The sequence below is a fragment of the Diadema antillarum genome, unplaced genomic scaffold (assembly GCF_040938485.1).
Source record: "Diadema antillarum isolate AM-2024a unplaced genomic scaffold, OU_Dant_1.0 scf00000003, whole genome shotgun sequence".
NCBI lineage: Eukaryota > Metazoa > Echinodermata > Echinoidea > Diadematoida > Diadematidae > Diadema > Diadema antillarum.
In genome coordinates, this window is record NW_027270892.1 from 3,870,820 (window position 1) to 4,014,256 (window position 143,437).

Consider the following 143,437-nt stretch of genomic DNA (forward strand, 5'->3'; position numbering starts at 1 on the left):
ATACCATTTCAACAAATTCAAGGTATTGACCAAAAATTATGTGTTGTGATGTGGGGTTTTTGTTTGAAGTTCAATGCCATTATTATCTTCACCTTGGGACCAAACACAAAGCATATCTGTTCTATCGGTAAAAATATTAATGAGTACGATACGGTTTAGCACAGCGATATATCTTATTGTTAGGACGGCTACGAGAAATTGCGATATAAACAGCGTTAAATTTCCAATGCAAAAGCTGCTGCATTATCATTGTTTTCAGGATATGAAGAATTGCCTTCTGTATCCACATTTTTTCTATAAACGTTATTTGTTAATTGTCAAATTGCAAGAATGAACAAACGAACAAAATAAACCTTTTCAGGATATGAAGAATTGCCTTCTGTATCCACATATCTATACACGTATATTGTTAATTGTCAAATTACAAGAATGAACAAACGAACAAAATAAACCTTTATCTTACTCGAATAATTTTCAGTTCGATGAACACAGTTAGTTATCCATCACACCTGTCAATGTTTATGGCTCACCTCATGGAAATGAAACCCTTGACGGGGAAATAACTAACAATGATCTAACCACAATTAATTCATAGTTGCATTTTACACTGACGTTTATAATTGACGGCAAAAATTGAATGAAGAAACTATAAAAACACGCAAACTTGCCACTTAAAAAAAATGGTAAGACTTGTTATGCTCTCCGTCTTGCTGTACGTTGAACATGTAAAGTGAAACCGCGGAGAAGAGTGACAGCGCATGAATGTACCCACCAACGGGATTCATTTTATGGTTGATTTGATTGCAGCTCATCAAAGCGGAAATAAAGACTCGATTTCTTTTCCACGTCTTCCAGTGTATGCAGCATCCCTGTGTTTTGTTGGTTTGTTTTTTTTTTTGTTTTTTTTTTTGGGGGGGGGCATGTGAGTGTGGGATTGTGTGATGGGTGTGCGGTGATATTTGTGTGATTGTGTGTGTGTCTGTGTGTGTGTGTGTGCGTGTCTGTGTAAGTGAGTATTAATGCATGTGTGTGAACGAATGCACGCGTAGGCAGCATCGAGTATACAGTCTATATTGTAATTATGTTTGATTATATATTTGTCTTGTATTATATGCAAAAGACACTAAGTATAACAGAAAGGATAGATAGGTATACACTGCACTCCCGTTATAACGAACACGGTTATAACGAAATTCCGGTTACAACGAAGTAAAGATTCAGGCCGCAACATTATCCTCTCTATGTATTTTCCTTGTTTATTTGTTCGGTTATAACGAAATTCGATATAACGAAAGAGAACAGCCGGCCCCGACGACTTCGTTATAACGGGAGTCTAACTGTAGAATGGGCAGATAGATGGAAAGAGAAATAGCCAGGTTGACATATATATATATATATATATATATATATATATATATATGTATATATATATATATATATATATATATATATATATACATATATATATACATGGATCTGTATATGCATACAGAATCTGATAGATAGCACAGAAAAAGAAAGAGAAAGATTCGTCAGTAGATAAATATATGGAGAGATGGTAGAGATATATTTGCGGTGGAAGCTGAGAGGCGAGGGGAAGATTCGTTAAAGGACACAGCAAAAGAGAAAAGACAGAGTTGATGAGTGTAGTTATACTGCATAAGGCAAAAAGGAAATTCGGCATCCTTTTCGCAGTGACATTTTCCTGTTTGACGCGTCGTGGGTTTGAGGCTTGTCGGAGAGTTTTTGTTTTCCTTCTCATACGTGCTTGTTTTGTTTCGTTTCAATAAACGAATTGCATTCTTTTTAGGAGTATAGGGGGCTGTGGAAATTAATGTGAACATGCACGTTTGATTGAAAAAGTGAATCATGAATACATCGAACAACTCGCGAGGTAAATATCAAGTTAAGGCATTCATTTCATATAGTTGATGTGTTGTTTCTTTCTATTAAAAAAAAAGAAAAGAAAAAAGAATCGGGCCCTGTCGCAAATATTCGCTCTAGCAGTATTGATACCATTAAATAAACGATTGTAAACAAATCAAACAATATTGTTTAGATTTACTGATAGAAAAGCTCTCCACATGGGAGCTCAAGTAACAATAAATGACATTATGAAATCATGAAATCATGAAATCATGAAATACCTATAGTTTGCATCACCTTATATGAAATATACCCATGTACATGTATGTCAGGGGCCGCGAAACGGGGGGGGGGGGAGCTGGGGATGCAGCCCCCGTGTTTGGGATCGTCAAAAAAGTGGAAAAGATCAAAAAAAAAATCTGGAAAATGGCAGCACGTATGAAATTCCAAAGATTCTGCTCTTATAGATTGTTTCTGTCCCCATCCACACTCAGAAAAACGTTCCGCTGCCTGTATTGGATGCAAGAACACACGCGCGTATGGCAAGCCTTTTTACTTTTTACAGTTATTTTCTGATATCGCAAATTCCATCCTGAGAACGTTTTTTTTTTTTAAATATATATATATCACAAAATCGAATGTGTGATATCACAAATTCATTTCGAGATATCAAGAAATCCATTAATTTGTGATGTCAAAAAAGTCAGTTCGGGATATCACCAATTCCAATTTATGATGTCATACATGGAATTTCAGCATTCATCTTGTAATTGTGCAAAAGGACACTTTAATTTCGAGGGTTAGTTTTGTGCTGAAATTCAATTGCGAATTGGAGCGTTAGTTTTATGCAGAAATACACAGGGATTTGGAGCGTTCTCAGACAGCAAAATGATATCTGGGGCCAATATGGGCTTGGTAAATGGGCCCCATATGAGTTTCCCATATGGGACCCATTATATATTGCACCGTACAGTCCGTCTAGGGCCCATATGGGCCAAATGGGTTATTATATGGGTTCGAAACGGGCTTTGTCAGATCATCCCCATATCAACTATAACGGGACCCAATGGTCCCCATGTTCAACTATGCGCCCCACTTGGCTCATAAGGGACCCATACACCGTACACCCCGTCTGGGGCCCATGGTATGGGTCAAATGGGTTCATATGTATGGGTTTGATATGGTCTTTGCAAGGTCAGCCCCACGTTTTCAAGGGATTACCCATATGGGACCCAAGTGATCTCTATTTGTACCATAATGGGACCAATAACGGTGCAATCAGGGAGAAAAGTAGTGTACATAGAAAGCTGGGTTTTAAATGCTGTTTTCCACAGTGGAAACACAGATATTTCACAATATGTGAATGTTTGCAATATCATGAAAAAAAAAACACATTTTGAGATGTTTTAACAATATACCAGTTCTAATGTAATCAAATTTTATGCATGCTTTGTTTACAAAAGTTGCTCTTAACAACCACAAAGCTTGCCGGAGGCTTGCCCGTCCTAGCTACAACTAGGCCAATTTCTGCCTGGATGGAACTTGAGCAGGTGAGCAGGGAGCAGGTGAATGAAAGGCTATTGGAAAAGAAACATCGATAAACCGTAATACATTATACAGAAATGGTATACAATGTATTGGCACAAGAAGTGATGACACTTCAAAAGCTAACAGGTATATGGAAAATAAATATGATGTACTGCATTATGAAAACATGCAATCCAGATGCAAAGTTGAGATGATCGGAGGAACACAAAGAACTTAAATCTGACTCAAAACTCACATGGTTTCATAGTACTTGTATTTGAAGGTAGTCAGGTACACTACCTTGAACTCCATAAAAACAAAGGTCTTCCAAATGCTTGTCCCACTAAGTTTAATCATCATCTTATTATTTCAAAAGTTCTGCTCACCAATATCTTTCTGGCAGCATAAGAAATCTCCAGAAGGCTGTTGAGCTCCTGGAAAACTGCTTTATACTCTCATAGGATAATGGTGGCAAAGCATGCAGTCTCCTCACCAACCTCCATGTTTTATGTTGGTAAAGCAACCTCATGCTGTGCTGGCGCTCTGCAATCTGAATGAACGGCCGCTCATCTTGGTCTTATAGCCTCTAGATGACCTCAAGGAGAGTGAACATCGTCTGGTCTGAAAATGCAAATGAAGAAAGGCATTGCAAAGTTTAAAGAATGCAAAAAAAAAAATTTGAAAATACAATGAATGAAACAATCAAACTTTCTACACCATCACTCACGAAAGTATATTTGACACCCATAGTCACTTATCTATTTTTAATTTACCATTATTTATTTTTAGGTAAACCCAACATAAATCTGTACAGAACTCATGATGTTGTACCAAAATCAAACCAGTCACAGTCATGGAGGACAACACCCCCTTGTAGCATATACAATTCATCCATCTTTGTATCGTGTAATAGACAGCTAGTAGCTGCTGTCGGCATTATACCTTAAGGTTCAAGGCTATATACCCTATTTAACCCGTTCCATACGGGAACCTGGTGGCCTGTGTATTAAGTCTATGAGGTTTTCAGAATTCAGTATGGATCAGGTTAATTCCTATAATACGTCCCATGCTGATGAAATTGATACCACACACACACACACACACACACACTTCAAAGAAGTCGCATATTCTGTGCAAAACTATACGCTCGAATTCCCTGTGTATTTCTGCGCAAAACTAATGAACGAATTTACAATGATTTTCTGCACTGTTAACGCTCGAATTACCTTTGCGTTTCTGCCCAAAACTAAAGCTCGAATTCACAACTAATTAATTTCTTCACAAAACTCGAAATCACTGTGTGGTATGATAAGGTATTTCTGCACAAAATTAATCCTCTAATTGACAGTGGGTTTCTGCACTAAACTAACGCTCGAATTCCTTGTGAATTTCCGCGCAAATTTTAACACTTGAATTCCCTTTGTGTTTCAGCACAAAACTAAAGCTCGAATTCACAACTTAATCTCTGCACAAAACTAACGCTCGAAATCACTGTGTATTTCTGCACGAAATTAACGCTCGAATTCACAGTGATTTTCTTCATTGGACTAACCTCGAATTCCCTGTGTATTTCCGCGCTAAACGCACGCTCGAATTCCCTTTGTGTTTCTGCAGAAAATTAAAGCTCGAATTCACACCTTAATTTCTGCACAAAATTAAAGCTCGAATTCACAGTGATTTTCTTCACTGGACTAACGCTCGAATTCCCTGTGTATTTCCGCGCAAAACTATAACGCTCGAATTCCCTTTGTGTTTCTGCAGAAATCTAAAACTCGAATTCACTATTTAATTTCTGCACAAAACTACCGCCCGAAATCACTGTATTTCTGGACAAAATTAACACTTGAGTTCACAGTGATTTTCTGCACTGAACTATAACGCTCGAATTCACAACTTAATTTCTGCACAAAACTAACGCTCGAAATCATTGTGTGATAGGGTATTTCTGCACGAAATTAACGCCCGAATTCACAGTGATTTTCTTCACTGGACTAACGCTCGAATTCCGTATGTATTTCCGCGCAAAACTATAACGCTTGAATTCCCTTTGTGTTTCTGCAGAAAATTAAAGCTCGAATTCACGACTTAATTTCTGCACAAAACTAACGCTCGAAATCACTTTGTGATAGGGGATTTCTTCACGAAATTTACGCTCGAATTCCCTTTGTGTTTCTGCACAAAACTAACGCTCGAAATCACAGTGTGATGGGGTATTTCTGCACAAAATTAACGCTCGAATTCACAGTGATTTTCTTCACTGGACTAACGCTCGAATTCCCTGTGTATTTCCGCGCAAAACTATAACGCTCGAATTCCCTTTGTGTTTCTGCAGAAATCTATAACTCGAATTCACTATTTAATTTCTGCACAAAACTACCGCCCGAAATCACTGTATTTCTGGACAAAATTAACACTTGAGTTCACAGTGATTTTCTGCACTGAACTATAACGCTCGAATTCACGACTTAATTTCTGCACAAAACTGACGCTTGAAATTACTTTGTGATAGGGTATTTCTGCACGAAATTAACGCTCGAATTCCCCGTATATTTCCGCGCAAAATTAATGCTCGAATTCCCTTTGTGTTTCTGCAGAAAATTAAAGCTCGAATTCACAACTTAATTTCTGCACAAAACTAACGCTCGAAATCACTTTGTGATAGGATATTTCTGCACAAAATTAACCCTCTAATTCACAGTGATTTTCTGCACTGAATATGACACTCGAATTCCCTGTGTATTTCAGCGCAAATTATAACGCTCGAATTCCCTTTGCCAGTGTTTGCAGTGGCGGATCAAGAGAGGGCGCACCGGGCGCACGCCCCCTCTTTATTTATTTTTATTTTTTGGTAAAACAAAAGAAATAAAAATAAAAAATGGGGGAGGGGCGTGCGCTCCCTTTACAATTTTGTAAAAGCGCCTCCCCTTTATGGAATTCCTGGATCCGCCCCTGCTTTGTGTTTCTGCACAAAATTAATGCTCGAATTCACAACTTAATTTCTGCACAAAACTAACGCTCGAAATCATTGTATTTCTGTACAAAATTGACACTCGAATTCACAGTGATTTTCTGCTCTGAACTAACGCTCGGATTCCTTTTGCGTTTCTGCACAAAATTGAAGCTCGAATTCACAACTTAATTTCTGCAAAAAAAAAGAATAATTAACGCTCGAAATCACTTGTATTTCTGCACGAAATTAATGCTCGAATTCTCAGTTCAATTTCTGAGCTGAACTAACGCTCGACAGGGGCGAAGCCAAGAAAGAGGGCGCGAAATGATTTTTAAAAAAAAATGATAAAGGGGGCGCACGCGCCTCTTTCATATTTTTCTTTTTATTTCTTTTATTCTAACAAGAAATAAAGGGGGAGCGCGGGCCCGGCACCGAACTAAAACACAGCTATTGGGGCCCGGTGCGCCCCTCCTGGATTCACCATTGCTCGAATTCCATGTGTATTTCTGCGCAAAACTAAAGCTCGAATTCACAACTGAGTTATTGCACAAAACTATTTAAACGCTTGTTGAACCTGCAAGTAGAAACGCCCACTAATATAATGAATAAATTGGACAGTGCCCAAAAAAAGAAAAAAAGTTGATTTCAACTGTATAAGTCTATGGCAGCCTCCCCAGCCGCTGTGTGCTAAGGTAATTTAATAGATTTTATCTTTTGATAAAACGGGGCCCTGACTGTGACAGAGTGATATTATTCACATCTAGATTAAAATCTCCCCTCCTCCAACAAAACGGAGATTCATGACATCATAAAAGAAAAGTAATGATAACAGTATATTGACCGCCAATAAGGTATAAAATTGCGTCCAATAGTATCCCTTCCCCACCCCCCCCCCCCATAAAAAGGAGAAAGTATGCATGGGGATTGTCAATATGCCCTGTATATACTGCACAGGTATAATATACACAGAATTTTTATTCCTCTACTGTCACTATTACTTGATCGATCTGGGCCCCGTTTTATCGAAAGATAAAATCAATTTTAAATTTCAATACCACACAGGCTGCCATAGACATACAGTTGAAATCAACTATATAATCAATTCTAACTCTTCATAAAACAGGACCCTGTAGATGTAGGCCCATCATTTCATCTATAAAGTTATATTCGTGACATAAATGTCACGAATGTAACTTCATAGATGAAATAAATAAAGTAGGATAATCCACTAAATACTTTGTTTTACGCCATCATCTGCGACCTTCAAATGAGAAGAAAAAGAAACTAGAAAGAAAGAAAAAAGAAAAGGAAAGAAAGAAAGAAAAAGAAAGATAGAAAGAAAGACAGACAGAAAGAAAGAGAGAAAGAAAGAAATAAAGAAAAGAGAAACTAAATATAAGAGCTCATATAAAATAGGAAAATATATAAGGGAAGGGGGAAACTGTAGAAAGAGAGGGAGGGAGAGACGGAAGGAGAGATCAAACACGCGCGTACTACTGTCATCACATCAGCGTCGCCTTGCGGCGGCACGGCGGAGCGGCGCCGCGCAGTGTGTGCACTATCACTGCATATGGAATGGGGGGATATGCACGTATGACGTATGACGCCGTTTGTCCGGAGAGCTACGAAGCCTGTGCTGTGTAGGTCGGGCCGGAAAGTTTGTTTGAATCCGGCATCTTCCAATCTCAACACAAGATGTCTCTCCTAGAGTATGAAAATGAGATGTTTCTTGATGCATTCCATGAGGACGGGTTGCTCGTCGTCGCAAGGTGGGCTTTGATTCTCTGTCTGATTTGAGAGTTGGTAACTGTTGACAGTACTGCTGCTCAGTCCCACCTACTGAAAGTTGTGTGTTTTCTTCTGTGCTTGTTGTGAATTGAAGAAGGGAGTTTAGCTTCTTCTTCTTCTTCTCTATAAGTACAGGCCACCGTCGGGTGTATTTTCGTACTGTTGTGCTGTGCAGGCATATGTACAGTGTCTGGATTAAGAAAAATCTACATGGAACGTACTATGTGCGGCTAAAAAACAGGCATCCGTGTCTTAACGGAGCTGGGTCTTGAGTACCTCTCTCTTAAAGCTTGACAGAGAGTAACTGCGACAGCCGCCACACGCGTGTGGCGGCTGCGCCGTGCTCCCATAAAAGATCTTCATGTTGAACAAACGGGTGCCTTTGCGGCGCTATATTTCCTTAATTTTTCAACAGAAACTACTAGGAATACTTACATGGGTCGATGAAACCTAAATGACTATCATCGGCGACTGTTTGATGCATTTCATTGCTTGTGATGCACAAAATGATGTCTTATAAGCAGCTCACCGATGTTCACAGAATTCACAATCACTTGCACAAGCGCACAGAATACTTGAACTATAACATAAGCGAAACTGCGGGGAAGCCGCCAGGACCGCGCCTGGCGGCGCGGTCTCCGGGGCTAGACAGAGAGGTGCAGGAGACGGTGGCCTGGGGTAATGAGTTCCAAAGCCTGGTTGCATCTGGGAAGAAGCTTCTTTTTAGGACTTGTGTTCTTGCGAATGGTACTTGGAGTTTCTGGTCGTGTCCCCTGTTTGAAAGAGGTAGCGATGGGGTCAGAACTGTTGCGGGGACGGATATCATGGAGTTTTTAATGCAGTAAATCATTGCAACCTTTGCCTGTGCTCTTCTTTCTTGCAGGGATGGCCATTGAAGTTTTTGAAGCATGGCTGTGACACTGCTTGTTCTGTGATGGTCATTGCAGACGAAGCGTGCATACCTCCTCTGGATCATTTCCAGTTTCATGATATTTGCCTGGGTGAAGGGATCCCAGATTATGCTTCCATATTCCAGGACAGGTCTGAGCAGGGTGAAGTAGCAAAGCACCTTGACTTTGAGTGGACATGATCTGATGTTCCTCTGGAGAAAGGCTTTGGTGGAATTAGCCTTTTTTGCTACTTGGTTGATGTGGTGGTTCCAGCTGAGCTTCTCATGGAGGTAGACTCCAAGATATTTTGCAGTGTCTACTTTCTCCATGGTTTGTCCATGAATGGTGTATGACGTCATGATGGGTTTACGTTTGTTGGTAACATGGAGGACCTGGCATTTTTGGGGGTTGAACTCCATTAACCAGTCGGCTTCCCATCGTTCCAGTGCCTTGATGTCTCCCTGGAGTTGCACGCTGTCTTCTTCTGACCTGATGTTGTGATAGATTAGGCAGTCGTCTGCAAACAGCCTAACAGTGGTATTGTGTGACAGATACTCTGGTAGGTCATTGACGAACAGAAGGAATAACATGGGGCCAACAACACTACCCTGTGGGACTCCAGAAGTCACATGGGACTTGGAAGAGACGGATCCTTCAAGGAGCACCTGCTGTGTGCGATCCTGAAGGAAGTCAGCTATCCATGCATGAGTAGAGTTTCGTATGCCATAGTAATCAAGTTTTTGGAGAAGTCTTCCATGTGGCACCTTGTCAAAGGCCTTGGCTAGATCCAAGAGAATGACATCGATCTGCTCCCTGTTGTCTATGCCTTTGGCTAAGTCTTGGATGGCAAGGGCGAGTTGCGAGACGCATGATCGCTTCTTGCGGAATCCATGTTGGGCATCACAGAGTATGTCGTAATTTTCAAGATGGTCCATGATGTTGCTGTGGACTATGTGTTCCAGGACTTTACAGGTTATTGAAGTTAATGAGATGGGTCTGTAGTTTTCTGGTTTGCATCGCTCGCCCTTTTTGAAGACTGGAGCAACGTTTGCATTCTTCCAGTCACCTGGCACCTCTCCTTGGTCAAGGGAAGCCTGAAAGAGGATTGTCAGCACAGGTGTGAGCTCACGGGCTAAGTTCTTCAGTAGCCTTGAGGGAAGTTCATCAGGCCCAGTAGCTTTGTGGATTTGTAGTTCTGACAAGATTTTAAGCACACCTGCTGGTTGGATGTTGATAGTTTCCATAGATGGATATGGAGATCTACCCATGTCCTTGATATTAGTTAGGTCCTCGCCTCTGGTAAAAACAGACGAGAACTGACTGTTTAGGATGTTGCATTTCGAAGCACTATCTTGGTATGTTGAGCCATCAGTAGACTTCAGTGAAGCTACACCAGATGAGTCACTAGCTAGTCTAGTACTAGTACAGAGTAGTAGATAGCCCGACCGACATCCGACCTCCAGGTCCGCACGTACAGCAGCGACAGGGCTGTGTATGGTTAGAAAGGGAGTAAATTTTAGGCTCCTAACGTTAGACCTATTAATTCATTCCAAAGAATTCAGAATAAAGATCTTTAATATATAGTAATAACAATCTGATAATATAGCTCTAGTCATGATAGTGAGACGCAGAGATTTCTAGAGTCTAGATCAGATGACTTGTCGGGAACAAGTGTTGTAACGACGATCAGCTGATGACAATTTTGTTTGTTTGTTTGTTTGTTCATTTCCATCTGAGAAGATGGCTGGATAGCCCATATTCAGCTACGTTAAGCTGGTCTTCCATGGGGTCCAGTTGGATGTGAGGTGTGACCACTGCTCTTTGCGATGAATGAATGAAGCGGGATCTTTTACATGCATGACGGCCATGGATGAGTTGTTACTCTCTCAGAGTCATACACGGGACCTCCATTTTATGTCCTGTCCGAGGGACAGAATGTTTTGCTTCTTGCTATTTTCTAGAGGGGATGGTATGCTTACACACAACATTGCTCAGTCCCGACTCGGGTTCGAACCCGGGCCGCGTGATCTTGAGGTAGACGCGCTACCGACTGAGCCAACTCACCGCCCAATGATGATGACAATATGAAAATAGAGTCTAATGATAATAGATCCTTCTTTACAGACTTAAATCTTACGTTATAATAAAGCGTTGGAATGATGGTCAGTGCAATGCTCATGGCGATAGACTTGATATATAGATCTAGATCCATTTCCAGATAGAATCTACAGTGTAGATCTACAATGTCTAGACCGGACACTAGCTCATGTCGTCATGAGCTAGACTAGGTAGATAGGGGTAACTGCGACCAGCCCGAACAGTGCACAGGGAGCGCCCCAGCCAGGGTTAGGGTAGGGGTAGATTTTCTAATTTAGCTCTATTGAATAGGTTCTAACATTAACGTTAGACTAAAAGAAATAATTTACACAAAATCAGTGAATTTTGGAGGGGGTGAGTCTGGGTTCTGCCAGTCATGCTTTAACATCTTTTTTTTTTTAATTAAGAAAAAGTGTTTTTTGTGTTTTCTTTATTTTTGCGTTAATTATACACAGCCCTTTCACTGTACACAATTGTCGCTACAAGCGCACGCGTCTGGTCTGGCTAATTTTGTGTAAAAAAAAGAAGGAATAGTCAAGAATTCTAGTTTCTATTCGTCAGCTTATGTTAAAACTTGAATAGAGGTCTATGTGCAGATAGTGTGTTTGGCGAAGAAGAGAATACACAACCAAACTAAGAGTTGTGCAGAACTACATGTAAATGCAAGAAAGACACTAAACTAGAATAAAAGCATTTGCAGGTAAAATGTGATTTTATGAGAATTCAATTTAAAGTCACAATGACAGAGTACATTGTAATCGTTACATAAAGACATTGTTGCCTGGGAGAAAATGAAAACAGTTCAGTGAAAAGCTCCTTTAGGCTCATCATTTGTAAAAGTGCAGAGTACCAGTAATGGCATCCCAAATTATGAATTCTAGCCAATGACTGATTTATGATGCTGTTTCTCGTGTGTTCTTGTTTCCATCTTGTGGACGCTTCTTTAGGGGCCTTGGCATAGAACGACTGATGATAAACTTTGTGAAGCTTTATTGTGATCCTGGAAATCTTGTCCTTGTCATCAATACAAGTAACTATGAGGAGGTAAGGAAGTTGTGTTCAAACTTCAATGCAAAATCTGTATGCTCTGTTCTCTTTGACCTCGATAGTCTCTCACGATAAGGCCCAGTACTCTTCAGACTTTACTCATTACAATCACATTTTCCCATTCAAATCCATAAACCATTGCACTATAGGGACACCCACTGTGTAATTGAATGATTGAAGGGTTTTATATATTATCAAACTTCGTAGCCCAAATGGCTGAATTATGTCTGCTTTGCAATAATAAGAAGTACAAACAGAAAAAATTATCCAAAAAAAACTCATTTTAGGAAATAAGATTTAGAAATATAATTAACACACGAAATGGAAATTGTAATATGATGATCTTTACAGGTAAATCTGATAGAAGTAGGGATAGCTGAATTATGTGAGAAAATAAGTCAGTCCAAGTTTTATACATGATACACATTATCTAATGATGGCATCATCTATGAATGTCGAACACAATATTTTCCTCCTTTTCACCAGGGTAATCAAGTTCAGTTTTATAAGTATATCAAAGTTGATAAAGTGCATTATACCTACAATTGAAGATGATGTGACAAGCTCTTGTTTGAATTTTTGTCAACGTTTTCACACTGCTTTTGTGTAATACTGCTGTGCCATGCCAGGCTCCATATTCCAGGACTGAGGAAGTGCAACAATGATGAATTGTAGCTTTTAGAGAAAGAGATAATTTGTAGGATAACTTTGAGATGGTTTCTTGTGGGGAGGGGGGGGGGGGTGGGAGAATGTGGGCTTCACAAAAGCTCTGCTGGGGATGTAGAAATATCTGCCTGTCACCTTAAGAGAGAGATATGTAAATTCTGTTGTCATAGTATTTCACATGGTGTGATATTCCATCTGTCTTGCAGGAACACTTGATAGCGGAAGTCGAGAAGGCGGACGTGAAACCCTTGCCGCGAGTCATCACCAATGAATGTGGCACCAATGAAAGGTACATGGCATTGTTAACAGGATGTATTCCGGGAATCCAAATAGCTTGCTATCAACCTATTCGGTTTTAAAACACTGTAACTATTGTCAGCCGTAACTGGGTGGGGCTTCCAAAAAGGGAAGAAAAGATGAGTCAGTGGGTTAAGCAATGAGTCGGGTGCATTGCTATGCCTGTGCATAAAGCAACTATTTGTTAGGCCTGCTCTGAAGCCCCCAGTTATGGCTGAAATAGATGGCATAAAAACAGCACCCAAGCCAAACAGGTATATTGATATGGCTGAAATAGATGGCATAAAAAACAGCACCCAAACCAAACGGGTCTATTGATAGGCTCCTTGATTTACCATAATAGGTATCTGCTTTCTTCAGCAAAACATCTTAATGGAAGGAGAGGGGTAGACAGTTTTAAAGGGATATATCATGCTCTCTTAAGCAGGGAAAGATATGTGTTTATATCTGTCATTTTTCCTTTACATGGGGCATTATTTTCCTCTAAGACTGTGTGCATGGTATACCTGGACATTGGGTTTTTTTTCACATTTGGAGAGGGGTAAAGGAAAGATGTCATAGGACAGTATCGAAGACAGTTCAGCAAATATTGCATTCTTAGCAGTGACAGCATACAATGGCACTCTTTAGCAAATGTCTCATTATGACCAGTCAACCAATGGGATGACAGGAATCTTTGTAGATGTATAAAAACTCACTATCATTCAGGTACAGTAATATTACTGGTCACTACGGTGTTAGAAATACGAAATACAAAATATCCTTTTATGCAATATTTGAAGAAAGATCTCTTGTGAAAACCTGAAAAGTACAACATTTTATCCACAAACATGGCTGCAGTATACCCAGAAATGTAATGAGTCTTGAAGTCTATGTATGTTTATTTTCTATACTTTTTGTCTTCAGGCAAGGTGTGTACATGCAGGGTGGGGTACTGTTTGTGTCATCTAGGATCCTGGTCGTTGACCTCCTGACAGGAAGACTTCCTGTGAATCTGGTCACAGGAATAATTGTCAACAAAGCACACAAGTAAGAAATTCTGTAAATGATTTTCACATGTCATTGTTTACTGAACAAATTTTTAGTGCAAGTATAGTTTCATAAACTTAAAGACTATTAGAGAGGCTAGCTAAATATTGTTCTATATATGATAATGCAATTTATTTGATCTTGCAGACTAGCAAAACATTAGCAAAATTAATTTAACATTTCCTAGAGACCATACATACACTAAAAATGTCAATTAAAAAAAAAAAAAGATTGGTTTGTTTGCAGTGACTTTACAGTGTCTGTCTTCATGGGCTCCTATAGCTACTGCTTGAACTTGAATATGCTGAAATGCAGATTCTGCTGCAGCTCTGTGTGGGTCTGTTGCTGCTTTACACAGGTTAAATTCTACCAAGGGATACAAAATTGGGGCCATTGGCAGTGTTAGACAGATGGCTGCTGTGCACAGGGTCTTTAACATAGCTTTTCAGTCAGGGGTTTGTCAGTGGCTGTTTACAGCAGGTGGCTGCTATAGACAGGTTTGACTGTTAGACAGTTGACATGTCCATTGTATTGTCTGCCAAACGCTCAAACACAGGATCATCGAGTCGTGCCAAGAAGCGTTCATCCTGCGCCTCTACCGTCAGAAGAACAAGAAGGGTTTCATCAAGGCCTTCTCCGACCATCCTCAGGCCTTTGCTGCCGGGCTGTGTAAGCTGGAGAGGGTCATGAGGAATCTCTTTGTCAGGAAGCTGTACCTGTGGCCAAGGTGAAAGGGAGATTTCTTGTTTATTGGTAGTTCAGGAAGCTCCCATTATAACAAAATCCTCGGGACCAACACATTTTTTTTGTCATATCAAAATTTTATTATAATTGTAAGAGAATTTTGCCACATAGACTTTAATGATTGTAATTTTGTGACCTAAATTTTCTTTTACATTATATTTAGTGAAATTTTGTTGCAATGGTGTTTGTTGTAATGGGAGTTTGCTTTAATCAGAAATGTGGGAGAGGGGATAGGAGGCATGTGTTTTCGTTGATGATTACCTTTAAAGGGAAAATACTCTCACATAGCCGTGAATCTGAAATTTATTACTCTGAGAAATTGCTCTGGAGAAACAAGAAAATCTATTGGAGAACTTTCAAAAGGATTATTATTCAGACATATTATAGAGAAAGGACTATTTTCAGTACAGCATCAGTATATGGTATTTTAGTAATATAGTTTGTATGTACTCGGTGCTTTGCCTTATCTTAACATGATGAACTTTCCTATTGTAAACGACCATATGTGTGGTTGCATGTGGCTCGTATGCATGTTTTTATTGTAAGATATATAATTTTTGTTTGTCCCTTTATTTGTTGATTTTCAGATTTCATGCATCAGTGCTGGCACTAATGGATAGACTTAAGGTATGTTTAATCTCTCTCTCTCTCTCTTTATGTTTATTTTTGTGTCATTTTTATAGGCATGTTCTACAACAATGCTCACTGAAAAGTGTAATTTTGTTTTTAGAAATTAGGAGAATGATTTTTAAAAAAAAAGTCCTGACATACCTATTTTTCTGTGGTTACCTTCTCTTGAACTTCCCTCCACAACAGAATCAAGTTTAAGAAACAAGTTTATATGGAATCGATACTTCTAAGCAGTAATTGTCCATACTTGTGTAAAAATGACTCTTATACTGTAGTGAGAATGTCTGTACATTGTATAACATCTATCTTTTGACACTGCAGCCTGAGGTCGTTGAACTGCAGCTGACCATGACTCCATCCATGGTGGCCATTCAGATGGCCATACTGGACGTCATAGCAGCCTGCATCAAGGAGATCAAGCAGTCCAACTCTGCAGTAAGTCCTCTAGCTCACTTGTACACCCCCCCCCCCCCAAAAAAAAAAAAAACAAAAACAAAAACAAAAACAAAAAAAAAACCCTTTAGCTACTCACTGGCCAGCAAGGTTTGGTTAGTTGATGAAATTGATGTTGGTCTCATTGAGTAGATTTGATATACTGGGTATAGAATTTTCGGTCATGGTGAATCTAATAATAATAATGATAATGATAACATTATTTAATATCATCTACATGATCTCCAAGAGATATCTTGTGATGACAGAGGTAATAATAATGATGATGATGATGATGATGATGATAATAATCATCGTCATCATCATCATCATCATCATAAAATAATGATGATAGTTACACCAACAACAATAATTTAAAAAAAACCCTCAATTGTAGAAAAGAATAACTTATACAGTATTGTACACAATGAGAATAAGTAAGGAACGTGAAGAAAAGGGGTATCAAAGAACAGCATGGTAGTGCTGTAGTAGTTGTGCGGTACTGACTTTTACAATGTTGTCAATTCAATTTGTGAACCATTTCTGATGTAATGGACAGCTGATGTCTTCTCTTGTTCCTCCTTCCTGAAGCTGGACATTGACGAGTTGACCGTCGAGAACTCAATCGGGAAGATGTCCCTCAACCAGGCCATCCGACGACAGCTTGACCCTGTGTGGCACCAGCTGGTATGCCTGCACTGATCCTTATTATATGCTGTTTGAATTCTTGAAGCAGCCCTGGCTCCTTTTGCCTAGTAACATACAACAAATTCATGTTCCACCTCTTTCCTTGTTGTTGTTGTTGTTGTTGCTGTTATTATTATTGTTGTTGTTGTTGTTGTTGCTGCTGTTGTTGCCACTTCTACTGTTGTTGTTGTTTGCCTTTATTTCGTGGAAGACAAGTTCTTTGTGAGTTAGCAAACAACTCTTAGCAAATACGTCCTGGCATTTTAATTGTTAAACTGTAATGGCCTCAGACTAACAGGATGGCAACTAACTTGAAAGTATTGACCCTTGCCATGAGCAATATGACATGTACAATGTACTTCTCTGCCTGTTAGTCAGCTGAAGCCTGATTTTTCCTTTTCAAGGCTGACGTGTGCAGGCGATGTGTGAAGCGTGATTGCAAACTCAAGCCAATGGTAGGCCTTGTAAAATTGTATAACTGCATAAAATACAGTAGCGATCTGTAAATGTATTATTTGTACCCGTAATATTCTATCGGTAAATTTAAAAGAAGAAAAAAATTCCTGCCACTGATTTGCATACATGCTCTCATTAACCCAAATGTTTCATGAGAATATGAATGTTTTTGTGAGAGGCTTGCCCAATATAGCAAGAGCTTCTTAGAAGAGACGAGAAGATGAATCTTGTATCAGTGTAATAAGGTCGTTGAATGAAAGTTATGTGACTCTCTTTTGTGTTTTTTTCCCCCCTCTTTCACAGTCTGCTAAAACAAAGCAAATCGTCAGCGACCTGAAGTTACTACAGATGCTGCTTTTGTAAGATGATTCAGAATATTTGTGTTATTTGGATGATGATGATGATGATGATTTTTTTTTTTTTTTTTTTTTGGGGGGGGGGGACAGGTTTGGATGTTGATTGAAGTGTGATATTATTGAGTGCAATTTTAGGAGTTTACAAATAGCATTTTCAGGAAAGCTTCACACTGACCAATAAATGGCGACAGGTACAGCATAAATGCAATAGGAATCAATGCTTCTAATGTATCATATTAATTATTTAACAAAAAAGACAATTTTTTGTGCTACTAGATTATAATAGATAATTTTTTTTTTTTTTTTGGGGGGGGGGAGGGGAAATCTGCACGTGCAAAATAACTGGACTTAGTGAGATTTGTAGTGAATATTACAAATTTGTAATAGTCATCATTTATCATTCTTTCTTACATCTTTTATGACACGAATGACAATAATGCTAGGACAACAGTATGCGCTCAATAAGATCTGCTTCTTTTATTTTTTGAAGATAGTAGTGAAAAATATTTTCTCTATCCATTGCTTCTTTCTTTCTTTTTTCCCCCCAGCTATCTGACACAATATGACTGTGTGACCTTCTACAATTTTCTTAAAACCCTGAGGTATGTACAATATTTAAGCCATGCTAAGCAACAACTGAAGTGTTAGCTTGAATATACACTTTGCTTTTTTAGTCCCCCAGTGATTTCTTGTAGTTTACTTTGTAGACTGCTAACATAATTTCTTTGATGCTGTAAGATATGTGAATAAAAATTGTGTATGTGTAAAAGGGACTGGTTTGTCATAACCGCAAATGATGCTTGTGGGTTAAGTGAATTTGTGAGTGTCTATCATCTAGGATTTTTTTTTTTCACCCAATATCCAGCAACACAAGGTAACAAGAAGATGACAAAGGAAGAGGAAAATATGTTTGCATCCTAATGGAAAATCTAAGTTCTTAAAATAAAAGTTTTGACAGTGCAAATTGTGTGAATGTGGTGCACTAGTATTCACTGTAGTTTCATTACAGTTTCATTTGAGCTGTATCGGTCTCGAAATGAGGTTATCAAAATTATAGGTTTTATTGTCACCACACAAGTTGGTTATATGCTATTTTTATTGATATTTTTTTTGTTTGTTCTATTTGGGGTAATACCTAAAGGGGAAATGAGCGTTCAGTGGCAAATAATTCTGGCTGGTTGTTCCTGGAGGCAGCTGAGTCTATGTTTGTGGTGAGTACAGAAGGCAGTATACTGTATATGCCATTATATTTAGTGAGTCTAATTTTTTTTTTTTTGCGAATTGGGACTTCACAATTATTTTGCAAGTGGTTAAATTCATGATCATGGAGTACAGTTCTGAATGGAGAAATGTGTGCATGCACATCACATTCATGTCAAGATCAGAGTCAGTATTTTGTTGTGAAAAGCACCCGACTTGCAAAATTCGCAAAAAATAAAACCTCACGAAATATTCGGTTTATACAGTAAATTGTGGGCTTCACAGATTTCAGGAGGACAATGTGCCTTTGATTGTGTGCTGCATACACAGTATATTTCAAGGTGTTTTTGTTTTGGCAATTGTTGGAGTCGCCTGATATTTTACAAAATTAACGACTCGCAAAAATGTTTGCATTTTGTGATGCAAATGCACTGAATATCACCACTTTCAGAATTATCGCACAAGTCCCAATTTGCCAAAAATACAGCATATACAGAAGAATTTGTTGTAGTCGCATTAGAAAGACATGATGTTGCAAATGTAAATTTACTATTGTAAATTGTACTTTCGTGAATTCACTATCGTAAATTTACTGTTAGAAATTTACTGCTGAAAATTGTTAGACTGACCAAGAATATACCAATGGTATCTGTTAAATTTCTTTTGTATCAGTCATGATCACTGACTGTCATTTGAAAGTGTAATGATTTTCAAGTTATGATCTTTTGAGGGGCAAAATAGAAGACATTCAAGGCAGATGATATCTGAATGCATGCAGCAGCGGTCACCAATGCAGCAGGGGTGTCTGATGTTTATATGAACACATAGATTAATAATATTTCATTTGAATACAGATTAAGTGTTAACATTGGTACATAATATTGGTACATAATATTTGCCCATTGATACATAAGAATAGGGGCTTTCAGATGTGTAAGCAATTTCTCCTTTAAGCACTTTTAATTGTCATCGTGCAGACAGATGTAGCCTTTAAAGTTAAAAAGGAAAGAAATAAATGAATGAAAATTTTAAAAAGAAAATAAAAGTAAAAACAAACAAATGTAGAATATGCTACACCATATATGTATCTGTTACTGCATGTGCTGATATTTTCGCATACAGATATTTTCGAGAATGAGGAGGTCGTAGACATTTTCGCGAGATGTTTTCGCGAATTAACGGCAACACTAACGTGAATGCATTAGCACCCAAGCGCATTAAGATATTTTCGCATGTTGTAAAATAAGCAATCTAACTGATTCGCAAAATTTGCAAAAATTAAACCCTCGCATAAATACAAATGTAACAGCTTATACAGTATGAGATGAATGGTTACATTTGTTGAGCAAATGTAGGAGACAGGGAAATACATGTACCTGTAATTTAATCAGAGAAAACCGTCTGAATCCTGTCTTCCCTTTGATGTGCATTATCTATATTTTGAGACTAAATTCAACAATCTATTCTTACAGAAGAGGACACACATCTGCAAATTCCAGACAAAATTCAGATTATTTTCCCATGGTCTTGATATCTGAGTTTTGGAATGTTTTCCAAATTACTCATCCATATCTAAAGCTTACGGTGCTATTACTAAGTACTGGCTCTTTTTGTGTTTTCTCTTAATCGTCAAATTTGATGCTGATGTCAGAAGCATTTTGTTAACTTCACGTACAGCATGCCAAGAGGAGAATCTATGGAGCACCAAAAGACGGCAAAAACAAGAAGCAAAAAACTGAGCAGGAGAAGACATCATCCAGCACAAAGCCAGAGGAGAAAGGTGGGCATTGGCTAGTCCCATGCATAGTTTCTCTTGTTATGTTACCTTTGTTTTTTTTCCAGGCAATTTTGCATTACTTTGTGGGATTAGGGTGTGATTGTGTCCGGATGAGTTTTCACGTAGAATCTATTGTGTGTGTCTGTATGTATATCTTTGTGTGTGTATGTGTGTGTGTCTGTGAGTTAGGTTCAAAAGGCATTATGATATTGGACAGAGTATAGAGAAAATCCTATAGGGCACGCTAATCCAGATTGTCTTATTGAGAGTTGAATAAGAAATAAGTTTATTTACTTGGAATGATGGCTTAAAAGTTTTCTTAGCTTTCTTATCGCTGTAAGTTTATTGATGCGACATTGGTAGGAAACATGTACATGTAAATACTTGCGTAGTATATATGTTAAATGTAAAAAGTGTTCTCTATTGCACTATTATGGATTTTCCCTCTCACAGAGCTGATCTTGGAAGAAAGCCCCAAATGGAGAATGTTGTCTGAAATCTTGGAGGAAATCAGGCAGGAAAATACAGGAGGTTAGAACATGTTTTTGTTTGTTTGTTTATTTATTTCTCCACCAAATGGAAGCTACCAGGATACAAGGGGAAGTGTTTAGCCATTAATATGGAACATGTTGTGTGGAAATTTTCATTTATATCATATGATGTGATGCCAGCTTGAAAAAGAAACAAGCAGCTATTTTGTTTACAACGTTATATCACTGAAACTAAAACTACAATGTATGCACATAAATTTGTACTATTACTAGTAACATGCTAATGTCAGTAAAGAATTATAGCATGCAAAAGTCATCTCAGCTTGACTTAGCACCATTTTGATGACACAAAAATTTCTACTTTTACAGTATGAGGCAGTGTAAACATTTCCATTACGATGTAAGTATAGAAGGCTTCCCACCGCTAGAAGGGATCAGAGCCATCACTGGCTCTTGGGCAGAAGCTCGTTGGTCTAATAGATGTGGTGCCTGTCTTGCAGTCAGGGGGTCATTGGTTCAAATCCCACCTTAGTAATGGACAGAGCAAGGGGGCAAGGGAGCATAGAGACCAAGCCCGAGCCAGGGCCAGCACTGTGTTTTTGAAAGTGGGGGGGGGGGGGGGGCAGTTTATATTTCTGGTGCCACTTCCAGATTTCATCAGCTGACAAGCAAAAAAAAAAGGAAAAGGCCTTAACAGGAATTTTCTTGTAACACTTCTGGGTTTAATTGGCTGGCAAGTGAAAGAAAAGAAAGGTTTAAGCTCAATTTTCTAGTGCCATTTCAGTCAGCAGACAAAGGGGGGGGGGGGGGGGGTGTGATCTCCCTCCCACGATAGGGAGATTTTTTTTAAATGTTTTTGTTGATCATCATGCCATTTCATGCATACTTTATTTATCTATGTTTTAAAGGGTGCACGCCTGTTGTGCCCCCTTATTTTTTTTTCTTTCAAAGAAAAAGAAAAAAAGAAAACAAATTAACACGGGCACCAGTGCGCCCCCCCCCCCCCCCCCCCCGATCCGCCATGTATGCATGCCCATGATATTTCAGAATTGTGTGCTGACTCTCCAACAGACCCAGCAGGGAGAGTGTTGATCTGTGCCAGTGATGACCGGACTAGCTCACAGCTCAAGGAGTACCTAATTGACGGATCCTACTCACTACTGCACAGACTGTACCTGAAGACACTGGGTCAGGGGCAGATGTTCACTGCCACAAAGGTACCATCATGTCACTCTGGCCTGTAATCATATCAGATTCCCTTCACCAAATCCCCCCGCCCTCCCCCCCCCCCCCCCCCCCCCCCCCACACACACACGAGCACACATACACATATATGATGTGTCATCATGAAAGCTATGTAATGTCAGGAAAATTGTGTTTCGATTTTTGACTGATACGAATTTGCCAGATATCACGCTTTAAATTGATGTATGATTTGTCCTACTTCATTACAAGAAAGTTTTTTTATTTGGCGAATTAAAGATTAGAAAACTGTGAAGGTTGTATTGCCAAAGTTGACTTTACATGCATTTTGCTTCCTTTCATGACTTCTGACTTTATACAGGCAACATGATGATGCACCATATGTATAGATCGTGTGATACCACATGTTAAGTAAACAATATGCCAATGCCCAATCCCTCCGTTTTCGCCCCACCCGCACTCTCCATTTGGAGATCAGTTGAATGTGTTAAGATACCTTTGTTTTGAGCATTGTCATGTACTGCCATTTAGTAGGAAAAGTCACTCTGTCGATTTCATGATATTTAAAGTCGAGACAAACATGTGCCATTTTATTCATATAATTATATAAATCTGTATTCATCTGCAATTCTTGGAGAGAAACATTAGCCTGCTGTGAAAAATATATGTAAAAAAAGTAATTTAAAAAAAATCAGATTTTTATATTATTTACAGTCGGGTTTTGTGTGACAGCTTTCAATTGATTATACTGCATACATGCTTTTACATGGTAATTAGCAATCATCAGCATGGCAGTGTTCTATTATACGAATAATTTATGAGTTGTGAGTGCATAGGGCACGAATATCGCACGAGGCGCGAGATAAGCCACTGGTCTATTCAACAAGGCGCGTAGCGCCGCGTTGAATAGACCAGTGGCGAATCTTGCGCCGAGTGCGGTATTACGTGCCCCAATGCACGAACAAAATCATAAATTATTCGTTTTATACAACACCTTGTCCACAATCACAGTACTAAATTAGTGACCGCTAACTCAGGAAGGCCCAAAAATAAATGTAACAATCAGGCAGAGAATTGTAAACCACCCTGTGTACTGCTTTCAAACACTCGTCATGATTCGACCACACAGTCACAGGAATCACAACCTCCGCAGGGTCTATACCCATTATACGCTTACGTTAGATCGAGTTAGGCCTGACTGTTAGGCCGATCTGAGATGTCGGTAGATCTAATAGTAGGTCTAGACTTTGTCTATTTCCGAAAATGATTTTGTATAAAAACACAGAAAAATAATCAAATTACGGTTTCTCAACTTGAAATGAAGTCTTGATTTTGGGATCACTGTGGTCCACGTAGCAGATCAGAGTCAAAAGTAAAAACACAGCAGTAGGTGTAAAGGCCGCGATACATGCAACTAGCTAGGTAAAGTAGCTGCGCGTACACGTTAACCATGTTACCAGTACTCCGCCGCGCCTGGTATGTGATGTGAGACTTACCGGCAGCGCAGCGCAGCCGGCCAGCACGTACAATGTAGTTTGCTGGCGCTTTGCTACGGGTGGGTGTGAGCCACAGAACTCTGTGAGCGGCCATGCATTAGTAGCCCCCCGCGAAGCCATGCTATAGTACCCTCGAGCCATGCAATAGGCCCATGCCAGGGGCCTATTGTATGGCTGTCACTCTCAATGAGTTTGATAGGTATTTTCTATTGAATGTCATGTGACATGTTCTTGGCCAATCACAATTCGACATCATTCTGAGGTGTTGTATAATCACAAATATTCAGATTGTGTGAGGTGCAACAGTAGCACCTGAATTCTCGTTAATGTCAACTTGCGCAGTGTGCTTTTCACTCATGGGCCCGAATTCACGAAGGTGGTACAATTGAAACCATGGTTTAAATCATGGACAAAGACCATAGTTTTATATGGGGCGCCAAGTGTCCCATGGCCTATTTCATTACGAAATCAGTCATTTCGTCAATTTCGTCGACGAAATTTTAACATTACGTTGACGAAATGACTGATTTTGTAATGAAATAGGCCATGCGACACTGGGCGCCCAATACAAAACTATGGTCTTTGTCCATGGTTCAAACCATGGTTTCAATTGTACCACCTTCGTGAATTCGGGCCCTAGAGTTTGAACGATGATTGCACATATTCACCACAGCTCACACCGTTGAGTGACACTGGCTCCAATTCACCGAGAGATTTATGAGACTAGGCCATAAAAACCCTCGATGTCTGACTGCACCATGATGAATGATATGAATTTGTACCACCTTTAGGACAGTGCCAATCTTATGATTTGATTACAGCAGCCGACAGGAAGGGGCGACTCCAGTACTAGGGGAAGAGAGACGGGAGGACGAGGACGAGAAAGAGGTGGACGGCTGTGGAGAAAGAAGGAAGGTGTGATGGGAAGGAAGAGAAAACTAGGAGAGGAGGGCGGCGATGATGGGAAAAAGAAGGAAGAACTGACACTGACACAGATGGCGAGGAAGATGACAGCAGGAAAGGAGGAGGAAGAGGAAGAAGAGGAGGAGGATGTAAGGAATGTTTGAAATTATCTGATAAAGTACAAGCAGATATGTTTGTGAATGTATCTTGTCAGACATTTCTGTGTGTTGTCATTCCGGGGTTCAGAGGGTCTTGTAATCATTTACCTCACCTTTCACAAAATATATAAGAATAGGTAAATCAACAATACTCAGTACTGAATGTTCCTACTTTGTGATTCTCTGTGAAAGTATTGTGCTCTGTATTCAAAGTATCGTTAGCATTAGCATGTTATGCCCCAGATCTTGTCATGGCCCTCCACGCAGTGTGCTAGAACTACAGTGGTTACTTGTTGCACGGGATCCAGCTCTGGCATTGCTCGATTTTGTTTTTAATGACTTTTTTTGCCCTTTTTTTTCACTTTCTTATATTTGTGTGTTGTTATTTTCATGGTCCAAAGGCAATATGTGAAACTTTCAAAAATAAAACTGCCATGACAATTTCAGCTTGCACGGTAGTTTAACTCAAACCCAAAACAATGTTGTGCGTATGACAGGGCAATTAGTCTCTTGTCAACTTGTGATCATACCTGTAGTACTAACCGTTGCAATGTGCACAATTAAATTCAGGTGCTGAACATGTGATCATGGGTTTTTATTCATTGTTCATGAAATGTAGACATTTGTAGTGTGAGTATTATGCCGAAGCAATAGTTAGAATTGATAAGCAGTCCACATCTTGTATTAAACCCCACAAGAATATCCCCAATGACTGTATTTATTTAAAATTGATTGTATGCATGGACAAATTATGTGCTTCATCTTAACGATTAATGGAGTTAGTTATCTGTCTGTTAACCTGTTAAGGACAGACTGATTTTGCTTCAACACACATTTCCCATAGACACTTGCCCGATTATACTCGGGACTCATCCTCAACAGGTTAACATCCTGTTCTTTCTTGATTGATGTTATGATGCCAAGGATGTAGAAGACATGGTAATCCTCAGAAACCTGGGATGCTGCTCTTTCCAGTATTCCTTTACATTGCAACATCTTCATCCAACAGGAAACCGAGTCCAGCAGCAAGCCAGAGGAAGATGGCGACTTCATTGAGATAACGTCGGTTGAAGCGTACTACAACATAGAAACCACACCCATCACTGTCATACATCCTCTCCATGGCTGCAAGTAAGATTTCCCCTTTCCAACAGAAAGACAGAGACTCCAGCTCTCCCACTTTGATGCCAGTTTCTCAAAATCTCCCACTCTCCCCCTTGAAATCTTACATTCTCCTCCCTCTCTTGCTGTGTGCATCTCCTCCTTAACTCTTTATGTGCCACGTTCGCACGTGCGACTCAGTCGACGGCATGCCAACATCGCATATTCTGCTCAAACGCACAAACTCGCTCAAACCGATCGATAAATCACCAATTGCCACAGTACAGTGGTCCTTGTGCTTCCGTTCCTCTTACATATAGCGTGCATTCTATGTAGTGATTGACTATCAAGCGGTGTTCACTACTGGATTTGCATGTAAATGTAAGTTTTTGCCACTGTTTTGTGTGCAAAAGTCATGCCCTTTCAGTAATGTAGCTACTGGTCATTTCAAAGAAAAACAATCATACATTTGTCATACAATTTACATCAGAGCAAAGCTTGACATTTTCTCTACAACTTTGCTCACTATATGCCTGGATTAACATAAATCTATAGCAATTACATGGATTTAAAAAAACAGAATGCTTTATCAAAGCATGACTACGTTGGTGTCTCAGAGTAATGTGGCACACAGGTGGTTTCCACCATGGCATATAAAGAGTTAAACAAGATGTGTTTTCTCCCGCTTAAAATTTAGCTCTCGCATGCCCAACTTCAGTTTTGTGATATATACGTTCAAAAGTAAGGTTAGCAGTAGCACCAGAAAGCATATATAACCTTTGAGCTTCCAGGGCCCTGAAACTGGTCTGGCCTTGGCGGGATGTGGCACTCATGTGCATGTTCACATGACCGGAGTCTCCAGTTTGCTAGGGAGGCCAGGCGGGAGAATGTGTTTAAGAGATGCTTGGGTTTGGAGTCTCTGGATAGACTCCACAAAGATAAAGATCTGTACGTCGTGATTAAGGGACAAACCATTATGGGAGCCTAGATAAAAGCAGCCAAGATAAAGGCATGTATTTTAGATGTAGGTGACAAGAACCAAGAGTGTTTCGTCAGTGAAAACAAATTTTTGTAGTTAGTTGAAAATTCAGTCAGTAATGCAGATTTTCATCATACACAACTCAGATAGTTAATGACCACTGGCTCAAATTCTCTTAGGGGTTCTTGAGATTATGCCATGATGATCATGTGACTTTTAACTACCTGAAGGTAATTTTTTGTAGAAAAAAAAGGGCTCTAAATAGCTGTATTATTCCTGTATCCTATAGCAGTTGTTTGTTATCATTAATGATACTTTTGTTGGAGCACAAAAACTTTATTGAAGACATGCCATAGTCTCACCATGTTGTATTTCTTGCATGCACTTCTGCACATTTCATCTTCCATAGACCCACACATTGATTTCCATGTTGTATGTATCTTGCAGTGTTTTCTGACTGTTTCTCCCACACTCCAGAGACCCATACAGCCTGTCCAAAACCCTGCATGAGTTGGAGCCCCGCTATGTCATCCTTTACGATGCTGAGATACAGTTTGTCAGGCAGCTTGAGGTAGGTGTGGTTTGAAGAAAACAAAATGTTTAGATCAAATAAGTTTTCAGACAAGTTATCACCATAGTATCACCAAGAGAACATTTTTCCACAGAGGAAAAACAACAACAACAAATCTGCAAGTAACAGTCATATTTTATATCGTAATTTCGTGAGAGATTACGTCATATATGAGATCCCGCTAGTGCGCGCGCCACTCAATTCGTTAGTCGCCGCCATCTTGCTAACACGCGAATTTCTGTGCTCGGAAAATTCGCCGGAATTGCACTTGAATATTCAAGTTTTCGTTCGAGTTGGATCGACGTAATAGCGAAAGTTACCTCTACGGGAGGTTTTGCCAGGTTTTTTCTGGTTTTAACGATCATTCTTCAGCTGAACAGCAACGGAATTTATGTCTTCGACCAACGTTCCAAACGTGGGCGGCGCAGCCGCACCACCGCTGCTGACAGCAGTCGCGTCCCCGGCAGCCACCGGCGGGGGTCGCGGAGACCAGCACGCACAAGAGTGCAAGCAGAAAACTGCGACAGCCAAAGGTAAAACGCCTACTAGAGCCGGCAAGGCAGGTACTAGTAATAGTACTACTACAACAAGCAGTGCTAACCCTAGCGGTAGTACCGGTGCAAACAAAACAGTGAAACCACCTGCCAAACTGGCCTCTAAAGTTTCAACTTTGGAAGATAGACTCGGCAAGCTTGAAGGCCAATTAGCTGTGGTTGTTCAATTTGTGGAGGCACAGTCGGCAAAGCAGACACCAGCCCGTGAAGGCGGTGGTGTCTGCTTTGGCAATGGAAAGAGTATCAGGACTCGTTCTGAATACTCCCCTTCAGACTCGGCAGATACTGACTGCCATTATGATGATGAATATGCGGCACCATTTCTGGGCCGAGATATGGATGAAAACTCTGTGATTATCCAACCAGGTCAAGGGGATAGTCGTGATGACAAATTTGATATTGAAGAAGGCGAAGTTCCCCCTTCTGTAGTGGAGAAAGTGCCAAACATTGCAGCCAAATTTGCTGTGGCTGAGGAAGTTGGTCCCCCCATTGACCCAGAAATTGCTAAGTCTACAGCCTACCTTCTGACCCACCAGCTCGAGCCCAAAGTGGTAGATGAAACGATCACTAAATACCCCATTCCCAGCAACTGTGAGCTGGTGGATGTGCCGAAAGTCAACCAAAGAATCTGGAATGGGCTACCTGCCTTTTCAAAGACACGAGACCTCAAATTTCAGAGACTCCAAAAGAATCTCACGAGAGGCATCAATGCCTACATACATACAGTGTCGGCACAGGATATCACTGAACAGCAACAAGATGCACTAGCACTTCTGTGCAGTGCGAATTTCGAGCTAAATTCCTTGCGTAAGGAATTCATGAAACCAGACATTGGTTATCAATTCCAGCATCTCTGCAAGCCCTCTACCCCGGTCTCCAAATTCCTTTTTGGTGACGACCTGGGAAGGCAAATGAAAGACATAAGAGATGAACAAAAAGCAACTGAGGGTGTCCTCAGGAGTGAGCATAGCAGACAATACAAAAAGCAGCGTTTCAGCCCATATGACTATGGCAGGAGTGCATATGGCAAGGGCAGGAGCAAGATTACATCAGGAAGCTCAAATTTGCCCCAACAGTACCGCGACGCGGGCTGGACTACTTCTCGTGCAAGTACAAGTGATGTCACTAGGCCTACAGGTGCAAAAGGACCGTGGACTGGAGCTACCAGCCATGCTTTTTTAGGCCAGCGCCCCAAGGGGAGGGGGAAGCCGTCGGCTCCCCACACCTTCACACATCCCAGCCAGCACCAACCGCACTGCGGCAGCAAGCAGGGCTCAGGGATGAAGAGAGCACGATAACCTCCAGTTCAACTGACGAGGTAAACATGACATCTGATTCTAGTGATTATGCAAAGCTATGTCATAATAATGTAGAACCTATGGTAGGAGGTCGACTGAAGCAATTCCTCCCAAAGTGGCGCAAAATTACTTCAGACCCACATGTGCTATGCTGTAAGTGGCTACAGGCTTGAATTCAGTAAAGAGATGGGTGCACCATCTAGAACTAAACCCCCTTACCTTTTTCGGTGTAATAAAGCCGAAGAGGCTGATATTGATCTTGAAATTTCTAAACTCCATGACAAGGGAGTAATCGAACCGTGCCAGATGGAAACTGGAGAATTCGTGTCTAATATTTTTACACGGCCTAAAAAAGACGGGGGTACACGCGTTATCCTAGACCTGTCTGATCTCAACAAATATCTCCAGTACCAGCATTTTAAGATGGAAAATATCCATACTGCTATTGAACTCATTTCAGAAAATAGCTTCTTAGCTTCAGTCGACCTTCGGGACGCGTACTATACAGTACCTGTGCACCCAACACACAGGAAGTTCTTAAAGTTCTCCTGGAAAAATCAACTTTGGCAATTCAAAGTACTGCCTAATGGCCTGAGCACGGCGCCAAGGTTATTCACTAAACTACTGAAACCTGTATTTACATTACTGAGAGAGCAAGGGCATGTAGTAATTGGATACCTTGACGATGTACTCATTATTGGAGAAAGTGAGAATCAAACATTGCAAACGGTTTTTGAAACCACTAGCATCCTTGCACAACTTGGGTTCTTGGTACACCCAGAAAAATCAGTACTATGCCCCACTCAAGAAATACAATTTCTTGGTTTCATTCTCAATACTCGGGCCATGACAATTCGACTGCCTGATAACAAATCAGAGGAAATACAGTCCTTGTGCAATGAACTTATGCAAATGGCAAACCCCAGTATCAGGCAGGTGGCTAGAATTATCGGGAAAATGGTAGCATCATTTCCCGCAGTCCAGTATGGACAGCTCTATTACAGGGCTTTAGAAAGGGACAAAATCAAAGCACTCAAAATGAATAAGGGGCATTTTGACAGAAAAATGAGCCTATCTTTGGAAGCAAAACAAGAGCTGCAATGGTGGACAGACAATGTGCAGTCTACTTTCTCACCCTTACGACACCCTAAACCTATGCTCGAATTGTGCACGGATGCCAGTGGCAAAGGCAGGGGGGCATCTGATCATACCACCCATACAGGGGGTAGATGGAATGAAGACGAGCTGCAAAAAGCCAGGGAGAATAAGATTAATTATCTGGAGACCCTGGCTGCTGGCATGGGACTCAAGTCCTTCTGTTCTAATTCACAAAACATTCATGTTTTGTTACGGCTAGATAACAGTACTGCTGTTGCGTACATTAACAACATGGGAGGCATTAAATCCCTTGACTGTGATCGGGCAGCCCGAGAGATTTGGCAGTGGTGCGAAACTCGTAAAATTTGGGTCACTGCAGCACACTTGCCAGGAAAGCTGAATGTGGAGGCAGACCGCATGTCTAGAATTTTCAATGACCGCACAGAATGGATGCTTGACCGCACAGTTTTCCAAGAAATAACTTCACGTTTTGGGACACCAGAAATAGACCTATTTGCCTCCAGACGAGAATAACAAGCAGGTAGAGAACTATGTCACATGGTTGCCCGACCCACATGCCAAGGCTGTTGATGCCTTTACTCTCGATTGGGGAAAGTGGTACTTTTACGCATTTCCTCCTTTCTGCTTAGTTGCTAAGTGCATTCAAAAAATCAAATCTGATAATGCAACTGGGATACTAGTAGTCCCAAAATGGCCAAGCCAGCCATGGTTTCCTCTCCTAAACAGGATGATGAATGAGGAACCACTTGTTATTCATAGGAGTGAATCCTTACTAACATTGCCAGTTTCTAACACTCCTCACCCACTAAACACTCAGATTGATCTTCTTGCTTGCAGGTTCTGTGCAAGCCCTTCAGAGATGCGGGATTGAATGCACGTATAACTGCTGTAATGGCCTCCTCTTGGAGAAAAGGGACTAAAAAACAGTATGCAGTGTACATAAACAAATGGAAAGCATTTTGTGACAAAAAATGCAGCAACTACTTGTACTCGGATGTTCAAGCTATCCTGGAATTCCTGAGTGACATTTTCTTCGATAAAGGGGCAGGTTACAGTGTCATAAACTTAGCACGGAGTGCTCTATCTTCATTTGTGATTCTTCGAGATACTATGTTTACAGTTGGAAACCATCCCTTTATCCAGAGGTTTATGAAGGGAGTCTTTCAGCTACGCCCACCCAAGCCTAGATACATGGAAATGTGGGACGTTAACCTTGTTTTCAATTTTCTTCGTTCTTGGTCCCCAGCGCACATTTTGGACCTGAAAAAATTGACGCTTAAATTGTGTGTGATTATTGCATTAATCTCAGCACAAAGGATTCAATCATTACACTATCTAAGCTTGGATGGTATGGTGTTAAGAGATAATGCAGTCACCTTTCACCTTCATGATCTCCTAAAACAGAGCAAGCCTGGAAATTACTCACACAGTGTCAAGCTCCAGGCATACCCGCCAGACAGGAGACTTTGTGTAGTCAGGTACTTGCAGGAATACATCAGCAGGACCCGCAGAATCAGAGCTAGTGAACGGTACCTTTTTGTTAGCTACAAGAAACCGTATCACAGGGTATCATCTCAAACAATCGCTCGCTGGATTAAGGAGGTTTTGGAGGCTGCGGGTATTGATACAGAGATCTACAAGGCGCACTCTACTCGGGCAGCGTCTACCTCCGCAGCCAATAAGGGAAATTTCCCAGTATCTAAAATACTTGCGCAAGCCGGTTGGGCCAACGAAAGAACCTTTCGCAAGTACTACAACAAGCCCTGTCCTGCTGAGAAAACCTTTGTAGAAACAATTATCAAAAAATAGACTGTGAAGCCCTAAGATTTGGGCAGACATGTCTTGAACTGCCTGAACTTGTGAACTCTTGGAGACACAATATCTCTGCAGCATTCAACCTGAATGAGATTTGCAATGGAACCTCTTGTAAGGTATGCTTCCTACCCCTTTTCGGGGGGGTTGCCTCGAGAATGTAACCACTGGCTTTGAAATCTCATATATGACGTAATCTCTAACGAAATTACGATATAAAATGGAAGATTAAACGAGAACTTACCGTTTGAAGTTTAATATTAATTTTATGAGTAATTGGAGGGTGAGATTACGTCCCACCTCGCCCTCCCCCAAATTTCAAACGGTAACTTAATCTCTCGTTATCTTCCTACATCAGTGGTCACATTCTTGCTTCTAATATTGAGTGGCGCGCGCACTAGCGGGATCTCATATATGACGTAATCTCACCCTCCAATTACTCATAAAATTAATATTAAACTTCAAACGGTAAGTTCTCGTTTAATCTTCCATTTTGTCTGCAAAGAGTTTATGAAAGACATTGCACTATACATTTTCTGTGATTACCTCATAAAGTAATGTAAAGTAAGTTCTTAATACTAGATAATAGTACAACCCCTTAAATTTGCATCCGAAATGAAGTCATACTGTGATAGACAACATGCATGATTTCTTTTAATTGTTGAGTGAAAGTTCTTGCATATCATATAATTGCCTTTCATGTAGTGGTAGGGTATTAAACAAAATATACACTGTAGTGATATATTCCGATCTGCGTTTAGGTCTGACAGTCGAATCTGTCACATAGTGACCTAGTACCTTGTCACTCTGTGGTTTTTTTTTTTTAGACCTGCTAGTTCATCTACTAATAGCAATAATAACTACCGTTATCGCTACACAGCCTCACTAAAACTTAATAGGCCCATGATGTAAACACGATTGAATTCACGTGCACACAAATCAATGTTTGACTGACCGTTTAACACCACTTTGTTTATTTACTCATGTGTAAATTCTACAACAGGGTAATGATGCCTTGTGAAGGAGCTTGGCATTAAGTCTATGCAATCACATAAAAATTATCATTAGTGTGAGCACTCAACTTAGATACTGTAGTCGACGTCTGCATTGGCTATACCAATACACGCAGCCTCTAATACACCACACGTCCAATACAGCACTGTCTGTGTTCGCAAGATGTCCCCACAAAACGTCTCGACATCGTCCGTCCTTCGCCAGCCGGATCCAGATCGTCGACCTCCACTGCTAAACCCTCAGCACAGCACGACGAGCGTCACGGTCATTGTCCATGATGAGAGCTGACTTGCCTATCGTGGTCGTCCATGCTTCCTGCTTATTCTCTCCCCTCAGCTCTATCTCTTTCCCCGCACGTCTACCTTACCAATCTCCCAACTACAGTTGTATATAAAATGCATAACCTCACATGCCGAATGTACGACACTACAGTACGTCCTATACAGACCACGGCGCACGGAATGTGGTCGCGTGTCAGCTGTTTACCTATGGTCTACTAATTTGCATACGATAAACAAACAACTACGCAAATTTTCAAACCCACCATATCTTGGCTGTTATACTTCCATTGATCTAAGCTTACACTGTTCTCTGTAATAAAAAAAAAAACAACAACTATCGTGATCTATCAATACATGCTTGGAAACCTAAGGAAATACATGTTTCATCCTGACAATATATATCCCCCACCTTAAGATATAATTCAAGGGGAAATCTTAATTATATCAACAACACCAACAACAAAAATGTATTTTCCTTATAAAACACTGGCATATACATGTACAGTATAACAGTTATGTTCTACACAAAGAAAAACCTAGCAACTAAAAATCACCTTTATTAAACTATAACAAAAACCAACCATATACCCTACAATTATATGCAACCCTGTGCATCAAGCAATTACACCTTGTACATACCAGTTCTAATTCCTTTCTGAAACATTACCTAATGACAAACAATGATTTCACTACTACTGACTAAGCAAACAATAAGCTTGCATAAAGTGTGTTCTCTATGTACTTCACATGTGTAGCACATAATTCTAATCGGTTTCACCTAAAACTGATGTAATTGATAAACACTTGCAACATACACTGATCACCACTGTGCCTATCGTTTTGAATCAGTCACATTATATGCACTTGTGTAGATGTTTAATAAACCACCAGAAACTCTCAAATATCACAACTTCTCTTTAATTAATGCCAAAATTATTAAAACTACAATAAAACTTTCCAAAACAAACAAAACCAATTTCCCTTTTTTTTTTTTGGTAATAAAAGAGTGACACATTCCAAGTTCAAACAGACTTATTAAACTTACATAATAATCATAAAACAATTCTACGAACAGCATGATTTTTTTTTTTTTCCACACTGCACATCATGCTTTGCGTGACTATGCATACATAAGTTTGAGATTTGGATAATACATGTATGTGTGTCAATGATGCCCCATAGAATTACAGAGTATCAATGCTAACCTTGCAACCTCTCGACTGTCTGAAGATCTGGTGTCTAAGGAGAGACATTAAACCTATCTCACTCCTCAACTCTGAATTATCACCTATATGATCCTGTATAGTAGTATCCAGTAATAGTTGGATAATAACTCAAGCTATGTAATTACATATGCAATAACAACTCAAACTACAATCTGTACATGTACATAATTACACACTACAACGCGATTGCCCTACACCTAATCAATAGCGACGTTGATGTAGTGCGGGTGTAGTCTTGTCGCAACGCTGAAAGAAATAACAGAAATAAAAACAAGCATCATATTCTTTGCTTCGTGCATTTTGTTCTTAGCAAACAAAACGTGTACAAAGGAGTTACTGAACTTATTGAATTTTCTGCATGTATATGTCCATATTAACACCTGTCTACAGCCAACCATGTTGCCTGTACATTTAAAGTAGACTTCCATAATAATGCATCTTTGTAACATGAAGAAAAATCTTATAATACTGTACTGACGTCAAATATATGCAATAAACACTGTATAAAAAAAAAAATGGTTTGTCAGAATTTGTTATTTTGGCTTTACTATGTTCCATTTGAATTTGACCGTCTACTCTGTGTTGTAGGTTCACACTAGGCGGCTCATGGCATCTGCAGCCACATTGTCTTTGCCCTTTACAGAGACGAGCCTGAACCTGTGCTCCTGTAGGCTCATGCACCATCGCATGATTCTTTTGTTGTGCATTTTCTTCGCCTGTATGTACGTTAACGGCTTGTGATCTGTGTGTACTTCGAAAGACCGGCCACACAGATAGAACTCGAACTTGCGAATGGCCCAAACAATCGCAAGACACTCCTTCTCGATAGTGGCATAACGACATTCCCTCGGGAGGAGTTTCCGACTTGCGTAAGCCACTGGGAAGTCTTCGCCATCCCGTTCTTGCATTAGAACAGCACCGAGGCCAGTGTCTGAGGCATCGACCTTCAGCTTGAATACCTTGGTCTCATCGGGTAGGTGCAGAATGGGTGGCTTGATCAAGCTCTTCTTCAATCCGAGGAATGCTTGTTCTTCGCCTTCTCCCCACTTCACCTTCTCGGGACTTCCCTTCTTCGTGAGATTTGTGAGGGGCAATGCCACATCGGCATAGTTGGGTATAAAATCCCGGTAATAGCCGGTAAGGCCTAGGAAGGATCTGACCTGCTTCTTGGTCACCGGTCTTGGGGCCTCAGCAATCTTCTTTGTGAGACGTTCGCTTGTCTGTAGGATCCCCTCACTCACCTCATGGCCAAGGAACTCTATGGACTGAAATCCCAGCGCACACTTGGTTGGTCGAGCTGCCAAGTTGGCCTCCCGCAGTCTACTCAACACGGCTGAGAGTGTGGCCACATGTTCCTCCCACGAGTTTGTGTGCACCAACACATCGTCAATATAGGTCACCACATTGGGAACACCCAATAGCAGCTTTCTCATCATCTTCGTGAATTGGGCCCCCGCTGTGACAAGTCCAAATGGCATGTATCTGAATTGGAATTGTCCTATCGGTGTCAGAAACGCTGTCTTGGCCTTGTCTGAGTCTCTCAAAGGGAGCTGCCAGTATCCCTTTGATAAGTCCAATTTACTGAAATACTTGCTCTTTGCAAGTGACGCAAACAAGTCTTGCTGCACCGGCATCGGCTCAGGATCGAAAACCGTAACCTTATTAAGGCGCCGAAAATCGATACAGAAACGGTTGGTTCCATCCGGTTTCTTTACCATCACAATCGGATGACCATAGGGAGAGTCAGATGGTTCAATAACACCCAATTTCATCATCATCTCAACCTCCTTCTGGATTTCACCTTGCAACGCTTGGGGTACGCGGTATGGTGGTGACCGCACCGGTTCGTCTGTGGTCAAGTGTATCTTGCACTCTGCAATACTTGACTTCTTTGGTACATCTGTGAACACATCCTGATACTCGCACAGTAATCGTCTGATCTGCTCTTGTTTCACCTCGTCTAGGGAAACATCCAGCTGTACATCCTCAACGAACTCTCTCTGAATCGGACAAGGCATCTCTGGTATCTCAGTGAACACATCATCGTTGCTTTCCATGCCTTCGTCACTCCACAACTCATCTACACCACCATCATGGCACACCTCGTAACAACTTCCAGCAGTTTCTTCCTCTGCTACCCTGCTGAAGTATCGCTTGAGCAAGTTTATGTGGAATGTCTTTTTCATGCCATCTACATCCACTACGTAGTCATAGTCATACTTGGCACCGACCACCTCATATGGCCCTTTCCATTTGACCAAGAGCTTGTTTTGCTCCGTCGGCAGTAACACCAAGACTTTGTCTCCGATCTTCAACTTCCGTTTCTTCGCACCTTGATCATAGTAGGTCTTGTACCGCTTTGCCGACTGCTTCAAATTTTCCTGTGCCATCTGCCATGACTCAACAAGTCTCTTTCTCAACTCGATGACATACTCATACTCACTCTTTCTTTCTGGCTCGACAGCATCGTTTGTCAACAGCTCTCTCAAAACCTCCATGGGTCCTCTCACATGACGACCATATAGTAATTCAAATGGAGAAAAACCCAGGCTTGAGCTTGGTGCCTCTCGCAAAGCAAACAAAAGGGCAGGAAGATACCTATCCCATTGGCGTGGCTCCTCTGTGCACAACCGCTTCAAAGACGATTTCACCACAGCATTATACTGTTCCACTAGCCCGTTGCACATGGGATGGTATCGGGAACTCGTCAACTGCTTGATTGACAATAACCGGCAGACTTCTTTCATCAAGTCAGAGACAAATTGGGGTCCTAGGTCAGACATAACCTCTTGCGGTATACCCACTCGACTGTACACTGTCACCAGTGCTTCTGCGACATCGACTGTCATTATTGACTTCAACGGAATCGCTTCCGTATACCTCGTGGCATAATCTACAATTGTCAATATGTAGGTGTGACCACGTTCAGAGGGAGTGAACGGCCCCATCAAATCGATGGCGATACGCTGAAATGGTACCTCGATTGTTGGTAGTCTACCTAACTCCACCTTTGGCACTTTGCCTTTGCTGATGGTCTTCTGACATACATCACATGATCGGCAGAAATTGGCAATGTCTTCATACATGCCCGGCCAAAAGAACTGTGTCTTTACCTTTGACAATGTGTTGTTGATCCCTAAGTGACCGCCAAACAATGACTCATGTGCCAAATGCATGATATCAGCACGATATGCCTTTGGCACCACAACAAGTTTTGGGCCAATCCCCTCTGTCGGGTTTTCCGGATCTCTTTCCTGCCTCAATAGGCACCCCTGATCTACCCGGAACAGATACCTGGAATTATCAGTCACACCAACCTTATTCCACGATGCTCGAAGAGTGGGGTCATCTTTCTGTTTCTGACGAAACTCTGGCGGATCTGCGACTTTGACCGAATCGACCACAACTAACCCCTTCTTGGGTTTTGCACTGCGTGCTTTTTGGGTCCGTGTCTCCACAGCCATGACAGTTGACACTCCACTGTCATCATTCCTGACTGAACACTCTGTCTCGCCCAACACCTGGTCTTCCTTCTGAGATCGGGTTTCGACTGCCATCACCTGTGGATCATCTTCTTTCACCTCAGAAAGATTGTCAACCTCTTCCTTATCAACGCCATCAACCTTGGTATCTACAATTTGCTCACCATCTCCAATGACGTATCTACCACCATCATCCTCCTGATCAGCATCGTCACTCAATGCTTTGCCCCCTCTGGGCACCCACTTCAAATCTGGATCATTGGGCTCACGTGCACCAGTGACATTCCCAACAATCACTTCACACAAGCAATCCGGCATACACAATGCTTTAATCTCACCTGAAAAATATGGGGAGTCTAACTCTACCTTGGCGACTGGAAATTGCTTGACTGTTCCATCAATCAACCTCACTGTTTGACACTTCCCAGTCAGCTGATGTCTCTCAACCAGTCTGGACTTAACAACACATGTACTGCATCCTGTGTCACGGAGTACTGAAATTGGAACTTCACCAGGATATAACCTGCCTGAAACAACTGGCATACGATTCATCATCGCACTTACTTGTCCGTAAGCCATTCCCAGCTTTTCAACTTTCTGATACCCGTCCAAGGGCACATGATTTCCAACAGGCATGCACGCAGCTGATTGCCCTGTTGCCTGTGGCTGTTTGCCACCCCCGTCATTTGACCTCAAACTACCTATTGAGTTTCCTGGACTGCCAGCTGACGGCGTGCTAGCATCCATGTTTGACCGTGTCATTTCTGATCCTTCAGTTAGCACCTCTGTACCAACCATTGCTTGAGCTGATTTCACACGCACCATGGGACAATCCCTCTTCAAATGTGTAGGACTCCCACACTGATAACAACCCCTCGGGCCATCTCCGCGCCCAGCCCCATACTGGGTCTTCTTACCCTGTGATGGCTGATTCCTTCCCCTCACTTCAAATGGGCGCTGTGGGGGTTTCGGACTGCCTGGTGTGTTTTTCACACCACCTTGTGAGGGCTTTGAACCTCTCCATTTCTGATTCTGATCAGATGTCTTTGATTGCTGTCCAAATGTGTGCACCCCATGTGCATTTACATACACATCAGCATTCTTACTGACCGCCTCCATTGAATCACAATCCCTTTCTTTCAAAAATGCCACCACTTCCTTTGAACAATTATTCAAAAATTGTTCCCGTAGGACTAGATCAAACAACTTATCATACTCTTCATCGATCCCTGACAACTCAATCCACTGCACCAGATACCCTCTGAGCCTCGTCGCAAAATGATGTGGCCTTTCTCCTTTCTCTGGCCGTGCAGTCCTAAACTTCCTGCGATACCCTTCTTCAGTCAACTGAAAATGCACCATCAACTCCTGTTTGACTCTTGCATAATCATCTCTATCAGCAGGCTCCATTCTGTTCACCACTTCAAGGGCTTTGCCACTCAGATTTGAAATCAGATATAAGGCCTTGAATTCAGTAGGGATCTTCTGACTGTCAGCAAACAACTCAAACTTGTTGATATAGGCATCGAACCTATCCCGATTCTCGTCAAACTTGCCTATTTTCAAGTGCAAACCACTCAAATCCACATGCGTACTGGAATTTGTCGATCTCATTTCAGCCATTTTCATTTCATGTTCCCGGACCTTGGCTCTTTCCTCAGCCCGCATTTTCTCTGCAGCCTCATCACAACGAGCATTCACGAAACTATTCAACTCTCCACCGGAGTAACCAAGTTCCCTACCAAGGGTGGCAAAGTCTCTAATTTGTTCTGGAGTTGCCATCGTATCATCCAACAACAGCCAACCAAAAGAACATCAACCAGGAGAAAAATCCACTCCCAATTCACAACAATTCACTGAATACTCCGCTCAGACTTTTAACTGCGAATTTGACACAACCTCAACCAGGTCTACAGTACTCTTAACCAGTACACACCTTAATACATGCATACACTGCATACAATACCATGCTCAACTACATAGCACCTTAAATCAACCACATGATAAGGAAGCCTTTAATTTTCTTTACCAGCCTATGGCTGTGTCTTACACCACCTAACAATACATAGATCTAACGTTAGCAGGTCTCGGTGGGACCTCCAAAATTGTCACATAGTGACCTAGTACCTTGTCACTCTGTGGTTTTATTTTTTTTTAGACCTGCTAGTTCATCTACTAATAGCAATAATAACTACCGTTATCGCTACACAGCCACACTAAAACTTAATAGGCCCATGATGTAAACACGATTGAATTCACGTGCACACAAATCAATGTTTGACTGACCGTTTAACACCACTTTGTTTATTTACTCATGTGTAAATTCTACAACAGGGTAATGATGCCTTGTGAAGGAGCTTGGCATTAAGTCTATGCAATCACATAAAAATTATCATTAGTGTGAGCACTCAACTTAGATACTGTAGTCGACGTCTGCATTGGCTATACCAATACACGCAGCCTCTAATACACCACACGTCCAATACAGCACTGTCTGTGTTCGCAAGATGTCCCCACAAAACGTCTCGACATCGTCCGTCCTTCGCCAGCCGGATCCAGATCGTCGACCTCCACTGCTAAACCCTCAGCACAGCACGACGAGCGTCACGATCATTGTCTTTGATGAGAGCTCACCGACCTCCACTGGTAAACCGTTAGCACAACGAGCGTCACGGTCATTGTCCATGATGAGAGCTGACTTGCCTATCGTGGTCGTCCATGCTTCCTGCTTATTCTCTCCCCTCAGCTCTATCTCTTTCCCCGCACGTCTACCTTACCAATCTCCCAACTACAGTTGTATATAAAATGCATAACCTCACATGCCGAATGTACGACACTACAGTACGTCCTATACAGACCACGGCGCACGGAATGTGGTCGCGTGTCAGCTGTTTACCTATGGTCTACTAATTTGCATACGATAAACAAACAACTACGCAAATTTTCAAACCCACCATATCTTGGCTGTTATACTTCCATTGATCTAAGCTTACACTGTTCTCTGTAATAAAAAAAAAAACAACAACTATCGTGATCTATCAATACATGCTTGGAAACCTAAGGAAATACATGTTTCATCCTGACAGAATCTACCATCTATTCTGCATTTGTTTTGTTTTTCAATTTGTTCCTTCCAATTCCCCCACCACCCGGCCCCCGTTGCCCGCAGGTGTTCAAGGCTTGTCGTCCAGACCTTCCCCTCAGGGTCTACTTCCTGATGTACTCTGGATCCACGGAGGAGCAGAAATACCTCACTTCTCTCAGACACGAGAAGGAGGCCTTTGAAAATCTCATCAAGGAGAAATCGGTGAGTGTAAGGTCAGGAGAGTGCAGAGAAATATAGATAGAGAACCTTTTTGTGTTTACGTTTGTGTGATTGCTATTAAGAGACTTGTAATTTCACATTTGGAATGGGGATATTTTGTAACGATGATTCCCTTGCATTAGCAATATATCCTAATATGTCAATATGAAATTGGGTGATAGTGAAAACCTCATTGTAAGAATGAATATATGGTACATCTGGATGTTGGCATAGTCTACCATTCAAATATCTGCAGTGCTGCATTTATGGTGGGAAACTGGCTGTAAACTTCACCAAGCCCTTGTAGGCCATGTTGAACGTGTTTCTCTATATTGTATACACACTCATCTGTCACAGGTATTCAGTTTGTGTTGCCGTATATTTCTGCACCAATAGGAGAATTTGTAATAGAATTTTCTCTTAGTTTGCATATGTTTCTTATAGTCTGAATGGAGCTTTGAAAGCTTTTCTAATTCTTGGAGTGTCTGTGTTTTCTATGTAATCCTACCAACTAATAAAATAAGAGAAGTCTTCTGATGATTTGTAGTGAATATAACAACATCAGTGTATTTGTTAAATGTTCTTTGTCACTGTTTTATTGTGATTTGGGGCACCGTAGTGTTTATCCTTGTCTTTTGATCTTGATGAAAAAGCAGCATTTACTATTCACAGTATTTGGTTGGTTAGTTGAGTGGTCGCTCAGTCATTTTGCCGTTAAGTCCATCAGTTTGTTGCAAGCAATCATGGGGAATTAACCATTACTGACCTTATGATACTGGTGGATGAATTACTTGACTGCTAAATTGGGCAATAAAATGCGTTTATGAACAAATTGTCTAATTTTACTGTTGTAGATGTAGCATGTAATTTTTGACATTGCCAAAAGAAGGAATAACTTTATGCTGAAAGCAAGAGAATATTAATCCAGAGGGGTGAAGATGTGCTATGACAGATTTGTAATCAATTGTCACCATCTGTACAAAAGTATTTGTAAGATCGCAACCAGTGATCCACATTTTGACAAACATGTCAGAAAAAGAAACCAGTGGGAATCAAACCTGTCATCTACTGCTTTCAAGTTCATTGTGTTTCCTCTGGCAACCAGGGATAGCCATGTGGTAATGCACTGTCTGGAAAGCAGTAGATGACAGGTTCAATTCCCACTGATTCCTTTTTCTGACACGTTTTGTTAAAATCGCAGATCAGCAGTTGCAATCTAACAAATACCTATGTGCAGAGGTTGACATTTGATGAAAACTCTGTCGTAACTTTTTTTTTGGTGATGTGTTCTTGCATCTTTTTATATGAACTTGACCTGAATTTTACCACTGGTAGTGATTCCCTCACCCTCCCCCAGACCATGGTGCTGCCACAGGAGGTTGACGGGAGGAGTGAAGATGCTCCCCAGCTGTCTCGCGACCCCTCCCTTCCCTCCGCGTCCGCCGTCAACACCAGAGTGGCTGGAGGTCAAGGGTCAAATCCCAAGAAGGAGAAGAAGGTGCGTGGATGTACACTGTGCTATGACATACTAATTGTGATTGTGCAAAAGATGATTTATTTTATCATCATGCATTTCATGATGTATAACATGCATAAGATAGCAGAACAACCTCCTGATAAAAACCGGATATTAGAGATGCATGAATGTGCCTCTTTGCTCTCATATAAGATATGTGCATTTGAATGAAATACATTGTTGTCAGTCACACCAATTCTTGGTCGTGGGAAGGAGGTGGAGAGAGAGAAAAAAACAAACAGAGAGAGGGAGAGATTGCTACAGCAAACAGTGTGTAACATTGAACACCTGAGGTTCAATCCATCTGAATGTAGAAGTTGGAGATGCAAGCATGTCGTGTTTGTGTGATGATGGCATACTGTAAAACGAGAAATGTTCGCGTGCATTTTAATTTCGTGAATTTCGCGAGCGCGAAGATTCGCGAAATTAAAATGCACGCGAAAGTTCTTTTCTACACTATATGCATTGAATACCAGTTCCAGTTCGCGAAAATTTCATGCCGCTAAAAAGGCCGTCGGCTCCAATTCGCGAAAAATTCATGCCGCGAAAATATCATGTTTTACAGTAGTTGTTTGATAATCTGTTACCTTCACTGAGTAGTTTGGCATGCCTGTCAACGTTTTGCACCGTAATTCACATTAAGTTTACAATTTAATCCACACAGGTGATTGTTGACATGCGGGAGTTCCGGAGTGAGCTGCCGTCCTTGATTCACAAACGAGGGATCGACATTGAACCTGTCACCCTTGAGGTAGGTTGGAGATTCAAATCTTTTGACTTTGCTGCCAGCAATCTCCAAAAGAGAGCACTTTGGTTATTTTTCCCTTGTAAAATATGATAAAATCATAGAAAGCTACTCCATGTTTTATTGATTTTCTTAACATTATCAAAATCTGAGTTTGTTTTTTTTTAATTTTAGGTTTGGCAAGTGCAAATTGATATATGCCAGTATGGAAACCTGTATTGAAAATATTATTGGTGTTGTACACTTCTACAGAGGTGACACATAACTGTATAATGTCCCTGTTGAGCCTTGACCACTTCCTGTGTCTTATGAATGTAGTATGCAAACTTATCAACTGCCTGTCAACTAAATAAACATATATCCAATTAAGAGTCATTGATTGATCAATTCTATTATGATTAACGAAGGATAATCCCCTTTGATTTATACTTTTCAATATTCGTCACTGATAATATGTAATCAAGTTTGGCCGACAGTTTTCTGTAACAGCAAAAGAAGTAAATCAATGTAGTGTATATCCTCAACGATATGACAGTTTCTGTTTTTTAACCAAATATGTTTTCCTGCAGGTTGGAGACTACATCTTGACCCCTGACATCTGTGTCGAGCGCAAGAGCATCAGCGATCTGATTGGTTCGTTGGCAAGCGGTAGACTGTACAACCAGGCCGTTGCCATGACGAGGTTTTACAAGCGCCCTGTTCTCCTGATAGAGTTCAACCCAAACAAGTCATTTGCTCTCCAGGTATTTCGCGAATAAATATTTGTTTGTGTTCCGTACCAATATCTAGATTTAGGATCATGTCAGGTGTAAAGCAATGCTATGAACATGAACATTAAAGTCTATTGTTTAGTGGATTGTTAGGGGGTAATTCTTTGTAATACATTTCATATCTGAATTCAGTCAGATTTATTCTTGACATAATGTACAACATGAGTGAATTACAGGGACTGTGAAATGTACATCAGGGGCTTTCAAAGGCTTTCTATGAGATATGCATGGCCTGTGCTGCAAAATTAAGAACAGACATACACGTACGATGTATACAGCATCGGACCAGACTTCATTGTAAATGTTTCTTTGTATCTGTCTTTCTGTCGTAATACATTGTAATTTGATCTATGTTACAGTACTATGTGCATCAGACTATAATGTGTAATGTTATGTGAATGACAACATTTTATGATAAAACAATCTTGCCTTCTTCAAGGAATGTGAATGAATACGGGGTGGTACAATCCCGAACTATTTCAAAAGTGTATGAAGATAATCTGTTGGCATAGTCAGGTATCCATTTCAAGTATCAACTTCAGGAATTGCACTGTCTAGCAAAGTGATGAGTGTGATGAAGTGATGTTTAATGAGACTGTTGACCTAATTTTCCCATCCAGACACAGTCCACCATGTCCAACGAGATCTCCTACCAGAACCTGTCCTCCAAGCTGACCCTGCTCACTCTCCACTTCCCCAAGCTCCGTATTCTCTGGTGCCCCAGCCCTCACGCCACGGCAGAGCTCTTTGAGGAATTAAAGGTAGGTAGTTAAGCCCCACCCCTCTCCGCAGCAACGACAGCTGAAGGGGTTTTCATGGGGGTCAAGTCAATTTGTATCTCTGAGTTCACGGTTGTTGACTCATGCGTATCACAGACCTCCGAACCATTCTGAATTTGGAGGAAAGAATCTTAATTTTGACCATTTCCAGCTCTTGTTTCAGTAGGACTTTCCTATTTTTCTTGATAATTTTACCACACACTCCTATGGAAAGTGCTCTTCTTTTCCTGCTTTTGAGCTAAACCATCCCTATTTTGTAGTCAGAAAGGTTGGGAGGTCTGGTATTATAAATTTGAGATAGATCCAATATCATACTTTAATTTTTTGTTTTTTTATGCTGTTTTTCAATATGCAACACACAGGCAGGGGATCACATCTGTGTTAGCTAGAGTGTCTTGACTAATTGGATGCCTTCATGTCTTGTTTGATGCATACATGTACATATCAATTCAATAGTAACATTTGCTTGAAAGATTTAAACCCATTATTCATTGGAACCGAATCGGTCATGTACTGGTTCTAAAAGGGTTGCCACATTTTGGAGGCAACGACTTAATGAGATAATGATGTCGGGCCAGTGTGTGAGTTTCATGGACCGTATTGACCATTAGTGGTGGAAATGAATGTGAGAGTTTTGTTTTGGTCACAGTATGGTGGATCTTTGTTATTGTTTGTTTTTTGAGGGTTGAGCAAAGGGGGTTATTATATATGACAATATCTTCCAGCGTGATTGTGAAAGTATAGGTAAGAGTGTTATGCAACAAATGAAGAACATTATATTGGTTTAGAGCTAGAAGGGTGTAAATGCTGTACAAAGTCGATGGAGTTAACCTCTTTCTGACTGTCAGATACTTTAATCATTAAACTTCTTTGTACGGGGAAGTGAATGGAAGGTTGTATAGTCCCTGTTTTGCGTGAGAATGAAGCACGAGAGGTCTAATAAACATGTGAGGAAGTTCACAGAGTTGAAAATATCTCCCGTTGCAGACGGGGCGGGCAGAGCCAGACGCCGCAGTGGCTGCCAGCATCACATTGGAGGAAGAAGGAGGCGGGCCAGGCACGGACGAGGCGTCCCCCCTCGCCAAGCAGAAGTACAACCACGGCCCCTACGACATGCTGCTCAAACTCCCAGGCATAAACACCAGGAACTGCTGGTGAGTTGATTATCACCTTGCAAACTGTTCCTTTTCCCCTTTTCCTATGGAGCACTTATGTCCTTGAGCAAGACAATTTTTATCCGCAATGCTCCTCTCAACCCGAGTGTTTACATTGGTTGGTAGGTTGTTAAAGGCTAGTGTATATGTGGCTTGTTTTATCAAATTTGCCCTGTTGAATACTGTATACGCTGAATATTTCATGATGTTTCTATTTTTGCGAATTTCGCAAGTCAGGTGCTATTCTCAAATTTAAAGACACTCAAAAATATTGACTCTGATCCCGACATGAATGTGATGTGCACGCATACTTATCTCCAGTCAGTAAACTGTACTCCGCGTTTGCGAATTTAACCACTCGCGAAATCGTCAGGAAATCCTTATTCACGAAAAATTTAGACTCGCTAGATATATGGCGTATACAGTAGCAGCTTGGCTGCAATGCTCCTCCCAGAGAATGCCTCAAGTGCTCTGGAGGTGTAGATTTAATACCACTGACCAAGGTAATGATTAAGTGGCATATAGTGCCTTGAGCACCTTTTGACATGATGGTGAAGCGCTACAAGAAATATCTATTATCATCATTAAATCAAGCCGTTGTGTTTTGGTTTCAGGTCCCTGTTGTGACTTAAAAAGGTTTTGTTCTTGTCTTCAAAATGGCAGCATCATCAGATACAGTGTTTTTATGCAATCCTTGTATTATTCGTGTGCAAATTTGATAGAATACACGTGTATGTGCTAGAATACCAGTATTTCACATTTTCAGAAGTGTCAAATCACACACGCACACACACATACATGAGTCACCTAGGATTCTTCTGAATTGGAGAAGGCAGAAAAAAAAAGAAGAAAAAAAATAAAATGGATAAATATCAAAGGATATCTGTGAAACATTTGTGTGTGTGTGTGTGCTGTGCAGGCGCATCATGAGGAACGTACAAGACTTTGCAGAGCTGGTGTCGCTGTCCGAGGAGAAGCTGGCGGCGATTCTCGATCACCAGGGCAACGCCAAGTTCCTCTGGGACTTCCTCCACAAGGAGAGGGGAGGGGAGGGGGAGGCAACGGTCCCCAAGGGTGCTGCAGGAAGGCCCGGAGCCAGCAGGGGGAGGTTTGGACGAGGAGGGGGAAGAATGTTTGGGGGTAGTCGGGGGAGCAGGGGGAGCGGCAGAGGAAGGTGATGAATGGTAACTGCTCTGCCCTTCATTTTCACTTTTGTTTGAAGATGGAATTAAAGGGATGGTACAGTATTGGTGGACATGAGAATTGGGCTTTTAACATTTTGCAAGATACCAAGGAAACACTTTTGATATAGTACAGAGCATGCCATTGTAAATGGAATTCAAAGTTTATTTGATGAAAATCGGGTTCGGAATGACCGAAACATCCAAAAACAAAGTAAAACAATGTGATCGTAATAAAGTGTGGGTCCCACACTTTATTAGAATCCCTCTTTTTTGGATATCTCAGCCATTTCAAATCAATTTTCATTAAATAGACATGAATTCCTCATAGAATTACATGCTCTTTCATATTTCATAGGAGGATTCTCATTATCTCACAAAAAAAATGTTAGAAACCTGAAATTAGGTCTCAACCAAAACTATGTGATCCCTTTAAGGGGGAGGAGGGGAGTTTCTGATATTTGTATGTAATTCATTCATATTCCTCCTACTCCCTCTATAAAGAAGTCCTTTGGACCTGCAGTTTTCCTTTATTATATCGAAATATGGTTGGAGCCAAACAGTAAAGTGTGTACAGATATATACAAAGATTGTAATTTTGGGATCTGAATTTTTACTTCATCGTGGTAACAATTTTGTGATGATTATTGTGGTTCGTACACTAGATCATTAGAAGAACGAGACTTTGGGGGACGATCACCACTACATGTACGTTCGGCATACGCGAACGGTTGCCATTTATTTTCCGAACTTAGCAGCACACTTCTCGGCACACGGCATGATACAAAGTATGGTGTCTTTGAGGTAGCAAAATATAATATGCTCAGACACTACAATGACCATGTTCTTTACAGGAGAGCACTGTATTTTACAGACACTGTGAGGTGATTATTGGAAGACTAGGAAGCCAATTTTTGTCATCAATTTTAAAGTGAGCCAATTCCCTGAGTATTATGTTTACTATATTTGTAGAATATACCTGAGACATGCCCTCTGCAAACTACTGATTTTGTCACTCCATTTTTTATATATTGGGATTTAAATGTAGATCTAAAGAGTATACAAAAACAAAAATGGCTTCAAATACACTAGTCAATCACCCAATTCTTTCAATCGAACGATCGCACTGTCAACATTTGTTTCCAAATACAAGTGTACATCTTAAACGATAGTGATAGCACTCACCCTGCCACATGAATCTCATGTACTTTCCACTGCTTGGAGCTATTGGTATGGAATAATATGCGTCTCGGAGGTTGATTGATGCAAGATTGCACTGCAGGGAAATCAGATGCGTAGCAGTGTAGATGTTGTCCATTTTGAAGTGTTGTACATTCAGGCTTTCATTGAGTTCTGATGGGTCCAAGATCATACGAGTACCCCCCCCCCCCCCCCCCCCCCCCCAATCTTTCTTGGGTCTCGTAAATATGTTTGAGAGGAATTCTTCCTCTTTGAAAGAGCAAGGTTCAGCAAAGTTTTTTGCTTTGCAGAGTCAGGATCCCTTTTATGATCTGTTTCATTTCTGCTGGACTCTTTTTGTATTCATAGAGGGGCTTATTTTGTGTAGGGGCCTCTTTTGAAAGATCAAACTCAATCTCATTATCTTTGCACCACTGCTAGCAGAAATTAATCTGATGTTAAATTACACCATCTGCAGTAGAAATGAGACAATCGACTTCCAACAGGCATATTTGATAGGCACTCTTGATCAAGTGTACATGTATATGTAGAAGCATAATTCTTAGTATTCTCAAAATATCCGTATGTGCTACCTACCTCTTTGGATAGTGGTGTAGCTACTTTCTCCTTGCTGCCTGTGGCTGCTGGGAGGGTAGAGGCTGTTTCAGCATGTTCATGGTTTGAGTGTGAGGTGGAGCTCGTGCTGGGTATGGTCTGCCAGTCTGCATTCCCTGTCCTAACAAAGGCCTGTCGTAGTTCCCACTTGAGAGCTGACTACTTGCGAAGGTTCCTGGTGTGCCAGTGGCACTGTTCCATCCTCGTCTTTGGTACTGGTAGGTGTTTGATTCAGATGCTTGGGTCCTGTACGGATGGTACTGGGGCCATGGTTTACGTTGTCCACGCACCACACCAGCTGCAGCTCTTTGCTGTTCTGTAAGGTCTTTTACTCTCTTTGTAAAGTCATCACCAAGAAGGCTATGACTATTAAACCAGAGTAACTAGTTTGCAGAGTTACGAGTACTTAGCATACATTTCTGGCGTGATTTGTTCTTTTCGTATTGCAGTTGACCTCAAAATTTGCATTGCAAAGCAATGCTGGCACATTCTGTTGAGTTTCTGTTAGGCTTTCAGGAGACAGAGTTTGAATGTACATGTATGCTGTGAGTCCTCTCGTCAACAGCTTGGTTGGATACGTTGTAGTTTGAAGTCTTGGCTTCTTGTACGTGAAGACAGATTTTCCCAAACTTGGTGCGTTCACTTTGGGGCAGCACAGAGGGGTGCAGTTACTTGGGGGAGGGTGTTTACCTACCCCCAGTTTCTCTAGATAGCATGTTCTCCTTGAGCTGGTGAGACATGAGGTATGGTGCCGACTTAGCCAAATCCTTGTGTGTAGCACCACCAACCCCAGTGAGGATTGCGAATTTCTGCGCAAACAGGATTTCATCTCCAAGTGCATTATCCTCCTCTTCTTGGGCTGATTCAGCCTCATCCATCATAGGTCATTTACCCATGTTCTCGGTAACGAAAGGTTCAAAGTCATCATGTTTTGAGTAGCGGTGTTGCCTACCAGCAGTACCTACCGGCATTGTTGCCATCTTGTTCGTGGATCACGGTAGGAAAAACTTTAGTGTCGAAATATGTCTCCACAATTTTGCAGGATTCTTCAAATGAGACAAAGGAGAATTTCTCTCCCAACGAAAACGGTTTTCATGGGCCAGTGACCCCAAAAAACATGCCGAAATTAGTATTTTTACTGCCGAGGGAAAGTTGTTTTCCCAGTGGATATCAAACATGCGAATTACCTGTGCATGGCAAGCGGGATCTCATGAATAATGATCCAAGAAATATGAAATAAAATAAAGAGTCAAGCTTGCCCTAAGGTCAGACTATTGAGAAGTACAGCAACTTTGCTCAAGGCTCTTTTCCCTTGGCATTAGCAGAGTCTTTATTTGACTACTGTCACAAAATGGGAAAAGCCCGTAGTTGGTTAGATTTTCAACTCCCACAAGATCACTCCCACAAGAGCAGCTCATTCCAATACATGTAGAATGTTTTGGTAGCAGAAATGCAAAATGTTGCAACTTGGAACTTGAGCTCATGATACTTAGTAGACACCTCTGTCATGCAGTGATTTTGCCTTGTTTTGTTCTGAACTCAAGACTGAAGTCATAGAAATTTCAAGTCTCCATATGATGAATATATCATCGCTGGGGCGACAAGACCTCGTATCTTCAAAATGTCATATGTTCAGGAGAGCCAAAAAAAACATGACAGCCAAAGCACTGTATTAAATGGGATAGACTTTCCTTTGACATGCCACGTTGGTTTCATTTTTGGGGTAAGACAGCTAGGATTTGGACAGGACATCACTTAACTGATTATCTGACCATTTATGCAAAAAAAGTCATTTTTTCACCAAAATTTGAGATACAAGGTCTTGTCACCCGAGCGACGATATGTGACCTTTCAATGTCATGGTTCCTCATTATATTGTTGGTAATAGAGCATGGTCACCAAATCACTGATGAAGTGTATTAATGAGTGTTATTGTCACTCCTGCAAATGTATTCAGGTTGGAAAGATGTGTGAGTAGCTTGATATCCCAAAGGAAAGTTGATTAAAACTATGAGTACTGACAACTCGCTGACTACAATGCATATTCACAGTTTGATCATCTCTGCTTGTGAAAAGTCCATCCTTCTTGGCAGCTTTTTTCAAATGAAGTGCAAAGAAACCAGGAACCTCAAAACAACTACTGTAAAGCAAGATATTTTCACGTCAAGAATTTTCATGAAATGGAGCCAACAGCCTGTTTCACGCATCGTGAAATTTTCGTGAATTGCCACTGGCACTCAATGCATAGTGTAGACAAGAACTTTCGCATGCATTTTGATTTCGCAAATCTTGGCTCTCGCGAAATCAAATATTTCTGGTTTTACAGTACATGTACTTCACAGGCAATGAAATTTAGATGCTAGTAATGTGGCTTATTTTGTCTCCAAAACCAGTCCGGAGGACTCGTGGAGGTTTTTATCATTGCACTGGTGCAATACATAAATATTTGTACTACAGTTTAATCAATTTCAACATTAAATACAGGAGATCTTGTATGTGACATTGGTTTTGTAAGGTGCTGTTATTCCATCCGCAGTTTTGAGCAAGTGTGTCTATGTGTGTGTGTATGTTTGTGTGTGCATTAGAGATTAAGAGACAGACAGACAGACAAGCAAATATGAAGTAAAAATTGTATAGCAGTAAGACCAACCCTTTGACCCCCCCCCCCCCATCAAGTATTAAAATTAAGTCATAACATAATGAACTCAAAACTGAAATATCACACAATGTACCATTCCACATTTGCATTCCCCAGTTTATTTTACACTGCCATTCATTATACAAGTAACATCAGTGAGTTCCACAAATATGCCTTTTTCAACCATTGAACATGCAATCACAAAATATGTCATTTTTGTGACAGCTTACACATTACATCATCCGATACCGGATGATCTTTTCTTGCAGCTGAGAAATAACTTCACGAGACAAACTGCAAGGAGATACCTTTGACAAAGCCCACGTTATAACTTAAGTTCGGAACATCTCTCAAGACTACCAGTGAATGCTGAATTTAAGTGTGCATGCATTATACATTGTATGTGTATTGTGATGAAATGTATGCACGTGGATGTGTGTCGAGTACTCTGTATAATATCTGAATGATGTTGCTAGAAATACATAGGAGAGTGGACCAAAAACATGCAGCATGATTACATGGACCATCTGCATATATAGGACAAGCAAAGGATGTCAAGTTAACAACAACACAAGGGATAGCTCCCAAAATGGGGGGAGGGGGGGGGGGGGGGGGACCCAGCACCTCACCAACATCAAATGTTACCATAACTAAGGAATGTCAAATTAAGTTTGTCTGCAAGAATTATGCTGGACTACAACCAAAGTATGGAAAACATGCTCCATTCTTGCCCAATCATCCCAAACCAACCTCCCAAACAGAAATGGTGGTACATAGTCAATTACATGACAGAGAGGCAACCGATATGGTAGATGTATGTGAACTGGAAAAATTACTGAATCCATGACATACTCTTTCCCAGCAAACTCTAGAGACCTCCAAATTATGTTTGCTCTCAATCTGATGTCATACCAAAAGAATTTCATTTGAACTTGCAGTCCATAACCACTAGTAGTGGCTGTTGTTTCTCTTATGTCACCAGACAACCTCATAAAGAGCAGAGACAAGGCATCAAAGCCTATAATGACTTACTCTTGGAAACATAGTATGACACGGATCAGATATGAATGATGCATAATGACGGAGACACAAACTATGATAGTGTGTGGCATGTAAACAAACCACCGTTTTGTGGGACGGTTGCTTCAAAAATTTTGCCTTTTGAATTCACAGAGAATTGCTCATTCAAATTTATTTAATTATTTTCATTACATTTTTCCCCCCTTTCACCTGGCACACACAAATATAGCCTGGCAGGCATAGTTTCTGCCCAGGTATTGAAGTTAATAAGTTTACAGAGTTTAATATTTTATTTGTCCATTTTAAATTCATTACCCCTCTGACCATAATACAATTCTATTGACATTGTACATAAACATGTTGCCAAGGGGATTGAAAAGGCGAATCACATCACACGTATTCCACCCACTTTAATACCACTTGTACCAACAAGGGCTTCACATGTATCAAAGCAAAGTGCAGTGACATACTTAACAAATGATTGGGGAAGAAAGAATGTTATTTTGCATGAATTAGAATTGATATCTCACGGTAGCTGAGATGGAAATTTCAAGTGCCCCATCAAGGATTTACAAAAAAATAATGCCTCCGGCACCACTTCGTGGCGGAGGCATAAAAAACCCAACTGATTTTCAAAAAGTGTGCATGATGGTGTTCTGCAAGCAATTGGGCAGGCTACAGAGCCCACCTGTGAGTTGTCAAGAGCATCTTTCCTGTAAGAGCAGAATTTTCAAGTTATCAAGATTTGCTTTACAAGTAAAATTAGTATGCATTCTAATCTATTTTTTCCACAGTACACAACATATTCAAATGGTACAGAAGGTCTAGCTGTATTACTGTAAAAGTAGAAATTTGTGTTGAAATTTTCGCGCAACCAGAAACTAGTACAAAAATAAAAGCACGCAAATATTTTTGCTTGCCATTGCCATACAAAATTGTATGTTCCAGTAGTTGGTGTCTTGATTCCGTGGAATTAAAAACATGTGAAACTCCTCTAACCCCACCGAGCGCAAAAAATTAGTCGCACAAAAATACCCACTTTCACAGCACTTACTAATGCCTTCAGCAGAATGTTGTTTTTTTTTCCTCTCTCTCCCTTTTTGTTATGAAGCTAAATGTGAAACAAGAAAGCTCACCATGCATTCTGATGTTTTTTTCCACTTCGACTGTAGTAGATAAGACAAGTCAAACTTCTTTTCTTTTTTCTTTTTTACCATACACAACATATTCAAATGGTACAATGAGCCCAGCTGTACTATTAATGCCTTTTGTGGAATGCTTTTTCTCTCTTTCTTTTTCTTATGAAGCTAAATGTGATACAAGAGTGCACATATTTCTCTTTGTGAACACACATCTTGAGCTCATCAAATCTACAAGGCTTTACGAAACTATTCAAGAAAATACAATGCACTTGAATTCATCTCAACAAAGTGTAATACATCAGCAACTTCCTCCATTGCTATTTCATGCCTGGTAAACATTACCTTTTGTGTCCGACTTCAAAAACATGTTTAAATTAAATCTATCATATTAAATACTGATTAACATACAAACAAAAACCAATCAAAGCACTACATGTAAATAGAACAAAAAGGTCACTAAACATATACATGGTAGAATTTGCGATGAACTTGATGTAATGACCGACTACTCGTTCTTAATCTGTACCATTAAATTGCTAAGCTATTTACACTATTGCTGGCCATAGAAAGAATCAAATATTACTTTCCAATCATGGCTCACAGGCTGTGATGGCAATCCAGGTCAAATCAATCTTTCCCATTGCTAAAGATTGTCCGATTACGATACTGGTACAGTCCTTGGAAACGCTCCAAATCTCTTAAAATAATCATCACTCCTATTCAAGCCAGTAACAAGACTTTGATGCGGTCACAAAGCCTCCAAAGGTTTCTCACCCAATTTGCTACATCTGACCCGAAAGCCAGAGAAAAGGCATCGTGACTCTTCACACAGGGATGTGATGCTTGCACCAGAGGCAAGGGATGACGGGAGAAGGTTATGTTTAACATATCAAGTGCAGGGCAATGAAAGGGAGTGTCACTGTCCTCCTCTGCCTCCTAAATTCGTGCTGCCCTCAACGCTTCTTTCCTGGGGCGGGGGAAGCACCCCTGGATGAGGCCCTGGACGTGTCCGGTGTGTTATCATCGGTGTCCGAGTCATCCTGTCAAGAGAGTAAAGAGAATTCAATCTTATTCAACTCAAGTCCATTCAATTCAATTCGATTTCACTTAATTCGTTTCAATTTAATTCCATCCAATTCTATTTCACTTAATTCGATTCCATTTAATTTGAAGTCCATTCCATGAAATTCAATACAATTCAGTTCAGTTCAGTTCAGTTCAATTAAATTAAATTCAACTACACTCAATTCAATTCAATTCAATTTAATTTAATTCAATTCATAATTTATTCAATTATCTCTGCATGATATGAGAGACTGGTGATTAGGGTCACAGAAACAAAGCAAGACAGAGTGGATTTCCGCTGACTGGAAAATTTATGTTTGTCTTTATTCTACTAAAACCATTCAATACTGATATTTTCTGGATTCAGTTAGCACTCATTCAACAAAATGATGACTGAAAAAAAAAAAAGTTGTCCTTTTTTTTCAGTCAATATTCCCTATTCCCTTAATCACAGACACTCCATTTCAATGAGAGTATGACGGTACAACGTTATGAAAGACATGTACCGAGAACTACAGTCAACCTTGCAGAAGTTGAATCTATTTGGACTGAAGAAATAGCTTTGACTTAGAGAAAATTGGACATTATGAGGGATTCAAATCAACAGAATATAAAGAGAAGACTTGAAAAGACCTTCGACTTACGCGATTATTCTACTTATGCGAGGTTGTCTTAAGCAAGGTTGACTGTACAATGCTATTAAAATCAGAATACATATGACAGTCCTCAAGAGGAATCCTGGATAACACAGCTAACAACAGTCCAGATTCAGGGTTGCTACCAGGCGAACTGAATAAAAAAAAAAATGGAATGCTCACATCGTCACTCTGTTGCTGGCTCTCCTGATCGGATTTCTCATCATCATCGTCGTCATCATCGTCGTCATCGCTGACCACGGCCTTGCGCGGTGGTCTTCCTCTCTTTACCGGCTTTTTCCCCTTGTCTTCTCCCTTGCCCTTTCCTCCCCTGGACTTGGACTTACTGTGCTGGCCTGGGAGAACAGAATCCATACAAAAAAAAAAAAAAAATGACGAATAGAAACATCAAATGCTGCACCTACACTCACTGCATACATTGCATAAGTCTCTGTATTTATATTTCTTGCAATAATATAAGCACATTCATCACACCCTCTCTCCTAACTCTCTGTGTGCCATGGTGTAAACCCCCTGCATGTCACATTATTCTGAGACTTCGAAGTAGTCATGCTTTGGGAAAACATTCTGCTTTCCATATCTACAATGTATGTAACTTTTATACATTTTTGTCTCCCTGGACATGTAAGGAGCAAAAAAATGTAGCAAAAATGCCAAACTTTGATTTGATGTAATTATTGTATGACAAATCTATGATTGCTTTCCTTTCAAGTGACTAATACATGATTGTAGATACATTATTGTAGAGGTATGACTTGTGCATACAAAACAATGGCAGAAACTTAGAATATACTCGCAAATTCAGCAGGGAACAAACCTTGATAGTCAATCACCACATACAATGCAAGCAACATTTGAGAAGCCCTTCCATTGTACTACAGCATATGGCGATTTATCAATCAGTTTGGGCGGGTTTGTGCGTTTGAGCAGAATATGCGAAGTTGGCATGCCGTGGACCGAGTCGGGCATGCAAACGTGGCACATAAAGAGTTAAACAGATTCTTTTAAGAGTCTGAACTGACTGACGATAGGTATTTGAATATGAATAGAGTTTCATAACTGCAAAACGAACAGTTAACCAACCTTGAAAACAAGTATATTTTCTATGCAAATAAGATGTTGCTGACATTTCTAGAATACCAGGCATTCATTCCCTACAATAAACTATAAAGCTCATTTCCTCACTGACAAAAAGTTACAAGAGTTGGCTTTGTGAGCTTGAAGTTAAGAATATAGACAATAATATTGTAGCGCAGCAATCTGTGTTTTGAGCAGTTATCATCCGTCCTTTTCAATGAGAATTTTTCCTATTCAACTGGTTCCCCTTAAAGGACAAGTTCACCTTCATAGACATGTGGGTTGAGGGAATGCAGCAATATTAGTAGAACACATCAGCAGGGATCTCGCCAGCGTATATCACCCTTGTCGGCCCCGACAAGCGTGCGGTTTGAAGAAGCAATTGCCGACAAGGGTAAAACTTGCCGACAAGGGTAACACCACGCGTGAACTTGCCGACAAGGGTAACTTGCTTGACGAGCTAAGTTCGGACCGATTTCTCGCCTTTTTCAGTCTTTATTATCTGGCTAGAAAAGAAGCTAGATGTTGAAAGCAGCAGCAGTTTACATACTTATACAAGCGCAAAAATTTACCCACGCAGTCACTGCACCGATCACAACAACGCGGCTCAACAGAGCGACGTACTAGCTGATACCAGGGAGGTCTCACCTCCCTGCTGATACACACCACATCACACACTTGCTCACTCACATGCGCTCTGATTTGGGATCCACACACACATGCACAAGCACCCAGCCGGCCACTTATCCAGCCGCCTGCGTGTACAACGCTATAGTGTATTGTGAGAGGGAGAGAGAGGACGGGAAGAGAGGGTCGGAGGCCGAGGGAGGCTGAGGAAGGCTGACACGTGCTCGCTTGTTGTCACGCTTGTTGTCGGGTTACGCAAAACAAACGATATGAAATGCATGCCCCCCTCCGCCAAAGGTTGTATTTTTTTTTTGGCTGCTTTGGTTTGTTTGTTAGCTTGTCTGCCTGTCTGTCTCTCTACTCGCAAAATAAGTCACAATTTGGGAACAGATTAGGATGAAATTTTCAGGAACAGTTGGTTGGTAAAATGGCGCAAGGAACAGATGATTAAATTTTGATAGTGAGCAGAATTTATAATACCACCGAAATTCACCGCCAGGATCCAGGATCTTTAGACTTTGTTTCGTATATTTGAAAGGATTCGTATCAATTCTTTAGGAAGCTGGCCATCGGCAAAATGACGCAAAATTAGATGCGTTCAAAGCATTGCCGCAGAGAGAAAATTAACTCAATTTTTCGTTAAAAAAAAGAAAAGAAAAAAGAACGTGCGATGGAGTAAGCAAATGCAAATTGTTATCTAGGTTTTGGTAGTTTCAGTTGGTTATTTTTTTTTTAAATCTAAAAAGCCATGCGTTCCATTTTAGCCTTTCCAATTTCTATGGATTTGTAAACGTCATTCGTGAATATTCCATTTTCCTTCTCCGGGCCGAAATTTATAGTAATTCTGTCATGATGGTCTTTCAAGTTCAACGTATACGTAATGCTCCACGTGCTTCTGGCTTGGTTTGTTAAAAGGTGGGTTAGGGGCCTTCATGGGCAGAAAATAAATGATGATCATTCATCAATGTTCCCAGTTGGTTTACATGCTATGCATGTACACGCTGTTTACGACCACTGAAGCAAGGTGGCAGTACGTACGCGCGACATTCTTTATCTGACACCTGGCTTTCGTGGAAATATCATGGAAATTTCCACAAGCCATGATATCAAGTTTCCCCACTGCTTGAGGTCGTGCTTTTTTTTTTTATTCTTCATCACGAACATCAATTTGTTCAACTTGAAAAGTGTAGATAATTTGCTTTGAGGGAGTGTTTCTTTCTTTTCTTTTTTTTCATTGCAGCATCGGTAACATTTTGTTTTGTTCATCGTCCGTGCATGGCAGGGGTTCATGGGAGGAGAACGATAGGAATGACTGGGGAGAAAATAAACTGCGAAGAAGGAAGCATCTTTTGAGCGAGCTGTCTTTGTTTTTCTCTACACCAGCATCAGTTATCGCCACCAAGATTCATTTTTTTTTCGTTACTCCGACAGATTAATGATAAAATGATGCTAGATTCTTTATTCTGAAGGTTCGTTAATCCAAGAATGATTAAGAAAAAATGTCCGTTCATTTCACGACGAAATCAGTTTTGTTATTTCGAACGTTCTGCCAGTGAAATTTCTGAATAAAACGACGGCACAAAACAGCGTGTTTTCGTACTCTAAGGGTCTGTTATTCCGACAGAAGTAGTAATGATGAAATAACAAATTGTAGATTCTTTATTCTGAAGGTTCGTTAGCCGAAAATTGAATAAAGAAAAATGTCCGTAAATTTCAAAACGAAATCAGTGCGTCATTTCAAACGTTTTGCCAGTGAAATTTTGGAATAAAACGACTGCCCCAAAACAGTTGCAGTTTTCTTAATCTGAGGGTTCGCTACTCCGACAGATTAATGATAAAATAATGCTAGATTCCCTATTCTGAAGGTTCGTTAATCCAAAAAATGATTAAGAAAAAATGTCCGTTCATTTCACAATGAAATCAGTTTTGTTATTTCGAACGTTTCTGTCAGTGAAATTTCGGAATAAAACGACGGCACAAAACAGCGTGTTTTCGTACTCTATAAGGGTCTGTTATTCCGACAGAAGTAGTAATGATGAAATAATAATAGATTCTTTATTCTGAAGGTTCGTTAACCGAAAATTGAATAAAGAAAAATGTCCGTAAATTTCAAAACGAAATCAGTGCGTCATTTCGAACGTTTTGCCAGTGAAATTTGGAATAAAACTGCCCAAAAAACAGTTGCACTTTTCTTACTCTTAGGGTTCGTTACTCCGACAGATTAATGAAAAAATAATGCTATATTCCTTATTCTGAAGGTTCGTTAATCCAAAAATGATTTTAAAAAATGTCCGCTCATTTCACAATGAAATCAGTTTTGTTATTTCGAACGTTTCCGTCATTGAAATTTCAGAATAAAACGACGGCCCCAAAACGGTTACAGTTTTCTTTTACTCTGAAGGTTCGTTACTGCGAAAGAATAACGATATGATACTTCAGATTCTTAATTCTGAACGATCGTTAATCGGAAAACGATATAGAAGAAATGAAAACGGTTAACAGTTTTCTTACCCTCAGGGTTCGTTACTCCGAAAGAATAATGGCAAAATAATACTCTACATTCTTAATTCTGAATGATCGTTAATAGAAAAATTATAAAGGAGAAAATATTCGTTTATATCCAAACGAAATCAGTTTTGTTATTTCGAATGTTCTGCCAGTATAATTTCGGAATACAACAACGGCCCCAAAAGGGCGTTTTCTTATTCTGAAGGTTTGTTATTCTGAAACAATAACGATGATTGATGATAGATTCCTTTCTGAAGGTTCGTTGATCGGAAAATAATAAAGAAAAAATGATTGTTAATCTTCGAACGAAATCAGTTTTATTTTGAACATTCATCTGTAGTACCGACCTTTGGTGTTGTTGTTGTTTTCGATTACAAACCTTCGAAGTACTCAGTAATGAATCGTTTCATTTTATGATTAAACAAACCTTCGGAATAATGACCATCATTACATTTTTGTATGATATCTCTTTGATGTCAAGGCCAAACTACCGCAGTATACCCAGAAAGGAAAGTGCAACGATGTCCCGAAAGTTCTCGATCGCTTCTCGCGCATCTGCAATGCAATAGGCCTACCACGTGGTCGAGCAGACGGCGAGAAAGCAACACGGCGCGCGTTGTTGCGATGCAGAGGCGGCTAATTATTGCAACAGTGAAACAGGAAAGGCCTAAAAGAAATCGGAACCTCCACCATCGGCACCTACTTCTCTTTCATTTATTATTTAGGAACTGCCGCTAACAAAAGGTATGGAGTTTCTGCATTGTTTCTGTGAGAATATGCCCCTCACAACGTTCATTACATCTCCGTGAAAATGTCGCATTTAGTGGCATTTTAGCGGCGATTTATCTGTGTTGTATTGAGCATTAGCGAAGGCTTCCGTACCCACCCCCAGAACAGCGCGCATAAATGCCGACAAGCGTGAAGAAATTCCTGGCGAGAACCCTGATCAGTGAGAGTTTGAGCAAAATCGGACAATCCGTTCAAAAGTTATCAATTTTTGAAGTTTCTGCTCTGTCATGGCTGGATGAAAAGACTACTATAGCTTGTGATGTCACATGAGTACAACGATGTAAAGAAAGAATAAAGAAAATTCAACATATTTCCATTTTTCTCGCATAACAAAAGAGCACTCGACTTCTCTCGTTCAGAAGGCAGGGGGAATAATATTACCCTTAACATACGTCAGTAGCAAGTCGAAGAAATGTGCACTTTATTCAAAAAGTAAAGTTTTGTCAAATTCTCCTTTTATTTTCCTTATATAGTTGTACGCATGTGACATCATACACTGTAGTAGTCTTCTCTTCCAGCAGTGACTGCGCAGATACTTAAAATATTCGTAAATTTTGAATGGATTGTCCGATCTTCCTCAAACTTTCACTGATACGTTCTACTAATATTGCTGCATTCTCTCAATCCTTATGTATATGAAGATGGACTTGTTCTTTAATAGTGACACTTACTTTCTTCTTCCTCATCATCGTCGTCGCTCTCGCTCTCGCTCTCAGACTTTCCTCCCAGTTGCGGCGGAAGTCGTCCGCCCTGCTCCAGGTGCTTGCGAGCCGTGGTGAAGACAGAATGGAGCACTATCGAGTCGTCATAGATCTACAGAAGTATCAGATGAACATGTATAGAACGTTAACTCCGTGACCGGATGAGTAATGAACGCACTGCTCGCAAAAAATTTGATGAAGTATACCTTCCCATATTGCTGAATTTGCAACTACTGGTAATGGGCTTCTTTGACATGAAGAAAGTTACACAAGCCAACTTCATGCAATTAACAATGCTCAAGAAAGTTAAAAGCTGTAAATGAATTGCTGAAGCTTCCCAACATTTTGTTTATGTCCAGTACCACTTGTCAGGTATAGACTACCTTCTAAGTGTTTTATCTTTTGTTACTGTTTCTATTCACTGTAACTGATTGAAATGGTCTGCCTCCCGTATGGAAAAACAAAGAACTTGGCTTCACAAAGTGAGTGAGAATTCTTTTTTCCTTTTTTTTTTTCCCTTTTTGAGGATGTCCTCATTCTCTCTCCTCCAATTCAGCACATCACAATTTGAACGGTTAAATGCTTTTGATACCATGCAGGTCATCATCAATCGCCATGGCAACAACACCCACCCGCGAGCCCTCCAGGTTGTAGATCTGGGCATTCTGGAACATGAGGACGGTATCCCGCTCTAGGTCGTCCAGGTTGCGGTACTTGTGTTGCCGGATGCGGTCCTTGATCTTCTTCAGGTCCATGGGCTTGGTGATGAGCTCGTAGTAGTCGGGCAGGGCCCGCTTCGGGGGCAGCTGGGCAAAGGGGTGCGACAGGGGGCGGCCGGTGCTGCAGAGGGTCGAACATCAAACAGACAAATTACACAAGTTATCGATGAAGAGAAACCTTTCTGTCTCTTCATCCACAACAAGAAAATGTTTTGCAAATGGAAGATAAATGTATGTTGTTGTTGTTGTTTTGCTTTTTGTTTTTTTGCTGTAATTCTATCCAGGATGCTTGGTACGTACAATTTTCCCTGCTGTTGAACCAAAATATAACTTTTCCCTACATAATATGTGTTCTACTGTGTATCAGAGTGTGCTCTTGATCGGCAGAGATTGGTAGCCCTTGACACGGGAAGGTACACTAGAAGGTACCACTGTGCTACCATCACCACCACCACCACCACCACCACCACCACTACCACTGCCACTACCACCATCCCTACAACCAACATCACCTTCCCCCACCCCCATCATCACAATCAACATCACAACCATCACCACTACCACTACCACCAACACCACCTATCGCCATCACCTCCACCATTCTCACAACGCCCATCATCACCCCCATCAACATCATCAACATCACCACCACCATCACTTCCACCATCCCATTACCACAATCACAATAACCATCATCCCCTTCACTACGACCAGCATCACTACCACTGCCACCATCATCATCCCCACAACCACCAACATCACCTTCCCCCATCATCACCAACAACATCACCACCACCACAATCATCTCCACCATCCCTACAACTCCCATCATCACCCCCATCGACATCACTACCACCATCATCACTTCCATCATCACCACCACAACCACCACCACTACCTATATCACCCACATCACCCCATCATCACTACCACTGACCCCATCATCACCACCACTATCACCACCACCATCTTCAGTGGACCATCCAACTAACCTGTCCTTGTACTTGGACATCACCTCCACCAGCTTCTTCATCAGCTTGGTCAGGTGGGGCGGGTTGGGCGTGGGCTTCTCTGCCGGAGGGCGCCCCCGCCGCTTCTTCGGCTTCTCCACCTCCATCTCCATCGGGGGCTCGACCTCCTCGACCTCCTCTTCCACCCGCTTCCGCTTGTAGCGCCTCTTCTTCTCCTTCTTGATCTCCTCAATCTCCTCCAGGTTTCCATCTTCAATGGCCTGAGAGACGGAGCAGCATGAGACAACAATGATAGTGAGCAATCAAAACTGATTAACCCGATGACGGGCTGATTTCGCTACAAAACGCATTTTCCATAGACACTCGTCCGAGTATAGCTACTCATGACTCGTCCTCAGTGGGTTAAAGTGTCACAAATATCTGCCATTATCATCAGCACTGCAAATATGCCGGCGAGAAATTAAAAAAACAAAGGTAAACATATCGGCATATTATTACTAGACTCTCAAAGCTTGATTCACGTAAGCACACTAATGAAACAAACTTGCTTTGAGCTTTTGGACTCATTTTGCACTCTTGCTAGTTGGAATCCTTGCAAAGGGAATATATAGACATATTTCCAAAAATTGGACCCTGATAGTATCGAGATCATTATCCGTGTCAGTCATATGAGTTCTATCCCTTGAGCTTATCTTCATAACACAGAAAACCCCCAGACCAGGCAATATTACACAGACACTACCTTTCAAGAGGTGTAATAGACATCCCTATGCGAGTTACATTTTCTCCAAGAGATTATCTTTTCCTAAAGCATGCAGCTCTGATGGGCAAATGTTGTATCAAGGGGAATGTATAACTCCCAAGGGAATTGTCAGGCGTCATATTACCCTACAATGATAAGCAAGGCAATGTTTGTTATACTAGATGGTCTACATGCCATGTATACTGCCCTTTCTCCACAACATGAGGCAAAATTGATGAATGGTACATTCATATCGTGGACAGGCCTTACCCTTAACCACTCCTTCTCAGTGAGCGTGTCGCTGTAGTCCACGTCCTTCCTCTGCCGCGAGCCGCGCCCAAACAGCTTCTCCTCTTCCTCCTCAAAGGTCAGCCGCTCCACGTCCTTCTCATCCATCACCAGCCAGCTGGGCAGCTCCGACTCCTCCATCAGCCGCGGCTTGCGGTTGGGGTCGCGGGCCTCGTTGCGCCGCCGCTCGATGTCCATCCGCTGGTAGATCTCAAACTCCTCCTCCGTTCGGGCTATCATCTGGTTCACCGTCTCATCATCTGGGACTTCATTCTCATCCTGTTCAGTAAATTTTCAGAAGGGGGTAAGCAAAAACAAAAATTAATCTTTTTGGAAAACAATGCTGAGGCGATGTCACATTGGGACTTTGAAGAGTGTGGATTTTTCTAACGCAGACATCTGTCATTTACCCACACAGGACATATTCGTAAAACCGAGACAACGATTTGTAACAATTTCTATATGCTCTGTTACATGGTAGGGCAAACTGACCAAATGAACCCAATAATTAGAATATAACTGTATGAACTGCCACGTATCTCTTAACAAGTCAGCCATTTTTGGCATAATTGACTATTATTTCTCCGACTTACTATTTGTGATAAAATTTTGCCAGTTCTATGAGTCGAGATGTGAACTTCCATAGTGGACAAAACTGCAATACAGCTTGGGTCTATTCTAGATTATAAGTTCATTTAAACAGCTGTCATACAAAGAACAATCCCCAAATTACATGCATTTCATTTTATCAGCTATGGTCTGTACAGCCAAAGCCTAAAAGTGGTATTTTTGACACATTGCCAAGTAGGAAGTAGCTCAAAATTTGTAGCCCATAGCGATAGTTGTAAAACATCGGCGAGTAAAAAACAGTCTTGAAATGATATTTGTGGCATTTTATCTATTAGAAAATAGCCCAAAAGTGATATTTGTGACACACTGCCAAAACAGAAACGGCCTCAACAATCTTTATATATACAGTACAAGCCGATGGAATCCAACTCAAGCCATCACTGAGTTTGAAAAGAAGGTTCTGACCTCATCCTGATCAGCATCTCTCTCCAGGAGGGCCCGGAGGTAGGCACGCCTCTCCGAGTTGGTGGACTTCTGGTCAAACATGCCGGCCTGGATGACCTTGCTGTCCATGTTCATCTTCCACTTGGCCGCGGCCAGAATCTTCTCCTCCACGCTCTGGACGGTCATCAGACGCAGGACACGCACCTCATTCTTCTGACCGATGCGATGGGCGCGGTCCTGGGCTTGCAGATCCTGGTGGCGAAAAAAGTGGACAAGCAGTGATGGTGAAATGGGTAGATAACCATGTAATGCACTACTGATAAAGGTGTAAGGTGCGAAATATGCTAGCATTCAATTTTTGATCTTGGTATGTCCTTTGGACCTCGCAATGGGCTATGTTATCGTAATGAGTCCATCTAGTGCTACATGTAATTCTTTTTTCAATACTTATTCCATTTCAACAACCTCATGATGACATATTAATTGAACACAATTCCATTGAATATTTGTCAATAAATGGAAACAAGGTGGCAGGGACGACGTATTGCAGTGTCAGGTAAGCCTAAGACAAGCACTCCCGATTGTCGGACACAATCTTTATCATAAAGGTCTGCACAAAGAGATGAAATTGTTACTTATTAGCTCTTTTAGGTAAATGGGAAATATATGAATCTTTGCAAAATTGCTTTAATAAATATATATACTGCATCAATACATACAGTGGATATACATTTCTCTGTATATTGGTCGATAGGTATCTACACAGTGCTAATTTAGTATCGGTGATCATCCTCTCAACTGCTGATATGATTTGACCTAAACAACAAGCCTATGCCTTGTCAATCTTGATTCTTTTTTACTTTAATGGAAGTAGAGAAAAAAGGAGGTCTGTACAATGCCTGTAGCCTGTGATGCCACCATCCCATTACCTGGTGAGGGTTCCAGTCACTGTCAAAGAGGATGACGGTGTCGGCTGTCTGGAGGTTGAGCCCGAGACCGCCAGCCCTGGTGCTAAGGATGAAGATGAAGTACTGGCAATCCGCCTCGTTGAAGGTCTGGAGGAGAACGCCACGGTCGTCCGCCTTGGTCGTTCCATCCAGACGCAGGTACTTGAAGCCTGGTGAGAATACAAGAAGTTCATGAGAATATTTTCAATCACCTACTGCAAAAGTGAAAACTTGAGTTGGAAATTTCTTTGCATTCTTTGCAACAAGAAGCCAGCATGAACCTTAAAGTATGAGAATTCAATAATGTGTTAACATTTTATATAATTTAAAGTCAAGGTAGGTACTGTATATTGTAGGGGGTATCACTGCTATGTTATTTGTAGTTTTCTTCACGTTCACTATCCCTGTCCTGTCAGTGAATTTGCTCTCCTTATGTGGACCAGTTCCCTTTTACTGTAGTGCTAGCTAGATTGTCATGATCATCCGTGAGATAAAAAAACATGTGCAGTTTACCTTACATGGCCAAGCTAAAAAGAATACTCGCATAAAAATTTTATCTGCTTTTGGAGTATATCATAGACACACATCACTTCTCAGGTTCCTGGAAGGAGTTCAGGAGGGCATTTCATGAAGCGTTTTGGTCGGATATTTTTCTGACAAAATGTTATAAGCTACTGAAATCCTTGCATCTGATTGGTTGAGAGCAAAGTTATCCCACCAATTTGTCATACAAAACGCTTCATGAAATGCTCCCCCAGGACTTTGTACAGGTCCACTTTGCCTAGCATCAGGTAGACGTGACCATAATTTTATATATGTGACTGTGCACCTCAAAACGAACATAAAGTCGCACACACTGATTTTGCGTGAGGACTGAAAATAAGTGAAATGGGTCAACCTAGCCGAACTTGACTTTTTCATATTTTCTGAAAGAGCGGGTCTTCTTTTACATTATGCCAAAATTTGGTATCATAAAACGGGCAGGAAAGTGTGTTTTTTAGCAGTTTATCTCGAACATTTTTGGTAGAATAGTGTGATTAGGTGTGTCTTTAGAATCCCTTTTTCATTTCTGAAAAACCTTGTCCACACTCTTCATTTTCAACTCTAATAACTTTTGAAAGGATAGTGCTACTGCTTTGAAAGTTGGCATTAATTATGGACAGAATGGGTTAATGAGGCATGCTCAATTTCAGTTTAATCTGATAATCCCTTCATTGTTGTTACTCTGGTGGTTTACTTCCTGTTTTTTGTCCCATTCATCGCACAGCCAGCACGGTTTGGTAAAGATTAAGCGCTTGAATGGACACTGTACTTCAGAGCCTCTTTTCTCAGTTCACACTTTTCCTGAGTTTGTGCTTTCTTTCCAATATTTAGATAGGTTAGGAGAGTCCATTTGATTTGAGTTATACATCATTTTAGAGCTTAAAGTCTGCTCCTTCAGAATATGGTCTTAACTAAAAATTCATGTGTGGCGACTTTTTGTTTGTTTTGAGGTGCAGGGTCACATATATACAGTCTCACTTAAATCGTTCCATGTTATGAACCGCTGTCAAAATTTTTTCTTTTCGAGTCAATTCATAAGGAACTTTTGCACTGGACTCATTCCTAACTGAATGAATTACTAAATAAAGAAAGAGAGGCAGTGTCTCCTCACCTCTGTAGACAAAGAAGTCCTCCAAGATGGTCATCAGGGTGGTCATCTGGCAGAAGAGGAGGACGCGGTGACCGGTGGCCTTTAGCTTGGGCAAGATGCGGTCAAGCAGCTCAAACTTGCCGCCCACCCGGTACAGGTCGGGGCCCGAGATGATGCCGCCGGACACGCCCAGGTGCTCTGAAAAGGATTCCTGGAATCAAGAACAAAATACAATGAAATAATATGATACACCAATGAAACAAACACACAGAGACAAATTAGTAAAAAATAACAAATAAGAAGTAGAAACCATTATCCTTAATAGAGTTTTTTGCACAGGAGACCTAGTAATAAGGTATCCTTTTGTTTGAGCAGTGATATTGTTGACAATCACAATCAAATGTGGTTGAGAGACATGGAAGAGAAATGAACAAGACATGAGTATGATAAAGCCACTCTGTCATCTCATCAATTGTATATGCCATACATTTTACTGGGGGGGGGGGGGGGAGGGGGGTTATTTCACATATTTTGTGAGATGGGTGCTACTCATAAATTTAACTCGCAAAAATATCAACTCTGATTCCGCATTCAATGCAACATGCACACGTGTACTGGTATGCAGTACAGAGCACACGAACAAGGTGTGTGATAATACTGTACTCCATGATGGCAAATTCAACCACTGGAGAAATAGACGGGAGTCCCAATTTGCGCAAAATTAGACTCAGTTAAATGTATGGCATATACAGTATGGCTGCTTAAGTCACAAGTGAAATCATTGCAGAGAGTGGAGTGACAATAGTGTGTGTAATGGTGCTAATATTTTTCAGGTCAGCTTAGGTTATTGTAGTGTTGAAGTAAAACATAAAATTGTCTAGCTTTACGCCGCATACTCCGCAAGGTTTTTATTGTCACAAATTCCGCAAGTCAGGTGCTATTTGTGAATTTACAGACACACGAAAATATTGACTCTGATCCCGACATGAATGTGATGTGCACACATACATTTCTTCAGCCAGTGCTGTACTCCATGATCGAGAATTTAACCACTCGCAAAATTGTTGGCAAGTCCCGATTCGCGAAAAATTAGACTCGCTAAACATATGAAGTATACACTAATTTTTTTATACAAGATCAATTCAATGTACCATAAACCATTCTCTTAGCAATGAAGACAAATAGGAATCGATGATGTAGACAAACTTTTCTATGTTTGAGTGGGGGAGGGTGGAGGAAGAGGAGGAGGGAGAAAGAGGAAGCCGTAGAGTCACTTACCTCAATATGCTGGAACATGAAGGGATGGTTGCAGATTTTCCTCAATTGCATAATGGTGTTCGTCAAAGCCTTAGTGCCACCACGTCCCTGTTGACGCAACAACAAATATGACACTCTACACTCAGAAATTTTTCTAATGAAACAGAACCCCTGACACAGCTACATACATGTATGATGTGAAATTGATACAAGTTACAACTGTTCTATGACTGTTACATCTTGATGTTGAATAGTAACATGTGCATCAGAGCAGGTGACCTTCATATATGTGCAATAATCACTGACTTACTTCATCAACCACAATTTATGAATGTAGACCCTCGGCTGGAAGTTTTTGGTGTAACATACCATACACGGCATCATGAAGCAACTTTGTAAGTATTTCCAATACAATGCTGAAATTCCATAGCTATCAGTCATGGAAGACAAGAATTTTTGGAAAACTTGAATCAACTTGGGGCACTTTTCAAAACAGGAGTGCATTTTGATTTATCAATTATGAATGACAATGAGATTATAATGCTCTGCCTGTTTATACAACTTTATTTTGTTACTACCGGTACATCACAAACTATCTTTCTTGTCTACCATACACTCCAAGTTAAGATAAATCTCTCAAGTACAACAAATTTTGGGGCAAATCTCTGTCTTCCCTGTGGTTGCATTGCACAGATTTAGGCCAAAAGTACACTGAATGACCATGACACAGTTTTTCTGACACAATTTTCACCTTTTTGTCTTTCTCTGAGCCATCTGTTAGCATTATTCCCTTGGCTTGCATGTGTCTGTAGAGGAGTCGCTGCAGGGCCGACATGTCGCACTTGATCACATACTCCACCTGTATACACGGGGCAAATATCAATCATTTTTTCATGACTATCACAAATGTTGGGTCATTCATTCATTTAATATCACATGTGTCAGTCATTTACTATCAATGTCATTCCGTAACATATCCCTTTGGAAAGCTGAGGGGATTCATGCTTCTTCTTGCGCTGAAGTCAATATACGCAACAGTTGAAATCACTTTACTTGGTATGGAGTGACAGAAACCACTCAATTTCGAAATCTGATCGACAGCAAAACTCAGATTCAAAGCATAAAATTTCAGCTTTGGTAATGAATAGTTTGCTTCAATAAATGCAGCAAAACTTCACGAGCATGTCTACACTGCAGAAGTCTTTGTGCACAATCTTCATACTCATTATGAACCATTACAAAAGCACAAACAAAACAATCGTTGATGCTTCCACATCGACAAACTTTACAAGTCTACTCAGGGAACAATTGATATGATGCATGGAACACACTTATGTGTCCTAATGGCTCACAATCCCATAATGATGCAAAACAATCAGGCCCTTCTCCCATGACCCCACCCCCATAAACACACAATTACAGTTGAACCTCTCTTATCCGGCCTCCCTTTATCCGGATCTCTCTATTATACGGACGCAATCTCGCCGTGATTTTTTTAAAATAATTACGGGAGGAAAGGGGGATTCCCAACTCCTTGAGATCTCCTACACAAACACAATGAATTACATATACTTGATACATTTCTGAATAATTATTTAGGTAAATCATCCCAAGAATTTATAAAAGAAAATGATTTCATTCTTGCAAACACGAACCTCTATTTTGGGGGTCTGTTACTGAGTGTAACAATGAAAAGGTTGCAGTATACACATTACTACATGTGGTACTACAATGGGCTACATCAGTACATGTGTATGTATATGTACATGTATAAAGCATTGAGTCTCCCGTATCCGGCCAAATCCCTTATCCGGATGAGCCCCGGTCCTGACTTGTCCGGATACGAGAGGTTCAACTGTACTTGAAAGTGACCAACCTTCTCAGGCAGCTGTGACTCCACCTCCTTCTTGAGGCGACGAAGGAGGAACGGCCGGAGGACTTTGTGCAAGCGACGGATGATCAGGATCGTCTCTTCCTCGTTCAGCTCAACCTGGAAGATCAAGAGCACCTCAGTGAGAATGAAATGTCTCTAAATGTATTGAACGACAGCTAATATAGGCTACATCCCACTCAAGAATTTAGAAAAGGTGTTAAACTTACTATCACTCATTATTGCATATCTTTAAATATGATGGTGTCTAACTAGAAAGGGCATAATTATGCCGCAAATATACAAACAAACGGGTTTGCAGAGAAGTCAAACAGATCCAAATGGTGAGGATTCCATTATTTTGGAGCATCAACGCCACTAAACAAGCAAAGCATCACTGACTTCTAATCCTGACTACATGCATGGCACAAATTCTTATACTCAAAAAGCCTACAACCTGCAAGTGAATGGATGTCAAGTAATTAGTACTCCTTAATCATACCAGTTTCAGTGCATACCAATCACAATTCTTAGCACAAACAGACTAGCATTGTCATAAATTTGCCTGCTTTTACATGGACATCTGCTCAACAAAAATCACTGCAGAGTGAAAAAAAAAAAGTTTTTTTTTTTTTCGTTTTCTTTTTTTTTTTAAAGATAGCTTGCTTGCCTTCTCTCCTGTAGCGGCAAAGGGGGCGTTGAACCACTGCTCAAAGGTACTGCAGGACTTGAAGATGCTGGGTAGGAGGAAATTCATGAGGGCCCAGAGCTCCGGCAGCTTGTTCTGTGGACAACAGGTTGTATACAAGACACTTACTGGTCAAGCCCCTAGTTGCAATACATAACTATTTACTACAAGTACTCAAATCTCACAAATGCACTCATAGCCTGCACAGTTCCAAAGATGTTCTTCTTTTTACAAATCCCCAACATGCAAAACAAATTCAACATTCCTAGGAGGCCAAGCATTTGCTTGCACAGCCCCCCAGACTGCAAAACAGAAGTAGGATCATCATTTGTATTCTATTCACAGACTTTTTTGGTGACATCCCAGGTAATGTACTATGCTTTTAGGCTTACAGAACATCTACGGATCAAATGTGGTGTATTTCTAACCTTATCATTATTAGATCTCTCAATGACAAAGAACAGTACTGAGCAACAGTTAATGTCAAACAACCATAAAAAAAAACTGCAATTATACAAATTGAAGAATCTCTAGCCTCAATAAATACACAATTCATCTCATATTCCGACCCATATGTCTATGGTAATATGATGAATACATATATGCTGGTCTGAAATAGACGGACAGCATATGAAAAGATATGGAGAATTTAATGCTCGGAAATTCTCAGATGCTTGTGTGAAGTAAGGGTTGCAGGCAAGCAATATCAGGTGCAGCTTTGATCAAAATCGACCCATTTGCCCTACGCAACTAAGAGAGCAGGATCTGGAAGGGTATCATACCTGGAGGGGCGTTCCTGTCAGCAGGAGTCTGTGGGGCGAGGTGTAGTGGGTGTTGAGGATCTGGGTCAGCTTACAGTGGTGATTCTTCATACGATGACCCTCGTCCACCACCATGTGCTTCCAGCGGATCTAAAGGGCACAAAGGGAGGAGGAGACATCGTAAAGAATCACTGCCGTGATAACTACTCCTAGCACACTCCAAGTAAGTTGCATTATTTACATTGTGTAGAGAAATGTCATTCGGTTCTTTGTCAAAAAAAAAAAAAAACAGAAGAAATTTCTTGACGTAAGTAACAGATATGATTACCACTGAAGATTATTGTAGTTTGTATATGTTAGGCTACTGCAATATGTATTTTGTAATCATTAAAATAATGTCTTTTCTATGCTTGTAACACTTAATGAAAAGGAAAAGTAGCCAGCACAAAAAATTGTGTTTACTTTGATTGTTTGTCATTTTGTGAGGTTCCTTCTGGTCTTGAAGTGAGTGAAAATTGTCTTACAAGTCCAGATTTGCAAAATATTATGCTCAAAACGCATATGGTATACACAGCACACTCGCATTAGAACACTTACGGTTCCAACAAAACTGCTGTAACAACAAAGTTAAAGTTCAGGTCCCAAAATCATAATCTATATAACTTTACATACTTTAATTGTTCTATTATAACAAAATTTCAATACAATGAAAGACAATTGCCAGTCCTGAAAACTTTTGTTACAATGCAAGTCACGTGTACATCATGCCTGGAGACTTGAGAAATCTTGATTATTTACGGCAGCTGCTGGCGAGAGATTCTGGATCACTGCCGCCGTCTTACCTTTGAGAGGATGCTCTTGTCCTTCATGACGTACTCGTAGGTGGTGAGGAGGACGTTGAACTTGATGGAGCGCAGGCTCTGGGCAATCGTACGGCGAGCCTGGGGAAGTCCCTTGTACAAGATCTTGATGATAGAGGGCGCCCACTTCTCAAACTCGATGTTCCAGTTGGACAGTGTCCTTGAAGGGAATTGACAAATACATCACGTAAACGTACAGATATATCACTTCGGGTAAAATATGCAGCTGCTTCAGTTATTACTGAGGATACAAGTACATGGATCTAAGGAATGCCACTTATTACACAAAATACAGAAGGTATGCTAACCTGACAACACCCTAGCAGTGATAAATACACACTCACTGCCTTAACAAGTTCTCATTTAAAAAAAAAAGTGTCTGTGTAAAGACATCTTGGAGGACACACAAATTACAATGGAGGAAAACAGAGACACTGTTTAACATTGTGGTGGCTAAATCTACACAAATTTCTGGCTGTGCTGACTGAGCTGTATGATGTTCAAGTGGGTGGGTGGGTGGAAAATTGCTGTTAAGAATACAAAAGTTGAAAATTATGTAGTCGCTATGAAGTTATCAATGCACAAATATCACAATGCTAACAAACCATTCACTGTACAGCTTCTTTTGATATTTCTGATAGGAACAATTGATCACGGAAATTGTTGGCATTCAATTTTTTTTTCCAGCATTCAATTTTTTTTTTCCAGCATTCATTTATAACTTCAAACCATGATTCTTTTCAGAGTTTCATTTATACATAATATCCATTACACTAGCAGTATATACAACTACTCATTTCAGATTTTTGAAATGGGGCACATCGTTAAACACAGGGAATTACAAAGAAAATTTGTCCCCACTTGCCCAAATGGATGCTTGAGTCCAAGGGCCAAATACTTTGAACTGGCAAGTGCACACTCATTTCCCTTGCTTGACGGTGACAATTTCGATGCCCCCGGTAAGCAGTGCCTGCGGCACCCTGAATGGCAGCAGTGTATACTTACGAGAGCGGCACGATGATGAGGAAAGGTCCGTTGACCTTCTTCTTCTCGATCAGGTGACACATGAGGGCGATGGTTTGGATGGTCTTGCCCAGGCCCATCTCGTCGGCCAGAATTCCGTTCAGGTTGTTGTTGTACAGGGACACCAGCCACTGCAGACCCTTCACCTGTGTTAACAAGAACACAAATAAAAACCGAACATTCCAGAAATGGCTTTAAATGGAAAGTACCTCAATGATACTTGTGAAATTCATATCAATTTTTCATAAAAGTATATACAGATCCTTCAGTATTGGTTCATAACACAGAAGTTTGGTTTGAAAGTTTCATGTTGGGAAAAAGGCCGTTGGCTCCAATTCACAGAAAGTTTCATGGTGCAAATGGTTCTGGTTTTACAGAAATGGGAAAGCATGTGTACTTTAACAAAACTTGCAAAATGTCATGAATAGTTAAAGGACAAGTTCACCTTCATAAACATAAGGATTGAGAGAATGTAGCAATATTAGTAGAACACATCATTGAAAGTTTGAGGAAAATCGGACAATCCGTTCAAAAGTTATGAATTTTTGAAGTTTTTTTTTCAGTAACCGCTGGATGAGAAGACTACTGCAGTGTGTGAATAACTTAGATGTCACATGCGTACAACAATATAAGGAAAATATATAGAGAATTTCACAAAATTTCATCTTTTGAAAAAAGTGCACATTCCCCCGACTCGTTACCAACAAATGTTGTGGGTAATATTATTCCCCCTCCCTTTAGAAAGAGGCAAGTCAAGTGCTCTTTTATTATGCGAAAAAAGTGAAAATATGTTGAATTTTCTTTACATTTTCTTTATACTGTTGTACGCATATGACTCACAAGCTGTAGTAGTCTCCTCATCCAGCGGTTCCAACACAAAAATTTTAAAAATTCATAACTTTTGCATCGATTGTCCAATTTTCCTCAAACTTTCACTGATGTGTTCTACTAATACTGTTGCATTCTCTCAATCCTTATGTTTATGAAGGTGAACTTGTCCTTTAAGACTCTACATAGAGTGCAAACTGATTTAAAACAGGGTCAAATCAATCAAAACAAAACAGTCAGTTTCACTGCATATAAAAGAGAAAGATGTTATGAATTTTTACAATTTTAATACTCAGTAGCGCAATGCTGACATCAGGTGACAATCACATGCGTGAATATGACACCATGGTGCAGTTAGTAAACCCTCAGTGTCACTTTGTACGGTTTTCGTTGGAATCTATGACATGCTGCCCTACGTCGGTTTCCCCTCTGCCTCTCACCTGGTAGGCCTTGAGCGTTCCATTGACCAGCATGTCTGGCTGAGTGGTGACGATCTCGTTGACGGAGTGGGCCATGTTGTAGTAGCCCTGGCCACCGGCAGAAGACTCTGTCTTGTACTCATCATCATTCACAGCAGATTCCCTGCACAGACGAAGGTCAAGTATGAGGTTAATGTGATCTTTCGAAGAAAAAAGGACAAGATGTGTGATTAAAGTGAATAAGAAGGGAAAGCAGGAGTACAGTGTGCTTCGACAAAAACTGCAATTCACTTCCCCAACATTCTTTCTGAGAGATATGAAAATTCACACGAAATGAAAAAAAGAGAAATGGACTGGGTTCTTCTGCCAAAGCAACAACCCGCGAAGATTTCACTTGATTTTATGGCTCTCATCTCACAGCCAAGGGCAATACACTGATAAAATTACACACTGCGGTCTATGTAAGCTCCCAAATTCCACTATACCACAATGCCAATACATTTGAAGCACAAAGAATTCCTAAGCAATGAATATTGCCTTCCTCTGTACACATAAGAATAACAATTATGAAATAAAGAAAAAAAATCCCATCAGTCAAATAAAGACATCTCCATAAGTGAAATCACTAAAAAAGAATCAAATTATTTTCTGAAATCCTTGCAGTGAATTCAAACAGGCCCGTCCCGATGTTTGCATGTCTTACTGTATAATCTCCTTTGCTGTCTTGTCAGACATGTCCGGAGCAACTCTCGGTATAGGGATGGGTTCTTCAATTGGCTTCTCCTCCTCCTCCTCCTCTTCATCCTCTTCGTCCTATGAACAGACAAACAGATCAACAGACTCGAGTATGTCATAAAGCATGGGTTGATATTGAGTAAAACAAAACAAAAGAAAAGGAAATGCAACAGTTGCACAGAAAGAACTATGGTGGGAGAATGTGACTGGGCTAAGAACGGACGACCTACACAAGAGAGACATGCCCCAATTAACTTATTACATCCTCCGCCCCCTCAGGTCCAACACAAACAGATTATAAACTCTATCTTCATCTATACATATGGTGATGTGTTCAAACTTACACTAAATCACAGCACTTACACGTAAGATATCAACTGTTGCATCCAGTACAGATGTACAAGTGTGGTGAGTCTGCAGACAGAGGGGGTGGTGTATGTTTTATAATCTTCTCTTTTTTTTTCTAATTAAATCCAATATCAATTACGAGGTCATTCTCATAAGGCTCCTGACCGTGCCCCTATTTTTTATCATGAACATTAATTCAAGAATTTGGTAAGATTCTTGGCCTGAGCACAATTCGTGGACAGAACAATTGAAAAGTTTGTAATCCATATTTTACAATTTGTTTCTTAGGAATCTCCAATCTTTTTTTTTTTTTTTTTTGAATTTTTTTTTTTTTTTGAATTTTGACTACTTTGCTTTGTGATGCAGCAAAGCTCACCTCTTCTGACCCACTCTCCTCCTCGTCCGAGCCCTCATCCCGAGGAGCGACGGCGTATCCGGGGTTCATCTCCAGCCACGCCTCCAGCTGGTTGGCCTTGGGGGCGTTGTCTCCGGACAGCACCTGGCCAGTTTCTGTGTTCATGACGGTCACTGGCATGTCGCTCGACTGGCTACTCTCGTCCACCAACTGCACCGGGGGCAGCAAATCACACGAATGGCCAGAAAATGAGTATGGCTCACTTTCCGATTTTTTTTTTCACATCAGTGTTAGAGCTTTTGAGACTTGCATCAATGTTTTAACATTCTGCAAAATCTAACTGCCTACTCTCAGACAGAAAATAACATCACTAATTTTTTTGTCCTACATTTATCAAGTCTCTTGTACCACAGGCATATCTACATTTTGAAAAAAAAGAAATGACAGAAGCACTTACAGGAAAACTATTTCAAAAGCAATTATATCAACCTTTTATCTACTCTAATTTTCTGTTCAAAATGGGAAATTCTGATTCAATTTCTGCTTTTAAGATTAAAGCAAAGCTACAGAAAACATGCCAAAATTAATTTTGACAATGACCTGAACTTCTCCTATTCACTCTACAAGCAAAAAATAAAAATATAATTAAAAAAAAAAAACTTATCAAGGAATCTAATCACACAAACCTTCCAAATATTTCTAGCCTTTCATTTTCACGAAACACTGGACAGTTCCAGTAGATCTCTACAACACATCATCAATTTTCACAATGACATGGAAAGAGAATGATCAACTTGCACCTAAATACCATAATTACCTAACAATTTATGGGGAAAGCCTCCGATAGATAAAAAAGATAGGTAAGATGGAAAAGACAAAGAAGAGCAACAATCAAGAGGTATCAAAGAAGTGATTCTTACTGGCTTGAGACAAATAAGAGAAATGAATTAAGTGTATTAGAAACAGTTTGAATCAGTAAAATGAAAAAGGTCAAACCCATTCACTTATATTCAAGTTAACACAAATGAGACATTAAAATCTACAAGCATACTGTCAGATTGGAAATCACTGCAAACACCACAATTGTGTGGGTCACGTTTCTGGCATATAAATGAGTTGGCAAACCCTCGACACAGGAAAATACAGAAAGCAAACTAATTACATTGACATGCAGACAGACAAACAAGGAAAGAACAGACAAACAAAGAGAGAACAAAAGAAAAAAAGAACTACAATTATAGTCTTTAAAGTCTCTTTTTTCTTTTTCTTGTACGGATGGATGTTTGAGATCAAGGATGGATAGAAGGTTTGGATAGACGGCTCACTGGCTGAGATAGGAATGGATGCAGAAGTATGAACGGATGGACGAAGGGATGGATGGATGAATGGATGAATGGATGGATGGAGGGAGGGAGGGAGGGATGGGACAAGAGAAGGACAGGTCTGGTTGGAAGAGGACAAGGTGGAAAGGATGGGGTAGATGGATGAACTCAAAACTCACCCCTTCTCTGAGGGCTTCACTGGAAGAAGGCTCCTATGGTGGTTTGGGGGGTGGAGGAAGGAAAAACAGAGGAGTGAGGGTGGTGGATGGTGCAACGCTCTTCTTGGACATAACACATTGACACCTAAAATAGAGGGGTAATCCCTTGCCTCCAGTGGGAAAATATAAATAAATGTATGAAAATAAAAAAGTTACACTCCTTCATGATCACACACTTATGTGCAGAATGGTATTTTATATGAAATAAATTTGAGAATTCTCTTTTTGCTGTCCCTAATTCATAGCATGATTCGAGGAAAATTGAGAAATGAATGGAATGAATCTTTAATAAGTAAATAAATCAGACAATTTAGACATGCGTAACTGTACATGAATGTACATAAAAAGCCTTATCAAACCTGGGTGTCTTGCTTGGTAGGTCCTCATTATCAAGAATTTTGTACACAACACTAACATCAAAGAAACCTAAACAAATTTCATCGCACCAACATAAAGATCCATGTATTCGCCATGGAGTGTGTATCAAGAATCTGAGCCACACAAACTTTCACTCCCAATTATTGCGTGCCGAATTAGAGTATTCGGAGGTACATAGAACTATTCTCGTAACACTATCAAGCACATTTCAAGTAAAGTGGAACATGAACATCTCATTTTCTTTAATACACATTCAAAGCCTATTAGAAATAGCATCGTCTTTGCAAAAGTGCTCTAACAGTCTTCAAATCAATGGAAGGGGCAGATGTTTGCGGTCCATCTTCTAGCTATTTAATCCACGATGCCAGAACTCTGACTGCTAGTAAATGTTCGTGTCACTTTTCCAACACAACAGTGATGCTCTCAGCATGAACCAAAAATCAGCACAAACATCATCGACAAAGTGCCAGTGAGTTCTAAAATGTGAATCGACATGCTAAACAATACAATTAACACAAGGTTATAGAAGGTTGCATGCAAACATATTTCAACAATCAATGCAACACAGATAACACTTGCAGTAAGCTATTGTTTAAAAGGAAAACAGATTGTGACATACAGTTGCATTGCTATCTTTCAAATCACACGGAAATGTGGACTTCTGTTTCTCAATGACACAAAGCTGTGCAGTGTTCTTGTCAGGGACACGATACCAACCATTTATCAGTTACATCCAGAACTGGATCAGTCGCACTCAAAACATAAAACCCAGCAATGATATATGGAACAAGGGCATATGCAAAACAGACTCTTGCAATTCTCCACAGAGTCATATCACTTATCAATTTAGTGTGAAATGAATACTCTCAAGCAATCGTGCTGCCTTGCTCTGTGCTCCCTGCCACAGGCAGCAGATAGTCGCCGACCTAACTACATGTAGCCCATTACATAAACACAGCACAAAATACACTAACTGCTGCATGCAAAACACAAAGGTAAAAACATATGAAAGGAGCTCAATCCTTGCCAAAAGAAAAAGACATCTGGTCAAAACATGGGAGGGGCAACGTGATTTTGAAACGTGACATGAGTTTGAACTGTATGGAGTGACAAAACCATATTGTGGGGGGGGGGGGGTAAAAATCCATTGTGTTATACATTTATGGGACATTTTACAAGACATGGTGGGGGGAGGGGGGTTGAGCTTACCCGCTTCTTCTTCTTCTTCTTGTTCTTCTTGCGCGCCTGCTCCTGGTGCTGCTTGACCAGCTGTGTCAGGCTCTCGATGTACAGGTCAGTCTGGGACAGCAGGTAGGCCAGGCGCTTGTCCTTCTTCTCGTCAATCAGTTTCCTGTATCCCTCCTCGTCCTCGGCCTGGCGGGTGAAACATAGAGGAGCAATTTTTTTAGGAGCGAGTTTTTTATTAGGAGGGAATTTTATGGAGAAAGCACAGAGAATGGGGGAAAGCAGTGAACCTCAAACACCTCAATGGACATGTGGAAATTATTCTCCAGATTGGTGTATACAAGTAGGAAGCTTGTATGTAGGTGAAACCAAGTAAGAGAACTTTGCAAACTACAGAGACGTCTTCAAAACTATTCCACTGATGAGGTCAGGCTCACAAACTACACACTATATCTCCAGATTGTTATGTAATCCCACATCAGTTTTCCGCACACGTTAATCTGCACACGGTGGCTGCTAACCATACATTACGCACCAAGTTGTCACATCACTAGCATTGAATTGATTCCTGAAAGGACTGACATTTTGCATTGGTTAAAATCAATATCTCACTTGGTGAAGTAAATTAATTAAATTCTTTCCATACAGCGTGACTTGAATGGCAAGTGTTAATGGCCGGATCTACATATTATTCTTTGATGTGACTTTTTTGTGTTTTTTGTTTTTGTTTTTTAGCTAGCACTACTTTAGCAAGTGTAAACTACTACCCAAATATCAAGACTGTAAAATGGTAAGCAGGAAAGTAATTCCTGACGATCCACGCCCATGCCAACAACGTAGAGGAACGTATCGATGCTCAACAGGGTCATCATGAGCTATGTCGAAGGGAGACACAACATTTGCTCCTGCATAACTGCTCAAGTCTTATTTTCTCTAAGGACTGAGGGTTCAGGTTAGGGTTAGGGTTGTGATAAGGTTTTAGGCTTAGTTTCGTGTGAGGATTAGGATTAGGGTTAGGGGTAATGTTGGTGGGGAGAAGTTCTACTTATGTTTGCCTTAGCACGCAGATATTTAATGGGAGCAATTGTCGCAGGAGCAAATGTCGCGGAACCTTATCGAAGACCCACTCGGCTGGACTCACCATGAGGCGGCGCATACGCTCCTTCTCGATCCTCTCGTTCTCCTTCTTCTGCTCGCGCTCGGTGTTGGCGTGGTACATCATGACCGCCCGGTTCAGCTTGGTGATCTTGGACTGGACGCTGCGGTGGAACTCGCGGAAGTCCTTGGCATGCTGGATGACGCTGCTCAGGTATTCCTAGAAGTGTAATCAAACAGCAAAAGAGACTGGCCTTGTCACAGGTTTCTTCCGGATGATTTCTCTGAACGTATAGCTTATAGTTTGACTGAGATGAATGGCAGTATATGCATGACAAACTCCTGCATTAAAAAAACAACAACACACTTTAACATGTTCTTCGAGATGACACTGAATAAGACAAAGCAGACATTTCAAAACCTTGGATTAGATGTTGATATTCATGGCTGGACATCTCTTTCTCTTGCACATGACCAGTTTTCAATGTCAGGGAATTAGAATCGGCACAATAAAGAAAGAGGAAGTGTTCCCCAACCCTCAATGTGCTTTCTTCACTGACTTGCAAACACGATGGAGTACTTTCTTTGCAGATCTGCACGCATGTTGGATTGTTTTCTTCACAGGTTAGCACGTATCGTCGGTTGAGAATGATAAGGGCGTTAAGTTGCCACAAAACCCATAGTGTTCATGACAACTTAACGCCCTTCTCATTCTCAGCAGACGATATATCTGGAAACAATTTGCCAATTCACAGACACTACCTAATCCCCCTCTCATCCCTACTGTGACACTATGGCCTTCTTGTTGGACTAAGGCACAGTACTACACCAAGTGGGCTTGCTACTCTGTAATTATGTCATGTTTGGACGGCTTACTGAGTGATGATGAAGAAGCTCTGCAATTTAAATGCCAAGTGTCCGGGCAAAACATTACAGGATTACTTTATCAAAGACCAACCTGGTGCTTCTGTCGACGCTTGCGCTCCAGCTCCAGCTTCTGCTGCCGCTCCAGGCGCTCCGTGATGCGGGCCTCGCGCAGCGTCTGCTTCTTGCAGCGCTTGTACGCCTTGATGTTGAGCGCCGACTCCAGCGTGGTGTCCTTGCGCATGCACGCCACCACGTCCGTCCGCAGCTGCTTCTGGAAGTTGAGCAGGCGCAGGGCGCGCAGCTCAATGGTGGCCTTCACCCTCAGGTCCTCCGACAGGTTGCCGGGGATGTTCTGCAGCTCCTGGATGCGGTACGCAATCCTTGCAGCGACCCTGTGACAGATGGGTTACATAAAGAGAAATCAGAAGAATAGGATCATTGCAGTTTGTCATCAAAAACACAGAGTCCTTGGGATCATTTACAGATTGTGGAAACTTTGCAAAAATGGTAGTAATTATTCAAGAATGCTGGCAAGTATTTTTCAGCGATATCCTTAACTGTCTGTTTATTCAAAACAGGCAAAACTAGATTTTTTTTTTTTTTTTTTAACGGCCCTCCATGCATGTACAGACAATCTGCTTGGAAGAGTCTACTATCAATTTCTTGTTGCAGGGTTTTTCTATACACTTTTAACATGCCTCAAAACGAAAATGTTCTGCATGCATATGAGGTGAGAACAAAATACAGTGAGGATCCATTGCTGTGGTAATACAAATGAAATCAGTTCAGGAAGGTTACATGCGGCACGACAGCAAGAAGGCCAAGAAGGATGGATGAACTGAAGAAAGCAATGTAGATAGGTGAGTCGATGAGTATTATTTGTAGTGTGTATTAAGGCCTCAATACACCGAGCACGGTAATGGCAACAGTCCGGTTTTCTGCTATGGGGCGCCAAAAGGAACCATGCCCACTGCTGTTACAATATCACTTCTCTGCTAATGATTTTTAGACAAAATAAATCTTCATCTGGTGATTTCGTTGCTCTTGATTTTGAAATGAAAATAAAAATTTGGGTGATTTTGTACCAGAATTATTGATTTTCTTTTTTTAAAGTGAACCAGACATGGTTCCTTTTGCACCACAGCAAAAAGCCGGACCATTGCCATTTCTGTGCTCGGTGTGCAGAGCATTCCTTCTCCCGTACCTGTTTTCTCTCTCCTGGAGAATCTCGACGGGGTCCAGTCCCTTGGGCTTGGTGACGGGCACCTGCCGGTTCTGCTTGGCCTGCAGCATGAGGACCGTGGTGATGTTGGAGTTGGGGTGGGGCAGGGGCGGCTGAGATGAGGGCGGCTGGCTGGAGCTGGTGGGCGGCATGAGATGCTGGGGCATGTGGGGCTGCATCTTCTGGTTCTGCTGACGAAAATGGAACACAACATTTGATGTGATATAAAAAGGTGTACACTGCACTCCTGTAACAAAGATGATTATCATAAATTCTCATTACAATGAAGTACTTCAGGTCCCAAGATTATCATCTATATATCTTTATACACTATACCGTTCAGTTTATAGTGAAGTTTCGATATAGCCAAAGAAAACTGCCTGTCCCGAGGACTTTGTTGTACAGGAGCATGTAATTTCCTTGTCATGTAGATTCAATTTATGAATGTGCACACCTCAAATGCCACATAACACACAAGTTAACATCTAATTTTCAAGTGTGTCCTGATATGATGTTTAGTGTGTATAACCACACACAAAAGATTTCAAATGAGAATGAGATTCAAACACGAGATGGGGCTCATCAATGTATATACACAGAAATAGGCTGCAACTCTCATTGGCCATATTTTGCTCTTGCGATATGCAATGCTAGACTAAGACAACAACCATGGGAAATGAAAAATCCACAAACGTATGGTACTGAATTGCAGGAGAGATGATAAAATGGCCAGGGAAACTGACCTTATCCTAGATTCAGGAAAATTTTTTACTATCTCGTTGACAGGATGATGGCAACAAAACAGAAGATAAACTGGTTTAATTACGGAACTTTCTCATCTTTGCACACGCGAGAGACAATGACTGGTTTCCGTGGCAACGAGGGTACTCACATAGGACACCATGTTCTTTATGTGCATGCCCGGTCTCATGCCCGAAGACGGCTCGGTGGGCTGCTGCTGATTGGGCCAGGACTGGCTGTGCTGGGGCAATGACATCTGGTTGCCACTGCCCGGCTGGCTGCCTATCAGACTTTGACCACTTCCTATACAAGCATACAACAATTTGGCATTCAGTACACGGGGCCGTCAACCTCTCAAGATTGAGAGACATACTGACGCATAGTAACATAAACATGTTCTAGAGGCAAAAAGTCTACTTTCGTTAAGAAATTGAAAAACTGGACAGAAGTATTGCTAAATCAAATTGAAGAAAGAAATAAATGCGAAGTTACTTTTTCCTTACTTTGGATGAAAAAAAAAGAACAAACACTATACAAACATACTAGCTGTTAACTCTGGACAAGATGTATCCATGAAAGGTACAAAGTATAAGCTAACAGCTCTCTAAGACCACCGTAAATTTCGAAATTGGGACGGTTAACCCACTGAAGACTAGTCTCAAGTATACTTGGGCAGGTGTCTATGGGAAATGAGTGTTATGGCAAAATCAGGTCATCCTCAACGGGTTAATATTTTTGCTGACAAGAAAGAAGCTAGGATGCACAAGAATTGTCATTTATTAAGTGTTTTTGCACTGGCAAGACCAGTAATACATCAAAATATGGATTAATTGATTGACATATCACATAACTACTTTATTGACTGCAATAATCAACCCTCTATCTAGTTGCTTTATTTGTTGTTTGCAATATTGTAATACATCCTGGTACTGTTCGTCATTAGTGGTGGCCTGGTGGCCAAGGGCCACTCAAAATTGATATAGGACCATCAAATTTCCAAAAAGGCTATCTTGAGGTAGGTTGATCGGGTAAGTACGATTCTACATGGATTGTTACATTTTCTATTAATTTGGGCTAGTATATTCATTTTAAGGGCCACCAAAATTTAAGATGTAGCGATTTTAGTGGCCAGAATGGGCCACCGAAGGAAAAAATTAGTGCTGAACCCTGCCTCTGTCATAAAGAATGAGGATAGGAAGCCATAATAGAGTTTAAAATTACAGGTTAAAAGGCAAGAACAAGGGACACAAAATGATGAGAGGAAGTTGTCTTGAACTCACTCATCTGTTGCTGGTACTGGGGCATCATGTTTGAGGGGCGGCCCTGGATGGCCTGCCGCAGGTTCTCAGGCATGGGCTGGTTCCTCGTCAGCAGCTTGTAGCCCATGATCTGGGCCTTCAGCTGCTGCAGCTGGTTGGGGGTGAAGGGGCTGGGCCGGGGGCGCTGGGGGCCGTGCTGCTGGTAGCCGGACGGGGGCATGTTACTTGAGCCTTCCATCCCGTACCCTGGTGGTCACATGAAAAAGATTGCTGACTAACATGCAAAATGCATGGCACATTTACTGTATACGCCATATATTTTGCGAATTTTGCAAAGTTTGCAAATGCTAATCACAAAATCTACAAGAAGAGAAAGTTTCTCCATGCATTACTGTATTTCATGGTCGCAAATTCAACCACTTGGGAAATTCATAGGCAGTCCCGATTTGCACAAAATTAGACGAGCTGAATATATGGTGTATACACAACATCAAAATATACTGAGAATGACCAGATGCTGAGTATTGGGAGAATTTACCAAATGCCTTCTAACAAGGAAGGTGTACAAGTCAAAAACTAAATGGCACACACTGGGGGTACAATGAGCTCATCATGCAAATTAAGATCAAATTTTGTGGCACATGTCAACAGGTGTCACTGCTTGGAAAGAAGCAAAAGTGAATATCTGACATATTCACTCCCTCTTTCTGATTTCCTAATCAAAATCTTATGGCATAAACAGTGACCAAAGTAAGGTAATTACTTAAATTCTTTGCATCATTATGCTAATAATGTGATTATGCTAATCTCGTGGCATCACACAACCATTTCCCAATGTCTAGCGCATGCAAGAGCCACGTCATTCGCCACTGCCAGGTCCCTCTCGGTACAAGGTTGTAACATTGCATTGCAGCTCAGAAGATGAGGCATATAGTAGGAGCGTTCACGTCGCGGTCCCTGTCAGGTTCTTCTAAGTCCCTGCGAATCCTGCTACCACATTGCACACCATTTCATTATGCTAATAATGAGACTACAGATCAGTCCCCCTGTAACATGTATCCATGGGTGCATTCGAGCGCTCTTCTAAAGCGTACCATATCGCACCGTACCCATGCCTCTTGCACAGGTACACTAAGGTACGGTATGCTTTAGAAGAGCGCTCAAATGCACCCCATGTGTAAAAGCTTTAATGAGAGCATGAGTGGTGTGTGTTATTTTGATATGTATTCTCCAATTTTTGCAAAATGCAATAAGCCCAGAAAAAGACCTTCTTATCAAGCAACAATTTTCATGTGTCTGTACGGATGGGTCTACAATGTCTCGCGAAGTTGAAGGAGTAAAGGGTGGGATGACAGGTGCAAGACTCACCCCCGTTCCTGTCCGGAGGACCTCCCATGCCCCCTTGAGGGGGCATCCCCTGCTGCTGCATGTGGGCGTACTGCTTAGCCTTGTTTGCCATGGCAACCAGATGAGGGTATCGAGGGTCATTCTGCATCCCTTTCTCCTGCATTGACTCTAGTGCCTGTAATAAGAAAATAAACAAATCAATACATCAATAAAGACATATGAATGAATGAATAAATGAACAAACAAACAAACAAACAAACAAACAAACACATAAATATTGCAATTCAGTTCAGTCTGGAAAAGGGAATGAAATCAAAGCTAACTATACACCAGACCTGGCATTCTATTGACTGACAAAAGATAAAATAACAGATTTACAATGCCACCACGTAATTTTACTTGAAAAAAACAAAAAAAAACAAAAACCTAGATACTTCAAAGCAAATCATTTCAGTCATATTTCTGGGGTAACAGCATATACCTATTATAACATAGCTTATCTACCTGCTTTGGGCTTTAAGAAAAAATAAAGATTTTAATAGGAAACCTAATCAACAATGATTAAAATTTGCACACGGTATGTACAGTGTATGATTCCACTGTCTCATTCATTCTTTCATGTGTATTGCACACATGAAAGAAATTGCCAGTGAATGTAGTCCTGTACAACATCAGCACTATCTTACCCTCTGCAACATGCTGTAGTTGTTTGGATTGTAGTTCTGATTTGGAGGCCCTTGCTGCTGTGACTGAGGTCCATGCATAGGCCCAGACCCTGGTCCAGGTCCTGGTCCTTGCATGTAGTTCTGCCCTGGACTAGGCCCTTGTTGGCTTGTCATGGGTCCATGGCCAGATTGGCTTGGCATGGGACCATGTGCCGACATCGAGCCCTGTGACGTCATGGGATTGGGCACCTGGTGAGGAGGGCCGGAGTGTGGTCCGGTTGGGCCTGTTGGGTGGTGGGAGCCGGGGCCCTGATGGGGCGGGCCTGGGTGAGAGGGACTCTGGTGTGGGGGAGCCTGGTGCTGCTGCTGGTTGGGCATGGGAGGGCCTTGGTGCTGTGGCCCCTGGTGCGGGCCCGCCTGGTGTGGACCAGACTGGTGCGGAGGGGCAGAGTGGGAGGTAGACCCCGGGTGTGAACCAGGTCCTTGATGGGGAGGGCCTTGGTGCTGAGAGCCTTGGTGTGGTGGCCCCGGATGCATGGGACTCTGGTGTGGGGGTCCCTGGTGAATCGGGCTCTGGTGTGGGGGCCCTTGATGTGGGGGACCTTGATACTGTTGGCCTGGTCCCATCATACCATGGCCACCCATGGAACCTCCTGGAAAACAAGAATTACAGAGCAATAACATTACTAACATAGTGAGCTTTTGGATAAATAGAGGCCTATGTGCAAAATTTCTTTAATATTTACTCTTTCTCACTAAACACTGAAGAACTGCTACAACTGCACATTGCCAAGTTACACACGATGCCATCCTGCACTGAAAGTCAACCTCTGTGTTAAAGAGGAAATCCACTCCAAAAATAAATCAACTTCAAATGAAAGAGAAAAATGTTCCCCACAGAATGATAAAAAAATGACAAAAATCGGATAAGAAATAAGGAAGATATGACATTTTGAAATTTCACATTCTTTCCGAAAACATTTCTCGACCAGTCCTTATGAATATTCAAATGAATGAGTTGATGATGTTGTACCCTCACAATTTTTCATGCATGCTATATATGAAATTTGGAAAAATTGTTAGTTTTAGCTAATACAAGTAAGAGCATGTTCCCATACCAAGATATTACAGAGTTACCATTTGTTCTTTTTTATTTTGGGTGGTTTTAAGACAAGTTTTATATTCTATACAGATGAAATATGAGATTTTTGTCATTTCTGTATATGAAATGAATAAGAAATTGTGAGAACATGACATCGTGAACTTGCTGATTTGAGTATTCATAAGGACTGGTCAAGAAATGTTTTCCGAAAAAATGTGAAATTTCAAAATGTCATATCTTCTTTATTTCTTATCCAATTTTTTTGTCATTTTTGTATCATTCTGTAGGGAATATTTTCCTTCTTCTTTTGAAGATTATTTATTTTTGGAGTGGATTTCTTCTTTAAACACTCTTCACTAACTGGAGTTGACAGAGAAGCATCTAAACACTCACCCGGATTCATGACACCTCCCTGTCCACTGTGCTGGTTACCATACTGGCCCCCCATGTACCCCTGGTTGGGAGGTGGCATGGGATTGTGGCCTGGCCTCGGACCTGTCGGAAGGATACACAATGTTAAGTAACACTATTCAGTCACAGGAAATGTTTCAAATGCTCATTACAGATGAGCAGCATCAATTTGCCAATTTCTTCTTCACAAATTTCAAAAGTTAATAGTAAATATTCACACCATAAAATATAAAATGTACAATTCAGGAAGAAACTTGACAATACTGAACATGACTTTATCTGCAGCAATCACAGCAACAGCTCAAATGCTCAAGATTGCTTGATTGTTGCCATGGGTGGTTGATGCACCTTTTTCATACAGCTTCAGATGGTCACCATCAGCACAAGCTCTCCAATTACTGTATATGCCGAATATTTCGCGAGGTTTTTATTTTCGGAATTTCGCGAGTCGGGTGCTATTCGCGAAATTAAAGACATGCGAAAATATTGACTCTGATCCTGATGTGAATGTGACGTACGCGTGTACATTTCTCCGTTCAGTACAGGACTCCACGATCGCAAATTTAACCACTCGTGAAATCATTGGGAATTCCCGATTCGCGAAAATTTACTCGCGAAATATGGCGTATACAGTATTGTACCTCAACGTTCTTGTTTGCATCTTTCTGCACTAAAATATTGCTGGACTTTCCAAGCAAATACAAGATTGAGATCTCCTTTTGTTTATTTCGTTTCTCCTCTGGACTTGCCACAAATAGCACTTTATCGAGCTGTTTCAGTTACCTTGATTAATCATCTGTGATTGATAGGGTGGCATCGGGCCTGGGCCCGAGGAGGGCACATGTCCACCCATGGCTGGGGGGCCCTGTGGGGGCATCATGTGGCCCTGACCCCCCTGCATGGGGCTCATGGACGGGGGCATCATGTTGTTGTCCCCCATGGGGCCGGGCCCCTGCTGCATGGGACTGGGACTTGGGCCAGGCATTCCCGGACCTGGACTAGGGGTCATCATGGGACTCTGGCTAGGTCCTCCTTGCATGGGGCTCTGCATTGGTCCTCCTTGGTTTTGCATTCCAGGACCTGTTGGTATCATGAAATCACATAATATGTCTATCACTCATTAAGCATTATGGAAAGAGTGCCTGTAGAAAAAAAGCATCCATTTCAGAAGTAATTTCCTCTGCTTCCAACAAAGCCCATTACTCGTCGCAACACCTTTGTCTAAACAGTTTTCTCTTAGTTCAGTTTATGCCCATATACTGTATAAAGTATAGATCATATAGGAATGTGCATTTTCATAAGATCGATTCAAGGCATGACTCAATTCACATGTTTAGGATTAATTTGAACTACAATGTGAGGGGAAAAATCATTTTCAACGTAATTACTTAGTGCAACAGTTTGACATTTGTTTCTCTTTCTTGTTTTTCAACAGGCAGAGACAAGCAACAGCCATCTGGCTAACATTACAAGTCTTCACAATTAGGAAAGCCACACTATTTACCCATGACCATAGGTGAAGAAATGTTGTTCTACATGTATAATCAATGATTCTGTTCTAATGATAAATTACACATTACTTACACATCTTTACAACCATGCATTCTTGCAAAACTGTTTTGAACACCCAAACACAATCTTGCAACTTCTCATTCACCGAGTGTTTACCTGGTATTGTTTTTATGTATCATATGCATTTTGAGGCTAATCAACCTACTAAAACATCTTTTGAATGCACTTTAAGAATTATCAGTTTGTGAAAAAAAAAAAAATCTGGAGAACCAAGTCCTACCTGTTCCTCCTTGCTCAAAGCCTTGCCCAGGTCCTGGACCACCTGGGCCAGTTGGTCCTGTTCCTGGATGATTCATATCTCCACTCATGCTATCTGGAATTTGGTTTGGTGTAGCCATTGGGTCATCAGCCATTGCTTAGTCTGGAAGGAAAAAAAAAATGACACAAAATAACATGTAATGCCTGCTTTGTGTTCACCAAATATGGCAGGAAACTTGCTAGTTACAGTAACCTATCTCAGTTAAAACTCCAACACATCAGAACAGCTAGAGCAGGTTTTCAAGAGTCTATTTGCCAGCTTGGAATCAGACTTTATCCATTTCAAGAACAGATACCAAATTTTCATAAACATTTTTTCACGAGTATTTGCACAAGTTATTTTTAAAGAGACCGAATACAGAAATACACTTTGATGCACAATGCAGAGCAGTATGTGTTTCGGCTATCAAGTGTAGTAGTATTACACATAAAACATGTAGTTGTACAAGTCAGCATAAAAACACAGTACAGTGAGCTGTGAAAATAGCTTATCTAAGAATGACATTCTCAATTCTACAGGAGAAATTTCCATGAGCAAGCTGGCTCTCTGAAGTGATACACGAGACATACTAGAGACACTAGAGCATCGTACTGCTCCTGACATATATGCATTGCACTCACCTCTTAATCAGCTGTACATCGTAAAAAAAAAAGTCAAAACATATTTTACTTTCTGCAAACAAACAATTCTTATTTCTTGACTTGTTTTGTAGAGTGGTCTTTTACCAAATGGTATGTGGTCAATTACCCATCATTAAGTGATCCGATCACACCTGTAAAGTGATAGCATAACATGAGTGATACTCATAACACAGTAACTGGTATACCATGACACACGTCACATGATAATAAGCAACTACAAAACAGATGTTTTGTTCTTACATAAGGAGTCATAATAATAGTTTTTATTCTATAACATCATGAAGAACATAGAAACCTGTATTTGTAACCAACCATGCTGTAGTCCAACAGGGGGAACGTAATATTAATCTAGATTTGCAGCAGATGCATTAGACTACACAGTCCGCATCAATGGTGCTGGTAGTATAGCGCACTTGTGGCCTGTTTCACAATGAAACCAAGACGATCTTAAAATTTAAGATTGACTAAAAATTATGGTATGCTGTGTGAGTCTTCAATAATGCTCAACTTTCCAATGAAAATAAAGATTTTGAAGACGTTTTTAATGTAGCCATTGATAATACAAGATAAAATAAATAACAAAGGATTATTCTATGAATGACATTTGAAGAGGATGGTAAAAGGCTAATAGAATTGAACAGAAAAAACCAGTGGCATACTGTAATCTTTAGTCAATCTAAAATTTTACGATCAACTTTTATACATGTAGATCTCTATTCTCTGATTCTTAGTGAAACAGGCCCCTAGTGCAGTTGTTATCCTTGTTGTCTAAAGGCGCATTATTCAAGATTCTGTAAAAGTGAATATTTTCGCATGACTAATTTTTCGCGCTTAGTCGGGTAAGAAGAGTTTCGCGTGTTTTTGAATTGGCAGAATCAAGATAGCAACTACTGTGTAGTACTGGAACATACGGCAAGCAAAAATGTTTGCGTGCTTTACATTTATTTTCACGCCAGTTTCTATTTGCAAGAAATGCACAAAAATTTCACCAGTGCAGAAATTTCCACTTTCACAGTATTTGCTAATTCAAGACAGGCGTTTTTCTAACCGTCAGGCGTTACATTAGGCGTTAGTTCGACCCAGTTAACGTTTAATACTAATAGTGGAATAAGTTTAAATGTTCCATTTTTATACAGTTGCGAATTGTTTCACAGTTTTCAGTAAAAATGTACAGTTTGAAAGGGCTCTAATCATCATTCAAAAAGAATATACATTTTCCATTGGGAATTATGCATTTTGCACATGATGTGTTCAATCGTTCTAACGTTAGGTACAAAGGTAGGCCCAGAAGTTACAGAACCAGTTTTGGTAGCGCAGGGCAGCGTCTGTTTTACACAGTTCAGCTTGTATCGCGATCGCCAGCCATAGAGCTTCACGATGGTACGCGTACAGGCACACCATTCATTCTCTGCCTGCCGTTTATTGTGTAGCCTGTAGGTACTGGTAAAAAACTGTAACGTTAGACGGCTCAGAGTCATACAGAGCAAGCATGCATTGCCTTTGTACACATGTATACGGCTCTGTGCAGCCGACAACGGAAAGAATTCCGCGACAGATACCGCTACCGTGTGTACTTACAGACAGAAATGAGACATTTTTAGGTACTTTCATGCCCGACAAGAAAAACCACGGTACATCACATAAGTCAATAACAGGCTTGTACACGTAAAATGCATCAAACTTTCCTCTTACCGACAAAAATCGACTTTTAGCTGTGGGAGACCCGCTTTTCGCAGAGAAGTCGCGTTTCCTCCAGGCTTTGTCCAAGCGGCACTCGGGTGGAAGCTTACAGCCTCGTATATTTTCGGAAAACTTCGTGAATTGAAGCTTTGGTGTTGCCAATTTAATACATAGGGTTACAGTTGAAAAGATCTTATGATGTCCTAAGTCCGCCAAACTGGTCCATGTAAATGTATAATATTCTCATCTTCACAATTAATCATCCAATGCTAATCCTAGCTTCACAGTAAAATGCATGAGTGGGAATGTAGGACTATAACATAAGATGGAAAACATGTATGCAAATGCGCTGCTTGGAGGAGGTCTTGATCTGCGCTCTTAGTGCTTTTCTACTTAAGTTTAGGTTCGTTTGTCTTTTGTTCAACTATAGAGGCGAAAAAACAACAACTTGAGATTATAAAGCTATGATGTTTATCTCTAATGCATTGGCTTGTTCACGATATAATCCATTTTTCTAATTGATATGAAACATTCATTCATTCATTTATTCACTTATTTCCATATCAAAACATAACATTTATAAAGATCAAAACACCATTGCCTTTAATTGGTACAATTTATACATTTTGAATGGAGGGATCATAGAAAGCACACAAGAGGCTTGTTGGAAATGATCCGCTTGTACAATCAATAGGGCCTACATTTCAACTGAGCACTTATCAAACAAATTCAAATGATAGTAAAACAAAGGTGGAAGATACAATGAAAATAGATGAAAAGAGGCAAAGGTGGAAACAATGCATATCTACATACTTATAGTTTCAAGTGCATCAATTTAATCAAAAATGTGTTTTTATATAGGGGCCTATACTTTTGATTGATAGAAGAAGGGTAATGCAAAGAATAGGGCCATTGTAAAATATGGAAGATTAAGTTTTTGAAAAGCAGTTAATGGTGTGCGAATATTTTGAGCATTCCTATAGTGTTGTAATATGAATGGAGCAATTCAGAGTGAATTTATTGTCAAATACTTCAGGAAGAACATGAATATTATAGGCCTGTTCGCAATTTTCCTTCACATTAGGACCCTTTTTGGTATTTTCCATTTAAGCATTTTGCACACGCTATTATTTATGAGTCAATTAACTCAATTGTAAAATATGGAACTCACGAAATTGTTATATTTTAACTACAAAGCATAGTTAAGGCCTAAACTGTTTCAGAATTCAGAGTGATCTTTGAGATGTAACTTTATTCGGCAAGTTATGAAAAAGGGGAACATCGAGTAAAATTTGAATTTATTATACATGCAGATATCATTCTGTGTCTTTCTCTGCATAACAAACCACCGTGGTGAAAACGAAAATTTTGCTCCAAAGTTGCTTCAATATTCATGCAATACTGATTTATAATCAGATCCTGAAGAATTGAGCAGAATATGATCAAAGAGCTTATATAATGAGTATAGGCCTGAGTAGGTATATAGTCAGAAAAATCTCTATAATGTGACGATGGGCTGATGTTGAGTTTTATGAGTAAAAAAACGTATCCAGGCCCGGCACACAAGTTGACAATATTTGTGTATCGATTATGTTAACAACCTGATCGATTATATTATAAATTGATGGACAGTGGGGGCATTTCATGTTTGAAGATTTTGTCCAACAGCTTTGTCGGACAAATTTGCTGTCAGCCAGTCAGACTTTGATGCAAGGATTTCTGTAGCTTTTGTTTTAACAGTTTGTCAGACGAAATATCTGACAAAACGCTTCATGAAATGCCCCCCCCCCCCCAGGTGGAGATCATAGATCGGCAGATGAACACCTTTTGGAAACGAAACGGAAGCCAATGAAAAGGATTTGACAGAGAAGAAGAAAAAATATGAAAAAGGAGAGGAAGAGGGGATAGGAGGAGGAAGAGGAAGAGGAGGAGGAGGAGGAAGAAGAGGAGGAGGAGGAGGAGGAGGAAAAGGAGGAGGAGGAAGAGGAGGAAGAGGAGGAAGAGGAAGAGGAGGAAGAGAAGGAAGAGGAGGAGGAGGAGGAAGAGGAAGAGGAGGGGAGGAGGAGGAGGGAGAAGAAGAGGAGGAGGAGGAAGAAGATGAAGAGTCGTCGTAGTGGACGTCCAGGACATAGTAGGTCATACGCGTGATATTATAGCGATAATCAGGGAGGTGGAAAGTCTCTTTCCACCTCCCTGGTTTATAGTGAGAACAGATGCTAAGATGCATGGAAAGAGGAAGAGAACATGATCAAAGTAACATTGACGTTATGCTGCATTCCTTTACAAGTGTGTATTTTACTCTTGTGGTCCCCTCCCCCTAAAAAAAAAAAATAAAAAAAATAAAAAAAAATCTGCTACTTTGCACGAGGGCGGACTCGAGAGGTTTCAGTTCAGTTAAATGCAAGTTTATTTGCATTTCAGACAAAACATAATAACATACATTTCATTCTTTTATATATATCACAAAGGAAAAATACATTATGAAAAGAACAAAGTGTACAACAATGATTGTGAAACATTATCATAGTACCGTGTATATAATGACGAAACATTGTGATAAATCATCAAGGAGAACAATGGTATTTAGGAAAAACGGGGACACGCTGAAAAGATGTTGCTTGTAATTAAAAGAAAAAGTACTGATATATAACTGGTTTGAAAATCCGCTGTAAAACACCACAGACAAGACTGTTATCACCACAACAATTGACAACAGGAGAGGCTAGTAAAAATGCTACAACCAAATTGAGCGACCTGCAGAAGCATATCGAGAAGTGTAGCTGTGGAAAGAAGAAGAAGAAGAAAAAAAGGAAATGTGAAAATGAAAGACAGAGGTATAACTGCATCGGGAGGGTATGATTTGATAGTAGCAATACAACAAAAAGATTAGGAACTCGAGTCATGTCAAACCATCTGTAAGTTCAAGTTCAAGTTCAAGTTCAAGTTCAAGTTCAAGTTCATTTATTTGTCTCTCTTTAGTGTTAGACCCTAGGTTTTATTAACAGGGCCACTTATAACAGTTGTTACAGTTAATGTTAACATTAGAGTTACACCTCTCTATGTCTAGATAGTCTTCTAACAGCAACATCTACCCGTAGATGTTTTAAATTTTTCTAGAGACCAGAACAAGAGTAGAATCTAATCTTAGATAAGGTCTAACATTAGAGTTCTCAGTTAGATTAGATCCAGGATAGATCTACTACTTTTTCTACTAGTAGTACTAGTAGTAGAGTTCTACTACTACTACTAGTAAATACTACTAGAACTAAATTTAGAGTTGAGACCTTACTTACGAGCTAACTAGGGCCTAACAACATATTATTGTTAGATGTAACGACCAACACGTTAGGCCTACTCTGGAATCTAAGTGTCTAACTGTGTTAGAATAAAGTTTCTAGATCTACTGTTAACTGTTACAGTGCTAGCTTACAACCTTAGTTTAAGGTTAGACTCCAGACCTAGAAATCTAGATTTGAGACTCAAGATGGGCGAATTTAAACCACTGCTATTTTTGGGTGTTACGGACTTGCCGTGACACCCTATCAACTAAACGAATATCATGGTTCGCGGTAGGCCCTAATTAGGCCTAGGTTCTGCCGCAAACATTAGATTCTAACATTACCTAACTTAGGGCCTAACGTTACTACTATTGTAAATGTTACTACTAGGCCTACCTGTAGGTACCGTTGTTACAACTAGTCAGTACACTAGACGTCTCTTACGTACTAATGTACTACTAGTACTACTACTGAATAGAAATCTACTACCAGATGTAGATGGTCTAGAACCTATCTATATCTAGTATTGTAGTAACACTGACCACAGTTAGGCCTATTTATATTAAGGGCCTATAGTATAGGAATCCTACCGACCGTTAATAGATAGATCTAGCCTACGTATTCTAGTTCCACTTCTAATAATAATAAACCCAAGCGCTCATTTCTAACTAGTGACATAAAAAGATACTGAACATTTTAACAGAATAGGCCTAACATTACATATTGTGTCACGTTTCGACAGTGTAGGCCTATCACAGAAAATAACAATAAACAAATAATAATGCTAACCGCTAGGCCAGGGCCTACAGTACAAATACATGTAGCAGGCGGCGTATGCCTCACGTACACAATACAGCTAACCTCCTTAACATTTTACAATACAGGTTCTTCTAGATAGTAGAAACTTATTGTCAATGTGAATTTAGATACATACTTGCCAACTCTACCTTATTTGGCGGTAGACTACCGCTTTTGAATGATTTCTTTAGCATTCAAGCTAGCGCTGCTCGCATAGGCATCCTGGATTCTACCGCTTTCTCAAATGAAAATGTTGGCAAGTAGGGTCTATGTAGATAGAGTCTACAAAGAATCTAGGTTAACGTTAGTTCTAACGTTAGAGACTCTGGAAGTCTAACTAGACCGCCCTAACTGTTAACATGTCATTATAGGGATGATAGTTCATGTGTTCTCTAACCGTCGTGTACTGTTTTTTAGATCAGACGCTTTCTAACGTTAGTCGACTTATCGTTGTTGTAAAATTCTCACAGCTAACTGTATGAGTGTTAGCGTTAGATTAGACTGTCTAACGGTAATAATAGTAGTCTAGACCGTCTAGCTGTTTGTTAAATTTACATCCATGTTAGAATCTAACATTCAACACTCAGACTCTCAGTTAGAATCTAACACTGAGTTAGGGCCGTAACATTAACAAGTTAACGTTTAGATCTACCGGTAAATAGCGTTATATTTCTAGAGTCTTTGAGTTTTGTAACCGTTAACAAAAACAACTTCACAAGTTGTAGCCTGACGTTACCGGGGTAATTGTTAGAACAGACGTGCTTTCCTTACGCCGTCTCGGCAACACCACAACGTTACTACTACTAGTTCTATAGACCTACTAGGCCTAGATCTGTTAGGTAACTGTTAGATGTAGATTCTATTAAATCTTAGTTCTAACGGTTAGCTAGCAGTTAGGCCTAGAGTCTAGTTCTAGTAACAATTGATTTGTTAGATCTAACGTTAAGAATCATTGTACCAGTAACAGTTAGAAATTTAACAGGCTAACTCAGAGACTCCAACTCTCCCGTTTTCGACGGGAGATCTCCCGCCGAAAACCCATTTTTGCAAAATTCTCCCGTTCTCCCGCTTGAGATTTAATTTCTCCCGCCCTGGCTCTGTGTCTCCCGTTGGAAAGGATTTCTTACTTAGGCCTATTGCTATTGTATGTTGAAAAAACAAGCCTTAGCTAGATAGCACCAGAGAGCATTTAGAACCCTAGGAACTTGGCGATTCGCACACATCGACTTGGAGTCTCCCGTTTGCTGGGGGTTTCAGGCGGGAGAATCTCCAGATCAGAAGGTGCTTTGGGTTGGAGTCTCTGCTAACTGCTAGGTCTTACCTTCTGACGTGAAACTAAAAATTCAGGCTATAGACTAGTTCTATTTGATACTAAAATGATACGGTGCAACGATAGGCATAGCCCTTGCAACCAGCCCCAACGTGCTAGCCCTAGCCTAGACTAGGGCCTCTGGCTTTAGTGGTTTGCCATAAGTTTCTTTCATACAATTGCAAGAAAGGATTTTTCCTGGTCCTTAATAACAGTTAGACATAGGCCTAGGCCTACCTCATTACGCTCCTTCTTGATCTCCCTTCTGGAAGTCGAGGGTCGGGGTGCCGAGCCTCCATATTGTTTGTGCTCGAATATGGTAGGGACTGCATCAGATTTGAGGGTTTTCTTGGGGGGTTTGTAGCCGAGGTATTAAAGTGGCTGTGCGATTTTCTTCAAATGCGGTGGGCTCAAAGTGGTCCTCACACACTACGCGATATTTTGAATACTGATACGACTTGATGTTAAATTTTGGATTACCGATGTTTCGTAGCCATATTGAGCACCTTTCCCTCTCTTTCAGTGGATCCGGTATGGCAAAAAAAGACTTAGGTGAGGATCCTTTACGTCTATTTCGGCAAAATACTGCCTGGCACAACGGCATGATTGTAGATTGCCGACGACCATGGACGAGTTAGGTACCGTGTGTGCGGTGATATCGCTATGTAACGTTGCATGCGTTACAAATCTACATCACAAGCGCGATTATCGATCGCACCACACAAATGGCTGCGGTTTGGCAGATGCGGCGCGGCCACCCGCGCCGCCAGCAGAGCATGTAGGTCCATGGTGTAGTAGACATATCAAGCCGCCGATTTCATCGATCGATATATCTGTCTGCTTTGACATGTATGATGTCAGCTTGAAGGAAAACCCAAAACGCACCCGTATTTTCTCAAGCGAGCACACATGAGGTTTGGCACCTGTGACATCACGACATCCGGGCTCGTCAGCTCATTAGCATAATTCTCGCCAAAAAAATTCAATTTTTAATATGAAATTACGGGCTAAATCGTAATGAAATTTTGATTCTATTTTCACCGCTGGGTCTTTTAGAATTAAAAGAACAACATATAAAAAGATAAAAAACCGGTACAATGCCCTTTTAAAGGAGTGTAAACAGCCTTATACCCTTGCAGAAAATTTTCTAAGCGAGTTGCCAGCTTGCAACAAGCATGCATGCTAGTAACTAGCTTGCTACAAGCTAGAAACGAGCGTGCAAGTCCCGAAATATGTAAATTAGGGTTATATTTCATCCAAAGAGCAATCGAGAATTTGGTTTCTTCGGGTGCTTGCAAGCTTACAAGCATGCAAGTGGCTCCATGTAGTGACAAATCTTGCAAGCCTGAAAGCTTACACTACAGTTAATATTAAGATAGCTTGAAAGCATGCGGCAAACATTTTTTGATAGCTTGCAGGCATGCAGATAACATTTTTGATAGCTTGCAAGCTTGCCAGTTTGCAGCATTGGTCTTCGCAAGCATGCAACAGGACATGCCCAAATTTTAAGCTAGTTATAAGCAAATATTTAGCAAGTATGTTCTGTTCGCTAGCTTATGATTGCTTATTAAGCGAGCCGCCAGCTAGTCGCTCGCTTGCAGCATGCATAAGTTTCTGCAGGAGTATAGTGGAACAATGTTCAATCTTTTTTGTCCAGTTATTTACAGATTTCCAGTGTGTTTTACTTTCATTTCATTTATGAAGTCTAATTTTACAAGTGTGTTAAGTTCCCACTTTAAAAAAAGCAATGTGCCCTACCTCCACATCCCAATACCCATACCCAATTTCAATAACGAAATATCCCTATTCCGCACACAACATAGGCCTACAGATTGTTGTCTCTGGAATGTACTGGAATGTATCCAAAAAAGTGATAATGATAAAAGGCGACAGGCCATAATTTTATTAGGATCTCTTTGTTTTACCTTGTTTTTTGATATCTCAGCCATTTCGAAACCTATTTTCGTAAAATAAACTTTTGATACCCCTAAGAATTGCACGCTCTGTGACATCTCATAGAGTGGTTTCTGAATATCTCGCAAAACGTTAAAAGCTAAATCCTCGCTTCGACCAGAACTGTACACACCCATTAAGATAAAGTATTTTTGAATAGATATTTAAGGAGTGTACACAGCCTTATACCCTTACAGAAAATTTTGTAAGCGAGTTGCTAGCTTGCAACAAGCATGCATGCTAGTAACTAGCTTGCTGCAAGCTAGAAACTAGCGTGCAGTCCCAAAATATGTAAATTAGGAGAAGATTTCATCCAAAGAGCAATCGAGAATTTGGTTTCTTTGCCTGCTTGAAAGCATGCATGTGGTTCCTTTTATTGGTAAAGCTTGCAAAACTGAAAACTTTAATTTTAACCCAAACTTACCAGAGCTATTTTGAGAGCTTAAAGTCCTGGAGCCATTTGTCCCCCCCCCCCCCCACCCCCAGGAGTTTTATAGTTGAGTCTTTTTCAGTAATTGTAAAAGTTCTGTAAAATGAGGTGTGTGGAAAGGAGGCATTTTGTTTTGAAATAATGAACTACATACTTTTCGGTGTCTGTCTTATTTGGTAATTACGGTCCTTCTTTTAACAGAAAATGTATCCACTCAACACCCCTAATGCAGGATCATGTCCCCGGAATGTTAGTATGTTCAACAGTTCATTTCATTATATATTATATCCTCAACAGAAGTACAAGGTAACAGTCCGTAGCTGCGCACAGACGACATTTCTCATCATGATTCGAACCAAGAATGCCCGGAGACGGTGCGCAGCTCCGGACTTCTACCACCTTTTACTTCTATAGTGTAGATCATATAACAAATGTGACTGTTAAACACACCACACTGTACATTCTGAGGAAATGACCCTGTACGAGGGGTGTAAAGTGGAGACTTGATATAATCATTTAATCTAACAGACATAGAAAATGTAGTCTCACATTCTTAACAAAATGTCCCCTTTCATCACACCTGATAACAGGACGGTGTATACATTCCAGAGACAACACGCTGTATGCAGTGTTTAGAGTGGGGACATTTGTTTTTTAAAGTGGGAACTTAATAAAATTATTGAATAAAAAAAATGATCACATCATCTACATATCATGGAGTGTTCATGAGCCAGATTTGATGAAAACCCATGAAGACATTCTTTATATATCATAGTAATGATATAACTGTGTGAACGGACGTACGGACAACCCGAAAACATGACACCCGGCACCCTTTGGGGTGGAGGCATAAAAAATATATAATTAATGGTACAATGATTCAACCTAATGTCAAACTTACTGCGAATCTGATGAGGAAATACCCATCGTGTTTCATCATCTTCGTACTTGATGAAGAACCGACCTGAAAAAAAACAAAAAACATTCATTTCTATTCATCCAATATGAATCAATGCTAATCATTGATGCATCCAGCATGTGCTCGCAATTACTGATGACAAGTGAAATGTACATGAAATATTTTTTGTGGATGTAAAATTTTTACATTTCAATTTAGTAAACAAACTAGAAATGTCGCTATGGCGACTGCTATGCCTCCGCCCTAATGCATGATTCTCCTAATAGGTCCAGATAGTACATGTGGACAATGTGTGATTACATTTTCACAAAATTGGCAAAATATTAAAACGACAAGTTTGTCACAAATGTGTTAAATGTTCACCTTCCTTGAATAGGAGAGCATGTATTTGGGAGTTAAGGACTTTAACTTGACTTTGACCCATTCATATGTTTATGCATTGAGTTATTTTCAAGGTATGGAGAAAAAGTGCAATTTCTGTATTGAATAGTAAATTGTTACCATTTTCATCTGGCCTTTGACCCTAAAATTCATAAAATAATCACTGTCAGGCAGAACATGCATAAATATGTAGTATGTTTCAAGATAACTTGAGCCACTTCCGAGATACACATGGAGGAAAAGCTTAGTTCAGCACTTTCACTTGCTCTTTGACCTTTTGACCTTTGAGGTAAAAACAAAAGGAAAAAAACTCTTTCCAAAGAATCTCTATTACGTTATGCATGCATACACCAAGTGTAAAAAAAAAAAAAATCCTGCCAGCATTGCATAAACATGACGGAAATAGTAAAATTTTGAAGTGTTTCCCTTTTCCTTTGACCCCTGACATTTGACCCCATGAACCCTAAATTTTCTAGATAATCACTGCCAGTCAGTACATGTATATATACTATGTTCCATGAGGATACCTTGAACAATTTCCAAGGTACAGAGAAAAAAGGTGAAGTTTTAATATCTTTACTTGACCTTTTGACCTTTGACCTTTGACCTCATGACCCAAACTTTCACCAGAGAATCTTAATTGGGTAGTACATGGATACACTAAGTTTCAAGAAAATATCTTCAGGCATTGCATAGATATGGTGGAAATAGTGAAATTTTATGTATTTGACCTTGACCTTTTGACCTTTGACCTTGAGCATGTGCACCCAAAAGTTGATAGGCACAACTTCACCCCCTAATACACATACATGCCAAGATTCATTAGGATACCTCAAAAGGTTTTGATAGTTACCCTGTCCACAAAATTCATTACGGACGGACGGAAGGATGGACGGACGGAAGGACGGACGGACGGACAACCCGAAAACATAATGCCTCCGGCACCACTTCGTGGCGGAGGCATAAAAATACCTAGATATACAGGGTGGCCCAGAAAGAATGGATTAGCAAAAATTTTGTGTTTCGTTTTATCAGACAATGAATATTGCTCTGAAGAATGGTAAACCATTATCGTTTATTTAGCTAGGGACCTACAATCTGCACAAAAAATCTGATAAATCATAAAGTTTCCTTGCTGCAGCACAAAGTAAAAATTACACCGGTCCGTTCTTTCTGGGCCATCCTGTATATATATATATACACAAGAGCCCGGGGGGCACGACGCTCACCCGAGTATCGCAGTCAATACACTTGATGCAATTTCCCAGTACATTAAGGCCCTAATTGAAACAAGAAAGAATAATTATTACAAACTTTGCCAGTACTCCTCATTCCCTTTAAGATACCCCAAAGATACACAACCCAAGTACCTTGTTTGAAGTCAACTACAGTAGCAGGATACCATGATCCATTCGGCGGCCACAATGCACGAACTTCAGTACCTCGAGGAAACTGCAAGTACATAGAAATGGGACATATAAACTAGAAAAATGATTTTCATTTTTGCCTTAAAATTCAATTTGTTAAAATACAAACTCAATATTACCCTCAAATAATTCAATTAACACATTTTGTTACATAGTGCCTCAATTTGTGAACACTTAAAGATTTTCCCTCGTTTGACTACTGCCACTGTGCTACAATTACGGTGGTGTCCCACCATAAATACAAAATTCAGAGCTGCTAATTTTTAGTGAGAGAATGCATGATTGTTACTTTGCTGCTTCTTTTTCCTGTTTATTCATCCAATCCTGACACTGTATATAACCATGTATACACGTCTGCCAGCTCAGTTCTATCTTTATAGATCGATCAGTCACAGTGGTTGTAATTACCTAAACGGTACATTTATATAGCTATGATATGGTCAAACAGCAGTTGCTGACTATGTAGCTTGAAGACGTCTGGTAAGGACAAAAAAGACAGAAACTCTTACAATTTGCAACATAAACCGTGACATCAGTTAAGTTTTGATGGAGGGGCAATGAGAGGTTTACTTGCCGTTACCATTGTTTGGCCTTGGGGCTCTTCTTGATTGCCGGAGGCGGATGTCAGTAAACTAACTTTAATACTCATCTGCAATTTCTGTGGGACCAAGCCTAGCTATAGTCTAGACATATTTTCAGTAGGGTCCTATAGGGAATTTTCTATACAACCTTTTAACCAATTTAAAAGCACAATCAATTGCAATAGCTTCCTGTATGACTAATCACTAGAGTCAGATTCAGGATTCAAAAAATTTTGTTTGATAAAAAACAAAGAAAATCTGTAGATCTAGATCTACAGTATGTCTATATTCTATATTCATGAATAGTATAGTATACATACAACTTCCGAGGTATGTCCATGACTAGTCCTCCGCTTCCTTTGTCGCGTACTCATAACTGTCTCACAATCATTGAAGATCTGTAGGTACAGAAAACACAAGTGAGGAAATGTACATTTATTAGTTTGGCACTTGTAAAGTTGTCTTTTAATTGGTTTCATCTTCAAATGCCATTCAATTTTCTTGATAACACAGTCGCTAGAACTGTGTATAGCAGCAGTGAATTATGGGTGCAAGACAGCATAAATAGGTCTACTAATGACAATTTTATTTTCTAATATTTAATAAGCAAGTAGACTTTATAAATAAGACTCATGTTGTCATGGTATTTACATCTAGAGGTACAGATGTACCATGATCCGACCACTTAAAAGTTAAAGCACAGTCATGAAAATGAAACCACTGATATTGTTTTGCACAAACATTTTTCATATGAAAATAAAGTCTTAAAGGTAGGGAATCCCATTTGCATGCCTTAAATGAAGAGTTGTAGGCCTATAAATACAGTGGTATGTTGAAGAGAGTATCATTTTAGAAACTCCCATAAAGTATTGAAAGTGGAAGGTAACATCTAGTACATTTTTATTGACCGTTAGATTTTGAATTGAATTTTTTTCGGGGCTCACCGTAAATTCCAGTACATTACTAGGCTACCTTTGCAGAACCATGCACTGCATGTGTGTCCATCATGTATATTTTGTGAAGAAAGTTCATCAAAACTTACAAACATTTCTATATACATTCTTGCCACACACTCTATATGTTATTACATCAGCTCTTATACTTTTAGATTTGTGTTTATAGATTTAAAAAAAAAATACAGAAGACTGCAACAAAAAGGCTTAAGTGTGACTGACACACAGAACTATTGAGCAGTTGAGTTTTGTGCATTATTCAAATTGTAGATAACTGTTGACTTCCAAATTTCTCAGCAGTGGCCTAAACAAGTCCCCTGAGGTTCATATCTAATGTTTTGCTGCATTTTGGGAGGTCTCTAAAAGGTATCCCCTACCTTTAAAGAGCATATTCCAATCATTATATTATCACAATCATGTTTAATAAAGATATTTTTCGATTTGACATTTGTACTCTAAAGTTGTAATGGACCTACGATTCGATCACGCGTGTTGAGTCAATGCAAGTTTCGAGCCGCAGCGCAGAGCGCGCCACGAGGCCCAGTACTAAAGTAGTAAAACGGCGGATGCTCACGCGAGCGAGAATTTGGTTTCTTTGCCTGCTTGAAAGCATGCATGTGGTTCCTTTTATTGGTAAAGCTTGCAAAACTGAAAACTTTAATTTTAACCCAAACTTACCAGAGCTATTTTGAGAGCTTAAAGTCCTGGAGCCATTTGTCCCCCCCCCCCAGGAGTTTTATAGTTGAGTCTTTTTCAACTAGAAATGTCGCTACAGCGACTGGTTATACCCCCGCCAAACAACATTTCATAAGCTTTGGTCAAAAAACTGAGGAAGTAGTTAAATCCGCAAGATCTTTCCTTGATCTTCTGCCATTAATATGCCGTTACCACGGCAACGTACTTTCGGGTACTGTCGAAAAATGCGTCTTGCACATCTACAACCAAAGGCACACATCTGTACCAAGTTTCATGGAAATTGGGCAAAAACTGAGGAAGTAGTTTGCAACACAAAATTTTCCATCATTTTGGCTCATAATATGTGAGCTGTTACCATGGCAACATACTTTTTGTCACTGTCAAGAAATGTGTCATGCTGACCTATATCCTAAGACAAACATTCAATATGAATTCCATGAGAATTGGAAGAACACTGATGAAGCAGTTTTGCCATGAAGCATTTTGCCCTATATTTTACCAACATGCCGTTACCATGGCAACGCACTTTTTGCCACTGCGGAAATATGTGTCTTGCACATTAACATATTCAGATGAACATCTGTACCTAATTTCATAAAAATTGATCAAAAACTGTGGGAGGAGTTCGCGACGCAAGATTTGTACCCATTTTTGCCCATAATATGCCGTTACCATGGCAACGTACTTTTTGGTACTGTCAAAAAATAGGTCTTGCACATCTACAACCCAAGGCACACATCTGTGCCAAGTTTTATGGGAATCGGTTGAAAACTGAGGAAGTAGTTCGCGACGCAAGATTTGCAACGGACCGACCGCCCGACCGCCCGACCGACCGCCCGACCGACCGCCCGACCGACCGTCCGCTGATTCCTATATACCCCCTTCAAACTTCGTTTGGCGGGGGTATAATAATTGTAAAAGTTCTGTAAAATGAGGTGTGTGGAAAGGAGGCATTTTGTTTTGAAATAATGAACTACATACTTTTCGGTGTCTGTCTTATTTGGTAATTACGGTCCTTCTTTTAACAGAAAATGTATCCACTCAACACCCCTAATGCAGGATCACGTCCCCGGAATGTTAGTATGTTCAACAGTTCATTTCATTATATATTATATCCTCAACAGAAGTACAAGGTAACAGTCCGGAGCTGCGCACAGACGACATTTCTCATCATGATTCGAACCAAGAATGCCCGGAGACGGTGCGCAGCTCCGGACTTCTACCACCTTTTACTTCTATAGTGTAGATCATATAACAAATGGGACTGTTAAACACACCACACTGTACATTCTGAGGAAATGACCCTGTACGAGGGGTGTAAAGTGGAGACTTGATATAATCATTTAATCTAACAGACATAGAAAATGTAGTCTCACATTCTTAACAAAATCTCCCCTTTCATCACACCTGATAACAGGACGGTGTATACATTCCAGAGACAACACGCTGTATGCAGTGTTTAGAGTGGGGACATTTGTTTTTTAAAGTGGGAACTTAATAAAATTATTGAATAAAAAAAATGATCACATCATCTACATGTCATGGAGTGTTCATGAGCCAGATTCTGCAAAGGTAGCCTAGTAATGTACTGGAATTTACGGTGAGCCCCGAAAAAAATTCAATTCAAAATCTAACGGTCAATAAAAATGTACTAGATGTTACCTTCCACTTTCAGTAGGGCCCTACTAAAGTAGTAAAACGGCGGATGCTCACGCGAGCCACTCCGGGCACTTCCACAGCGAGGCTCCGTAAGAGCGGCTGCCATGGCATTAGCCATTACATCTTTTTAGTCTCAGTCTTAACGAGTAAAACCATGTAGACTTCGACTCCTACTACCTTGTAAACATGATCTAGGTCTAGATAAGAGTCTCTAAAAGTTATAGGCCCTAGACCTAGACTATAATCCCTGATCTAGAGACTAGACCAGTTTAGATCTAACGTTAGTATTACTAACGCTAGGCCCTACTAACCTAACTGCGACCAGCAGCCCCAACGTACAACGTACAGTGTTGGGGCTGCGCCGTTTTGGCATCGATATTTTAATGTTGTACCAAACGGGTGCCGTTCCGGCGCTGTATTTCCTTAATTTTTCAACAAAAACTACTGGGAATACTTACATGGGTCGACTAAACCTAAATGATTCACATCGGCGACTGTTTGATGCATTTCATTGCTTATGATGCAGAAAATGCTGTCTTATAAGGCAAATATCTTCAGCTCACCGATGCTCACTAAAACTCACAATCACTTGCACATGCGCACACAATGCATTCAATGCAGTGCATTGACAGCTGTATTACTCGCTACATGATGCATATTCACCGTGCGATGATGCATTATTCATATCCTTTTGCGTCCGTAACGTTGACGTCATTGTTTACGCATGCGTAGATGAGTACTGATGGATATACACATTCAAAATAGCAGCAAAGCTCTCCACTAGGGCAGACCGCCTACTCCTAAAAAATGTGGAAAATTATGCAGTTTCCAGATAAATTGGTGAGAAGGACCAAGGCAATGGGGTAGTGTATATTTCATTTTATATTGTCACTGTGTTTATGATGGACATTTAGCCATGGTTTATTTGTGAAGTTGCCGTATATGTGGCAATAGGGAGTTGTTCGTGATTCTCACTTGAACGAAACTGCGGGGTAGCCGCCAGGACCCCGCCGCAGAGCGGCGGGTCTCCGGGGCTACTACTAACCATGCTAACTAGTAAGATTAATAAGAGTCAGTTTCAGACGTCTCGACTCTTAGTCAATAACACTTCTTTAGGCACAAAGAGCATTCAGCAGAAGTGAGGTTGTTAAAAATTTTAAAATTAAACTAAAATAGAGTTCTAACGCGTTAGATGTAAGCACTGATTCATAGAATACGTACCAATTGTGGACAGAAGTGTAATAGACTGGGTGGGTGGCCGTGGTTCAGGTGTACGGTACCGGTGCAGGTGTGATGTATTGTAGTCTTGCGATAATTGCACGTCTATGTACAAGCACAAACTGGACCGTACGTACCGGCGCGGCACGTACAAAATGTACGTACGTACGCAATCTCATGCACAGAGTAAGACGGGAACTTTCATTCATCGAGCTTGCGCACGCAAGGCGAGAACTCGACGTACGCGGCCTTGATCGATGTAGCCTTTTGTCAAGGCCCTCTCGCTGTACGGTGAAGAGAGCCCAGCTGAGTGGGGTTGCGCGGCGCGCTCGGCTGGGCTCGCTTCGCTCGCCCATTACAGCGAGAGGGCCTTGACAAAAGGCTATGATCGATGGAGCTGCAGGTATCATCACGCACGTACAGTTATTGCAGTTTCTACTTATCGCAAGCTGGCGCTATTGTCCTTTGTGGAAAACACTCATTTCTGACTTTTTACAACTAACTGGGGACAATTTCTTGTAAAATTGTTGTTACATTACATATCACTCAAAAGGTTGAAAAAAGGATGAATTACGAGTGGGGACGTCCCCACTCCGCGTGTGTCCACACTTGTTGGGTTAAAAATACAAAAATACACAGGTCGGTCCATACAGGCTCACACACACACACACACACACACACATGCAAACAGGCAATCACAAAAAACGCGATTCCATACAAACTTTTTTCAACGATGTAGAATGTCGTCGTAATTTGTAATTTCATTTGTACATGTATACTGATGATGAAAGTAGAGGTATTTTCTCCTCCGGAGAATGAGCTCGTCCACTCCGACTCCTTCTTCACTTCTTCATCATTGTCAGGAAAATACATTCATTATTTGAAATGATTACCATATTCTGCCATTCTAACATGTCTCAAGCAGGAAAAACACGCACACACACACACACACATGCGCGGTCTTAAAGGACAAGTTCACCTTCATAAACATAAGGATTGAGAAAATGTAGCAATATTAGTAGAACACATCATTGAAAGTTTGAGGAAAATCAGACAATCCGTTCAAAAGTTATGAATTTTTGAAGTTTTTGTGCAGTACCCGCTGGATGAGAAGACTACTGCAGTGTATGAATAACTTAGATGTCACATGCGTACAACAATATAAGGAAAATATAAAGAGAATTTCACAAAATTCCATCTTTTGAAAAAAGTACACATTCCCCTGACTCGTTACCGACAAATGTTATGGGTAATATTATTCCCCCTGCCTTTAGAAAGAGGCAAGTCAAGTGCTCTTTTATTATGCGAAAAAAGTGAAAATATGTTGAATTTTCTTTTACATTTTCTTTATACTGTTGTACGCATATGACTCACAAGCTGTAGTAGTCTCCTCATCCAGCGGTTCCAACACAAAAATTTAAAAAATTCATAACTTCTGCATCGATTGTCCAATTTTCCTCAAACTTTCATTGATGTGTTCTACTAATATTGTTGCATTTTCTCAATCCTTATGTTTATGAAGGTGAACTTGTCCTTTAAGAATAAAGGCTATTAAACAAATAAACAATGAAATACATGTATACTCAACAAGCAGATTTCAAATGCTACATCGCTTTTGATAAGCTTCACTGTGAAGAGTGAAATGTAATCGAACTTGTCTTACCGATCAGTCAATAGGTAGGAAATTATTTTTGCATGAATTCAATGAGAAGTTAGATGCAGCTCTTCACTTTTTTGTGTGACATGGTAACACATGGAATTCATGTCGTTATGGTAAATGACAAAATGTAAGCCAGTGCATGTATAATTTCTAGCTCTCGTAAAGTTAAGTAAATTGCGTTTTAGTACTCCATAATGATAGTCTTTGCCATGACACTATAGTCGTATTACATTCGCAGGATTCTGAAAAAGTTACATGGACATGTTTGCATTCGGTTCAAGCCCAGGATAATAATTGCAATCTACGCTCTTGTGTTATCATATCCATCAGAAACAGTGAATCTCTTGTAAAGAGTGGAATTAAACGTAGGCCCACATTGTATTTTAGCTTGTTCCCCGTCATTTCTTGCTACAGCGAGTGCATTTCTTTCATTTCTCATCTCTTTCAATTTCTATAAACCCTTGACTTTAGTAGCTCGACGTCTTTTACATGTGCGTTAAATTATTCATTTTCTAAGAAGAAATGCATGTATATAGGCCTACATGACTCATGTCTATAACTTCATGTGTACGAAAAGAAACTACAACTTTTCTGTGTAAAACCCGATTTTGGACACATAGTTAGGTGTACTGTTTGGATATTCAAGTTAGGATACCCATTGTTAGAAGTATAGTTAAAAAAACAGAGCTGTCAGTTTGCATGCATTTCACTTTCTTTAAACATAAGATTTTTTTTTTGTTGTTGGTGGGGGGCGGGGGTGGCCGCGGTCACCATCTTAAAAAGGGAAGGAATTCAAAATTAAAGGAATCGTATAGTATTGGCTGAGATGGGGCTTCAAGTTTCCAACTTTCTTTTGTGAGATAATGAAAAACTTCTCATGAAGAATGAAAGAGCACGTAATTCTACGAGGAATGCAAAGTTTATTCGATGAAAATTGGTTTTGAAATGGCTGAGATTTATATCCAAAGCAAACAGATCCTAATAAAACGTTGAACCAATCTTTTGTTTAGCCCGATGTGTTTTACATTTTTGTTTGTATATCTCGGCCATTTCAAAAACCAATTTTGCTACAGCACACTTTGAATTTATTTTAGAATTGTATCCTTTTTTTTAATTTTTCAGGTGATTCCTATTGTCTTGCAAAAAGTTAAAATTTGAATCTCCCATCTCAACCAAAACTATATTATCCCTTTAGAATACCTTGCCTATATGAAATAAATTTCTGTACAAGACTTTAATACCCCAGAAGATTGATACAAGCCCCAACACATATACACACAGACACAAAATAAAAAGGGGACTAACTGCAAGCACCTTACGAAAACAAGACACACCGCGTCATTTGATATTGGTACAATAAAAAATGTATATACGTATAGATGTTGCCGATTATATTGGTCGTTATCATACGACCAATCATAATCATGATACTGAGTGCTAAAAATAACCATTATGAAGGTGGACGATGTGAGCTCATAATGAACCGCTGCATGTCAAAGATCCGGACTACAGTATGGGGAAGGTGGGGCATGGAATGGAGCACTTAATTTCAAATTTACAAAATGATGTCCTCATTGACTAAAAAACAGTAAGAATAACAGTTTGAGATACACGTTGTATGAACTTCATTATGTAAACGAAAAAACGACAAAACCACTGTAAAATTTCAGGGAAACTCGAAGCAAATTTTACAAAAGTAATATTAAACTTGCCCCATCTTACTCGTGAACGGACGTAGTACGCAGTGGAGCTCATCGACGGCCATTATAGTATATAAACCACTATGAAGGAAATCCTTCCTCTCTTTCATTTTTTTTTTCAGTTTTAAGGTGAAAAAAGGGATGTGTTGAAAACCTCATGATGTCATATGTAAGTTTTATTTCTGCTTGTTACTATAAAGAATGAAGAAATTACCTTTATTTTCCCATTTTAGTCCCTCATAGTTCGTTCTACCGAGAACGCGCTCCTCCCCCCTCTCTCTCTCTCTCTCCTGCCAACATAATGAACAAGTTGTTCAAACTGTGTAAAAGCACCACATTCGGCTTAAAATATTCAAACAGATTTTGCTAATGAGCCTTTCTGAAATCTGGCGTCTTCTTCCGTTGCCAATGCAACATTAAAAAAATCGCGTGTTTCCATTGATATGATACCATTGTTCAAGAAAAGTGGCTCACTTCATGGTACTGGAATTACTTTTTCTATTGCAATAAACGTCCAAATTATTCCCTTATTTCTTCTCATGTTGCCCTGGTAACACATTGTTTTTGAAAAAATACACCTTTACTCATTTTACAGTAGCAAAGGAGCCAAAAGTGACTGAAAATTTATGGACTTACAGCCACCTGTTCAAATGCAATCGAAATGGGGATGATAAACAATCTCTGTTGCCATGGTAACACTTAAAAGTTCCGGAAACTACCATGTATTTATAATGAAATAATGTAAAAACTTGATATAAGTGTATGAAAATATCTCTTTCAGTTTAAAGCTTTCTTTGCCATTAGCATCTTGGTTATACAAAGTCACATTTCCCCTAGGGCATGGTGATTGCTATAGCAACGACTTTGCAGAAATATTGATAGAACAAGAGCACTGGCATCAACCATGTCTTATATCACTAAATACACAATGCTCCAACTATGGCTCATTGAAACTAAAACTTAGTGGTGTAGCGTTTACTATGGTGCCTGTTTAGCAATCACGAAGCTCCAAATATTTTCCATGCTCGCTTTAACATCCACTGAACGTTCAAACAAGATATACACAATAATTAAAATAAGAACAATAATTTCGGTATGAAAGGAAACTATTTTCATAGGCCTGGGAGTAGGCTGGTACGTCGTCCTAGCCCCGAACCCCAAGCTGTAATGCGCTTGCATGACGGTTGAAATGATTGTGCATCTTATTTGATGGAATGACCTATGATTCGAACTTCCATCTTCAAATATAAAGAATATCAACCTGAGAATCAACCTTTCTCAGTTATAATGATTATGGACAAATACAATGTGCAGCGTCATATACATCCATTTGAAAAGAATGCTGCAGCGCCCATGGTTAAAGAAATGGTATAGTATTGGTTGAGGTGAGGATTCAGCATTTAACATTTTGCAAGTTACTTAGAAACTGCTTTATGAAAATGATAAAGAGCATACAATTCTAAGGGGAGTTCAAAGTTTATCTGACAAAAAATCGGTTTTGAAATGGCTGAGATATCGCAAAATAAAGTAAAATAATGCGATCTCAATAAAAGGTGGGTCCCAGTCACCTTTTATCAGCTCAATTCAAATGGACTCTCCTAACCTATCTAAATACTAGAAAGAAAGCACACACTCTGAAAATGTGAACAGAGAAATGAGGCTCTGAAGTGCGGGGTCTTTTCAAGCGCTTAATCTTTAACAAGTCGTGCGAGCTGTGCAATGAAAGGAACAAAAAACAGGAGGTAAACCACAGGAGCAACAACAATGAAGGGATTACCAGATTAAGTTGAAATTGAGCATGTTTTATCAACTCATTCTGTCCATGATTAATGCCAACTTTCAAAGCAGCAGAGTTATCCTTTCAAAAGTTATTAGACTTGAAAGTGAAGAAAAGGATTTCAAGAAATGAAAAGGGAACTCTACAGTCTAACTGATCATTCTATTCTCCCCCCAAAATGGATTGCAGAAAAATTGGTGAAAACACACTTTCCCATTCATGTTATGATCCCAGACTTAAGAATAATGTAGGAGAAGGAGATCTCTTTCAGAAGATACGAAAAACTCAAGATTGACTTGGCTGACCCATTTCACCTTTTTTGAGTCCTCACATAAAATCAAGGGGTGCGACTTTTTGTTCGTTTTGTGATGCACGGTCACAATTGCCCTAGGTCCCCTGCCGCAGGTCATTTCATTATCGGATTGATATGAAACGCTGATACCGCGGCAACAACACTTTTCACTGTGAATCTAGTAATAATCAAAGTTGCCCTGCGTTATCACCATTGTTACCATCGATAACTATAGCCATTACTATACTATTAATGATACTTTTTAGTCGTGTCAATACGTATTAACTATTCTCTGTACTAGTCTTATCGTCGTTACTGTTATTATCATTGAAAATGTGAAGGTGTCTGAAGGCAGGATATAGAAAAATCACACAGCCCCCGTTGCTCAGGTAAATAATTGTTCAGACTGAATTAAAATCAAGATTCTTGTTTACGCCACTTCTTCACGCAACACGACGTCCTTTAGTTGAAAATATACACGTGTATCATCCTCCCCGAGACAATATCGAATTTTCATTGCGTAATATCCAAGCAGTGTTTTTTTTCCTGATTACGACAACTTATTTTATTATCACAGTGACTTTATTTCATTTTCGGAATTACGAACCTCATTTAATTTTCGGATTAACGAGCCTTATTTCATTTTCGGATTAACGTGCCTTATTTCATTTTCGGATTAACGAACCTTCGGAATAACGAACCTTATCATATATTCGGATTAACGAACCTTCGGAATAACGGACTCTGTTTTATTTTCGAATCAGCGAACCTTCGGAATAACGAACCTTCGAAATAGCGACCCTTATTTCATTTTCGGATTAACGAACCTTCGGAATACCGAACCTTATTTCATATTCGGATTAACGAACCTTCGGAATACCGAACCCTATTTCATTTTCGGACTTACGGGCCTTCGGAATAGCGAACCCTATTACATTTTCGGATCAACGAACCTTCGGATTAACGAACCTTCGGAATAACGCCACAAATGTTCGGATTAACAAACCCTTTTTCATTTTCGGATTAACGAACCTCTAGGTATAGGAAATTTGCGTGTTTCGGATCAACGAACCTTCGGAATAATGAACCTTCGGAATAACGAACAGTACCCGTGTAGGTTTATAGCAGTACAAACTCAATGCCTAACTGCCCAAGTCTATGTAGTATGCCGAAGTCCACGCACATGCGTACAAAAACCAACTAGTACACTGATAGTCTTTGCTCAAGGGACACAATTGGCAATTTCGACGCATTAGGGTTACGGAAAAAAAAAATCGCGGCCCGGATAGGACGTAAAATGGAGGTCCTGTGTATGAGAGAGTCACAGCTCATGCACGTAGAAGATCCCGCTTCATTCATTCATCGCAAAGAGCAGGGTGTCTAACCCGGTGAAGTGGTCCCACCCCACATCCAACTGGACCCCATGGAAGACCAGCTTAGTGTAGCTGAATATGGGCTATCCAGCCATCTTCACAGATGGAAAATGAACAACAACAACAACAACAACAACAACAACAACAACAACAACAACAACAAGAAGAACACCAACTGCAAACGCAAGCGTTTAACACGCGTAGTGCGCCGGGCTCTCAGCGAGCGTACAATGGAGCAAATCGTATGGATCCAAAATTGCACGGTAAATGGGTGATGACGGGTGATGACGTCATAGTGAAATGGGCCGACTGATCAATGTCAAACAACCAATCAAATGACACGGATCTCTTCAGGCGTTATATAAACAACAATAATGACCAATTTGATATCCTCGTGTTGTAATATAACATAAGACTATGGTAATAATGTAGGGCTAGACATTTTTCGTATTGTTGACAATTGATTTGATTTAATTTGATTTGATTTATTCTCTGTATGCCATTTTTTTTTTCAAGTACATCAACTTTCTGCAATTTCATTTACAAAGTACAAAATAACGGTAGTATACTTTGAACAATTATCATCATTTTCATCAATTATACAATACATCTGTAATGTAATTACATGAGTAACATCTTAATAATTTGCATACAGAACGATTGCCAAGAATAAGCACAAAGCTTGACTGTTTGGCAAACAATAACGGATAACATTACAATAAAGAAAACAAGAGGGTCCAACATGATACCCGTAGAATAGGGGTTAGAGAGAGAGAGAGAGAACAATGATACAGAACATAAATTATATGGCAGCAACGCAAAACTGGACGTTGTGGTATTCTACGTGTAAATAGCTATACATGACATAGTAAAGTAGCCACTCCTCGTCTCCTGGCTATCCCATGATTACTAGTATGACATAAGTAATACAAATGACATAACAAAGTTAGACGTTTACGTATTATAAACCACCAGCATGATATTATAATGAGAGAATGTTACGAAGGGTAAGAAGATGTTTGTTTGTTTGTTTTTATTTCCGAAACAATAATATCATATATAAAATAAACAGTGTTGAACGTGACATATTTGAAACATGAATCAAGGTTGAAGTATCAAAACATAATGAAAATTAATATGTGACAACGATGATAACATGTAACGGTGGATAGCCCATTTCAGATCTATCAACATGATAGATATGTCCTTCCTGATTATTTGAGTTTACGCCGAGTTTACGTGGCAAATTTGACAATGATAGGCCGATGGTACAGCTTGCTATCCGCCTTGGAAGAAGACAAGGCTTCACTCACGGGCGATGACGATGACGACGTCGATGTGGTTGGATCTTGCGAGTGCAATCGTTGACACTCTGCTTGTTTGGGCATGCGATCGCTCTGAGGTTCGATGGGGTCCTGTTGTATGACTTCTGTTAATGACATTGATGTCGATTTCGATACCGAGCTTTTCTTTGGCGAGCCTGAGAACATTATCGTTGATATTCTCACTCCTATCATGCTTTCCGGGATTCCGAATACCCTCAAGCAGTTTCTTCTCGAATTTTGTTCCGATTCTTCGCCTTGTTTTCCAGTGATCATATGTGATTGATTCACATGACAAAATAAGAATTTACCTTGTGGGTGGCGGATGAAAGCTTGTGGTGGTGTCTGTGTGTGGTGAGCGGGTCTGTTTGTGTATGTCTGTTTGCGTGTAGGTGCGTATCATATTGTTGTGCATGAGCAATTAATGGTTTAGTGGTTTAAATTATCAGAGTATGGTGGTTAGGGATCAATATTGATATTATTCGGCTGTAAGGTTTTAATGTGGCTATCCAGTAAGATTCGCGGGTTAGAATTACGGGGCGGGTTTTCTTTTTAATCGATTCGATAGCAGTGATTTGAAAGCAGTTTAGGTTGTGTTCTGGGATGTTCAAATGTTTTTGTTTTTGTTTTGTTTTTGTTTTGTTTTTTGCATTGGAGGGGTTTTGGATGTGTGTTGAATGTTCGTATTTCTGAGGGAGTGTTGAGTCTTGTGTTGAGTGCTTGTGTTGATTTGAGCATTTAAAATTTTGACGTGCGCGCACGCGCGCGTCATGACGACCTGTATGGTTAGCATAGTGCAAGACAATCAGACTGGACTTGAACTTTATGTCTATCGAAAATGATAAGGAAATGACATTTAGTTATGAAGATGAGATGAGATATTTTGTTCACAAAATTCGTCAGAAAGAAAGAATAAAAGCGAGATATGAAACTCGTCACTGAAATATGAGTTAGGTGATACGCGGGGAGGGGTGGTCATCAGATATCGGTCACGTGTGATCGACAACGGAAAGGATGGGATATAGCAAGTTTTAAGTTACACAGAGATACGATTGTGAAGTCGAGTTCTTTGTACATACATAATGCAGATCAAATCGTTTCTCTCATGGAAACCAAATGGAAATTCCCTGTGTGTGTCTACGTGTGCGAGTAAGTCGATTTTACAGGCTATTTGAGTACAGTGTATTTACCAAGAGGTCTACGACACAAACAAATTGAAACATTGCAATAAAGTGGTTTAAAGGTCTTCTTGACTTTAACATTGGTCTTTTCAAATAGATTATGAACTTTGACCCTTATTTGCATAACCAAGATGGCTATGTCTAATCTTGTTGTCATTATATATGATCAGTTGGGAGAGCTCTTACAGCTACAGGCCTGAACAAGTAAAATTTTGCAGCAGTAGAAGCAATGAAGCTTGCGCTCTGCGTTCACTTCTTGTCGCACACACCATTTCCAAGGAGTTTGTTATTCCGAAGGTTTTGTTATTATATCTTTATGGAGTTATATTCCGAAGGTTCGTTATTCCTGAGGTTCGTCAATCCCAGAATAAAACAAGGTTCGTTAATTCAAAAATGAAAAGCAATCTTCGTTGTTCCAAAGGTTCGTTAATCGGAAAATGAAATAAGGTTCGTTAATCCAAAAGTGAAATAAAGGTGAGAACACTCACAAACTTGAAATGCCATCCATATATCGTCTTCGGATGAACGAACGTTCGGAAAAACGAATCTTTCTTAATTTTCACGTTAAAACCTTCAGATGAACGAATTCTGGGACTCGCGAACCTTCGGAATAATAACGAAGCTTCTAATAACGCCCTGTAACCGAATCCTAAACCATCACTTTTTATACCACGTGTTGAATTAAGCATGATAGTACAAACAACTTTATGCTCTCTCTTAAACGCAAAATCAAAACGCAATTAATCGAGATAGCATCCATTTTACATTGCTTTCAAGCGTATGAGCATGCAATAAACAACATGCAATATACGCATGGTTTGTGGATTTACATCATATACATGCATTTCTTCGGTTATAAAGAAATTTCGATGCAACGAAAGAAAAATGCCGGTCCCGAGGATGTTGTTGTACAAGAGAGTGCCCTGCAAAAGTGATGGTAGCTAGTGTTGATGAGAGCTCTTCGACACTGTATCACAACACGGACTGTTCAGTTCAGTATAAAGAACCTATGCAATTGTTTATATCCAGGTCTGTCAATCTGTCAATCACTGCCAAAGTGTTAATATGACATACAAAAGACATTGGAAAATACCTTCCCAAATCTGAGCATAACCTGCATGTGTCCACACAATGCCTTCATTTATGCTATCATTTATAGAAACACGCAAACATACAAGACAACTAAAGAGGGAGAAGATACAAGGAGAAGCGAAGAGATTGAATTCAAGGGGAAGTGTAAAAATGAATCATTGCGAGAAGTGAATTGTTATCAGAATCGACATTGATCGTGCCACAGCTACTGATAAAAATGTTATGGCTATTTGAATGATTATTTTGTTGATATCCGTTTTGATCTTACAATGTTGAAATCATGATTACAGTTCACAATTACAAAACAATGATAGAACGGCATTTTTTCCACGACAACATAAAGAAATCATTATTATGAATGATTCAAACAGTGGATCCCATGCAGGATACGGTGACATTTTGTTGAAAGACTGATTCATGTGACTTATTCACCTCTTGTTATATATGTATATATATCATGTTTAATTTGTGTATTTCTACTTTCGTATTCCCGGATCAGTTAAGGACTGCGAAGGTAACTCCTGCATTAAAAATGGTGATATTTAATTTGAAGATGTACCTCCCGACATCAGTTCAGGATTTGTTTTTTTAAAGGTACCCGAGAAATGTCTTTATAAACGAGTTCACTTTTTTCGTTTCATGCAATATTCTACTATCGGTATGGATTCGTTCTGGACACTCCACATGTTACACACATCTCATCTTGATTTCACACAAACAGCAACTGATTCGAAACAGAAACAGTATACTGTTTGTCTGTTTATTGATGTAAATAAAGCTGTTGATACTTTGGATCCTTCAATTTTGTTGAATGAATTAGAAAATCATGGTCTTTGTGGTGTTCTAATAAAATTTATCAGATTATTTGTCTAAGTGATTTTAGATTGTATTGATTGACAATTATTAAGTCTTCCCATAAACGTATGTCGAGTGCCCCAAGGGTCCATTTTAGTCCATTGTTGTTCTTTGACAATGATGATATTGTTAAATCAAATAAACTTTTACAACTTATTCTATTTCTGACGACACTCGTTCACGTCGCACTTCAATTTCAGTAACTTGTATTCATATAACAGTAGGAAATTTGAAGAAAATTTATTGTAAAAAAAGATCCTCGTTTGTCTTGTGTATTTTCTATATATTTACAAGCCTTCGTGGCAAGAGCACATATGTGCCACATGCAATCGTATTATCTAAGGCATTTTTTAGACATTTCCCTACTTATACACTGATTACATTATACCATGCCTTAGTCATTTCTTATATCAATCATTGTAATATTGCCTGGTGTAATGGATTTTTTTTTTTCAAAGACAAAACTATTTTTACTACAGAAATCGGAAGTTTTAAGATATTTAGATGCATAATTTTGCTATTTGTCCGCACACAGTATATGTTCAGAAGGTTTATCACCTTCTAATATGTCTTCTACTTGAAAAAAAAAATGAATAGCAATGTTCATGTTTACAACACCCGTCAAGGAAAATGATTATTTTTACGTTATGATACAACTATTATCTCTTAGAGTGAAACGATGTACCAGTTGATCTTAAGATAAAACGGTCCATGACTTACAATTTTCCTCCTGAATTCATACTCTCAATTGAATTGATTACTTTAAATACACTTTGATATGTCTTTCGATTTGTTCTTGTAACTTCATTTGTCTCTTATTTTTTTTTCTTTTTTAATGCTCCCTGTTATGTACACAATTACGTTTATTGGAGGCCAGCAATTCACAAGGCTTATTGCTCTTCGCTGTTGACCCCCATTTACACAAACCTGTGTATATCGTTTTTCTCTTTTGGTGTCCCTCTTATCTCAATCAAATTAGTATATATTGATATATTCATTTTATTTGTTTGCATTGTATCAATATATTATTGTATTTATGTTAAATGGAAAATAAACTTTGATTTGAACTTGAACTTGACTCTTGCTGCTTTGATCATGGAGCTGCAACACATTTGTGTTGTATCCAACGGCGTAAATCCGTACTGAGGAGTGGGGGGGGGGGGGGGGGAATGATTGGCGATAGTCACCATCACCACGATTACAAGCCTATAACCAGACCGGCGCAGCCCTGGGGGGGGGGGGGGGGGAACGATGCCCCCCCCCCACACACACACACACTTTAAAGGGATCATGAATGTCCCACTCTTTTCCATGCAAAGTGGGAGGGAAGTGGCAACAAAAATATGACGACTTTTTGTTCTTGTTTTTGTTTGTTTTTTCTTGTCAGCCGACTTTCGGCGGAAAATCAGACCTTAAAAGTATGAAGACTTTTTTGTTGTTGTTTCTCTTGTCTTTTGATGTTCTTTCTTCTTGACTGACAGGCGATTTTGCCCCCCCCCCCCCCCTTTCAAAAACGTAGCGCAGCCCTGAATAATGCCCAAATAAATTCAATAAAATGCTAATAAGGATATCCATTTCTTGAATAACGTAGTAGATATTTTCCTGTAGCTATAAATTGTATTCTTCAGTTTTCTTGATTTAAGTCAGTAAAGCAATCATCACAGGGGAATCGTTCCGTTTTAATGATGGGGGGTAGGGGGGGGGGGGACTTTGAGTTTGAATATGTGTGCGCAGGAGCGGAGCGGCCTGGGGGAGGGTGTGGGAGGGGGTATCCCCCTCCCACACGAGGAAAATTTGGCATTTTCAGACCTCAAATTCAGCGATCTGGTGCACACTTTTGGTAAAATTTGGGATTTTTTTCCTATAAAAAAACAAGCTAGAAAAAGAAATATTCATAGATAATTGAATGACTACATCGTGGTATTTCAGCTCTTGCTCCGCCTGTGCGACATCACTGTGAAGGCCTACTAAATAGTGGGGCCTATCACCGGCGTAGCCAGGATTTGATCTTAGGGGGAGCGGTTAGATGCGAGGGAGAGATGCGAGCGAGGGGGGAGGGTGTGGGAGGGGGGTTTCTCCCTCCCACAGTGAGAACTTTTGCATATTGATGTTGTAAATGCTGCACTTTGATTCACAAATTTTTTTTTTGCGTGTTCTATCGACTTGAAACAGTCCAACATGTTTAAGGTAGCAGTACATTTTATGGAGATTATTATTGAACAATTTTGCCTATAAAATTGTATCATTTGGAGAAACTTCTTGTCTTAATTCTTACACTGAAGATCATGAACGCGATCATGAATTTTGACATTGTACAGTCCAAAAGCGGCCGTCTGTAGCTAAATATATTTTTTCGCTTTGGAAATTAAGGGGGGCGCACCGGGCGCATTTGCTGACAATTTAATACTGGCAGCAACATCAGGAGAATGACATAACGATTAAATGCGAGCGAGCGAAGCGAGCGAGCTTGAAAATTTTGACATTTTACAGTCTCAAAACTGCTTTTTGTTGCTACATTTTTTCGCTTTGAAACTTAAGGGGGGGGGGGCACCGGGCGCAAATGCTGGCAATTACCCGGGCAGCAACATCAGGAGAATAGCATAGCGATTAAATGCGAGCGAGCGAAGCAAGCGAGCTTGAAAATTTTGACATTGTACAGTCCCAGTTTGTAGCTACTCGGTATATTTTTTCGCTTAGGAAATTAAGGGGGGCGGGGGCGCACCGGGCGCAACTGCTGACAATTACTGGCAGCTACATCAGGAGAATGACATAACGATTAAATGCGAGCGAGCTTGAAAATTTTGACATTTCACAGTCCCAAAACTGCCGTTTGTAGCTATATCTTTTTCGCTTTGAAAAATAAGGGGGGGGGGCGCACCAGGCGCAACTGCTGGTAATTACCCGGCAGCAACATCAGGAGAATGGCATGACGATTAAATGCGAGCGAGCTTGTAAATTTTGGCATTTTACAGTCCAAAAACTGCCGTTTGTAGCTGTACTTTTTTTCGCTTAGGAAATTAAGGGGGGGGGGCGCACCGGGTGCAACTGCTGGCAATTACTGGCAGCAACATCAGGAGAATGACATAACGATTAAATGCGAGCAGGGAGGTGTTTCTCTTCCCACCTCCCTGATGCGAGCGAGCTTGAAAATTTTGACATCTTACAGTCCAAAAACTGCCGTTTGTAGCTATATTTTTTTTCGCTTTGAAAAATAAGGGGGGCACACCGGGCGCAACTGCTGGCAATTACCCGGCAGCAAGATCAGGAGAATGGCATGACGATTCAATGCGAGCGAGCAAAGCGAGCGAGCTTGAAATTTTGACATTTTACAGTCCAAAAACTGCCGTTTGTAGCTGTACTTTTTTCGCTTTGGAAATTAAGGGATGGGGGCGCACCGGGCGCAACTGCTGGCAATTACTGGCAGCAACAAATATCTCGTAAACACATATATGATGTAATCTGGGGAAATTTCAATCCCAGAATTTTAGTGTATACTATTTTTTTAGGGGGGGGGGGGAATCCTCCGTTAATTGAAAGTATCTATAGATATCTCCTTCCACCCAAGGAACATTTGCATATCTTTAAACTGAAGTAACAGACCTGGTGCACACTTTGGATGAAACATTTTGAAATCTGTCAATCTAAAGTGTATTAAGTAGAAATGATTGAACGGGGAGGGTATGGGATGGGTTAGGCCTATCCCCCTCTTTCAGCCATCTTTGGGTGAAATATTTAGACAGTCTTCTATCAAAAAAAGTAAGAACATTTCCACATCTCGGGAGTTACAAGGAGGAGCAAAATGATCTATTCGTCCCCAATACTTTTATGAGGGAACCATCCCCCTCCCCCTCCATCGACGCCTCTGCATATGAGGGAGCTTTTGTATAAGTGAAAGATCTGCTGCACACTCTTTGATAAATATAAGGTAATAAAACGTCAATCTCAAAAGTGTACAAAGTCTATCGAAAGGGACCCAGTAGCTTTTGCATATTTATGATTGTAATTCAGCGATCCGGTGCATAATTCTGGCGGTAGTTGTCCAATTTTCCATAAAGAAAGTTCGAGGTTTGTCCTCATATCGGGAATTGCTTGGGGGACAAAATGATTTGTCTCCCCCAACTTCATCCACTGCACACGATTGAACTTTTAAAGCGCTCGGTTTCGCGCGCTTGCGCTTTTTTTTTCGGGGGGGGGGGATATAATGGTACTTGGTAGAACAACGAAGAACGGTTTCCACAGAAGTCGAGTTGTAGTGGCAAGGTATAGTGACAGCTCTTCATGTAACCCGGGATAACTTGTGACATGCGACAACTAACACATTAGTTTTCCTCTGATCAAAACATTATTGAGAACAAATTGCTGGATAAAGGTGAATATATATATATATATATATATATATATATATGTAGTTTTATTCACTTGAATAAATTTATTCCACGAGATCAGTTTTGTACATTATGTGTTAAAAACCTTAACATAAAACAGTAACAAAGCAAACAAAGTTAAACAAACAAGCACAGTTTTTTTCTCCGTATGTGTCTCCCTATGACAATCTTTGTGGACTCTAATAACATAATTATGTTCCGTGACTCCAATCGACCATATAGAATATTATCTTTTATGTCTAACCCCATTCCTTTGGAGAGTAAACAATAAACATTATCAGAAACGCAAGGTTATATATAAGGACCGTATATAGGCGGAGATTGAAAACTTGAAAGTTCATCTCGTATTGAAGGAAATTTTACCTTTTAACTTCAGTTACCTCACAGGAATAGATTAAGCAAACCGTACTTTAATTGAAGACAACCCAACGTTTACTAACTATAAATCTCGCAACATAGGCCTACATATCAGAGCACTTCTGAAACCCAGGTCTATCAGATGTTAACATACTGTATAGCCTTTGAAAGTTCAAACATAATTGGGCATATGATGCCGACAATTTGAATAATTTCCTGAGATTTCTTCTTAAAGATTCTTTTGTATGTTTTATTACCATTTAAACACCATTCATATTTGCAGAAATCAAAATGAGTTCAGCTCTTCCTTTTCGTAGAGATAGTTCTATTTATTTTGCTCTCCTTTTTTCCATCTTTGTCAAGTTAATGGCTTCATATCTGGCCCCTACTAAGCACAATGACATGATTTAAAGCAACGTTATTTTCCAACAACATAACAGGCTCATAAATACAGTTGTAAAATTCATTCTGGATCACGGCACACTTCAGGTTTTATACATTCTTACCAACGTGTGAAAAGTGAAAGGTACAATATCCGTTTCAGTACTCAATTCCAAGTAGGTCCTATTCACTGGATAAAAAAAAAAGTAAAAATCTTTTCGTACTATTCTGGCAAACTGTTAGAATGTCTTGCCTTTAGGGATTAAAGAATCCATTTTTCTGTTCGTGAGATGAATGTTGCATATCAATAAAATTGGCTGCGAATAAACTTGTCTAATTAATCTATTGATGTATGTTTGTTAACAGGTGAACTTTCTTGTGTTTTTTGCACATCTCCCATGAAAACAAAAAGAAATCTGGATAATAGGTCTGAACCATTAATCTAAAGCAATGTTCATTAGATTAAAGGAGGTACTTGCATGTGGCAAAATATGGGAATCGACACCCGTTCCTTTTGTTCTTTCTGGAGGCAAACGAATTATACTAACTGAGCAAAATCACTGCCAATATGGAGAGGGTAAATGTGTTGCAATTCCTACGACTGAAACTCGTACAAGGCTGTTAACGAACTCGTTTGTTATCTAGATCTTTGGGTAACTCATGCTGAGCTCGACGTGAGTCGTATCGCGCTCGGCATGGTGCACTCGTTCACGCCTACGTCCATGGCCCTACAGACTGTGTTGCATCAAGGAGGTGGGAAGAGCACCTCCCTGGTTGCACGCAGCTGGTTGCCATCTGGTTGTGTGGCTACTATAGTAGTTCAACATCCGAAGCATGCATTACGGTCGATATTGCTCTACATGCATTGGCGTGCGAGAGAAGTACACGAGCGCTGCTAGCACTGTTCAGCAGTATGCTCTCGTCACGAGGCGGGCGTGCGAACGTCATGGCTCATGCATTACAGTATGTAGCCTATAACCTAGATGGGGATGCAGCTGGTCTGATGCGACGAGACTACGAACAGTGGATGCGCGCGAATACACCGCCTATGATCCAGTTGTTTGTCGTTGTTTTCTTATTTCTTTTTAATCGGTGGCAGTCTTCTTACACGAAAAAAACAAACAAACAAACAAACTGCCACCGATCGTGGCGCCTCGCTCGCGGACGCGGTAGATGTGTCCACTGTTCGTAGTCTCGCTGCATCAGATGTATCGCTTGGCAAAGACAATTATCTCGCTGCATCATACGTTTAGCTTAACAGCAAATTACAAAGACAATAACTGCATTCCCCGCCTAGATTATAGGCTATGCAATAATCCATCATGCTGAAATCAATATCACCACATTTCTTTTTTTTTTTCCCTACATCTTTTTCTTGGGAGAATTTCGGGGGGGGGGATATTTGTACAGGCCACCCCCCTCCTTCAAAAGTGTGGGGGGGGGGGGATATATCCCCCCATCCCCCCGGGATTTACGCCCATGGTTGTATCAATCGGCTTCATGCTTTGGACAGCACAATAACAGCACAGAAATGAGAATGCCGATGATAGGTGGAAAGTCGGCACTTTTTACGCAAATATGATTGTATATACTCCGGATAATTCTGATATGGCTTCGCGACATAAAACATACACTCTTAAAACATCCGCACCAGTATGTTGTTTACTGTTGTATTTGTTGATGTTAACGCCATCTATCGGCAGTGGTCTTAGAGCTGACTTGAGCTCGGTAATAAAAACCTCACCACTAAGTACCTTGAGTCTCTGGTTATTTTCTCATTTAATGGCGTGGTAGCAGCGCTGGATCGAATCTACAAGCCAATGAAAATAAGCTCGCGCAGTGCCAAAACTGAGGAAATCTCGCTCTGCACATAGAGGTCCAGAGTTCAGCTGTAATTTGTTGTGATAACGACAGGTATTTATCCTAGGTTTGGAAGTTGTGGTTTGGTTAGTCCCTTGCATTCACTATGCCGTATGCGCCAGCGAAAAGGTGCAGTCCTATTAACGGGCCCAAGTCCGCGCCTGTGCCGACGAAGTGGCACGAATCGGCCCCACCCACGCAAGGGTTGTTTTCCAGCTTGGAAATCCGTAGTACTAAGCAACGGCGTAGCCAGGATTTGATCTTGGGGGGGGGGGGGGGGGCGGTTTGTCTGCGAGGGAGCGAGCGAGGGGGGAGGGTGTGGTAGGGGGGTGTCCCCCCTCCCACGGTAAGAACTTTTTGCATTTTGATGTTGTAAATGGTGCAATTTGATGCATGTTTTTGCGCGTTTTATCGACGTGAAACAGTCCCACTTGTTTAAGCTTGCAGTATATTTTGATGTAGATTATCATTGAATAATTTGCCTATAATATGGTATAATTTAAATACACTTCTCGTATTACTTCTTTTCACTGAATATCATGAACGCGACTGAACCCGAGCGAAGCGACCGAGCCCGAGCGAGCGGAGCGAGCGGGGGGGGGGGGGGTGTGGGAGGGGGGTGTCCCCCCTCCCACGGTAAGAACTTTTTGCATTTTGATGTTGTAAATGGTGCAATTTGATGCATGTTTTTGCGCGTTTTATCGACGTGAAACAGTCCCACTTGTTTAAGGTAGCAGTATATTTTAGTGTAGATTATTATTGAACAATTTGCCTATAAAATGGTATAAATTAAATACACTTCTTGTATGAATTCTTTTCACTTAATATCATGAACGCGACTGAACCCGAGCGAGCGGAGCGAGTGAAGGGGGAGGGGAGGGGGTGTCCCCCCTCCCACGGTGAGAACTTTTTGCATTTTGATGTTGCAAATGGTGCAATTTGATGCATTATTTTTTGCGTGTTTTAACGAGTTGAAACAGTCCCACTTCTTTAAGGTTGCAGTGTATTTTGATGTAGATTATCATTGAACAATTTGCCTATTTAATGGTATAATTTAAATACACTTCTTGTATTAATTCTTTTCACTGAATATCATGAACGCGACTGAACCCGAGCGAGCGGAGCGAGCGAGGGGGGAGGGGAGGGGGTGTACCCCCTCCCACGGTGAGAACTTTTTGCATTTTGATGTTGCAAATGGTGCAATTTGATGCATGTTTTTGCGCGTTTTATCGACGTGAAACAGTCCCACTTGGTTAAGGTAGCAGTATATTTTGATGTAGATTATCATTGAACAATTTGCCTATAAAATGCTATCATTTAAATACGTTTCTTTTATTAATCCTTTTCACTGAATATCATGAACGTCTGAACCCGAGAGAGCGGAATACTTTTTTCATCGAAGTGATAAAATCACGGAATTTAGCTCTTATTCCGAATGTGCACCATCTGTGTGTACACTGTATGTATAAAGTCTAGTGAGGTAGAGCTTAGGGGAAGGGGGATTCCTCCTCCCGCTCGCGGAGCTTTTGCGTTTTAAGAATTGAAATAAAGCGATCTGGGTATAGCCACTGTCTACTTCTATGCATGGTGGAAGGGGGGGGGGGGAGGGGCGGGCGAGCAGGGAGAAGGCGTGGGCGAGTGTTATCCCCACCCTTCCCTTCCGATTGAGCTTTTGCCTTTTTAAGGTTGAAATTGAGATATCTCGTCTACGCACATTTGATGGAATCAACATTAGAAATTTGGAAAATCACACACACACATAAACTGATGGGGGGGGGGACTGAGGGCGGAAAGGGTCGATTAAAAGGGGAAATTCCCCTTATACATGAGAGAACCTTGAGTTTTCGGAATATAAGTGATAAGTCTTGTGCACTCAGAATTATTCGTAATTTTTTTGTAAATCTAAAAAGTGTACTAAGCTAGGGAAAGAGGCACAGAGGGGGAGGGTGTGGGAGGGGGTATCCCCCTCCCAAGCACGAGAGATTTTGCATATTTTGAATTGAAATTCAACGATCTGGAGCACACTTTGAGTGAAATATTAAAAAAAATATCTTATTTGATGAAAGGTTGCAAAGGAGACCCGCTTCATGTGCATGCATACAGTATACACGCATTTTTTTTTTCCGCCTCCCAAATCCCCGGTCAAAATCTTAGGGGGGGGGGGGGGGCGATCGCCACCATCCCCCCCCCCCCGGCTACGCCAGTGGTACTAGGTCTCCTACATGTACGATTGCTTATCACAATTCCACTCCTCATGAGAAGCGGTTCACCGTTCAATTTGATAAGTGAGTCGGTAGTTGTTGAGCTTGATTGTGATGTGTTCGTGGAGGAGCACAGTGATCAGCTTGAAGATGAACTAGGATACAGTGTGTTAGGCCTTACAGAGTTCAGCCTATCTTGCAATGGCCTTCAGCTACAGTTTGAAGGTGTAGTTGTGAGAGATCTTGGTGTTGGCATAGTGGCAGGTATGCCTGTGATGAAAGCATCATAGTTTAAAGTTGGACTGGCTCATATGAATTATTTTAGGCAAAATTGTTTGAGGATATTAAAATTGGCAACATTTAAAATTGATTAGATCAGTAATTTGGTTGCAAATTGGCAACTGTTTTGAATGAAAATTGTGATAAAAATATGTATGTTTCATTTTGCTTAAATGAAATATGGTGAAAGTACACCTGAAATTGTTTTCACTCAGCCTGTTGCCAACTCGACCCTTGTACAGAGTGACATACTTTATGTAGTAGCACATCTTTAGACAATGCACCTGACATAGCACCATGCATGTGTATGCACAGCTAAAAGTACAGCTGCTACATGCACACACGGTAGAAGCCAATATGGACTGGACCACATGTAGGTTGTAGTGAGCAACATGGATCCTCTTTCTGCTGGAATACTGAAGAATTGGATCCAAAATACCTTGCAAAAAGCAGGGTAAAGAGTTAGTTTTTGCTTTGTTAAAGTAAAACCATGATTTGTTGAAGCATAAAGTTAGAAACAGTTAATAAAATTTAACTTAGAAAAATATATTGTTGATGTGAGTGTAATGTACACTGCAGTTGCTGTGTAGTAGGGCATGTATATCTGCACACACCCATAAAACTTCTGAAAAGTTATGTTATTTGCATTTATGTATATGTATGCATACACGTTTGATATTGAATTTAGAATTTAGAATTACAAAATAAATAAGTAAGAAAAATATTGATAATTATTTCAATTGAAGGTTTGACAGTTCAAGTAAGAATTCATTTTTGATCGTGAATGTATGTTAAGGCCGTGTCACACCAGTCTTGCGTGCGACTTCCGAAGAACATTTTTGCTATCCGGAGGTCCCCGCAGATGACCCGCACATGACAGTACCTAACATGTATCTCAAAAGTAGTTACCCGGAGGTGCGCACGCTGGCTCTATTTAACCCGCTGCCAAAAAAGGCCCTGTCACACCAGCTAAGCGGGTTTATTGCGTATGGGGATTTTCAGCACGCAGAATAATTTCTGCGGCCGGACAAGGTTTAGGGCGAGTTTGGCGCGGGTATTAAGTCCTTCTCGCGTGTATTCCGTTGAACTGCATGTTAGGCGCGTGGGTGTTGTTGTTGTTGTTCATTTTCCATCTGTGAAGATGGCTGGATAGCCCATATTCAGCTACACTAAGCTGGTCTTCCATGGGGTCCAGTTGGTTGTGGGGTGGGACCACTTCACCGGGTTAGACACCCTGCTCTTTGCGATGAATGAATGAAGCGGGATCTTTTACGTGCATGAGCTGTGACTCTCTCATACTACGGGACCTCCATTTTATGTCCTATCCGAGGGACAGAGTGTTTTGCCTCTTGCTAGAGGGGACGGTATGTTTACACACAACATTGCTCAGTCCAGACTCGGGTTCGAACCCGAGCCGCGTGATCGTGAGGCAGACGCGCTACCAACTGAGCCAACTCACCGCTATCACGTGTCACGTGATAGCTTCGTGATAGCTTCTTTTATGTCAGTTACGGGCGACATACGGGCTCTGCGAAGTACCTCTGCGCCACAACTGCGTGTTATCTGCGTACTAGTCGCCTGCGAGGCGAGTGCTAGCCTGAACAATAGGCTTGTTCGAGTGGATGGGCAAACAATCATTTGTCAACTAGCTTTCAAGAAGTGAAGATGCCCCGTAGACGGAAAGTGCACAAGGGCAGAGAACGTCCAGTGGATGGACAGCCACAAAGTCCGGAAGATTAACAGCAAATGCATCAAATTGCTGCTGAAGTCCATTCGGCGGATGAAGTCCTGTCCGAAAGGGACCAGGTAGTCCTCGGCGCCACAGAGGACAGAGGACAAAGAAGAGAATGAGCCCACAAATGGCACGCACTCCCTTCAATTTAGGCATAGATCAGCGGGCATCTTACCTACTTCAAGTGGGTCAAATGCCTGTGAATTGCGGCGGCTACGGCCCTCCTACGGGTGTTCTTGCGTGAAACTCTTCGGGCAATCCTCGCGACTCATCCGGAAATAGTTTTGGTCATGCTCAAAAACTTTGCTGCGGGAAAATTGGACTAGCGTGCGCACCTTCGGGCAACTAAGGACGAGATAAGTGCTATGTTACTGTTAAGTTCGGGCCAACTGCGGAGAGCTCCGGGTAGCAAATTTGTTTCCCCGCAAGTCAAGCCGCAAAACTTCCCCAGATACGGTATGACAAGGCCTTGAGCATGCTCAAAACTTGTTCCGGAAGAGTCACGGGAGTTGCCCGTAGAGGTACGCGCAGAACACAAGTAGGAAACCCTTACCGGTAGCACCTCACAGGCAACTCCGAAGCAGGTACTTCGCAATCCCCGTAAGTCGCTCGTAACAAAAAATGGATCGGTTTCAAAGCTCTCACGCGAGTCACACGGAACGTACGCAAGTAGAAGCTAAGTAGCACGCGTCTAGTAAGTAAGAAACAAGTGCGAAAATTGCAAACATTCTTGTCCGCCCGCGGAAAATCTTCTACGTGCTTTAAAACTACCTCCTCGCCACAAGCCCCGCGTAGCTTGCCCGGACAGGTGTGACACCGCCTTTAGATTTGAGTCAGTTCATCTACATGTGCATCATTATGTTAAATGAGGTAGTAGAATTGAGATGCCTATGGTATTGGTCTGCATTTTCATTTGTCAATTCGTATGTAATTTTGATTGCAAAAATGTTATAGTGTAGTGAATAGATAAAGTCTATAAAGGTATTTATTAGATTTTTCGTCTGAGAAACTCTGTTTATATAGTTATGAATCTGATAATTGGTTTGATGTACATGTACTTATGATTCTTTATTATGCATTATTACTCAACAGTTTTCACGGAATTATGCACGGAATTATGCAAGAAATCATGAATGGAACTAAGAACGGAGTTACACATATGGAAATAATTCTGGAAACAAGTGAAACGAAAATGCGAAACTTCGAATAAAACATAATTCCCGTAGAAACCTTTGTTGGTGTTTTTGTACTGTCGAACACTACAGCCACAATGCCATTCATGGAGTCAAATGACATTCTTGTCCGACCAGCAAGACGGCTGGTCACATTCAGTGATGGATCTATGTTTCATTATGGTGTGAGTGTTCCGAAAACAGGTGCAGTACCATTTGTTGATATGAGTGACCCCCTCCCTGAACGGGGCGATTGTACTCAGTGTCCCACTCCAGTGTATGTGACAAGAGATCAGATGGTGATGTTTTGAGTTTGTCTGATATTAGTAGCCCTGAGTCGGTTGGTATGCATTCTGCTGAGTATCCGAGAGTACTTCTCGAGTCATCTTCTGATAGTGGCACCAAGTGATTTACTGGTCCTGGAGGTCAGTTAGGTATCTGTGAGAATTTGCAGGAAAATGATGTTTCGTCCTGTTTCCTGAACATGGTAGAGCATAACGATAGTTCGGACTGTGAACCGCAGTGTGTTGTCTGAATATGTGCATGCACCAACCACTGTCCCCCCACCGTACGATGCATCAGCTGTTCTATCTGTTGTGCAGGTTTACAATCCTCTTCCTAAGTTTAGAGTTCATGATTCTCCTGCAGTGGATGGTCTCAGTTATGAAGACAACTCCCTGGATGATGTTCCAGTTTCTTCTGATCGCCTGATTGCTGACCATGAGAGTTCGCGAGTTGGTGTTTGCTTGCCACTTAGCAAGCATTGTGTTAATGTCAGGAACACCTCCATGGTTGATTGCAACATTCCTGCAGATCCTGATAGTCCATCTACCACAGACAGTCGTTCGTCACCCCCGATCATTGATGACAACCCTCCTGTTCATGCTGATGACCCCCCAGTTCGTGGTGATGATCCCCCAGACGACGAAGATAGTTGCAAGTCTGCAGAAGACAACCTCCCGCATGATGAAACTGGCATCAGAATTCCTAGTACCAGCCTGATGCCTGATGACGTCAGTGTGCTCGACAAAGATCCTGCGCGCTCAGGTCACCTGATTAGCCATGCTGGTGATCGTAGCTTCACGGACAAGAGTCTCCTGCTCGATGATGGCGGACTTCCTATCACCGACGATGACCATCCAGTCCATGCGTATCTACCCCTGCTAACTACCGTCCCGTTGCTCCTGGCAGTTTGCTTATCGATGATGAGCTCTCGCACAGGTGGCCCACATCACTGGCTGTCAATCTCCTGGTCAACGATGATCGTGCCCTGGTCGCTGGTTACGATACTGCTCTGAGAAGTCTCCCACCTCCAACGCCACCTGACAATGTACCTGCTCTCAACGACCATGGTCGACCCTTTCACCATCCTCCGTATGGCCATGATCCATGTACAGGTTACCATCCGCCCATTGGTCACCTACTGGATAACCTAGACCACATCGAGGTCCCTCCTTGCTCTCGTGATCTAGGTTCTGCAATTCCCCCTGGCTAGCACCCCCACTATTGTGGACATGGACCGCTGTGAATTGCCTTTGTTTTGTTTCATTTGCTTTTATTGTTTTCAACTCAGTTCGATAGTGTATTAATTATATATGTATTGATCTATGTGGAATACATGCTTTGTTCCTGCTTTCGATAGAACAGATTTATTAGTTCTTAGGTGTTTGTTTGAGTTCCTTCTGATCTAATTCAGTTAATTTTGTATCCATGTTACAATGTACCTTCAATACAGTGTATGGACTCCTCACATCAGTGGAATACTAGTTTTTTTCTACAAATATGCACCATATTTGTTTTCATATATTTGATTGGTTATAATATGTTCCTGTACCAATGTTGTAGAAAAAAAATCAGATTAATGTTCATTGCTTTAGCAAAAAATTTTAAAGTAAGGTAGATATGCACATTAATTTTGTGTTTTAGTCAACATTGAGGTGATTATAGACTCCTGATTTATTCATTGATTGTTTTGTCATCCCATTGTGTCTTTTCATAAGTATGTCTTTTTTTATCTGGGGCAAAATGAGACAGTTGACAACCATTTTTGTCTTATGCAGTGTTACGTAGCAAAAATTGCATTTTTTTCCATTTAACAAACCAATACGGCCTGTATTGTGAAGTGCGTTTTGATGTGCATCAAGGCTTTTATGCAACACATTATGTGATTGTGTATCATTGAGTCATGATTGCTGTCAACATTATTGAGTATCTAAATGTGTGTGGTTTGAGTACACATAGGTTTGTTATTTTGTAAAATGGGCTGTTTTGTGACTCATTTATGGGATATTTACAGTATAGTACAATGGTACATATAATCGACTTGCATGTACATAACATGTACTTGTCATTTTTTTTTCATATCTTACCCTGATATTGTAGTAAATGTAGAAACATTCAAGGTTGTTAGTTGATCCGGATGTATGCATCATTTTGTACAGGTTTGAAGGTAAACTTTTCATGCATAATTGTGTGTCGTTTATGCCAACCATGTTGATTCTATGTGTCTACACACAAACTCATATTTATGTAAATACATACAAACACATTCATACACATACAAATACCCAACTCATAGACACACACTTATGACACATGCGCACATCATCTATAAATACTATGCACGTTTGTTTGGATTCAGACATACACGTTGAGTACATGTACTGAGTATTATGTTCCATACAATACATTATGATCCATGTTCTCGATTATTGAATTATTGCCAGACGTGTAATACATGTACATGTACATTGTACCCTTTGTTAGTAAAGGTTCTGTCAGTCATTTTAGTGTAACCAGCATTGTTACAATCTGCTCCTGCTGTACTGATTGTTGATTTCTTATGCCTATAGTTGTGATTGTGCCTCCCTTTTTATTGAATCTTGTTAGTGTATGTATCACACTGGATGTGATATACTGTACTTTTAATTCTACCTAAAAAAAATAGAGGTTTGTTTTATTCATGTTATAATCATGGTTATACCTCACTCCTTAGTGTGAAACACGTGAGATTTGTCTAGGTTACTAGTAACAGTCTGTGCTGATATGTTTATGTAGTTTAGTATTTAAGGAAACGTTACTGTTGTGCATGGTACGTGTACATGTATGTATCGCAATATGTAGCATCAAGTTTGCCAGCACAATGTACATGTAGGTGCTCATTTTGCTAGGTTTTGTTTAACTGATCAGAATAGTGAATATCACCTGTGTAAGTATTTTGGTCCGGCTTGTTTGACCCTTTAGCCAAACAGCGATTTTTAATCAGTGTTTATTAGATGCCCAGCTGTTGTTTACTGGCTTTCTACGTTATATCTTTTCTGTACTGAATTGCATAAGAAAGGGGATAATGAGTCAGAAGAAAGGAAGTGATGAGACTAAGGTGTGTGATTATGATTTTATTGAGGGTTAATTGTGTTATTGTGTAATAAAGGTGTTCATAAGATTTTCGCCATCTGTTTCCAATGTGTTAGGTACTGTACACAAAGTGTAACTGTTCAACATTGTACATGACAGTTATGAAACAGAGTGTACATTGTGTTTGCAAGTTCACTTATGTTGTACCTGCATTCGCATCAATGCACAGTTTGTCATCATAAGTTTATAAGATAAAATTGCTGGTTTAGATTAGTGTTATTTTTATATCCCAGGTGTTGATTGCTAAAGTTGATTGTTAAAGTGTTTATGTATTTGATATGGGCATAACTCTGTCAACAATGGTTAAGAACATAATTATGTTTGTGAGTGAGGAATATAAGTGTTATGTTGAGTGTTCAAGTCGAGTTTATATGCATTTCAAACTTAAATGCATTTGTTGGTGCATCCATTAGATATTTATGTAAAGAGGGAAAAAGAAAAGGCAGCCACACCAATATGATGTTTATTGTTGTATTTGTTGATGTTAACGCCATCTATCGGCAGTGGTCTTAGAGCTGACTTGAGCTCGGTAATAAAAACCTCACCACTAAGTACCTTGAGTCTCTGGTTATTTTCTCATTTAATGGCGCCGAGTCAGAACTGACCCGGAACTGGGTCCGTTGGGGTCACACACACCGTTCCGGGTCAAAAATGACTTGGAATTTGGTCATGAAGACCCTGAATGGGGTCACCCTGACCAAATTCATGACTCTGAATGGGTCATATCTGACCCGGAACGGTGTGTGACCCCAACGGACCCAGTTCCGGGTAAGTTCTGACTCGGATTTTTAAGAGTGTAAAACTACGCATATCTGTACCAACGCTTCTCATAGCTTATGCATTGCTCGTTTCCGCCCTCTTAAGTGTGAATGAGAGCTTTGTGTTTCAGTGGGGACATACATTGTTTGAATCACCATGTCGAACCTTCGATGAGGTTTGTGGTATTCATTCACGGAGATGGAACGTTGTGTGAACGCTTGCAGTTTCTATTGGAAGACCAGTGGGGTCTTGGGAAGTCACTCATGGAGATAGAATATCGTCCTAGCGCTTTGCAGTAATGTCGCTTCATCAGGTTTACGTGAAGTGGGTCTTCACCAATTCCCCGTACAGAAGTTGGTATTAACCTCCCATGACCCATGAACACACCCCCTTTGCAAGTTCCGCACGCACTACTCACACTACAGATATATACCATCGGACCATGGTACTGCAAGGACATGCAAAATCGTATATTATGCACACACCACTCCATTAATTTTCTTTCTTTTGCTTCATTCACCTTTATATACATTACATACATTACATTGTACATACAATACATATTTGGAAAAGTACCTCCCCCCCCCAAAAAAAAAAGAACCTCCCAGAAAAAAAAAAACAACTTACAAACACGAAATTCTTGAATATTACAACTAAGGATTCCTGTATCATAAAGAAATGAATGCAAGTGAAACCATGCAGTTTTTGTTGAGGGTATTATTCATGCGTTTTTATTTCACACTGCATAATCAGAGGAAGAACGGCCAGCTACGACACGCTTTATTGACGTGTACTAGAGTATCACAATTCAAGCAACACGATATATTATCTCATTCTAATAATCACGGTGATTTTTAATTTCTATTTTCGATGTGCGTCAAAAGTTGTTTACTGTAGAGTCAGGATATTTGATATCGGCATATTTGCGCAATACATGGCAATTCAAATGAGTTCCAATTAACAAAATTTGTGGAATGAAATGTTTATGAAAATGGAGTAAATGTCCGTGAGATATAATGTTTTCTTTTCTAAAGGAATCTATACGTGCTTACTTTGACATTAAATGACTATTGCAGCATATGCGCTAGAGAAATTATTAGAGGTTATAGCACTTTACCGAAGCTGTATGATGCACTGGATAGAAAAACAAATATATTTGCAGAGTAATGAGAGTAGAGAGAGGAATGCAATATTGTTTCGTTTTAAGAGCGGAATCTAAAATGACAGCATAGAGGAAGAATACCATAATATAACTGCTGTAGTAGGAATATTCCACTTTCTTATTCTTGCAAGAAACTGAGTAGTTTATAAAGCGATTAAAGATTCTAAGCTATTCACAAAAATGAATTATAAACTATAAACTATTTTTAAAGCGATTAAAGATCATAACTATTCACACATCGTTCCTGTTATTACAGTTCAACTTATTGCCTCTTAAACTAGCAAATTAAGTGAAAACTTAACCAGCTGAGAGAAAGAACGCGATGAATGAGCGATTCGACTTAAACTGTGGAGACGTCAGACCGACTGCCAACGTTCGAAGAGTAGCCTTCAGTGTGAAGAGATGTTAGGATGAATGCCACTGAGTAGTGCTCACTGTCGATGTTTCTGCAACAAACCTGTAAGCAGAAACAACAACACATTTTCATTTGTCTCAACATTACAGCCTACCACCTTCCTATCAGGAAACAATGATTCTACCAAAACTATTTCACCTATCTGTAGCAGCAAACGCAACAGTCAAAACAGTAAAACATGGTAATAAGTTGCTCTGGACAAAATTTTAATTTGAAAAACATCACCTTCCTGCATATTCAACTCAAAGGACGGACGACAATAAAGAGTAATTATGGTTTAGCCTATCACCTGAGTAATCATGTTTCCATAGGATTAGCCATAGACAATAAACTTACTCTACTGATGGTGTTTTTTTGTACCATATTCCTAAAACACTAATTTCAATTATTTTATTTATCATCCTCGCACTACGTTGCTTTTTTAAAACCTTGTACTTAAATTATGGTATCTTCGCAGAGTCACACTCATTCAACATATTTTGATAGGATTCTCCTCCTTCAGGAAAAAAAGCTCTGCCAATACTCTGCCATACTTCTTGGAGATCTCATACAGATGCTTTATTTTCTGAAATAACATACTGAACATTTCTGATTTAGCCCGTCATTACCTGGGCCAATTATGTAGCAGCTAGAATATCAAACTTCGCTCTCTATTGCTTTCCGACTTATCCCCCCCCCCAAAAAAAAGAAAATAAAGAGAGAGAGAGAGGAAAAAAAACCTCAAATCAATTCACAAGTAGGACTATCCACTCTGCCATACTATCGAATTTCCCTTGCCGTTAACACAGTCCTCTATTATTCTTCTTTTTTTACCTCTGCTGGTCCTATCATGGAGTTCCTTAATTTGATGACAATATCAAATATGCACCAATTATATTACGTGATTTAAATCTAGACTGAAATCGTTTCTGTCAAGTATCTATATCGGGTTTCAGGAAATCATTATCAGCCTCAAAAGTTTAAATCATCTCAACCTTTTCACTTTACTACTTTGTTGCATTCAATTTGTCCAACGCAATTCTGATGCCATCCAATGCATCCTCTTAAGCATTGTGATGATAAAGTTGCGAAGAGTTGGTTGCGGTGATCGTGTTGGTACAATCCCATGAGGCAACTGGAAGGGGCAAGCTGACATTTTTCAGCTGCTGATTCAAGTTGCGACCCCAATGTAATTTTGTCCCCATTTCTGCAGCCACTTCCAGTTTTCATCGCTGACAGGTGAAAAAAAGAAGAAAGATAAAAGGCTACATTCACCTCACAAAGATGGTTTCTTTAACAGAAATGAAAGGGGGCGGACTTTTCTTTTTGTATATTGATTTTACTTTTTTTCCGCTGGGAAACGGGGGTGGGGGAGGGGTGAAGGGGTTCCACCGAACCCCCTGAACGCCCCTGTACATTATCATGTCGTTAGGTGCAGCGCACATAAGTGCGATGACATTCCATATCCTATAAAAATTAAAGTCATTCTCAGCCGTTTCAGTGATAACATTTAATTGCACCAGGCGTCAATATTGAGTCCACACGAAAACCGTAACATCTTCCCAAATCCAGTGCGTCATCCTTTACACCTATGAAAATTATCATCCACAAGTAACTTTTCCTTGCAACTATCGACACTTTGTAATTGGTACTATGTGATTCACTGAAAAGCAGTAGTAAAGCAGCGGCCTACATATACGACATAGGACTAGTCCTCGGGTGCTTGGGCCGATGTTGGGAGGATGACAAGAAATTGGTGTTATAGATAATGATAGTTGTGAATGATTTATGCTTATTTCCGTTTTAGGATAATTCAGTTGGGAACGAGCAAAAAAAAAGAGGTAATTCCAGGGTGGGTAAACTTTTGAAATCGACATGAAAGGGTGATCAAGAAGTAAGATATTGTTCTAAGATTTCTTTTAATCATAATCAAAGAGGTATGTAGTGTGTAACATTGTTCGAAAAGCCCGGAGCCGACAAAAGATTGTGATTCAGCGTGATTCCTGGTTGGCATTCTGAATAGAAGCAAGATATGCGCAGTGTACTCAGAACTTCCGAACGGGCAAAGAGTCACTGCAATGTTGCGCAATATGATTTAGAATGTACACCTTTGTACCTCACGCTTCGTTATATCACAGCTATAGATCATTGATTTTGCAGTGTTGCTTTACATAGTTGTTACTACTAGTCTATATTAAAATGCCTTGCATTGCCAATAATAAGACTTGAAGTGGGTTATTTCCTAACTTTCCATGTATATAAAACACACACACACAAATACAAACAATTAGGGGATGCTCTAAAGTGCATATTTTGGACTTCTTTCCCTGCTTGGCCCTTCGACGCCCCTTCGCTGGTCATACCTCCCCCAATCATGAACATAAAGCGACATCCTTGACTACCAGTGGCGGATCCAGGGGGCGCACTGCCCCCCCCTTAATTTCCAAAGCGAAAAAAATTATAGCTTAGAAACGGCAGTTTTTCGCTCTCTTCGCTCTTTTCGCTCTCTTCCCTCGCTCGCATTTAATTGCTATGCCATTCTCCTGATGTTGCTGCCAGTAATTGCCAGCAGTTGCGCCCAGTGCGCCCCCCTTAATTTCCAATTTAAAAAATATAGCTACAAACGGCAGTTTTTGGACTGTAAAATGTCCAAATTTTCAGCTCGCTCGCTCGCATTTAATCGTTATGCCATTCTCCTGATGTTAGCTGCCAGTAATTGCCAGCAGTTGTGCCCGTTGCCCCCCTTAATTTCCAAAGCTAAAAGATATACCTACAAACGACAGTTTTTACACTGAAAAATGTCTAAATTTTCAAGCTCACTCGCTTCGCTCGCTCGCATTTAAACGTTATGCCATTCTCCTGATGTTGCTGCCAGTAATTGCCAGCAGTTGCGCTCGGCGCGCCCAACCCCCCTTAATTTTCTAAGCGAAAAAATATACATGTAGCTACAAACGACAGTTTTGGGACTGTAAAATGTCAAAATTTTCGAGCTCGCTCGCTTCGCTCGCTCGCATTTAATCGTTATACCATTCTCCTGATGTTGCTGACAGTAATTACCAGCAGTAAGTTGTCATGGTTGTGCCCGGTGCGCCCCCCCCCCCCCTTAATTTCCAAAGCGAAAAGATATAGCTACAAACGGCAGTTTGGGGACTGTAAAATGTCCAAATTTTCAAGCTCGCTCGCTTCGCTCGCTCGCAATTAATCGTTATGCCATTCTCCTGATGTTGCTGCCAGTAATTGCCAGCAGTTGTGCGCCCGTTGCCCCCCTTAATTTCCAAAGCGAAAAGATATACCTACAAACGACAGTTTTTACACTGTAAAATGTCAAAATTTTCAAGCTCGCTCGCTTCGCTCGCATTTAAACGGTATGCCATTCTCCTGATGTTGCTGCCAGTAATTGCCAGCAGTTGCGCCCGGCGCGCCCAACCCCCCTTAATTTTCTAAGCGAAAAAATATAGCTACAAAGGACAGTTTTGGGACTGTAAAATGTCAAAATTTTCAAGCTCGCTCGCTTCGCTTGCTCGTTATGCCATTCTCCTGATGTTGCTGACAGTAATTGCCAGCAGTAAGTTGTCATGGTTGTGCCCGGTGCGCCCCCCCCCCCCTTAATTTCCAAAGCGACAAGATATAGCTACAAACAGCAGTTTGGGGACTGTAAAATGTCCAAATTTTCAAGCTCGCTCGCATTTAATCGTTATGCCATTCTCCTGATACTTTTCCACGAGGTGCCCCCCCCCCCCAATGTCTTGACCCACGGTACGCCACTGAGCAAAGCGAAATTTACAGGGAGACATACAATTTTCTCTTGCGTGCACCACGGTAATAATATCAAGGTGGAGTTGCAGGGTAAATAGTATCTTATTTATAAGTTTAGTGTTAGATCCCCCCACCTCCTTTTTGCATGCACATATTGTAGACATATAATGGAATGTAATGACGACAAATCTGTCGACTAAGATTTTTTTGCTCGGATAGACTGATGTAAATTCTTCTCATTCATCCAGTCGAAGTACAAGATCAAAAATTAGTTGAATCAAGAAACTGGAAATAGACTCACTGTTGCGACGTCTCGCCAATTATCAATTGGCTTCTTCGGGCGAATGAAGCTCCCGATGATGGAATGGCCCTTAGATAGTGCGAGATTGTGCAGAGCGCACTGGACCTTGTCCAGCACGCGAAAAACGGCTTGGATTTTGCGAACGGCCCGGTCCCATGCGTGCGATAAATTGAAACGGAGACCACCTCTCTTGTTAAGGGTAGGTCTGTGGAGCCGGGAAATGTGCAAACGCCGGGAAATGTGCAAACGCCGGGAAGTGTGCAAACGTCTCACCGGGAAATGTGAAAACGCCGGGAAATGTACAAACGTCTTGCCGGGAAACGTGCAAACGCCGGGAAAATTGTGCAAATGTCTCGCCAGGAAATGTGCAAATTTCATCAACGGAAACGTGCAAACATAACGCTGGGAAATGTGGAAAAGTTCAATTTTGCCGGGAAATGTGCAAACATTGCCGGGAAATGTGCAAATCATTTACTTTAGCGATACTGTGTATTAAGATGGTAGATAAACTCCATGTCAAAACTGCGCATGAACCTCCACCATTTATATTTTCTTAATAGATCCTTGACAGATTCTCAACAAAATTGGCAGGTAGCACCATTATGGCAATGGGATCTCAATTTGTTAGATTAGTCACCCCCCCCCCCCCTCCCCCCCCCGGAATGAAAGGGACCTCAAAGTCCCAGACCTACGGCTTATCAAAATTCTTCTAATATTCTATAACCAAATAAGATAGAACTAGTTTGGTGTTATCATTAATGAAAGTAGTTCAAGTTTAATGGCAGATCGATGGATGCAGGGCACGGGAGCCATGTGGGGGGGGGGGAGCTTCAACTCCCCCTCCCTAGCCCCCTTTCGGGGAGGGGGAGTTGAAGCCTCTGCTATGAAGAGATTCAAGACTGAAATTGCATGTTTGATTATGGCGGATTCAGGGGTGCCGGGGTGGGGGGGGGGGAGGGGGGTGACGGAGGGGAGGGGGATTGTCTAGATTTACTGCATCTTCTTGAAAAATCTATGACGGATTTTCACCTAACTTGATCTTGATTTGTTAAAATGAGGCCCCCCCCCCCACCCCAAGAGGAGGGGGGGGGGGGTTGAAGCCTCAGAGTCCCTAAACTTTGGATTTATCTTCTGTCCAACCGAAAAATATAGAACTAAGTTAGTGCTATGAAGACATTAATGACTGAAATCTCATGTTTGATTATGGCGGGTGCAGGGGTGCCCTGATCGGAGGGGGGGGGGGGGGGATGAGGAGGCTCGAGGACGGAGATTTTCCAAATTTTCTCCATCTTCTTGAAAAATCTATGACAAATTTTCACCAAAATTGGCAGATAGCATCTTTATGGTGATACAATCTTAATTTGTTAAAATGAGCACCCCCCTCCCCCCGCCGAAGATTGAGGCCGGGGGGTTCT

The 143,437-nt window shown here is 40.5% G+C and overlaps 2 protein-coding genes, 1 long non-coding RNA gene and 1 pseudogene across 3 annotated transcripts; 1 reads left to right on the forward strand and 3 right to left on the reverse strand.

Annotated features, from left to right (window-relative positions):
• Positions 1 to 7,969: 7,969 nt before the first annotated feature.
• Positions 7,970 to 47,573, forward strand: LOC139736427 (DNA repair endonuclease XPF-like). The gene is made up of 25 exons (XM_071647212.1): positions 7,970 to 8,112; positions 12,066 to 12,162; positions 13,038 to 13,120; positions 14,035 to 14,157; positions 14,714 to 14,884; positions 15,489 to 15,528; positions 15,853 to 15,966; positions 16,555 to 16,650; positions 17,410 to 17,465; positions 18,011 to 18,064; positions 18,604 to 18,673; positions 20,340 to 20,442; positions 20,893 to 20,970; positions 22,002 to 22,147; positions 24,451 to 24,546; positions 24,604 to 24,681; positions 25,700 to 25,821; positions 27,248 to 27,341; positions 41,297 to 41,434; positions 42,789 to 42,929; positions 43,612 to 43,698; positions 44,262 to 44,435; positions 45,083 to 45,223; positions 46,229 to 46,395; positions 47,315 to 47,573. The coding sequence occupies exons 1-25, from the start codon at positions 8,039 to 8,041 to the stop codon at positions 47,571 to 47,573; spliced, it is 2,802 nt and encodes a 933-aa protein (XP_071503313.1). The 5' UTR covers positions 7,970 to 8,038.
• Positions 47,574 to 49,372: 1,799 nt separating this feature from the next.
• On the reverse strand, positions 49,373 to 50,248 carry LOC139736533 (uncharacterized; annotated as a pseudogene).
• A 4,875-nt stretch (positions 50,249 to 55,123) lies between these two features.
• LOC139736637 (probable global transcription activator SNF2L2) lies at positions 55,124 to 93,103 on the reverse strand. The gene is made up of 32 exons (XM_071647422.1): positions 93,028 to 93,103; positions 90,656 to 90,796; positions 89,647 to 89,943; positions 88,846 to 88,947; positions 87,372 to 88,003; positions 86,707 to 86,860; positions 85,360 to 85,584; positions 84,231 to 84,382; positions 83,321 to 83,526; positions 82,208 to 82,508; positions 81,296 to 81,469; positions 80,179 to 80,343; positions 78,553 to 78,585; positions 77,073 to 77,261; positions 76,317 to 76,426; positions 75,635 to 75,776; positions 74,349 to 74,512; positions 73,326 to 73,503; positions 72,505 to 72,633; positions 71,705 to 71,818; positions 71,041 to 71,154; positions 69,916 to 70,023; positions 69,186 to 69,272; positions 67,929 to 68,118; positions 66,257 to 66,444; positions 65,349 to 65,579; positions 64,296 to 64,592; positions 63,305 to 63,543; positions 62,226 to 62,433; positions 61,564 to 61,705; positions 56,054 to 56,226; positions 55,124 to 55,210 (listed from the first exon to the last, which is right to left on the reverse strand). Exons 2-32 carry the CDS (start codon positions 90,786 to 90,788, stop codon positions 55,124 to 55,126), a joined length of 5,664 nt encoding a protein of 1,887 aa, XP_071503523.1. The 5' UTR covers positions 90,789 to 90,796; positions 93,028 to 93,103.
• An 8,581-nt stretch (positions 93,104 to 101,684) lies between these two features.
• LOC139740085 (uncharacterized) lies at positions 101,685 to 104,633 on the reverse strand. Its single transcript, XR_011711545.1, has 3 exons — positions 104,412 to 104,633; positions 103,454 to 103,535; positions 101,685 to 101,747 (listed from the first exon to the last, which is right to left on the reverse strand). It is a non-coding gene; the product is annotated as an uncharacterized lncRNA (long non-coding RNA).
• Between the last annotated feature and the right edge of the window lie 38,804 nt (positions 104,634 to 143,437).

Excerpts from the sequence above, each read along its gene's own strand:
- LOC139736427 (XM_071647212.1), top strand. The coding sequence starts at position 8,039 with ATGTCTCTCCTAGAGTATGAAAATGAGATGTTTCTTGATGCATTCCAT. Across the intron at positions 8,113-12,065 it reads GGGTTGCTCGTCGTCGCAAG|GGGCCTTGGCATAGAACGAC; the intron begins GTGGGCTTTGAT and ends ACGCTTCTTTAG. Across the intron at positions 15,967-16,554 it reads TCAAGCAGTCCAACTCTGCA|CTGGACATTGACGAGTTGAC; the intron begins GTAAGTCCTCTA and ends TCCTTCCTGAAG.
- LOC139736637 (XM_071647422.1), bottom strand. The coding sequence starts at position 90,788 with ATGGCTGATGACCCAATGGCTACACCAAACCAAATTCCAGATAGCATG. Across the intron at positions 66,445-67,928 it reads GGACTTCTTTGTCTACAGAG|GCTTCAAGTACCTGCGTCTG; the intron begins GTGAGGAGACAC and ends TATTCTCACCAG. Across the intron at positions 65,580-66,256 it reads GTGACTGGAACCCTCACCAG|GATCTGCAAGCCCAGGACCG; the intron begins GTAATGGGATGG and ends TTTCGCCACCAG.